The following is a 112,233-nucleotide window of genomic DNA, read 5'->3' as shown; positions in this document are numbered from 1 at the left end:
CCGGCCGCACCCCAGCGGCTCTCCCCCAGGGTGGCCTCCCCTCTCTTCTGCCGGCGCCCCCAGCCCCTTCCTGCAGGTCTCCCCCCGTGCTGCCCCCAAGGAAGATCCGTCTGAAGAGACCCACCTCCCAGCCAGGAGCCGGGGCCTCTGGCTCCCTCTCGCAAAGGAAACCCTCCTCCTAGCAGAGCCCTCGCTTTTGGACGGGCCTGCAGCTTCCCCCGGCAGCTGGTGTAGCTCTCGGCCCGCAGCTGCCGTGGAGATGGCCAGGGCCACGGCGCTGTCGCTCTGCGGGCTCCGCGCGCGGCACCGGCTCCGGCCCCCGCTGCAGTCTGCGGATCGGGGCGCTGAGCGGCGCGGGGGGAAGGAGCCCCTGCCAACTCCTCCGCCCACATGTAGATGGAGCCGGCCCTAGATCCTTCCTGCCCCCCAGGTACCCACGACCTCTGCCTGACTGCAGCACTTTGATTCCCAGTGCTATTCTGCAGGTATTTTATGAAGTACAGAAACTTTATGTTCCCGACGCTAAAAATGCTTTCGAATAAAAAGCCTGGCCGCGCGAGTGAGACTCGCAGGGTACAGGTGAGGAATCTGTGTGGAGTAGCAAACGATTTCTGGCACAGCTGGTATGTAAAATATAACCATCAAATGTCTTGTCAGAATCAAATATTCCCGAAATCTGGACTAGCAACATTGCTTTTGAAAGATGTCGTTCCATATAAATGCCTTTAACGCCTGGTAGGAAATTCTTATGAACATGTTGACAAATGAGATAACCCGGGTTATTTGATTAATGTCCATGTAATCTAAATATTGGCTTGTATTGGGAAAAGAAATGTCAGTCTTTTAATGCTTTTGAAAGGATGGATTTTCGCTACAATTAAAGAGTAATCTTATACTAATAAAGGGAGTGAATGTTATACCCGAAATGTGTTGAAGGGACTACAGAGGAGATAGATCAGGGCTCTCTACTTTCTCTAAGAATTCGGACCGAACAGTACAAGTTTCCTGACCTCCAGAGTAAAAGCGATTTGGAAACAGATTCAAGTGATGTACAAAAGACATTATCCAGCCTCGCTTCACCCATCTGAGGTGGGGTTATTTTAGGATGGGATCTTGTAATATTTCTTTGGAAATATCTTCTGGTTTGGGGCTCATGAGGTAAGCAAGGCGCGTGCAGTGCACAACATAGCTGTATGCTGGTACTGTGGACATGCGAATAGGCACCTATATAAAATTTCCACCTTTGGCAAAGAAAATTTGCTGAGATTATTTGTCTGGGTTTCACGCTGGGATCCCGATCCGGATTTTATTGTCAGATTAGTTGATGGGATTGGATGCAGTTGGTTTGATTTTATTTTGAGCAATGCATGAGCAAATGAACATAGGCGTTCTTGTCATTTTCAATCGCAGCTAGTTCCAGCCACCCCGCTGCTGCCCCCCCGCTGGTGACAGACAAAGGGTTAGACACCATCTCACCTACCCACTGTAACAGGACTGTCAAGCTCGGGGGATGCGTGAAACAATTAGCTGAGCGCGCTTCTTTATGCACATGCTGATGTTACGCTTAGAAAAAAATGTACCCTGGTTGTTTCGGTGGAAATAACAAAATATGAAACAAAAGCTACAGCTCTGCCGGAAACCAGTGGAGCCACAATTAAGTCAAAATCTCCATGCTGAGCTCGGGTACACCTGGTATTTTACACCTGTAAGCAAACCAGAGCTTAACAGCTCGGAGATGTCTGGGCGCGGCAAAGGGGAGTCACTTGGAGTTCCCTGTTTTTATGTTCAACAGCGGGTTCATCTTATTCTCAACTTCAGAGAAGCCCGACAAGATGCACCATTGATGAGACAGGTGATATAAATTTCCACTGCAACTCAATCTGTTTATGGTCTGCATTTATAAAAGAGCAATGGCTTGGGTTGTTTATGAAGGATCCGAAATGAGCACGTTTTGGACCGCAGATCCGCAAGAAAAATGGGCAGTGGGCCCCAGCTGCGTTTTAGTCTCAGCACCTACGCTGATATGTAGCGTGTTTCACTGCCTCCTGAAAAGCAAGCCGTAATATATATAGATATATATATATATATATATATATATATATATATATATTTGGGATACATGTGTATTTTATATATATATCCCATAGATACATATATAATCATATATGATATATAATAGATAGCTATATAATACATATTATATGTGCATTATATACCGTATATCCCATATATATAGTAGGTATTTATCGAGCAGCAAAGGGTTCTGAAGTGTTTTGTCCTTTATTATAAACAGCGGATCGCTTGGCCTGTGTGTATCGGGGGTCTGTTTCTGGGCTGTGGTGGGCACGGTTCTGTGGGACACTCTCGAAATGCTTGTGGCAAGAGTCAGCCCGGTCCCGCGGGGAGCAGGGCCGTGGCACAGGCAAGAGTGGGCGCCAGGGAGCGCCGCGCGGCCCCCGGCTTCCTGCGGAGGAAAGGGGGGGCGCCTCGCTGCCCTGAAGCCGCGTGCTTATTTTGTGCCTGTCAACATGTGGCTTTCTTGTCTGTCCCCAGGAGCTAAGGGGCCGCCGGGCTGAGGCGGCCGGTGCAGGGGAGCCCGCGAAGCGGCTGGAGGCGGGCGGGCGCCCCGCGCTGGGCAGCTGCCCGCCACAACCAGCCGCCTCTGGCTCCCTCGTGGTTTGCTCGCTCGGCCGCCCCTGAGCGCCGGCCCGCGGAGGCCAGAAGGGAGCCGGAGCTGCGGCTCGGGGCTCGCTGCCGGCGGGCGCAGAGGAGGCGGCGGCTCGGGACCGGGCGTCTCTGTGCCCTCCAGGGGAAGGGGCGCGGCGGGCTGTGCCGGGCCCCGCGCCAGGGCGGGCGGCGTGTGCGGGACCTGCTGAGCGTCAGCCCCCGCCGGCGCGGGAAGGCCCTGCGCTTCCTCCCTCAGCACCGCCCCAGGCCAGCCAGTGCCAGACGGTCAGCGCAGGCAGCCTCGTGAGCGAACAATCCTTGCTCCCGGGACAGACCGGGCAGGGCAGGGCACGCAGACCACCCGCCTCGCGCCTCCGCCCTGCACCGCCCTGCGCCCCGCACGCACCCGCCTGCACACAGCCCCCGGGGCACGAGCACGTGCACACGAGTGCACACGCGTGCAAATGCGCCTGCAGCCTCCTCCCCGCCGCCTCGCCCCGCTCCACAGGCGCGCGGCGCGGTGCATCTCCGCCTCGAGGGGCTGAGGTCGGACCCGGCTGGCGCAGAGCCTGCACGGAAAGTTTGCGTAGCGAGGAGGGAAGCAGCCAGCCGCAGGCTCGCGCGGCGGAGCAGGGGGTGAATCACAGAAAGTCACCTGGGCTGGAAGGGACCCCAGAGGCTAGTCCGACCCCTGCTCAGAGCAGGACCGTCCCCAACTACACCAGCGACATCATCCCTGGCTGTGCGGGGGCCACCGGGATCGGACCCGGGGTTCTTCTTGTCACCCAAGGGAGGGAAACAGCACAAGGCCCCTCCCGTCACAGGCCTCCCCTCCTTGCGAGGCGGAGGCCCTGGGGCTGCGAGGAGGCACGTGGGCCGGTTGCTTCTGGAGCAGCCACCGGCCTTCCGCGCCCAGAGCCGGCTCCGGATTCAACCCTGGCGGCGAGCCACGCGCAGGAGCCGGCGCCCGGGCCGAGGGACCATGCTCAGCTCGGGCACCCAGGGCGCTGTCCGCTCCTTCCCTGGGACTCAAGGCAGTGATCCGGAGCGGGGTGGACGCTGGTAATAATTACTCGGCCTTCAGACCCCTCCTCCAGATGGAGGTGAGGTTGGGCGTTGCAGGGACACCGTGGCCCTGGCTGTACTGGCTGCATCGCGGCACCGGGCTGTTCTGTAAAGCCTCTAAAGCTGCCAGCAGTGGTCACCTTCCTCCCCCCGCCGACACACACCTGTGCACAGGGATCTGTGCGCTTCAGGGTTGTTCTTCATGCACAGATCTGGGCGCCGCGGCGCTGCCCGGAGCCCGCGGGCGACTCTTCCCCAGCGATGGGCAGAAGCGCGCGGCGCAGGTCGGGCCCGACACGCGGGGTTTGAAGCCCGCAGCTCCTCCCTCCCCGCTGCCGCGCGGGACGGGACGGGATGGTGCTGGCGTGGCCGGGCCCAGCGCCGCCCCTCGGCACGGCCACCGCCCGGCTCCGGGCCCGGCAGAGGAGCCGCGGCGCCTCGCTCAGGGTTGACAACAGGGAGGAAGCGAGTCCCGACCCGTTACGTTTGCGGGGCAGCTGCTTGCCCCCGACGTGTCGCCGCGGCGGGCGGACTTGCCGGCTGCGCTGCCGAGACAAGGAGCGACCCGTGAGGACGGGCTGCCCTGCAGTGGGGGCCCTGCCCCGCCCCGCCCCGGGCTGCTTCACGACACGTGTCGTGGTGGAGCACCAAGGCATCCTTTCCCCTCGACGTAGGCAGATGCAGCTGCGCGGCCCCTGCCCCGGCCCCAGCTCTTTTGTCTCCGGGGAGATCTTAGAGCGGATCCTTTAAGAAAGAAAAGAAAAAGATGCCACGTCCCGCGGGCCGAGCCCGCTCCCGCCGCCGCCGGGCCGGGGCAGGGGAGCGGGGGGACGTTGCAAAACACTCAAGAGAAGTCGGAGGTGAAGGGGCCCATCCGCCCCAGTGCCCCTGCTCTCCCACGCGGGAGCCACACGCCAGGGGCCGGGCCGAGCTGTGGGTCGGGGGTGCCCGCAGCCAGCTCGCCCCGCGGCCGCGCGTCGCCCCTCGCTAGCCCGGAACAGGAAAGTCCCGGCTCAGCTTTCCCCCCTGATCCTGCCCCTCTCCCGCCAGTCCCTCCCTCTCGGGCAGAGAGTCCAGGCTCCTCGTATTGGGCCAGCAGGAAATGGGGGCTATCGGCTAAAACCAGGCTCCTGGCGCCAGGGGGGATGGGGCCTTAGGTAACATCCCTCCCGGGGCCCAGCCTCCCGCCCGCAACTCTGAGCGTGCCCCAGGGGGACCTGGGGTCACCGCTGGCTTGAACACGCATGTTTCCTATGAGATCATAAACTTTCCCCCCTCCTTGTGCTTCCCAACAGGCTCCGGAGGCTGCAGGGAGCGGGAGCGGGGGCGAGCCGGGGGAGTGGAGGAAGAAAATGGCGAGTCGCGGGAGCAGCGTGGAGACCGCGGCTTTTCTCTGCCTCTTGCTGCTGGCGACTTGGAGCCGGCCCTGCGCCCGGGCGGAGCGGGAGGACGAGCCGGAGCAGCGCTCCTGCCACGGCGCCTTCGACCTCTACTTCGTCCTGGACAAGTAAGTGGCAGCCGCGTCGCCCAGCGGTTCTCCCCCTCCGCCAGGTCCGGCGGCGGCAGCAGGGAGGCGCCTTTCGCTCCGCGGCTGCTGGAGGAGCCGGGCCGGGTCGGCGGCCAGCGCCGGGCCGCCGGGCACCACGAGCCGCACAAAGGCAGCGCTGTGCAGCGCGGGGGCTCAAGGCGGGGGAGCTACAGGTCCCGCAGGCGCCGAAAGGGATCTGCGCCCATCCGGGGCAGCCTGAGCCAGGCATGTGCTCCGCTACCCCTTGGGGACCCTGGCCACTGCTGGCTGTCATCCTTGGCGCTTGGCTACTTAGTTCCAGGGTGCCCTTTGTTGCTTTGAAAAAGCCGGCATTTGCTCCTAGCAGTTGTTTCCAGGCTAACATGAACGGATTGAAAAAGAAATCCTTAGGGGATTGAGTAACTTGGGTGTTTGCAACGTGTTAGTCAAAACATGTTGCCCAGCACTTTCTTTTTATAACCTGTAATCTTAATTTTGAGAATAGCCTCTGGGTCTGGCTACACCTGAATTTGCAGGCGTGTTTTAACAAGGGGTAGCAAAGTCAGCTGTAAATTGGAGCGCAGGCACTGCACAAGGCTTTGTCAGAGGACACAGAGTTTGTGCCTAATTGTGGGGAGCTCTAGATTCCACCCTAGGGTGAAGTTGATTGATGATGAAGTTGATTGATCTATTCCCCTTGGGGAATAGATTTCACAGCTGTTAGTCAATGTGCCTTAATAACATGGATTAAAATTTGACTAAAATGTTGTAATTTCTCTAAGTGGATTTCACCCACAAACCCGGTGATGACTTTGTGTCTTTTGCTGCTCCCAGCTGTGTGGCAGGTTATGACCACCAGGCCTTGTGCTGAGTTTTGGATGGAGCAAAAGAATTCTTCAGTCCAAGCAGGCAATTCACTTCCCTTCTCCAGAAAGAGAAGGTTTCATTAATAGAGACTTTTGTTCTGAGAGCAAAAGGCTGCAAATACCCCTCAGATACTTGAGATTTCTTATGGTTTGAGAGACTGGGCCATTGCAGTGTGTGCTCTCCAGCACCTGCCCTCCACATCAAATCAATATTCAACAAGATTTTTAAATGTTATTTTTATTGTTCTTATGTGATCTTCGATGCTTTTAAAGTTCTCAGTAAAAATAAATATGCATATTTGGGAATGGAGCATTATACTATGTAATTTCCTTGCCTTAAATGCCATTGTTATATCCCTTTCATTATAATAATGGTTCTTACATAGCAGTTTTAATCTGTAGGTCATAAAGCTCTTTACAAAGGAAGTTAGGATTATCTACCTTCTCACTCTCTGCTTTACAGACAAAGTGACTTGCCCAAGGTCATCCAGTAGGCCATCAGCAGAGTCCAGGTGTTCTGACTCCTAGTCCACTAATCTACATTGCTTGCATTGTAGATAGCTTACAGATCTTGGTTCAAGTCCTGTTTACTTTGTAACTTGGATTTATGTTATAACTGAGGCTCCAGACTTGATTATGAATGATGTTACACTGCCATCCAGTCATGTTGCTATTAAAGTCAATGGCAAAATTCCCATTGGGCCTTTGTACATGCCACAAAATTGGCCATTAAAGTGACTTAAATGCCCTTTTGCATTGCTTTAATGGTGCAGCTGTTTATACTGTCGGTGGCATAATGCGCTTTAAGGGCATGGCTGTTTACACTCTTTCCATGGCTGCGGGGGGGCCGGTGCTTCCCTCCATGGCTGGGGGGGTGGTGCAGGGGATGCTTCCCTCCATGGCTGCTGGGGGACCGGTGCTTATCTCCACAGTTGTGGTGCCCCCTGGGACCACCGAGGCCGGGTGCCTGAGGGTGGGTGCTGCCTCGGGGGCAGTGCTACCACCATGGAGGGAAACACTGCTATTCTCCTTCTTCCCCCCCCCCGCCCCCAGTTCAGGGATTGCTCAACTTGCAATCTCCTCCTTTCCTTTCCTGCTGCCAGAGAGGCAGGTAAGGATCAGGCCTAACACTTGTGTACACGCCACGGGGGTTTACTTCACCCTACATTGAAGCAGTGTTTTTAAAAACCCATAGCTTCAATTTAGGGAGAATTAAACCGAACTAAACCCTTGCGGCATGTACAAGCAGCCATTGACCTCAGTAATAGATTTGTCCTTAAATTTTGCAAGACTTTCTAAAAGTTCTAAAAGTAGAGCTATTTGATGCAAAAGCTGCAAGAAAGATAATTTGACCATTTAACATTAGAAAGTTAAAAGTATTTTTTGTGATTTTTAAGGTCTGACCTTGCTCTTAATAAAGTCAACAATGAAAAGACAATTGACTGGTTGTGTTGGAAGCAGAATTGCTACTCTCAAGAGAAACAAGACACCCAAGAGAAAGTAATTTTTTTACACAGCACATAACTTGTAGAACTCTATCAGAGGAGACTGTAGAGGCAGATAGTATAGCCCATATAGGTTGTAGATTAGACATGATAAAGAGACTAGGCAAATTCATGGATCTATTCATGGAGCTCCTATAGACATGCAGTGAGGCAGCTCCAATGTCCTGTAAATCCAGTGTGTCAGAGCAGGCACAATAATTGAGTCTGCTGGAGTGTGGAAATTCACTCATTCCAGCAGGCTCCAGCGTCACATGTATCAGCATCCTGGTGCTGAAAAATGGTGGTGGGGTACTTTAAACTAAAGCTCCTTCGATGAGCTTTAGTTCAAAGCACCCTGCCACCATTTTTCAGCACAGTACACTGATACACCTGACACTCGGGAACTTTTAATTGGCATGGCTTGCTAATTAAAGTGCCTCTCCCTCCCATCTCCTGGAGCATGTCTATAAATACCCATAGTTATTAAACAGAACAGTCAGAAATGTATCTTCTGACATCTCCAAACCAATGATGCCAGGGAGGGTAATGAACAGGGAACTGATCCCTCTAGATATATCAGATTCAGTACTCACCTAAAGTATCCACTATTTGCCACTGTCAGAGAAATGATGCTGAGCTAGATGGACCACTGGTCTGACCCAGTATGGCAATTCTTGAGTTCTTACATTCTGCCAGGGTGATATTAAAGTGCTAGATCTTAGAAGCTATGGAATCTCTGCTGTCCATGCTCTGTACAGAACTTCCTTGAAAGTCAGTGGAGGTGATGCTTGAGAACTAAGGTTGTATTTGATCTTAATATTTTTATGTGTGATTAGTGACATGACAGTAACATATTTTTTGACAGAGATGACAGATAAGAGTTGATGGACTCTGGGTTTTGGGCAGCTTAATGAGAGAGCCCAGATAATGTGGAACAGTCAGCTATTCTGAGACATAAATATGAATATTGGAAGACAGGATGGTCAATCTGAGGCAGATGAATAAAACTGAAAGTGCAGCAGAGATGTTTAGAATTATATTAATACAGCTATGTATCACAGGAAATTTCTGTTTCTAATTTCTAATGGGATAAACCCCAACAAGATGCCACTGCAGAGACTATATGCCATGGAATGTCAGTGTCACATCTTTTCCAGTACAACAAGGATTGCCTCTCTCCATTAGTGCCTGGCCAGTTTGGAGTTCAAGGCATCTAATCTTAATTAGATGTATAACAATGGGCTTGAAATGTTGCCATTATGAAATGTCTAGGCTTGAGTTCTGTGCCCCTCTGGGGCTTTTTCTGGCTGAATGACAGGGCTTGTCTGGGAAGTCAGTCTGGGTGAAGATGAATGACTTTAAGTCTTCTGTTGCTTTACTTTATTATCTGATATCAGGAAAACACAGATTGGAAGAAGGCAAAAGTTTTCTTATCCATGCTTGTGCTGTATATTATTGCAGTGACTTTATCAGTGCATGATTTTCTTCATTCTGCCAGTTGGAGTCTTCAAGGATCTAATCCTAAAGACATTAGCTAGAAGGGGGGAAAAATCATGCACTGGTGAAGTTATTGGTATAATATATGGTGCCAATTAGAAAAAAGAAACTTGCTGAGTTCTTGCAGTTTTCCTCCTTCTGATGTAGATCTTATCTCTGTGCACTAAGTGTGTGGGGCAGGTAGTGTCTGAGCAATGTAACTAAATCTGTGGTATGTGACTGCTGTCATGACACTCAAGGACATATACTGAAGTGGGAAACCTTTTGTAGGACCATTGGGGGTGGTCAGATGACACAGAGCAGATTAGGGTGTCCATGTCCTTGTGGATTCCTACCTGGATGAACATTTTGAAGTTAACATAGCTGGAAAACTGATGGATACAGTGGCTGTTGCTTGCCTGCTGCATCTCTACTATCCTGTGCTACCATCATGTCACTTAAAAAATCTAAAAAGGATTGAGCATGGTAGGTTCTTGCATGGGATACCTTCAGGAAGCATGTAGGGGTGGTATTGTTCTGTTTCAGACTGAACCAATATCCTACTGTGATCTATGGCAAATGATCTACAACTGAAGTAGACCTCTTCCAGATTACAGGTAAAGCTAAAGTCCAGACTATTTGTCATTCTAAAACTTCACAGTCATTTTATGAAGGGCTTGTGTCTTAACTCCCATATGCCATCCACAATATCCAGACTTTGGGACCTGAAAAGCTAGTGTTGCCCTGATTAGCTCACAATAGCTGTGGGGACCTAGGAGATAACAGGGTTAATCTCCACTTTCATTTATAGCTACATAAGAAATACTCATTTTAGAGGTACTGAGTACCTCCAATTTCTGGTGAAGTCAAATGAAGTTGTGTATGTTTAGGAACATCTCCAAAAACAAAATTTCAACCCTCATCCTTATAGAGTAGTGTTGAAAAGGCAAACTAGTGGCTTCATAGGTAAAATGTCTGTTTTTCTCCCACTAAAAATCCTGAGCCACTGAGGATTCACTCCCAACTAGTTCAGTCCTATGAACCTAGTGCTTAGGTTCTGTGAAATCAGCTGCCTGCCCCTGAACCAGATCCTCGGCTGAGCTGTCAGGATGATCTCTGGCAACAAAGAAGGTGTCCTCTGACACATGAGAAGCAGCAGCCTCTAGTGGATGCTCTCCAGGGTCTCCTCTTTTTCTAATCTTGGCTCTCTCTGACCTTAGAACTCACCCATGCCACATGAATTGGTCCATGTTTGAAAAGCACTGAAAAAGGCCTGCTCCTGCTCCCATTGACTTAAAGAGGAGCAGGAATGGCCTCAAGAGCCAGTGGCAGTAGGACTAGTGACTCCCAGTCCCATGGTTTATTTAGACCAATGGTTCTCAAGTGGGTCAACGCAGGACCCTTTGAGGGGTGCCACAATGTCCAGGAAGAACAGTCCCATGTGCCTTTTGCACAACTGGATTAGTTTAAAGCAGTTAGGAGTGCTTAGTCTTACTACAGACCTTCCTGGTTAGATCCCTCATGGTGTCTCCTGGAAACCGGTGTATGGAGAAGGTGGAACTGTCTCATGGACATCTGTTTCTGGGAGGAGCCTAAGGGGAGCAAGACCAGGAAGGCTGCAGCAAGACTGATGGTGCTTGACTGTTTTAGGCTTAACTGGCCATGCACTGAGGCATGTGGTCTACCTGTTGAGAACCACTCAGGTAAGCTGAGGCAGCACAGCAGTCTCTCTCAACCAGGGATGCTGCCAAATTTAAAAAAAAAGATTCAGGGGCAACCCAAATCTAAAAAGGTTGAGAACCACTGATTTAGACAGCAGTCCCTTCGAAAACTTCTCTAGATGGTGACAACCCTTTTATTAATAGAGCTCAACCCAAGAAACTGGACTTTTCTTCTGTATCAGGAAACTAATGGAGAATTGAAGACCCTTCTAGCCCACCTGCAAACATTTTGCATGTGGCCAATCAGTGAACTTTGACAGTGCTACATGGTCTTGCGGATTCTCCATAAGGTCTTCAGCAGAGTCCACCACTCTGGGATGTGTCTATGGCAAAGCGACTCTATCACATTCGGTTTAGGGAGGGCAAGTACACAAACAATTGTTTCTCCATTTCATCTCAAAATACTGAGGGCTGGTTTGCTCAGGTGTTTGATTGCTTGTCTTTATTTTAATCTTATTAGTGGCATCAGTGTTGCCTTCTCCCTGGCATTGCTGTTGGCATCCAATTCTTGTTGATAATTGTGCTGTAGAGTACTTGCAGAGCAAAACGTTGACTGACCTCTAGTGTTATCTAATTATAGGAGCTCCTGGAAACATCATTATGATTATCTATCAGTGCAGCAATTATAAATCCTTATTTTAAAAGTTTTTTGACTCTGTCATGAAAATCTGCCCCTGGCTAACACTTGACATGACAAGTCTGAGCCACAGAATTATTTGTGTTTTTACTTACCAAATGCACAAGAACCCTTCTGGTTATTTTGAGCTCTGTGATGAGAGACGAGATAACAAAAAAGGATTTGTGGTTTTCAGACATACAGGTACTTCTGTAGTGGCCTGCCTGGGACACTTAAAAAGTCATCATTAATATTTTAAGCAAAATTGAGTTTGCTCAGGGTTGATGACTTTTGTTTATGCACAGCACAGACAACAGAAATGTAAGCTTCCCTTCATGTCCTTGCCAGGGCTGATTAGTCCCTGTTGGGGATGTTTGTTTCGAGGGCTCACACCCACCAAATCATTTCACGTAGGCTATGGATCATTTGCAGGGAAGTCTATTCAGTAAGTACTACCCTGCATCAGTTTTGAGTTGATGACCTCAATTTCTATGCTATATATATCCTTATAAATAAAAAAGAAATGCATTGACAATTGCATTATACATGTCAGTAAATGCAAGAAGTCATCGCTTCTTTTCAGATACTCTGGGTGAATTTAAAGCTCGTGAAAGATAGATGAATAGCACTATCTTAATTACTAATATCTAGAGCAGGCAGGTATGATGGAGCTTTCTCAGACTCGATGGACCTCTGCCCTTTTATGTCTCCAGCACAAGGGGCTTATAACAGACTCTAGACTTCTCTATTTTAGATACTTCTGGAGGCTTTCTCTTTACAACATCATAGCCTGATTGTTATTCTATGTGTTTGTTTTACACAGTGGAGTATGCAGTCTCCATATTGTCCTGTGGAGACATGCAGATACCTCCCTATTCTTATTGAGGGCACTTAATGCACCCAGACAAGGTAATCAGAGTTGCTCACAAGCTGTACCATCTGTCCATGTTGTTGAAAATCTTGGTCTTCCTTCACCTGTGACCTTAATTGGAATGGGAACTCCACCCTTCCCTACTGTACAGGAAATCCCTGATTCATCATTACAAGCAGAAGCAAAACTTGGGGTCCTGATGCAGACAAGGGCCCATTGAAGTTAAGCGAAATCTTTGAATAAAGAGAGCAAGGTTTGCAGCTTTACATTTCTGAAAATACATATAACATTCATCTGTCTGTCTAATCATCCAATCTCTTCTTTTGTCTGTCTCTTTCTGTTTCCTCACATTACCTCACCTCGTTATTTATGCCATCTGAGTGTCTGTAGGAAAATTTTTTATTGTTATAGCATAATCGCTGGTATGTTCCTCAAAACCAGTTCTTTCTTGTGGATATATTGCAGCCCATGTTTTGATTTTACATAAGCAGGTACAATTGTTTGGAATGGTCTGCAGCAAACGTGTGTTTTGCTTTGGACATCTCTTTATTATTAGAACCAGGTTGTACTTAATTGTGTTCTGTCTGATACTACACAGACAGGTTTGCCTTTTGCCAGAAAAGTACCATTACAACCATAAAAAGACCTTAAAAAGAAAAGACAAAGAAAATCAATAATTAGTCATTAGTCTAAACAACACACTGCTACTTAAAAGGGAAAGAAAAAGTGATAGCAGTTTGTCAGTGAGTCAACTGCAGTATATTTACATATATCAATATATGTAATGCCTAAATGGCCTGGTCCACATCCAAAGAAATAAATTATAAGGAAATATATGCAGGTAAATAGAAAAGGGGACAAGCCACAGTTTTACTTTATCCAATAAAGAACATGTCTGTAATCAGCTCAGAGCAAAGCGTTGGGCTTAGCCAGTCCCAGTATCCATCCCCTGATGCTGCTGGAAAATAGGCCTCACCTGAAATGAGCTAAAATCAATACCCTGGGCTCAGCTGGTGCTAACTGAGCGATCAGGACAACCAGTCCCCTGTGAGGCTGTAGCCGATGGGTGTTTCCCACTCCAGCCTTTAAAAGCAAGACCCAAACAGCAGCAAGGTGTTTGAGTAAAGATTCTGGTGTTTATTCCTGACCGTTTTGCTACATGCAGGCCCCAAGCGTGGAGGACTTGGAGTTCAGATGTTTCTTAGTCTTACTTGCCCCTAGCCAAAAGGATGAAGGAGCAAGCTAGGGGAAAAGCCTAAAAGCAATCCTCCATCACCATAAATTGTGTAGCCGAGATCCTTGCATTTGGAGGCATTTGTAGACTCTTGCAGGGGTCAGCCTGCCTACAGTGCAAGGGACTGGTCTTCACCCTCTAACTGCGCTGAGCCATTTAAGACGGAGAAGGTGGTATCTTGGGGCTTGCATGCAGGAAGCCTGCCATGGATCTGGGAGTAGCTGAAGCCCCAGACTGGTGATGAGTCTGGGAGGTAGGATACTTGTCGGTGGGCGCACCACACAGACTTGAGAGTTCAACTCAGTCAAAATTTGGAACTTAATTTGGAACCAATTTGTCCCTGAGAACAAAACTGGAAAAAAAAGAGACCATTTTGCAATTTCTTGATTTGGCTTTCCTATAGTCCGGCTTAGATTCCTGACTCCCTGTGGACCCAGGGGGTTCTGGGTTTTGTGTGATTAGTCACATGACCTTTCCAGACTGCCCATGACCCAGTCCCTAACAATGTCAGACTAATTCTTTTCCTTTTATGAAAAAATAATTAACTTCTTGGATAAGGGCAATGGGTTTAATTTATTTAGATGTAACCAAAACTTTTGATCCTGTGCCTCATGGGAAAATTATTGGCCAAACTGAAAAAGATGGGGATTGATACCACAATTGTGAGAGAGGAGTAGGCTCACAGGGTAAAGAGAGTTACATGATCAAAGAGCAGTTAGAAGTGGTAGTACTGATCTTAAGATCCATCTTTTCATATGTTTATTAGAAACCTGGAACTAGACATATCATGAAATTTGTGGGTGACACTAACCTGTAGGGGTATTGCTAAAAGGGAAGAGAGCCTATCCAGTTCAAGATAAAATGGCTACAAATTCCTTACAGAAAAAAAAAATAGAAATCTATTTCCAGTTTCTGGCTATCAAAGATATAACATTTGGAATGGTCTTCTGAGCAGTGTAATGAGGGCAAAGCACCTGAGTCACCTTAAAATCAAACTTGTTAAGTTTATGGAAGGGATAGTGTGACACAATTCTTGGTTCAATGATCTAAATGCATGATATGTGGACTCAAAGGGCACATCTATGTGAGCACGCATGTGCATCTTGCAGCATCTCAAAGCCCTTTGAGACGCTGTAAGAGGCATGTGCGGAAAGGAGAAAACATTCCCCACACTGTAAATTTGCACCACAGGGGCAAAATTAGCCCCCTGGATATCCAGGGTTGAAAAAAAAAACATGGCAGAAAAAAACATCCTAGACCATGGCCAGAGGCAACCAGAGGCTCGGTCCTCCACAGAGATGCTCTGGCAGCGTGCCAGAGCATCTCTGTGGTTGGCCCTTTCCCGGGTGCTGAAGCATACTGCCTGCAGTGACCGGGACCTGGGCTCTGTGCCAGGTAAGTAGGGGGTGGAGGGAGCTGGAGGAGTGGGGGGACTACTGAGGATGCAGGGGACAATGGAGGGGGCAGCTCGGGAGGGGTGGGTCCACCAACGGCCCCTGCTTGCTTCCCTGCTTGGCTCCAGCCCCACACTTGGCTCGCACTCGGCTCCAGCCCCTCAGCTCAGCTCACGGCCAGCTGTGGCCTGCTCGCTTGCCCCCTGCCCCCCTGCATCCTCCCCCCCCCGCGTGTTCCCTGCCTGCCTGCAGCCTCTCCACGCACCCCAGGCCCAGCTGCAGCTCCCTGCGCGTCCCCCGTCCAGCTGCAGTCACCCCGTGCACTCTCTGCCCAGCTGCAGCCTCCTCGCTTGCCCCTAGCCTGGCTCCAACCCACCGGCAGCTTACCAGCAACAGCAGCCATGCTCTTGGCCTCGTGGTGCAGCCCCCTGCACAGCAGGGGGCAGTGTGGCTTGGCCCCAGCCACCAGGTATCTGCGCTGCGTCTGACACACCGCGCTGCAAACTCCATATTGAAAGACAGAGGTAACTCTTGCAGTATGCAAGTACAGACCAGTGCCATGTTTCATAAACTTTTGCTGGTTGTCCATGGATGTTCCTATCTGTTGTGGGGAAGGAGGTTTCCTATATCGGAAACACTGCATGTTTGGTCCCAGCTAAGGCTGGGTAGTTATGATTGAGGTATGGTGTTCTTGCAGGTGTTTAGAAAAGTGATGTGGAGTTGTTGCCAGAAGGCTATTGCTTTTGTTAAGGATCATACTGGGTATGTCTACACATGCATTTGATCCAAGACCAGTTTACTTGCAAGTAAACTACTTGTGAGTAAATGCTCCCGGGCAGGCATCTATACATGCAAGGACATGGGAGCAGATTTGCTGCTCTTAGCAGCGAACTACTCCCACTTCCTGTGGCCCTGCAATACGCTCCTGCTGCCACCAGGGTAGTTTAGGGCTCCGGCTGCATCAGCCAGCAGCCATCTTTAAAAGGCAGCTCTGCTCCCTGGCCAGCTGTTTTTCTGGCTGGGAGCAGCATGCAGAGGCCGGGGCTGCACGTGGCAGCTCTCTTGCTGCAGCCTCTGCCTCTCCATGCCATGGCCATTCTAGCCCCTGTCCCTGGCAGTAATGCCCAGTGCCCTGGGCCCCTGCTGGTCCCAGCAGACCCCCATCACTGAGGCCCTGGACAAGCTACACACAGCAGTGGCCAGGTCACCGGGTGTGAGAGGTGTTGGCCAACCACTTCCTTCTGCACTCCCCATTGTAGCCCACCTGGACAGCTGCCCACAGACTCCCCCCCACCCCCCCACCCCCACCAGCACCACACTCGCTATGGACTGTTTTCAGAAAAACACTTTATTGCCCTCACAACAAACAGATCCCCCATCCCTCTCCAACAACGAGCCCCTCCACCACTCACTCCACCCACCACCAAAAAACACCCCCTTCCCTATGCAAACTATTTACAAGTGAAGTGCTGTGGTTGTGTGTGTGTTTTCCCAGGGCAGTCTGCCATGGTATGGAGGTGCCTAGGAGATGGAGTCTGTGGACAGGCGGCCAGCACCCCAGCCTCTGGCTGTTCTCCCACAGGTGCGCACATCGTGGTGAGCCTGGTGGGCAAGGGGCTTGCCCAAGGGCGACAGCAGCCACTCATCCCCTGGCACAGGTGGCTCCCCCTCTGGCAGTCAGTGGCCAGGGCCACCAGAGATGGCGAGCAGACTTGGCCCCACTGTAGGCAACTTTGACTCTGCACCTGTGTGGAGCCAGGGCTGGTGGCGGGCTGGGCCCAGCCAGGAGGGTTGGGTGGTGGGGGACCCAGGGCAGGGGCCAAGACAGGGCTCATGGGTAAGTGGTGGCTAGCTGCCAGGGTGCAGGTGGTGCTATGGTCAGAGGCAGGGCAGCAGGCGGCACAAAGGTAACCGCCAGGGCCAGAATGGTGTCCAGCACCCAGCAGTCCTCCTTTGTGGCTTCCACTGCCCTAGCCACAAATACCCCTTGCTCCTGCAGATCCGCCACACAGTCCCACTCCCGGACCAGGATCTGTGCCCTGAATTCCCAGTCCACCTGGTCCCACACATTCTCTAGGGCAATGTCCTCCACCCGCCACCTGTCCAGGTGAGCAGTGTCCTCCTCCTGCCATGTTCATGTATCTCCAAATCAGTCCTCCACGGCCATCACCAGCCAGTCCAGGAGGAGGGTCTGGACCTGGGTCCTCTTCCTGTGGAACTGCCACATCTGCAGGGCCCAGGTCATGGAGGCAGTGACCCTAAGGCCACATCCTGGCTGCCAACTCCAGCCTCTCCTATGCATTCAGCTGCAGGGCCTTTAGAGCCACGAGAAAGAAGTTGTTTGTGAGACTTTGCAACATTTCTAAGATGATGTGCTCTACACCAGAGGCCCATACACTGTCTGGCCTCAGATCAGTGGTCATGTGTGTACGGGTACCCAAGGACCATGGTAAATTGGCTGGGCAGACCTAGGCCCAGGCAGCCACCAACCAAGCCCCCCATTCCTGCTTGCTCCCCAGGGGCCAGTGGGCCACTGGGTGCTAGCTGCAGGTAGCCTGCCTCCCTCACCCCATTCCCAGGTTGGATCAGGCCAGGGTCCTGGTAGCACCTGCTGCCACAGCTCCAGGCCCTGCTCCCCAAGTTCTCCTCCTGAAGGCCAGCTGCTCTCCTGTGCTGCTGCCAAGCTCACAGCACCTAGGCTTGTAGGGCATGGTCCTCCCAGATGACGGGGATGCAGAGCTGTCCACGCCCCTGCCCCCACCCTCCCTGCTTGGGGCCTTTCCGGGGAGGCGCTCCAGGGCCAGTTCCCCCACCCCACCCCTCAGCTGCTCTGCACTCCAAGTGTACCTCTGCTGCGTGTGTCACAGGTGCTGCACGAGTTGCTATTTGCACAGACCGAGGGGTGCTCAAGCCACTACACCCTGCTGCTGCTGATGGCCATGGTGCCCCAAGTGCATCTGCATACCTGGCACAGGACCCTAAGTTTCCACGATGTGGGGGTCAAGCCTGCACTGTCCCACATCCTCCACCACCACCTGGAGGGCTACCTGTGTCTGTGCTACATGTCCCTGGCCCCTGCAGCTGAGGAGGACATCGCCGCTGCCATCAACACATTCCTCAGTGTGTGAGGCCCATGCCCACCTAGCTGCAGGGGCAAAGGCTGCTCAATAAAGTTTTGCCCTGTGCCCTGCCTCCCTGCATGCTGTGTGGGGGGAGCCTAGGGGTCAGGGGGGTGTGGCCAGGCTGGGTAGGAAGGGTGGGGTAGGGGCCGGGGGCAGGGGCTGGGGTAGGGAGTACCCTCCCCCTACCACATAGGCAGGGCTGGTGTGCCTGGTGGCTCTGGTTGGTCCCAGCTGGCAGAGATGGCATGTAAGTCCTGGCAGACTTGGGTGGTGGGGTGCAGTGTGCAGGTGCCCAAGCAGGGGACACCCTTGGGGAGGAGCTGGCACTGCTGGCGGCTAGTGGTGACATTGCTGTGCCTTGTGACTGGGGCTGAAGTTGCACAGCTGTTGGAGCAGGTGTTGACCCGGCCTCCCCTAGCTGCTGGTGGAGGCTGGGGAGCTCAGTGGGATGGGCTGCTGGTAGCCCAAGGGGCCTTCCTCCAGTGACACATCACCACAGGTGCCAGGCTGGAGTGGGGGCTCGGGCAGGCCACCCATGCTGCAGTACACAGCATGGCTGCGGTCTGGGTCCCAGGGCAAAAGGATATCAGTTAGTTACTGCATAAAGGGCATGGACTTGTGGGCACTCCCTGACTAATGGTTGGGGTTGGTGATCGTAACCCACTGTGCCCACAAGGCCTTGATGTTTATGAGGCACTGCTGTGCCAACCAGCCATGCCCATGCCCCCACATCTGGCCTGACAGCCCCTTGTAGACATGCACGTTGGAGCACTCACCCCACGCAAACTGCTGCTGCACCTCTGCCTCACCCCTTAGCACCATGAGGTTGCCAGTTTCCTCCAGGAACCAGTTGCGGTCCTGGGTGGTGGCGTGTGATGTGGGTGACGACACGATCGGGCCTCCCACACTGGCTCTCCTCACCTTCACATGGCTGTCCCTGTGCTGCCAGGCTTGGGTAGCTGCCTGCAGCATCCAGCACAGGGGCACAGTGCAGAACTAGAAGCTGCATAGCAAGGTGATGCCCTACAGCACCTGCAGGTTCTGGGTAGGCTGCTGGGGGTTGGCTGTGGGCAGCTGGAGCTGGCTTCAATGGCCAGGAGCTGCCTGCAATTGGGCCCAAGTGCTGGCAGACCCAGAAGTAGCCTGCAGCAGCCTGCAGGCCTGGAAAGCATGGCCCTGGCAGCCACGTGGCACTGTGGTACCAGGCAGCAGCACTGAGTTGCAGGCAGGCTGCCACAGGTAGCCTGCAGCCTGTGCAGGTGCAGCAGAGGCCAGCAGTTGCCCCAGGATCCCTGCTTTTGTGCCTCAGGGCTCTAAATGCCTGTAAGCTGTTAAGGGCCTGAGACTGGAGCTGGCATACAGTCAGCCTAGCCCTAGGTCAGGAGAGGCTCCCAGCCCTGGAGCCCTGGGGCTGAGTTCAGGCTGGTCCCCTAGTGGCAGGGCTGACCAAGAACAAATCTGCTTGCTCTTGGCATCCACATGTGTGTTACTGCGCGGTAACTACTTGCGAGTAAATTCGCTACTTGCATTTGCAGGTAGCAAATTTACTTGTAAGTAGCGAAATTTACTGCGCAGTAAGCATGTGCATGTGTAGACGCTCATGCTTACTGTGCAGTAAACTGCATTACTGCTCAGTAAGACATCATGTAGATGAACCCACTGATCGCTAAATATGGAGGGAATTTTTCCACTAGGTCGGATTAGCAAGGACTTTGGGGGATGTTCCCTTTCCCTGCAATGTAGGGCATGGTCATCTTCCTAGGATCTCTGTGCATCTATTAACCAATTACTTCTCAGCCATTGCCATGACAGGGCATTATCAGTACCTTGTCCCCTGTCTTTACATGTGGCAGTTAAAAGAATGTTCTTTATGATTCTGGCTTTGTGCTTTGCATTTGTGCGTGAGCATCTGAAGTGGCAATTTGGGGGGATCCTTGATTAATGGTTGACTACAGACACAAGTGACTATACTCGATGGTCCAGGAGGCTTCTTCTAGTCTAATATTCCCATGTCTAGGTTTCAGACTTACTGTGCTTGGCAGTCATGTGTTCAAATACATTCTTCCTCCCAAATTGGATACAAGGGAGCTAATTAGCCTACCTATGGTACTGTGCAGCTGGAATGCTACCAATTCAAGAGGTAGTTCCTAGAGCAGGCTTTTACTTCTGGTTTGAGTCTGCATGCTAGAATCTTGCAGGCAGACCGGTGTGAATTTATGCAGGATGTGGAACCTTTATTCATGAGTAGGGAGAAGCCCACTTGTGAGCTATACACAATAGAAGTGCCTTGTCTTACAGTTCCTAGGGCCAACAGGAGTATCACTTGAGCAATGTATGGCAGTGTGGCCCAAATTAGCCCTTCTCTATCTCTGAGTGCCACTTCAATCCCTTCTTCCTGCTCAATTGGCTGCTCTGCTTTCTGCTCCCTGTTCTATCTGCTAGGGGTGTGCAAAACGGGCCATATTTGATTTGGATTTGGCCTGAATCAGGGACAGTGATTTGATTTGTTAATTTGGATCACTGTCCCTGATTTGATGTGGCTGAATCCAAATCCAAAGATTCGATGCTGATTCGGGGAATCAGTGATTCAGACCTAGACACAGCTTTAAATGTTTTTTCTATGTACCTCGAGGTATCAGCGTGGCTTATGAATACTGCGATACTGGGGCAGAGGGAGTGTCCCACAGGAGTGTTGGGGGGGTCCCCTGTGTACTTGGCAGCAAGCCCGGAAGTGGACCAGAAGTACTTCTGGTCCACTTCCAGGTCTACCGTGGAGCACGCTGAGGGCCACCCCCATGCCTCCCTGGCTCAGCGACTGGCTTCAGGGGGACCCTGGGTGCTCCCCCCCACCACCACCCTGAGACCCAGGAGGCACCAGTCGCCAAGCCAGGGGGGCATCCAGAAGTGGATCAGAAGTGCTTCTGGTCCATTGCTGGGTCTGCTGCTGATCGTGCTGGGGAGCCTCCGTGCTCCTGTGGGACGCTTCATCCTCCCCAGCATCGCAGTATTCATGAACTGCCTGCTAGCTAGAAGTATGTAGAAAAAACATTTAAAGCTGTGTCTATGTCTGAATTGCTGAATTTTTCCGAATCTCTCTGAATCAATTTGGAGGGTTCTGATTCGATTTTGAGAGACTAAAGGATCCTCTGATTCAATTTGGATTCGGAGATTCAGCCACTGAATCAGGCTGAATCGAATCAGCAACCGAAGCTTCGCTCAGCCTTACTATCTGCCAGCGTGCTGCCTATCCTCTCCCTGATCTGCTGCTTGCCACACCTACAGGCTGCTTGTGCCACTTGTGGCAGGCATAGCACAGATTGACCACCCCTGATATACAGCCATGAAATTGAAAAGTCTGTTTGCTTCCATTGGCTGCATTAAATATGATCAAAACCATGTAACTGTTTCCTTTAGGTCAGTAATTCTCAACCTCCTTAGACTCAAGGCACCCCTCAGAAAATACAGCTCTTAGCTTTCATTCATTTCTTGACTATGGAAAAATATTACAGCAACTCTTTTTCCATTGTAAAGAGCCCAAAGACCACAGCAGGTCAGAATATTTTTGACACCATGGACTCCTAATTGAAATCTCTGGGCTTATCTTGTGAATCATGTGTAGGTGCTTGCATACTTAACAGTGTTAATATTGTGAGGCTGCCCATTGCACCCTTAAAAGTATCTCAACTTGGTACCCTTGTTGAGAATCATTTTCTTAGGCCTTGTACAGCCAGTAACAATATGCATGCTTAAATAAGAGCAGTGGAATGACTGGATAAATTCCTTGTTTGGCTATGTGTTTTCTTTTGCTGCATGCTCTCCATTTCTGTGGGGAATTACTGAGCAAGGTGTAGGATGGAGCTGGCTTAACTGCTTGCTCAAAGTGATTGCTATCTGATATGTGGATTGTGTTTCAAAGGCACACACACAGAAGTAACAGTTCCAAGGTGGCTTAATTTGTCAGTAGTTTTATTTCATGGGAAGAAAACTTTCTACACTGGTCTGGCCACTGGCCTTCCTCTTCAAACCTGCTGGGTTTAAGTACTTTGAATGGGAGGCCAAGACCACCAAATCAGGACTTGAAAAATTCTGGGTTTTGTACCTGTCACTAACCTGACATTGCAAAAGTCATCTCTTCTTTGTGCCTTATCACCTTTTTCTTTTGCCTGTTTACACTGTGAGCTCTCCGGAGCTGGGACTGTCACCTTGAGTGGCTAGATTTTAGGTCTTTCTAGGTGCTAGTGGAATGCAAATAATAAATAACAGTCTGTCTTGCTTAGGTGATCTGTCCAGCCAAGCTCCCTTCCATGCTAGCATGGGGGATTGGCCCAGAGACAAGGATTCTTGTCACTTTTCATGCTCTGCTGGCTCTGAAGAACAGAGCAGAAGGATGGATGAACATGTGCATGCATGTCTGAAACCACATCAAATTTAGCACCCTGAGGGCTTGCTTTTATTGCAAAGCCAGGATTACTGATGCACAGAATTCCTCTGCCATCTAGAATGTGGCTGTGGCTGCCAACAGCTCTCTCCAAATAACAACAAAGAGTTTCAGATTTCTAAGTAATAAGCTGCATTATCATCACTGTGATGTCCTGAGCCCTGGTAAGCAGGTACAGCACTCAGTTTAGCAGGAGCTGTTCTTCACTTATATCAGGCCCAAACTGAGACCACCATGTTTGGGTAATAATGTGTGATAAATGAGGGATCCTGTGCAGGTGCTAACCCCCTCCCCTTCCCCCTCAACAAAAATGTTGCCTTCAGCTCTGGTCTGTCTGTACCTGAAAGCTATGGGCAAAATAGCAGAAACTCAGCGAAGACCTCATCATCTTTCATTTCAATCCAACCCCCTTTTTTCTGCTGTCAGCAGCAAGGAGCAGGGATTTTGTATGGGCACCTACCTCCCCTCTACTGCTTCTTATATTATGGTATTGCAGGATATTTTGTGCCTGTGATGTGTGGCAAGGGGAAGAGCAGATGTTTTTTGGGGATCCCTTTGGACAAATGTCTATTACCTGTTTGTTGGTTGTTAAAGAGGATTCTGCTTGATGACACAGGTGGTCTGTTCCAGTGTTATGTATCTATGTACATGTATCTGGCTATAAATCCAGCAGGAAGAGGGATTGTTTTAAGGTGGCCTTAAAAGGGGGTATAACTGGGAACAATGGATAGGATGAAATGAAGCAAAGGAAACTTAAGGCTGACTATCAGAAAGATACTTCTGGTGCTGAGATAATCTATGTGGTAGAATAAGTTCTCAGTGGACTGTTTAGGGACATTTAAAACTAGGCTTGATGAAGCATGAGGAAATTCAGAACAGACCCTGCATTCATTGGTGTCAAAAGCGGATTTGCAATTGACTTCAATGCAGTAAGTTTGGAAAGGAGACAGATGATCTGTTGTAATAGTCCATGATCCTATACATGGCATCTTTGTCATAGATGACCAATCAGCATTAGAAATATTTATTATGTGGGAATGCCCATATAGACCTACTGCTAAACTACTGGCCATATAGGCACTGTTCGTCATTGATTGATTTGGGGTTCTCAGGGCTCTGTCTATGCTGTGAGCCAGACACATTCCAGGACAGGTTTGATGCTGCTTCTCCTGAGAGGTGCTGTCTAAATGGACAGGAAACAAGAACAGTTTTATAGAGCTGCCCATAGAGGCTAGGGCAGGGTGTAGAATGGTCCCTTTGTTCTCTTTCTGCTGCTGTAAATTGGCTGTGTGGGACACTTTGGCTAAATACAGACAGTCAAAGAGCGTGAGGCTGAATCAATGAAATCTTCTCAGATTAGTCTAAACTGCATAGATTGAACTGATAAGCATCCACATACCTGTAGTAGCCTAGGTCAGAAACTGGGGGTGCTAGAGCATGGCTCCCTGCCCAGCTGGAGCAGACAGCTTGGGTCTAGGCTAGCCCACCCACCGTATCTGTCAACTGCAGGAGATACTGTCTTCTGTAGTCATTAGAGGAGCCTGAAAGAAGTGAAGGATCCCAGCCATTCTCACCTCTTATCTCATGAACAGCAGTGAAATCCCTAAGGATGAGCTAGGCCTGATTCTAACAACTCTCTGGGCACGTCTACAGCTGCACATTTACTGCACAGTAACCAAAATTACTGCGCAGTAAATGAAAATTACTGAACAGTACCAGCGGCATCTACACATGCACACCCGTACTGCACAGTAAATATGGCAACTTATGCTGACTTGGGCATAAATTTGATACCTATATCATGCAAATATCAAATTTACGTTCAATTAGTTACTGCGCAGTAACGCATGTGTAGATGCCTTACTGTGCAGAAACAGTGTGTGCGTGGACAGACTAACTTTAGTCCCAAGTCAGTGCACACACAGTGTTACTGCACTTTAACACCTGCATATGTAGATGCCAGCCTAAACCTGCTTACTATGCAGTAAGTTACTGTGCAGTAAATTTAATGCACAGTAAATGTACATGTAGATGCACTATCTTACTAGCTTTTACAACTTCCACTGCCTTAAAGAGGAGCTACTCTTGAATTTTAAGCCAAGATCAAAATCATGATTTCCTTTTCACTTTGAGTGTTTGTTCAACTATGCTGCCCCAGCAGCCTTACCTGGAGTCCTGGGGGACTCAGGGCGCTGCAGTCATGGTGCTCTTGCAGCTAGGAGCCTGGCCAGCAGCTGGAGTGTGGCTCTGGCAGACCAGGCTCTGGTTTTGGGTGGCACACGCTGCCACCATATGCGCTGCCCCACTTTTTTAAGGCAGTGGGTTTTTTTGACCCTGGGATCTCCTGAGGTCAAAACTCCCCACACTGCAAAGTAGCAGGGCAGGGATCACCTGCACATGTGATGTGTGGCACCGCAAATGGGACTGCGGCACCACATGCCACACATCCGTGCTTGTCTGGATATGGCCTGTGAGCCTGGATGTGGCCTGTGTGTCTCAGCCATTGCATAACTTCTTGAAACTAAAATCTCATTTTCCTGAGACTGTGGAAGGTCTTTGAACTGTAAGCTATAAATATGATGCATCTCTGGAGATCCCAGGCTGATGAACTCAATACCTCACTGTGAACCACAGTAAATATCAGCTGTGGGTCTCCCCAGCTTATTGTGGCCTGCGTGGGGTGCAAGAGGTAGGCCCAAGGCATTGTTGATGTGAATACTGCCCTCTTGGCTGGCTCTTTAGATTGAACCTGGGTACTTAGAGCTAAAAGCATGAGTCTGTATGGCTTGAACAGAAGTGTGAAGCTGCATAGGTGGGCTGTGACATAACTGTCCTCAGTAGAGCAAACACAGAAAGCACTTCACAACACAGTGATCAGTGGAATATAGGTGCAGGTTGGGGATTCACTAATTCATACCCCCATGTTAGGCAGCAGCAAGGTTTCATGTCTGCATCTCTTCATGGCTTCCTCTAGACCGTTTGAGGCAAAAGACTGCATTTCTCAGATGTCCTATTTTTTCTGCACAGAGTCAGTACTTTCAGCATGTGTTTTCCCCATTCCCAGCATTCAGGAATGTGACCCTGTGTTTTGGCTCTTTCTCTGAGGTCTTGTAAAAATGTATCATTTTCACTGGCTGATCTGACATCCGAGTATGCTAAGGAATGAACCTGCTTATGAGGTTATCGCACAACAGACATACAGGGCCATATTCCAGCTTTGTCAGTTGCAGCTATTCGCTGCTTACTTTCTTTTATTATCTAAGAGGTTCTGCTACTACTCTGAGTCATTTTAAGTTGTAAAGAGACAAACAAATGTAACAATTCCAGTAAAAGCCTTGTTATGTAAGCCTGCATCAGTGCCAACGGTAGTTAATGGTAAGAAGCATTACTGAGAGATCTGTCATCTTTTCTAAGCACAGACAGTATGGGTTGGTGTGACAAGGTGCTGTCTTCGGCTGCATTCTTTTTTTTTTTTTCTAATAGGCTGGTGAGTGTGCTCCAATCAAGTCTTGCTGAAATTTTCCTTCTCTGGGGATCAGCTTCCCCCCCCCCCCCCCCCCCCCCCCCCCCCCCCCCCGTTTTACTCTCCTGCCACAACTTGATATTACTTTGTTCTAAAAAAAGAGGGAGGCTGACCCACAGGTTCCCTGACAGTCTCCAGGCTCACCACCTGTAGGATAATGAGCTGTTACCTTAAGGGCAAAATGCATGCTCCTACCTCCCCTTGATGTGCCCCGTGCCTTGCAGATGTTTTATAAATTTCTCTTTATGTTGGGGTCCAGTTGCTGTGGGCTTCCTCCCTCTCTCTAGCTAGGCCTGTCAGTCAAAACCCACTAAACAGGGCTTGACTCTGAGGCTCTTGCTCTCTAACTCACTCGGCTCAAGGCTCCATACTCTCCACGACACCGGGCCTACTGGCCCTTCTACACCGTTCCCCTGTGGCACCAGGCAGTTGGGGCCTCAGACCCCTCTGGCTTTGCCCCTCTTTCTGTAGTTAGGGCCTTTCGCCTAAGTCCACCCACTAGGACCTGGCTTCCACTAGGATCTTCCCTTCAAGCAACTTTGGGCTCGTGGACCTAGTGCTACACCCCTAGTGCAAGAGGGCTTCTTGAACCCTCTATCACGGTGCCCCTTGACACTAATGAGGCCTCCTCCTCTCCTACAGTCTCAGCCACAAACTGCCGGCTTTTGAACATTAAACGTAAACCATAGGCCCCTATGGCCATATAATAAAAAATTTTAAAAATAAGAGAGGCAAAGTGCCACTTACATGTGATTGTGCTTCTGTCTCACAGTGTGGTGTATTCTTCCCAAGGAGGCTGCCACAGCTGCTCCATAGTCATCGGGAGTCTCCCTCTCTTCTGCCACCCTGGCCTTCTCCACTTGAGGTTTATATGGTTCTGGCCTTCCCCTTCCTGTCACCTGACCAGCTGACGGGGCTTGATCCTTGACCCCTGCTCGACTGGACGGCTGCGCCCGGAAGCTTTTGGATTTAAAGGGGCCGCCCTGTTTCTTGATAACAGGGCTAAGGCTCCCTGTTACAAGGCCGCTCTGCTTCCTGGTAACAGGGCTAGGGTTCCCTGTTACAGTTGGGTTAATCAGCCCTAGATAGATACTGCAGTTATGACTTGCCTTGCAGTTGTTTAGATACCAGCAGGAAAGTCACTGTGATGCTGCAAATATTAGCAAATAGATTACTTTTAGGTAATAGATTACTTTTGTAAACTTTGATCCTTCTCTGATTAACACCACTATTGGCAACAGTGCAGGATCAGGTTCTCAACATAACGAATGAGGAGATATATATAAATTTTTAAGTATATATGAAATAACCAACAAAAAGGTACTATAGTAAAAAAACAATCAGGACCTATCACCTTACCCTCCCAGGTCAACTCTCTTCTCCAGCTGGTTTCATTGTGAACATGACATCACCAGCATACTTGGGCATCATGGCAAGTCTGGGCTTTGAAGGGTGTGGTGGAGTAAGTTGGATTTTGTTTGTTAATTAAGTGCTGAACATTCCCCTAATCCTTTTCATCTGGGTTTTCTTATCCTTTTTTACAATTAGCTTTGATGGCGCTTTCAGGTCATAAAAATGGAATCCGTGCTGTGTGGCATGCAGAATGTCCCTCAGTGGCAGATCACACCTTAATTTTGAATTAGCTGAATGGTGTCAAGATACAGGATTCTGGAACCAAACCCCTTTAAGACCATGGCAGATTCCCCATGAGTGTCATACATAAAGATTTCAGCCCACCGCAGCTCTCACTTGCTTTTCAGGGATAAATATGGGTGGATCTGATCAAAGTCATTTCTTATCAGTTGCATTTGTAGGCATATGCCCCCACATGCACAAACCTCCAGTAGGCTTCAGCTGACATTCCATGCAGCCTGGGTCCCTTGTTGTAGGGAAAGTACAGAACAATGTCTAACCCTTACTGCTTATGCATTTACATTCTAAAAGATTTTTTTAAGGTCTCAAAGAGTTGTAACTTTTCCCCTTCCAGGTTGTTATTTTGGAAGTCAGTTCTCTGCCTGAGGATGAATTTTTGTAGAGGTAATAAATGAAAAAAGAAAGACATTTTATTGCAAATGTTCTCCTTGAATTGCTCTCTAGTAGTGTGGGGCAGCATTTTTGACAGTTGGCCCTTGCTCCAGTATCCTCCTGCAGATACTGTCTTTGCTGTTTGTTCATGCATCCTGCTTCTTACCTCTGTCAGCCTACTCCTGTTTCAGACACTGAATGGCAAGCAAAGACAGCAAATGACTACTAATAATTATTTCATATTCCATCCTAAACACCGAGTCTGAGGGAAAGCTCTTAATGTTTTCATATGTCATACTTTAAAGTCATTACAGGGGTCTGAAAATGTATATTGCTAAAGCATAGGTGCAGACTCTTCTCACCCAGAATCACATGGTGACAATTACATGTTAGTCTACACATGCCCATTTACTGCGCCAAAACCCAAGATTGCTGTGCAATATGGGCATGCGTCTACACGTGCATGCTCGTACTGTGCAGTAAATATGGTGACTTATGCTGACTTGAGCGTAAATTTGTAACCTGCCTCATGCAGGTATCAAATTCACACCTGATTAGTACTGCACAGTGACACACGTGTAGACACCTTACTGCGTAGTAACACTGTGTGTGGATTGACTTGGGAGTAACTTTAGTCCCAAGTCAGTCCACACACAGCATTAATTTACTTTAATGCCTGAACATGTAGACACCAGCCTATTCCCACTTATTGTGCAGTAACTTACTGCATAGTACATTTAAACTGGCATAAATGCACATGTGTACATGCCAACTGCCCAGTAAATAGGTACTACTCAATCAGGGCCACAATGTGTTAGGTAGGTCCTGTGTACATGCATAATAAGAGACAGTCCTGGCACCAGAAAGCTTATAGTTTCAATGGACTGGACAGAGAAAGTTGTGTAAAACAAAAATGCTGTTATCCCTATTTTGCACGTGGGGAGCTACACAAGGAGACGTTTGAGAGACCTGTCCCAGGTCACATAAACAGTCAGTTGCAGAGTCAGGATTTCATCTCCAGAATTCCAGTTCAGGACTTGAGCTGTAGTATTATGCTGCCTCTATACGATTTCCAAATTCTGCTCTCCCAAATAATCCATAGAAATTTTCTTCTGTATGTGCTGGGAAAACAAAAACTTCGCAGCTGAAGTCCACCTGTATAGCTTTGAGAGCAGAATTGTGTCATATGAAAGCAAGTTATTCATTGTATGAATAAAAACAATTAAACTGGAAAAGTATCTGAATTTTTGACGGTATAAAAGGAGTAAAATCAACCCACAGAATACTTTCTTCACGTGGTTTAAACTAGGCACATTAAAACATTTGGTATCTAGTTCTATCTCTACTTATATCAGGAAGGGTTTTGCCGTTGATTTTAGTGGGAATATCCCATCCCATCAATTCAATGCAGTCAGTTTTACCATAATGGGGGGATAACCTAATGGATTATAATTTGTATTTAGGTCTGGAAGTGTCAGGAACCATTGGACAGAGATTTACTCTTTTGTTGCGAGCCTGGCTGAGAAATTTATAAGGTAAAGATTTTACAAGATGATATTTAGTGCCAATACAGTTCATTTTTCATTTATTACTTTTTTAAAAGCTGTAAAATATATTAAGATGATCTTGTGTGTAACATAGATTTGGCCTATGTCTGTTTCAGTCCAATGTTGCGAATGTCTTTCATTGTCTTTTCCTCGCGAGGCACTACAATCATGAAGTTAACAGAAAACAGGCAAGTAATTTACAACTTTCAGTCAAATATAACTGCAAGCTCTGTGATTGCTGTAAGGCTGGAGTCCAAGCATCCATGTCAATCTTAGCATTGAGCCACTCCTACACCCACTGAAATAATTTCCACTGGTTTTGACAGGAGCAGGTTTGTGGCTCATAATAATACAGCTCTTTTGATCTTTCATTACTGTTCAATTCAGCATTGAGACAAGGGGGCAGCTGAAGGCACTGCTGTTCTCTCAAGCTGCCTTTCAAGGGGAAACAGCACTTGCCTAATGCTAGCTTTGGGCTCATTAGCAGTGCCCCAGTGATTTCAAAGGGCTGGCTCTGATGTAAGAGAAAACAGACCCTGCCTCCAAGTGCTGAAGACACTGCATAATAAAGCACTGCAGTGCTCTCCAGGAATGGTCCAGACTTCTGCAGCTCACAATGGTGATCAATTCAGCATTGTCTTGAACCATTGCTAAAGATAGCTAGAATATCACAAAGGGAGCTTCTCGCACCATCTGCTTCAGATATCTTCAGTTGCAATGCAAGTCCAACAAGAATTCCATCCTGTGCCCCAATGAGAGAATTTGAGACTGGAGCAAAACTTTTGCTCCTCACTTCCCTGGCAACCAAATTCACTCTTTTATAATATACCGAGGATTGCATTTTGCCCCAGGTAGAATCAAGGCCTTTCTCTTCACTGCTGTATCTGTCACCTCCATATTTTTCTCTCATTTCAGCCATTCTCCCATAGAGCCTTCACTTTTGATCTTTTTCCCTGTGGGTATCAGGGTGGTTGTAGTGTTCTGTGTGTGTAAGTCACTCTGAAGAACCTTATAAAGAGATCAGAATGGTCTTATGAGAAAGGACTCTATTTCCCTCTCCTGTGTTTCAAGGGCCAGTGAAAACCAGTGGAAACACGTCTGTTCATTCCACTGGGCTTCAGATCAGGCCTCGTCTGCATCTGGGAGCTGGAACTAGAACTTTTTTTCCTTGCACAGGTAGATTTTCCCTTTGCAGATAAAATGTAGATGCTAACCCTGTGGTAATGTATGAAACTGGTATTAAAATGTTTTCTGACCCAATTCCCCACCCTCCACCAAAAATGGCCTTTCACCTCATCCTACACTTTGAAAGAGCAAAAGACCCTCCTGCCCCCAGGGTCATTATTCTTCCCAACTCCAGTTTTCATCTCTATCCCACAAAACCTCACACTTTCTCACTCTATGATTGTGCCACCCAAAAAGCTGGGTTACACAAGAGAGGTCAGAGACGGTCACTGATGTTGAAGAAATGATTGCCTGAAGCATTTGTGGCTGACTTCTGGGTTTCCTGGGCCCTTCCGAGTCTGTTCTCACTGATGTTGCTTTTCTTATTTGTATTACAGTAGCACCCAGAGATAGGGGATAAAGGTTGGGTCCCACTGCACTGGGTGTATAAAACTGAGATTCTGATGCCCTTAACATACCTTCTGTGAGTGATCCCACTGACTCTGGAATCACTGTGGAATAAGGAGCATTTCAACAGGAGTGACAGTATTTGAAGCTGTCACTTCACAAGGAACAACTGGTGCCCAAGGAACTTGTAAGAAAAAGAGAAAGGTCCACCTTTCATTGGTTTAAATGTGGAATCCTGCCCTCAATATTCAAATCTTATTTTAATTCACTCCGAACTCTGGCCTTGTAAAGGGACACATGTGACCCTGACAATTATTCAAAGTGGGGGTTTTGTTTTTTCTCACATTAATAATAATAAGGGATTTAAGATTTCTATCCTGCTCCACATTTGCAAAAGTTTATATCTGATATTTACTTTAATTTGGTCCTATCTCTAATCACAAATCCCTAGCGCTTGGGACCAAGACCAGACAAAGCATGCATTTACTGTGACCTTATATTTTGTATTCATTTCTATGCAACGCTGGATGCATGGCAGCTTTCAAAATGTTGCAATTGTATTTCTAATTATACTGTTTTTCTTGATCCCTTGACTTGTGTATACGCATTTGGTGCAATATGCTTTTCCAATTAAGTGTTTTTGGGGCTGCATAACTTGCTGTGTTTGAGAATCGCTAAAGGCAGAAAAATTAAAACTTTTTTTAAAAGGAAAACAAAATAAAAGATTTTTTTTTTCTTATTTCAAGGGAAGCCATCAGACAAGGGCTTGATATTCTTCGGTATGAAGTGCCTGGAGGAGATACATTCATGCATGAAGGATTTAAAAGGGTACACATTGTAGTACCTTCTTGCTTTGATTAATATTTAATTTTGTTTTTCGTGCTACTGTTGAACTTAAAAGAGTTAACAACATTTTATACTTTTTTTGCAGGCAAATGAACAGATTTACCATGAAAATGATGGAGGTAGGATTATGTGTGTCACTGATGGTTATTTACTTTCATTGAAAAGTTGGGGGTGAATTTATATGACCTGAACTAAACTCATGTGCAAAAGAAGGAATGCACTGCCCAAAGAGATTAGTATTGCACAATCTTTTAACATTCCAATTTGATTATAATTTTGCTATTATATGCATGAGTTAGTAGTTTAAATAGAAGATGGGATCACTATGATCACCTAGTCTGACCTCCTGCATAACACAAACCATAGCATTGCATCCAGTAGTTCCTGCAATAAGTCCAGTAATTATTCAGATCATCTGAAATATTAGGCTTTTCACATACTGTTTTACAGTAACATAACTGATGTCGGGCAACAAGGAGGGCACAAAAATAGCTGCCTCTGCAACTGGTGCTGCCTTGGGCACAGAGCTGTCCTGTTACACTTCTGATATTTCATTTTGAAATTTTATATCAGGTGTGCCTCTTGCACCCAAAACTCTCTTTGCTATATTTGTAGATATAACGTAACACCCATTGTTGTCAGTGAGAGGCCTTTCATTGCATTCAGCAGACTTTGAATTAGGTTCTCAGTTGTCCTGAGCTTAAAAGTAGCATGAAGTCCTTTCTTTTTCCTCTTTTTCTTCCTCAACGTTTCCTTGGAAAACTCAGAAATGTGAGTTTAAAGCCTTCTTAGCTCTGAATCATAGGGTAGCAGGCACTGAATGTTTGACAAAAAAACCTCTTCTCCCAGCTGTTTCCCAGATCTTTAAGTTAAAGAGGTGTTTAGGCAATAAAGATATGAAGACTGTGAATGAAAATTACTTTCTCTTATTCAAGTTACTCATGATTGTATTTGTTCTTCAGCTTCACAGGAAAAAAAAGAGTAGGTAAGAATTTCTAGAGTAAAACATGAACAAAATATTTAAAGCTGACAAACATAAATAGCAAAAACCTTCTAGCCTTTTTCAAACTTCAAACAGAAGCAAAACAAACCCAAAGGACATGGGGATCAAGTCCAGTTTTTTCCCATTTGTAGGCCTCCTCTTTAAGAGTTCTTGTCTGCTTATGACATGACATGGAAAGGACTGCGTGGCATAAGAAAGCTGTCAAAACACATCAACCTTACATTTCTGGCAATACTGTGAAAGGCATTTAAAACTGTAAAAAAAAAAAAAAAAACATTTAAAAATCAAAACCTCCCTTTTTTGCCCTGACAATGAAATTCTGCTGTGTTTAACTACTGTATTTATTAATTTTTGTCACGTGGGTATAATTGATTGATTAAAACACAATTTGCATGCGTGGTGGGAGCAAGAATGCTAGAGCTCTCTCTTTTTGTTGTATAATAAGGTGTTAGACAATGTATTGCTCCACTGTGGCTGCTCATTTTACAGTGTTCATACAACATGTACATTCCTTTTAAGCCCTATTTTGAAGATTTACATGTATGCAAGTGTATATCTACCTTATGCTGAACTTGTCAGTTTTATAATATAGACCTGATCTTGTACTGCTTGTGCACTCAGAATTCCTGCTGATTTCAGTGAGGGCTCTTAATGTACAAGGACCGGGCTCTGGATGGAATCAAATCCTGCTCAGTTTCCCTACAGTGGTTCCCCTCAGAGTCACCTTGTGAAAAAGGGGTTCCTCGTCCTTTCTCTGTTTGGCCTTATCTTATCCCATCATGATGCTTGCTGGTCCCATGGAGGGTTCCAATGAGATCTAAAAGCTGCAGACCCTCTCACCTGCATGGAAATGGGAATTTCTGTCCATGGCCCCTGATGGAATAATATTCTGTCATTAACTTCACTGCCTGCATGACTAAAGCTGACAAGATGTGGCTCACTCCATGCTGTTTGGAGGTGATCTTCAGCTACTGTCAACTGACAGAACTCCACGGAGTTATTTGTCCACAGAATAGGGCTGTGCGAAGCTTCAGACTGTGCTTTGGATCTGGAGAAGCTTCAGACACTTTGGTGTCTAAAGCAGCATGTCCAGATCAAAGCACTGGCTTCTTTAGGCTTTCTGAAGTGGTTCAGGGCTTCCACTTCGTTCAGTGGTTCAGAGTTTGGAGATCCGGCCATAGGGTATAATGGGGAATCAATATATATAACTTTGTTGTTTTTTGTCTGATTTGGATGAAACTTGCAGGGCTGGTAGCCTCTGTGGAGAGCATGAAGCTTGCCAGGTTTCAAGAAGATCAGTTTGGGGGAAACTGCACCCCAAATTCTTGAAAGCAAAACTCAAGTCACATGTATGTGTTACACCACAGGGGGGTGAAAACTGCAGGGGTGGTGGCCCCTGGTGAGGCCATGAAGCCTGCAAAGTTTCAAGGAGATAGGTGCAGGGCTTTGGGGGGGAACTGCACCTCAAGTTGCGGACCAGCAAAACTTATGACATGGGTGACACACTGTGACATGGGTGACACAGCAGGGTGAAAGCTACAGGGATGGTGGCCCCTGCTGAGGCCACAAAGCCTCCCAGCTGTTGAGGAGATTGGTGCAGGGGTTCTGGGCTCTGGGGCTCTGCACCTCTGGCTGCTGACAGGCAAAACTCATGACATGGGTGCTTGTGCAACTGACTGTCTCTGTCTTGGGGCAGTTGATTGTCTGTATTGTTTATTTCCTCTCCTTAGTCTGTGGTTTTGTAGGTGTTAATCGTTGCTAATTAACTAATTATCTAGTAGCTACTAGTAGCTAGCTACTATATATTGATCTGGTCCCTGAATGAATCATGATTGATTGGGCACTGGTAACACAGTAGCTTAGCAGCCAGGTCTGCAGTACTTCCCACCCCCCACCCCCTATGCCCCAAGATACACACAGTTGCACAAGCACCCATGTCACAAGTTTCTCCTGTTAGCAGCTAGAGGTTCAGGGCCCCAGAACCCCTGAACCTTTCTCCTCGACATCTGGCAGGCTTTGTGGCCTCAGCATGGGCTACCATTCCTGCAGCTGTCACCCTGTTGCGCCTTAACACACACAGTGTCACCCATGTCATGAATTTTGCTTGTCCACAGCTTGAGATGCAGTTTCCCCCAAACCCCTGCACCTACCTCCTTGACACTTGGCAGGCTTTGTGGCCTCAGCAGGGGCCACCACCCCCACAGTTTTCAGCCCACTGAAACTTAACACACACCGGGTCATGTATGTCATAAGTTTTGCCTGTCAGCAGCTTGATGTCCAGTTCCCCCCAAGCCCCTGCACCTAGCACCTTGAAATTTGGCAGGCTTTGTGGCCTCACCAGGGGCCACCACCCCTGCAGTTTTGACCCCACTGTAGTATAACACATACACATGGCATGAGTTTTGCTTTCAAGAATTTGGGGTGCAGTTTCCCCTGTACCCCTGCACTGATATTTCTGAACCTTGGCAGGCTTCATGCTCTCTGCAGATGCTACCACCCCTGCAAGTTTTCTCCAAATCAGACAAAAAACAACAAAGTTATAAATATTTGATTGATTCCCCATTATACCCGATTGCCAGATCTCCAAGGCGTCTCCGAAACTTCGGCCGGATCGAAGCAGGAACCCGGTCCGGAGCTCCGGATCAGATCTCTGGCATCCGAAGTGGTTGGATCCAAAGCCAGATTGAATAGCTGCCTATTCGCACAGGCCTACTACAAAACCAAGTGTGTTACTTAGACTTAGGTATCCAAATGTATGTATCCATCACCATCATCCATTTCCTATCTCACCTGTGCACAATCCCAACCATTTTAACTGTTGTCAATGCAGGACTCCGGACTGCTAGTGTGATTATTGCTCTGACAGATGGCGAGTTGCAAGATGTTCAATTTTATTACGCAGAAAAAGAAGTAAGTAGTCATTGAGTTTGCCTAAAGTACCTAAATGGTTCTTGCAAAACTTGAAAGCATCCATGACTGGTTCCATACCTCAAATGGCTTTGAATTTAATAGTGTTTTTTTTATTTAGGCTGACAGAGCCAGAAGTCTTGGAGCTATTGTGTATTGTGTTGGAGTGAAAGATTTTAATGAAACTCAGGTAATTCTGAGACTTGTTTTTATTATCATTCCTGCTTATTAACAGAATTAGATGACTTTGTTTTTTTATTACCAGTGTACAAATCCTTCCATGTCAGTGGAAATACTTTTAGCAAATACAAAAAACTCAGTTGTATACACTGCAAGTTTATTTTTTCTGTGCATTTATGACTGTCTTTCTTTCAGCTGTCAACAATTGCTGACAGTATTGATCACGTTTTCCCAGTAACAGGAGGATTTTATGCCCTCAGAGGCACTATTGATTCAGTAAGTAGGATAGTCTGAAAAGAACAAAAAAACCCTCCTTTCCTTTATTAAGTAGGTGGTAAAACAAATCTGAGTACTGAAAACCCTGTTATCTTAATTGTTTAGATTTTGAAGAAATCTTGCATTGAGATCCTGGCAGCTGAACCATCCAGTGTCTGTGCAGGAGGTATGTTTATATTGAAATAAATATGACAAATGAGACTGGAATACAGAATGTCAGTAGGTACTTAATCTAGTACTAGGTCCAAGCCCACTGAAGTCAATTGAAAGGGAAGGCCCAATGAGCCCTTCTTGGAATCTGTGGGTTCCAAGGAGTTTACAGGTGCACATATTAGTTTGCCTTTTCAAAGCCACTTAAGGGAATTAAAATAAATAGGAATTGGGATAGCAGTTTTAAAAGTGCCTAAGTGATTTGAGATTGTAAGTCAGAGACAGGCAAAATGTGGCCCATGGGCTGGATGCAGCCCATCAGGCCATTCTATCTGGCCAACAGGACCCCTTAAAAATGTAGTAAATTAATATTTATTCGCTCCTGGCAGCCTGTCAAAGCTTACAGGAGTCAGGGACAGTAGGACCCAGATGGAGCCCTCAGCAGTCTTGAGCAGCCCAGGCCTGCTACAACCCCAGCCATTTCCCTTCTTTCCTGCCCCTGCCTTGCTCCAGCAACACCTGGCTCCCAGCTGAATCACCAAACCGTGGAGCATGGGACTGCACTGGTGTGGGGGTGGGGATTGTACAGGCACAGATGCAGAGTGTGTGTGTGTGTGCAGGCACAGGGCAGTGTGTGTATGTATGTGTGTGTTTGTGTAGGCACAGGGGCAGAGTGTGTGTGTGTGTGTGCAGACATGGGTAGTGTGTGTAGGCTCAGGACAGAGTGTGTGTGTGTGTGTGTGTGTGTGTGTATGCAGGCTCAGAGGCAATGTGTGTGGGTGTGTATGTGTGTGCGTGTGTGCATGCTTGGGCCAATGTGTGTGTGTGTGTGCACGCTCAGTGGCAGTGTGTCTGTGTGTGCAGTCTCAGGGGCAGCGTGTGTGTGTGTGTGTGTGTGTGTGTGTGCGCGTGCGCGTGCGTTCATAGGGTGAGTCCAACACGCACAGCCCATCATGCACCCACACCCCCCTTGCACTGCCATACACAAACCCCAGCCACCCTCCCCCCATACATCCCCCCACAAACTCCATACCCACTCACAACCCACTTAATCACACACACCCACATGCTCCCTCACCCCACACCCACAGCCCCCCACAAACCTATATCCATCCCCCACAACATATAAGAGTAAGACTTCATTTCAAGTTATTGTGCAATCACCTCTATGTACACTACACAAACACATGTAAATCAGGACAAAAATATTTTTTGAAATCAAATTAACAAATGTTTTAGATGTTCGCTTTTAGAATATAATTTGGTATTTTTCTGGTTCTGAGACAGTAAAACCTCTTGCTGAAAGTACTTCTGGGGGACAAGGGGAGGGACTTCTGGTGGCAAAGGTCAGAGGTTAGGGGGCGGGACTTCCAAACCCAAGATAGCAACCAGGGGGTGGGGCACCTGTCATAGGGTTGGACTACCCATGCAGCCCTCAACAGCTTGCCAAAACTCGGTAAGCAGCCCCCTGCCTGAAATAATTGCCCATCCCTGGTCTAAGTCTTACTTTCTAAAGTGACTTAAGACTAGATTTTCAGTGATATTTAGGTGCCCAGATAAGCACTTACTTGGAGTTCCAAAGGTGTCTAAGCAGGTTAGGTAGCTAACTTCCAAAAAATTATTGTTAGGGAGTTAGGTGCCTACCCTGCTTCAGTGCATTTGAAAATCTTACTAGGCACTTATCTGAGCCTTAGGAATCTTGAAAGTCAGTGGTACTGAGACTCTTGGGTACATAAGACCTTCTTTGAAATGGGACATGCTTGCTTTTGAAATGTTTAAATCTGGGTGTATAAACCCACTAGGCAACTTTGAAATTTTCAGCAACTTCCATTTCATATTTCCATGTTGGTTGATATTTTCAGCCAACATGAAAATGTGACCTTCTTGCCCTCATACTTGTGAGCAATCTTTACTCAGGTGAGTAATTCTGACAATTTAAATTTTACTCAGGTCAGGGACTAACTACCTCTGAAAAATATAGTGAAAGAACTGTTAGTATTTTTGGTGAATCTGAAGAATATCCAGAGGAGTTGCTGATAGTTCCATGTCTTTCATGTACATTACACATGCACCCACTTGGATTTCAGCAATTGACTTGTTATTTTTTAATTTATATAGAAGCTTGTTTTAGCAGAGTAATAATAAAATAATAAATTTGCTTTAGAGGGTAAATTGCACCCTGGTTATTTAGAGCTTAAGTTACTGTCTTGTATTCCTTTGCTTATATATATTTTAAATAAGCACATATAAAAAAGGAATAATCCATGAAAGCTATCTAGGTAAATATAATGGAGAAGAGAATTAATTCACTGTTCATTATCACATGTTGATTAGAGCAGAATATAGCATTAAACATTTCATTTTAAAATATTATCTACTTCTAATGCTTTTTTAAATATTCCTGGAAGATGTGGAGAATATTTGGCACAGCATTTTATCCATGAATAATTTAAAATGAAATATTTCTGCTTAAAAAAATTCTTAGTAAATTATCAAAAATAGAGAATCAAGTCTGTGAAAAAAATCTGAAATTTCAAAGTTGGTTTAATTTGACAGGGCTCAAAATGGGAATGGACTTATTCATATTCAGTTATATTAAAAACATTTTAATAGAAATATTTATGGAAATTATTATGGAATTATCAGTTTCCCCCAAACACTGTTTTTAGTAATTGACAAATATTTCTATAGACATTCAAATACTTATTTGAATAATATATTAATGACATGCTGATGAATAAGAACTGCATGAAAAATGTGGTTTTTTTTAAGTAGGCCAAATTTCATATACATTTCTTTTATGAAAAAAGGTCGTCTTTCAACAACAATAAAAACTTTTAAATTAAAAAATGGCTAGCTTTACTTTCTGGTTCATGAGTTCTAATACTTTCTATGTTTTCCATTGTTTACATTTTAAATCTAGTAGATTTAAAAGATTAATCAAAAAGTGAGTACATTTTTAAAACTAATTTGTTCCCTATACCTCCTATACCTGATGTAAAGCTCATTGGCATCAGTAGGAATATTTCAATGTTTTCTTCCTGTGTTTTGTATTAGGGTATTAACCTCACAACCTGTCATTCCTGTTGCCAAACTCTGGGGTGCCTGGGTGCACCCAGAGATACACCCTGGATTTGTGTAACCATGTTGGTTCCCCACTATGCTAAATAAATTTTCCCAGGTTATTAATTTGACCAGAAATCATAATTTACCATAGCTACTTCAGTAAGGTAACAGATAAACAAAAGGGTTTTTTACAAAGAAGAACAAATGGTATAAAAAATAAAAAGTGATCAAATTCTTTGACAGCAGAGTATGGTAAAACAAAACTACTGAAATCCTTATCCTACATTCAGACTACCACCTAGCTCTCATAAAAATACCTGTGAAAATCTCCCAGGGTCAACCTCCCTGCAGTCACAGCTAGCTCCCTCCCCCAGGACCTTCATCTCACCTCTCCCCACTAGGAGCCCCCTCTCTAGCCACCCCCTAACAGTCATCCCCTCCAGAACATTTCACATAGCCTTTCCCCAACTTACCTTCAGGGAGCCAGGGAATCCACTACAAGAATGGGCTGAAGGAGCCTTAATGAGCAAGTCTACGTGTCACCCTTTGTTGTTGTAGCTGTAGCAATCATGTGGGTCTACACATAATCAGCAGCTACGTTGCCATAGTGGCTTGCTCCCCCATTTCAGTGTGCCGCATGCATGGCACAGCATAGGTGGTTACTGTGCCATGCTTTAGTACTTCCAAAAGGAAGCACTAAAGCACGATGCTGTAGCAATGTCACTGTATGGAGACATGTAGATACGCCCAGTATCAACCAAAATCAGGCCCTTAATAGCTTTTTTCTGTGGCCATGTCCCTGTAAGTTGTCTGTATAGTAGACTCCTGTGGGAGGCTGTAAGATGCTCATCCTGTGAGTATTTATGGACATGCTTAGCTTTATTGCCATGAATAGTTCCATTCATTTCAAAATAATCAAGTTTTCACCTTGATTCTTTATATACTGCTTACCCTCAAAGTAGTCTCCATGAAGCCAGCGGCCCCTCTCATGTCACAATAGTGAACACTCTGCCCTTCAGTAAGAGTTTGTAGGGTCAGGCTTAGGGCCTAGTAAACATTCTGCAAAAACCTTGATAAAAGAGCATTTTCCTACCTGAACCCAGGTCATTGAACTGCCAATCACAGTTGTTATTTTAAACACAGTGTAATTTTCATGTTTCATCAATTAATGCAATTTCTGGTGTTAGACATTTAGGTTTAAAAAGCATATAAAATTTTCAAATGGATTTTAAATATAAGTAATGATTAAGTATAATTTATTCATACTACATAAACGAGGGGTCTGGGCATATGTATAAGGCACACCATATCCATACATACATTGCACATTTTATCAAGCCAGTAGGCAAGAAAAAGAACATAATTTTCATGAACTTTTAATTGACACTGCCTCCTTTTTGTCACTTACATTAGAAATGTCTTTGACATGACTGTAGAGCATCTGTGTGGTCGTTTTTGAAATTTGCCTTTCAAAATAGATAATGTGAAAATTTCAAAATTTGATAACGTTCAGACCAGCTCGAATTTCTATATAGAGATATAGTATCGATGCATTATACTCTACAGTAATACCTTGGTTAACAAAGTATATGGGTTCCATGATGTCACTTTGTTATTATCAGAAACTTTGTTACCAGAGGCAAAAATAACATATGAGGCATAGGGATGCATTCCAGGACTTCAGAGAAGGGGTGTACAGTAGGAAAATATTTAAATACTCACAAAGATAAGTGATAAATACCCACAAAGATACCTAGCTGCCAGGCCTATGGAGCTGGGTCTGTAGCCCCCTTGCCCCCGCCCCCCTGTTGCAGGCTCAGGCAGGGCAGCTCCCTGCCACCCCCAGGGGACCGGGGGAGCTTGTGCCCCCCAGCAGGCTCCTGCCCTGTTTCCCTCCCCCAGGGCCTCCGCAGCACAGTGGGCATGACCTGGGACAACAGGGAGCAGCAGGGCCATGTGGGGATCTCCTTGCTGCTGCGAGCTCCGTGCTGCCCTGGTGACCCTCCCCCTGCATGTGTCACTGCTTTGAGGGGTGCAACCCTGTGCTTCTGCTCCCACTGCAGCCCCATGCGCAGGAGGCGCATCACCAGAGCCGTGCGGAGCTCACAGTGGTGAGCAGCTTCTCTGCATGGCTCAGCTGTTCCCTGCCATGCTGGATCATGCCCACTGGGCTGCGGAGGTCCTGGGGCAGGGCAGCAGGGAACAGTGGGTCTGCATGGAGGAGCTTTTGCCACTGTGAGCTCCATGCTGTCCTGGCGATGTGCTTTCTGCATGCAGGGCTGCAGTGAGAGCAGCAGTGTGGGGATGCACCCCTCAAAGCAGTGGCATGTGCAGAGGGCATGTCGCATGGGCAGCACGGAGTTCACAGCAGCAAGGAGGCCCCTGTGAGGCCCTGCTGCTCCCTGCTAAGCCAGATCATGCTGGGCTGTGGAGGATCCGGAGGCAGGAAGCAGGGCAGGGGCCTGAGCCCACAGCCTGTGCCTGCCCCGTGTACAGATCGGGGAGGGGGGGGGCGTGGGTCCCCCTGCCCCTCGGGAATGCATGCGGCAGCGGGGAGCCAGCCCTCCCCCTTCTCTGGGCAAGCCACTCACAGCCCTGGCCTGCTTCTCCGCTGGGACCCTGCAGCTGCTCATTGCAGCTCCAGGGCCCAAGCACTGCCCGGCTGGGCAGCATCCCCAGCTCTGCCCAGCTCCCTCCCTACAGGGCCCTCAATCCCCCTCTTCCTTCCCCACCCCACCCCCCATATACCTGCTGGAGCTGCTCTGCAGACTGCCTGGGATCACATGCATGCACATGTACCTGGCGCCCCCTGTCTCACCACCTTCCTCCCGCTCTCTCGCTCTCTCCCAGCTCCCTGCAGGCTGGAACTCTGCAGGGAGCTAATTGCAAAATCCCCCAGTTCCTTTGGTAAAACGAGAAATCCTCATTTGCCTCAAAAATGTTTTTGATTTTTTTTTGCAAAAAAAGGCTAGCTTCGTTATAAAGGATCTTCATTCCCAGAGGATTCATTAACTGAAGCATTACTGTATTTACGTGTGTATATATATGATACAGCCTCATTATAATGAAGCTCAATGCGACCAAGAGATTGCAGCATCATACTAATGAAAAATATTGGTTCCTACTGTTAGGATTGTGAAATAGGGAGAGGTTGTTATAAACAGGGCTTAGTATAATGAGGTTGTACATATCTACGTGCATGGCTGTGTATATCTATGCATCTACATCTCCCTATATTTGTAGATGTATTTGTAAGGGACACAGGGGCAGGGGCTGTGTGGCAAGTGTGCCTATGTATGCCTAAATCACAACATGCATAAGCAATGAGCCTTGTTTGCTTTTACATATTTTTTTCAATATCTGAAGTAGGTACACCCTGCATTTTGCATGAAATGCAGCAAGGTGTGGTTGTAATGGTTGATTTGGTTGATATGAATTGTTACTCATCATTTTAATCTGTATACCCAGCTCTGTTACTCTATCAGAACTTTTGCTTGATTAGGGTCTGCAGCAGGCTTTGGCCTATACATTACAATTATTGTTGCTAATACTTAAGTTATATATCTTATTTCCAATCTTGGCTTCACTTTTGATTTGTCAATGGTTTAATAAATTGCTGATGAAGCTGTTTCCATGTGGCTCTAGCTGAATTATGACAATTCCAGTTTGGGGTTTGGATGGCTGAGATGAAACTAGCTAGTGAATCCATTTTTAAATTGATCTAGTCAGGTTATGACAGCTATCTGATGCTTAATGCTTTTTGACCCTACAAATGTGTAGTATACTGATGTGGGGGAATGGACTTGCATCTTTCTGTTCCCTCTGATTTAAAATGACCAAGACGTGCAGCCTGTAAACAGGCTATCAGTGTGGAAAGGGAGGTGCCTACGATACTGTTTGACAGCATCATTGCTTTGATTACACTCACGGGACACAGATGTGATTGAAAGGTTTTGCTGGATGTGGCATCCTACTGGCCACGTCAACTACCAGGTGTGGATGCAAGCAGTCAGCTTCTCATCAGAGTCACAGAAGCGAAGCCGACAGCACAGCCAGTGCGCACCAGCTTCAACCTACCATCTCGCTGCCAGCGCTGCCCAGTTATTTCAGTGCTGACCTTTTTCCCTTCACTGTCTTGTCAAAATCTGCAATCTATAATCTGACAGTAACTAGGAAAGAAAAGGACGCAGCCCGAGCCAGGGCCCAAAATTAAATAGAATTAGCCATTTCAACAGGCCATCATCCAGAATATATTAATGCTACATAGCATCTGAAAGGGTGGTTGTTCAATAGCAACAACAAAAGCTGGCCTTAACTGTTTATGTTTTTGTGCAAGCCTGTAACAAAACTATGTTATCACCTTGTGCTCATAGACAGGTTATTAGAGAGAATCTAGGCTGCTTTCACAACTGACTGTGCAAAGTTGCAGTGACAGTGAAAAGAAGGGCAGGAGAAATGAACTGTCTTGACAAGTTCATCAGGGGAGGGCAGCAGGGAATAGGAGATGCTCTATTTAGTAGGGCACCCCCTGGAGTCACTAGGAACAATTGCCGCAAGTTGACTGAAACCAGATTTAGGTTGGACATTAGAAAGACCTTCACAGTAAAGGTGACCAGAATCTGGAATGGGCTTGCAAGGGAGGTGGTGCTCTCCCCCATCCTGGGGGTGTTCAAGAGGAGACTGGACAAGCACCTGGCTGGGGTCGTCTGACCCCAGCACTCTTTCCTGCCCAGGACAGGGGGTTGGACTCGATGACCTACTGAGGTCCCTTCTGACCCTAACGTCTATGAACCTATGATAGAACCGTTACCATTAACATTTTGCATTTAAACTCCTCTTTATTAACAGGGTTTTTTTTAAAGGCATTAAACTGAATAATAATTAATTGTATTTGGCTGCTGTATTTTTAAGCCCATTGTTTCAGGGAAAAAACAAAAAGCAGCTTTATTTTAACAAGTTGTATTTATATAATTGAATGACAAAATCGTCTTGCAAGGGTAGTTAGATCCTTTTGGAGTTAGCTTGTGAAACCAATTCTAGCTTGGTATGTAAGGATACACATGTGCAGCTCCCATAAGTGATGTTCCATTTGTTGGTAGGGGAAGGTAACCTGGGCTTGCACTCTGGGCCAAATATTGCTAAGAGTTATACTAGTATAAAATAGAAAGTTGTTATTTTTGATCAAGAGTTAAGGCCAGTACAGTTAGTTGGCTTATATCAGGCAAAATGGCACTAGATTCAGAGTTGGAGTAACATGATTACAGTCTACCATGAAAAGGTACCACAACTAGGAGCTGATCCCATATTTCCATCTGCAGTTATATTTGGCTTTAATCTATGTCAATTTGTTTTAAGAAGCATTTGTTGCTACTGGAACTCATGACATCACCCTTCCCTGAGTAAACAGGTCAAATTCTGACACTGATTTTTCTGTCTTCAGCTTTCATTGGCTGCCTTACTCTTTGAAGTCCTGATTCAGACCATCCTTCTGCAGCAAAGCATTGAAACCACATGCTTAACTGTACATACTCATGCTTAAGTTTTCTTGACTCTCTAAAACCTTGACTCCTAAAACCTGTAGGTACTTTGAGAATGGCCCTCCTAAGTGCTTTGTTGAGGACAGCCTTAAACACGTTTAAATGTTTTCCTGAATTGGGGTCTAAGAGTATATTTTTAGGAGCCCAAGTCTCACTGATTTCAGGTGAAGTGGGACAAGTTTTTCAAAGGTGTCTGAAATTCAAAGGTGTCTGAATGTGAGTAGCTGATGGTAGAATTTAGCCAAAATATTTTCATTTCACATTTCTTGCAGCCTTTCTGTTTGTTACCCTGCATGTACACCTGTCAGAGGGGAAATAGAGAAGAAGAGGCCCTCCCACCTTTTAGCCTAGCAATTTGTAGAATATTTAACCAAGGGAACAGCAGACCTAGGTTCTAGGTTCCCTTTACCCATAGTGCACTTGAACCAGTATGTCCTTATTCACCAGGCCACACACTAGGTATTACCCAGGCCCCACTCTCCTTTCTTCTTGAAGGCCCACTGAACTTCGCATTTCATATTCATAGAATAAACTTGGATAATTTCTTCCTCATTGAAGGCAGGGGCCCAGGCAAGAATATAGACTTGGTGCCATGCTGATAGAAAACTGGTGTAACAGGGGAATTGGGCCCAGTACTGTTATACTTCCATTAAAGGAATGTGGAAGGAGAACTGGGTCTAGTGCTATTCACTGGCATGAAGCTTGTGTAAGTGAAAAGTGAATTTGGCTCAGTAGAGTCAGACTGATGCAAAACTAGCATAAATGTCAGGAGAACTGAATCCAGCGGAGTCAAACTGGTGTGTAATTGGTATAAGCGAACCTTGTGGAGGGACTGGGCTCGGCTGAACTGGTACGATTCAGCCCAGAGGTCAGGGCAGACTTTGAGTCCTTCCCTCCCTGTGTGTCCTGGGTCTCTGCTCTTTGAGGGCTCCTTGCATACAGCATTAAAGGGAGTTATGAAGGAGAAACTTTTTCGGAAGAGTCAGTGGATCCACAATATGTGGGCCCCAAACTTGTATTAAGTGTGGGTAGCTAGTGCTGTTGGGCCTACTAGAGCCCTGAAGCTGCCAGTGGGGGCCAGCCTTTTTGGCAAGCATGCCACAAGGTAAGCCCCACACCCTCCCCAAATACGAGTCCAATCCCTTTTCCCTGTCTGATTGTCTCTCTGCTTTGTACCTCCTTCCTGATCTGTTGCTCTGCTTTCTGCTCCCTGCATTGTCTGTCAGCGTGTTCCCTGATCCCTCTGTGATCTGCTGTGCCTAACACACAGGTTGTCCGTGCCACTTGTGGCATACATGCTACAGGTTGGCCACCCCTGCATTAAAGTATGTCTACACTGACATTTTGGATCAACCCTGAGAAATATTCTCAACCAACCTGTGTGGTATGTGCAGAGGCTTCAAGTCAAACACAGAAGAAGAGACAAGTAGTAAGCAGTTCAGTTCCTAGAAGGGATCCACTTGTACATGGCCCCTGCACATTGCAGTCTTCCCTCTCATGCATTATAGTTTGTCAGACCTCACAGCCATTGTAGTTCTAATGGGAGAATGAAACAATAAGCATTGTTCCTGTCATACCAAATTTGAACCATGTGCTGACTTGCTTCTGTGGAATTCACTATGATGCAGGGCCATTTGCTTGTTTGTTCCATGAAGGAAAGTGAAAGACACGATTTGCCCTCCTGAGTCCACTTAGCCTAGTCGTCTTCCACCAAGCCCATAATGTATAGTTGAGCTAGAACACATGTTTTAGAAAGCAACATCCTTTCTTGATTTAAAGACTCTGGGGCTGCTGGCAGACATTAAGACAGTTTCGTGATTAGGGGCTGAGAAATTTTATGCCCCGTTCCTCAAATTGTGGGGCCTACCATGCCAGCCATCCATGGCAGGTCATGCAGTTCTGGGAATGGGTGATAAAGTTCCTCAGCTTGAATTGTGTGACTACCAGTGCAGGGAGGGGAGGGGTACCTGCAGCTGGGGAGTGGGAAATTTCCTGCTCCACAACTGTGCCTCACCCCCCCCAACCCCCCACTAACATAGAAGTGGCTGCTGGGGAACCAGGAGCTTCCTACTCCCCACATGTCACTTCCACAGGGACCTGGGAACACCAACAAGTAGGCATGCAGTTGAGGCTCCCAACTGCATGTGAGCTTTTTAAAGGGCTAAGGTGTCAGGAGCCTAACATGGTGGAGTTCCCCCATCCCCTGTTGTGCAGTGCCAGTTTAAAGAGGTGCCTGCACAAGCACCAGAAAATGGGAAAGCTCCCTCATTTCCAGCTGTTAGCACCTGGTGGCTCTGAGATGCGAGTGCAACTGGCTGCATGTGTCTGGCACCCTTTTAAGCTGGCATGTGCAGCCATGGATGAGAGAAGCTCCCCCATTTCCAGCTGTGCTCCTGCCATCCTCTGGGGAAATAGCAGGGTGCAGCTGCATTTGGGACCCAGAGCTATCCTCAACCTGATCCTGCCAATTGGGGAGGGGTGGCTTTGTTTCAAACCCCAGGGCAGCCTGGTGCTAGACCTGCTAAGTGTCAGGACTCAGCACTGGACAGCCCCAGTCCTGGTTTAGACCCAGGGCTGTCCCCTGTCCAACCCTCAGGATCAGGCAGGGAAGGGCTATATGCCAGACCCTGCAGCTGCCCCGTACCATGGGGCTCCCCAGGACCCAGCACCTTAAAGAGCCTTAAAGAGTGGGATCTGCAGGGCAAGGCTCTTTAACAAACCACTGTCACTTTAGGTCTAAACTACTACCTCCTAGAAAAAGACCATTATTTTAGCAGATCTTTTTCCCAGGTGTAAGCTAGTACTCAGTTTGTTAATATCCAGAGGTACATTTTGCTGCATCCTGCTATCACATTCCTTTCAGTAGGAAACACACTTCCTTTCAGAAACAAATTTCTAGTGACCCAGGAGACTCATGGTTCTCCATTTATTTCAGTGAGGAGCTTTAACCTCTGCTAAGGTTCCCCCCAGTGAATTGCACCCTGCCCCGACAGCTCACCAGAACTTGTTAAACATCCCTCTACATGAAATAATTGCCCGCCCCTGCTCTACCCTGTATCTTTTCTAATTCTACTACATCCTTTTTGAGATACAGATACCTGAACTACACACAGTATTTAAGATGTGGCTACACAATAGATTTGTATAGTGACATGAGGATATTTTCTGTTTTATTTTCAATTCCCTTCTTAATGATACCCAACAGTTTATTGCCTTTTTTTGGTTGACACTGCACATTAGGCTGGTTTTCTTAGAGATCTGTCCACAGCGACTCCAAGTTCTGTTTTCTGAGTTGTAAAAGCAAGTTCAGAACCCAGCACTGTGTATGTGCAACATGTTATTTTTGCCCAATGTGTATTACCTTGCATTTGTCAACACTGAAGTTCATCTGCCATTTTTTTGCTCATTCAGTTAGCTTTGTGAAATCTTTCTGCAGTTTATCTGCTTCATCTTGGGATTCTGGAATAATTTAGTATCACCTGCAGACTTGGAGATATCACTTTGCACCCCCATTTCCAGGTCATTGATGAAAATGCAAAGTTTATTGATACACAGTAATAGGAGATAAGAATAATAATGCAGGCAAGCCAAACAAAACAATTCTCCCACCCCACAATTCTATATCTATCAGTCCTAGGGTTGTCATGGAGGGAAGGTATGTTTGGCCAGTATGCAAGCTTCACCTTGTGGTTCTTTCTTGAATGTCAGAGGTCAGCAGCCTGGAGGTTAAGGACCAAGACCCACCCCCCAGCCCCCAGTGGGGTGGGTGAGACAGGTTGCTGGTAAGTCCTCTGTCCATGGTGGCCTCGGGTTCCTCCTTCGGGGACCCTCCTTTGCTACTCTGAAATCTCTCCTTTTATATCCTTTTTCTCCTCTGATGACTCTTTATTCCCAGGCAGTGTTGACTGGTTTCCCTGTGGTTGTCATACTGTCCATGTTCTTGTTCTGTCAGCATATTCCTTTGTTTCCCAAACCCATCATACGCATGCATCTTAATTTGGTCATTTGCCAGTGTCTTAATTTGGGCATGCCCTAGCTTCCTAATTTGATCCATCCACTAGAACTGGAAATCCCAGGGACTCTGCAGCTATCCACTGTGACCTGGCTATAACATAGCACACCTATCTCATTTTATGGGTACACTGTTCATCTTTTTAATTTCCCAGGATCTTTAGACAGGATGTCTGCCTTCAAGGAAACTTTGTCACAAACAGGCTTTTAGAAACCAATTCACCTTTGCCATTCCCCTGGACCATGGATGACTGGTGCTTCCTTAGTCAGCGGGGGCACATGTCCCCGTCCCCCAAGTGACCAGATCTCGCTGACCGGGGGGAGGGTCCCCACACAGCCAGTACCGCCAACTGGGGCGAGGTCCTCACTTGGCCAATCCCGCTGATCGGGGGGTGGGGAGGACGTCCCCGACAGCCAGTCATGAGACAGCCAACCACTGTGGCTGATCACTGTGACCGCTTCTGGAAATGGCTGCGGCTGCAGCTGTGGCTGCGGCTGCTTCTAGGAGAGCCATGGCACTCCACTCCCCAGCCGGCATTTGCAGGGGGGGGCACTGGTGCTCCTGCCTGCCCTTCCCCCCCGGCCCATTGCCTAAACAGCAAGCGTGGCCGGTCAGGGGGTGCATGTGCACCCCCATGCACCCCCTACACATCGCCACTGCTCTGGACCATCATTCTATTGCAATGTCTACTTTGTCTACAAGCCAATTCCCAAAAGCAAATCTCTAAATATCATTTTTTAGGCTGAGCCTGGGTCAGGGCCAGAGTCAGACCCACAGCAGCCACCTGTCCCCCTCCCCCCACCACTTCCCTTCTTGGGGGAGGGAAGGAAGTTTGCAGGGGGAAGAAGCGGGTGGGGTACAGGACAAAGGGTCACCTGATCCCCCCCGCCACTGCTTTCCCTGTTGTAACGGTAGGGGGGAGCACTGTTAAACAGCTGTCAGGCTTCCAAACATACTGTGCCACTCTGTGATCTGCACACCCTACTCTGTCATTCCTATATAGTTTATAACTTGATATAACAATATCCCATTGTGTCTGAGGCTATAAACAGATAAACAGATATTATACTTGGAATAGGATCAGCTGTGCTGAGATGTGTCCTAGCTGACCTGCTTTGTTGGGTGATGTTGCCTGTTGTCCTGAGTTGAGGTACAGCAGCATGATACATGCACCCAGGGAATCCCTTGCTGGGGAATACCTCAGTCAACAGGAAAACCTGGGCAGGTTCTCCTGCGGCCTCAGGAACCCAATCTTCCAAGTAAAATCCAGGGGCATGCAGAATCAAGGTAAATTCTCTATAGTGTGAATTCCACTGTACGTCATTAAATTCTTGTGTGTGATCCTGTAAAGGCATGAGTGTAACAGGTCTAACAGGCTCCCATGGCCCCCTCAAAACATAGGTGCACTGTCTAGTGTTCCTTTAGCACCTTCTCTCAGCATCCCCAGGTTGGACTTCTTCACTGGACCCCTTCCATTGAAAGGCCTGAGTCACCTATAGAAAATACCCAGAAGATCTAGCAAGGTTATAGCTGAACTGGCATGGAGAGATGGAAGCCAGGGAGGAAAGTATTTGCAACTTCTGGCCCTTACTGTGAAGGAGCCTTAGTGTAAATGAGAATGATGCTGGCTGTTGATTAAGAGTAAGGAGCATATATTTTGGATGAACATATTGGCTAGGGACAGACATTGCACATAAACCAGTTTAAGTGATCAGAACTTGGTTTAAATCTGTAACAGAACAGACATTCTGTGCACATCAACTCGTTTGAAAATGGCTAAAACTGGTTTGAAATAAACCTGATTGAATGTAGTATCAGACTTAACTGATTTGGGTCAAACTGGTTTATATGTCTGTCCCAGACCACTTCCTGTTTAACTTAAGCCAGAGTGCCCCGGCATCCCAAATGCTTTGCAGCCCTGGGCAGGGTTCTGCTAGTGCTCTGGCAAAGACAGCAGACACAGCAACATCTGTCTGGATTCCCCTTGCTCCACCCCCCTGTCACCGCTCCCTGCTCAAACAGGGATTCCCCTCTCGCACAGCATGGACCATAGCCAGCATGGATGACTGGTGCCACCGTACTCAGGGGGGGCACATGACCCCCAACAACCAGTTAGTGACCGGGGGGTGGTCACCGACCGGCCAATCCCACCGACCAGGGAAGGGGGGTTCCCCCCACAGCCTATCTCACCAAATGGGGAGAGGGGGGTCCTCCCACAGCCGATCTCACTCACTGGCTTCTGGGAGTGGCCGCGGCACTTCTGGGAGTGACCGCAGTGCTCCCACTCCCCAGCTGGCACTCGTAGGGGGGGGCACCGGCGCTCCTGCTGGCCCCCCCTGCCCATCACCTAAGCGGGGGAGCGCAGCCTGTCAGAGGGTGCACCAGCACTCTATGGAGTGCATGTGCACTCCTGTGCACCCCTTTGTGTTGCCACTGGTAGCCAGCATGTGGTATGCTGGCTAATGCTGAGAGGTGTCTGTATAAGGCAGACAGGACAGTGTCTACTTAAGGCTTTTTGGAGTTACTCAACAGGTAGCTGGTAGTGTCCCTCCATTCCTTCCTCAGAAAAAAAAATTGTTTAAGAAGAGCTTGAACTAATGAGAGAGGCTTTTGTTTTCTGGACAGGCTGATAAATGCTATCAAATCCCTGTGTAACTCCCTGTTGTGTAAGTAAAGGAAAGGGAGGGCTGCTCTAGTGCCCCTGGCTTCTAGCTTGAACCACTGTAGGCATGTGCCTGTATTTCTTCAGTCCAGAGGGGATGTCTGTACAGTTACAAACTGGCTCAGCCTAGCCAGGTTAGACTAAGCTGAGAAGATTGAATCAATTCAGGCTCAGGCTTTTTGAATGTCTGTCCCTAGCCATTATGGGACAAATTCCCATCAGGTATAATTCAAAGTAGCTCTGACTTCAGTGCAGATCTTGTAACTTACACAAGCAGATGTGGTCCTATAGTTGGATTTACAAATTATTCTGATATTGAATTATTGTGGAAGAGAAGAACCCTGGGGAAATGAATTCAGAAAATCACAAAATATACACAATGTTAAAATGTTAATAGCAAGTATTTCTCCAGGGAATGAAGTAATCTTTTAATATTCTACAATAATGATCCAAGGACCATTAGTTTGCACTAGTGATCCTGCAGTATTTTGGATTACTTCAGCACCATATAGTAGTCATTTATAATGAAGGGTCACAGTGCATAATTAGATTCAGGTGATGTACATCTACATGTCGCTGTATGGCAACGTGGCTACAGCACCATGCTTTAGTACTTCCAAAAGGGCAGTAACGATTCATACTGCACCATGCGCATGACACACGGGTTAGATTTCACCTCTACTTCACCGTAGCAGTGCACTAAAATGTCAGAGTGTGCTGCTATGGTGAAGTAGCTGCCAATCATGTGTAGACTCACGTGATCACTATGTCACCGTGGTGCACTGTACGGCAACATTGCATGTCACTACAATGACATAGGACAATGTGTGGACGCACCCATAGAGTAGGAAGCAGCTGCTACTGTGTCATACTTGAGATCCCCCTGGGGCTAAAATAAAATGCAATATTTGAGAGGGAAAAGAAAGGTTAACCATTTTTCATAATTCACTCTTATTTACTATTCCAGAATCCTTTCAAGTTGTGGTAAGAGGCAATGGCTTTTATCATGCAAGAAATATTGACCAAGTTCTCTGCAGCTTCAAGATCAATGACACCATTACTATCAGTAAGTTGCCAGGCTTACAATTTTATAACCCAGTGCTGCCAAATTTGTCTGCGGGACCATAAGTGGGAGTCTTTGCATTGTCTTTAATTGGAGTTGGCTAAGCCCTTAAACCCACAGTAAGCATGACATTCATCTTTGTGCAGTCCCAAGATATGTGATCCACTAAGTTGTACTTTCAGGGTTTAATTGGGACTTAAGTAGTATATACATGATGTATAAAACAGGAGTGAATTTCATCTTTACTTGGCATGAAAAGGTAAAATAATGTGACTTTCCATCCATTCTAATAAAGCCCAGTAGGGGCTGGGACGTGAGTGTGGAGGCCTGGGTGGGGCAGGGAATGAATTGTCCTCTGTTCTCTTTAATGGTAACAGGAAAAGGTGATATGGCCCTGGTTCTACTTTGTGGGGAGGGAAGGAGAGTGATGTAGTCAGAAACTGTTTGGGAGTTTGTGACCAGATGCTGGTGTCTGTTCATATCCTCTGTGAAATGATTTGGTGAATCTCAGCCTGATGTCCATAGTACAAAGTTCCCATTGCACAACTATGCTAAACTAGGCATCTGGTGGCAGCCTCAGTATTCAGGCAAAGGACTGAATAGGTTAAAGTAACTGAGCCTCCCTCACATCTCCTGCTCCACCAACAGGCAACATGCATCTGTCAGGAGTGTGGCTGTGGGAGTTAGCACAACTTCTTCCCATGCCTCCGCCCTTGGCTGAATACAATAGGGCTTTTATATGACATGCCTGTCCATCAAAAACTTCCTTTCAGCAGTTAATTCATTTACAAGGCAATGCCCATGAATTGCTCCTTCTTTTTCCGCTTTGGCTGCTTGGTCAGACACTATGTTAAGGAAATGCTGGTGGTCTCTCTCACTCCACTCTCAAACGCCCTTTGCCAGAGGTAGCAGTTTGTTTCCTCTGGGTTTCCAGGTGAACAGATGGCCAGACTTTGGGCTTTCTTCTCTTTGTCACTATTCATCAAACAGCATGTCTATTTGCATCCGATACTGAGAATGCTAGGGCAGACCTAGAACTGAAATATGCACAAAGGAGAGCACCGTAATTCTACAGCCGTTCCATCACGGGCTTCCCAGAGCCAGATCCTCAGCTGGTGTAAACTGACATAGCTATATTGAGGCAACACTGATTTAAGCCACCTGGGGATCTGTCCCTTTGTCTTCTTAGCTCAAAATCATCAGTGTTATTTCCCCCTCCACTCTCCCCCTCTCAGGGGCCAAGGGGTACTTATGTCAGGGATCTCCCCTCTCAAAGTGGATGACTATGGAGAGTCCAGGAGGCAGTCAGACAATTTACATAGTGGCTTCTGCTGCTGCTACTCTTTGCATGAATTCTTATACAGAGAGAGAATTTAGTCTCTAGGATTCATGCACCTTTCCCCAGACCTTAATTAGCATGTCTTGGGGGCTCTCCTGGGGCTCTGCTTGTCCCCACTCACCCCAGTCCCTGGGCTGCACTGTGCCATGGTGCAGGCAGGTGGCATCAGCTGCTTCTGGGGCTGTTGCAGCAGAGGCTGGGGTGAGTGGGGACAAGCAGAGGCCCAGGGGGCACAGGGCTCAGCACAGCTTGTCCCCACTCACCCCAGCCTCTGCTGCAGTGGCCCCGGAAATGGCTGATGCAAGCTGTCTGCAGCTGCTGGGTTGCATCATGCCCCCAAACCCCCGGGGCTCGGCTTTTCCCCACTCACCACAGCCCCTGCTGCGGTGGCCCCAGAAATGGCCGATGCCAGCTGTGGAGGGAACTGTCAGTGGGTGCAGGGCAGGGGCTAGGGGACGCAGCTTTTGCTTCCATGCACACTCCAGGAGGGCTGTGGGCTGGGGGGCTATGCTGGGCTCTTCCCAGGGAGTGTGTGCCCCCGGATCTGTGCATGGGATGAGAGTGGAAGAGCCCGGGAAGAGCCTGGTCTCATCCCGCACACAGATCCAGGGGCATACGCCTCCCAGGAAGAGCCCGTTGTAGCCTCCCAGCCTGCAGCACTCCTGGGGTGTGCATATCAGCAAGAGCCATGCCCCCCCACCCGCCCTGCACCCACTGACAGTTCCCCCCACTTTGCTCCCTCGTGCAGCTCTGGCAGTGGCCAACGCTACCTGCCTGCAGCTGCTGGGCTGCACCATGCCCCTACCCCCATCTCTTCCTTAGCCCTCCCTAAGCCCTTCCTTAGCCCATCCCTTCCTTACTACTGTGGGAACATATCCCTATTTGTTACCTTATAAACTGGTTTCCTTTTATGCAAATTCTATTTATGTGCAGTTTGCTGGGAACGCATGTATCGCATAAAGTGAGAAAACCTTTACCTCACTTGCACCCTGGACCAGTCTGCCCAGGCTGAGCTCAGACTGTGGTCACAACCAAAACTGCATTGTAGTGTCAGTGTACCTGAGCCACATTTAAACTACCTAGCTCAGGTGCTGGTAGCAGTCTAACCACGATGTCATGGAGCTTAGTGGGGGGCAATTAATCTGCTTGTTGGGCTAATTTTGCAGCTGGTGCTGAGCCCTGTGCTGCTATGGCCTGACTAATGCTAGTATTTGAGCCAGCTGGCTCTCGTATATCTACCCTACATTGCAGTCACAGCGTAGACATACTGTGTGCCTGTCACCTGCAACCTTATTCCAGTCCTGTAGGCCCCGTTTTCAAAAGTATCCAGATGGCTGGCCCAGAGCAGACTATAGCCTTCAGCTGCCAGTCAGCTGTCTCAGTTTGGGCAAACTGAACTGGTATCTATCCAGCTAAAGGGGAAGCTCCTTCCCTTTTCTCAGCCCCTAATCAGTGAAGCCAAAGCCATCCCCATTACAGTCATGTTTCGTATTTCACATGTGAAGTCAGGACTGCAAACATCTATAACATTCAAAACATGGAAAATGATTTCCTTTCTGTGTTGTTGTGCTATCCACTGCAAACCCTTATTATAATGCATAGCTGTAGACTTGCCCACTCTAAAATGGAGCTCCTTAGTGAGTAATTTTATATAAAAAGAGACATACATTTTGCAAGCAGACAAGTTGCACAATACAAGGTTCAATATTGAGATGAGCAGTCCTGATGATGCCCATTTAATGTTACAAGCCTGGAGATATCACAGCTGCTAATTGAAACGATAACAAATACCAGTATGATGATTTCCACCGGCAGCAATAAGACTCTCTGAGTACAGCTATGAATAATCAGTGTCATCAAAAGTATGCTGACAGTCAGATCCTGAGAAGTGCCTAATATCTGTATTCTTCATTTAATGTCAGCATATGTCCATTGTTTGGCCCATTCAGGATCCACTGCCCTTTTTTATGCATTACATCTTTTTTTGTTTCCTTTCAGGTGAAAAACCAACTGTTGTTCAAGATACCTATTTGCTTTGCCCTGCACCAGTTATAGAAGATATTGGACAGTAAGTACTGCTCTCAGGGATATGTTTGAGAAAATTATCCAGGAGCACATCTGCAAGGGGCCAGCAGGGGAGATCATACTTAGGGGCAACCAACATGGGTTCATTCGAGGCAGGTCCTGTCAGACCAACCTGGTGGCCTTCTATGACCAGGTCACAAAATCCTTGGATGCAGGTGTTGCAGTGGACGTAGTCTTTCTAGACTTTAGGAAGGCCTTCGACACTGTCTCTCACCCCATTCTCATTAAGAAATTAGGCGACTGTGGTATCGATGCCTACACAGTCAGATAGGTCGCAAATTGGCTGGAGGGCTGCACCCAGAGAGTGGTGGTAGACGGGTCATTTTCGACCTGGAGGGATGTGGGCAGTGGGGTTCCCCAGGGCTTGGTCCTCGGGCCCACACTGTTCAACATCTTCATCAGCGACTTGGATGAGGGAGTGAAAAGCACCTTGTTCAAATTCGCAAATGACACTAAGATGTAGGGAGAATTGGGCACGCAGGAGGAGAGGGACAGGGTGCAACTAGATCTAGACAGGTTACAGGGGGTGGGCGAATGAGAACATGATAGGATTCAATACTGACAAGTGCAAGGTACTGCATCTAGGGAGAAAGAACCAGCAGCATACCTATAGATGCGGAACTCCCTTCTCATCAGCACAGAGGCAGTAAAGGATCTTGGCGTCATTAATGATTCCAAAATGAACATGGGCCGCCAATGTGGGGACACGGTCAGGAAAGCTAACTGCACCTTGTCATGCATCCATAGATGTATCACGAGCAGGTCCAAGGAGGTGATTCTCCCCCTCTATGTGACACTGGTCAGGCCGCAGTTGGAGTACTGTGTCCAGTTCTGGGCGCCACACTTCAGGAGGGATGTGGACAGCATCAAGAGGGTCCAGAGGAGGGCCACTCACATGATCAGGGGGCAGCAGGGCAGGCCGTACAAGTGGAGGCTACGGGACCTGAACCTGTTCAGCCTCCACAAGAGAAGGCTGAGAGGAGATCTGGTGGCCATCTACAAACTGGCCAAGGGGGACCAGCAGACTATGGGGGAGTCCCTGTTCCCCCGAGCACTACCAGGAGTAATAACGAACAACGGCCGTAAGCTGACCGTGAGTAGATTCAGGTTAGATATCAGGAGGCACTGCTTCACAGTCAGGGCGGCTAGGATCTGGAGCCAACTTCCTAGGGAAGTGGTGCTCACTTCTACCCTGGGCAGTCTTCAAAAAGAGGCTAGATAATCACCTAGCCGGAGTCATCTGACCCCAGCATTCTTTTCTGCCCGTGGCAGGGGGTCGGACTTGATGATCTGCTCAGGTCCCTTCCAGCCCTACCTACTATGAAACTATGAAACTATGTCCAACATATATGGGGGCAGAAGCAGATCCAGAGGAGGTGTCGCAACTGTCACATTTGAACTCTCAGCACAGGGTTTACCTGGAGCCCTTGCTTTCATTTGGCTCCAGAGTCCAGATGGTGAATACTGCTGCCATTGCTTGTCCCTTCCTAGCCCTGCTGCTGAATTCATTGGAGAGGAGAAGGGCAAACAGCAGCAGCATTCACTCCTGAGCCATGCAAAATCAGGGGCTCCAACCAGTCCGTGTCCAAATCAGCTGGTCAGCTTGGAGCTCATTGCTCATCAGATCTCTGGCAGAAGCCCATGATGACCAGTCACAGATTCATAGATTCATAGAAGTAGGGTCAGAAGGGACCTTGTAGATCATCAAGTCCGACTCCCTGCCCTGGGCAGGAGAGAAAGTCGGGCTCAAATGACCCCAGCCAGGTAGACATCAAGCCTCCTCTTAAAGACCCTCAGGGTAGGAGCCAGCACCACTTCCCTTGGATGTCGGTTCCAGATCCTAGCCACCCTGAATGTGAAGTACTGCATTCAGATGCCTAGTCTGAACCTACTCTCTAACAATTTGTGGCCGTTATTCCTTGTTACCCCGGAGGGCGCTAGGGGGAGCAGGGTCTCTCCCAACCCCTGCTGGTCCCCCCTGGTGAGTTTATAGATGGCCACTAGGTCCCCGCTCAGTCTTCTCTTGTGAAGGCTGAACAGGTTCAGGTCCCGTAGCCTCTCTTCGAAGGGTCTGCCTTGCTGTCACTGGATCATGTGGGTGGCCCTCCTCTGGACCCTCTCAATGCTGTTCACATCCCTCCTGAAGTGCGGCGCCCAGAACTGAACACAGTACTCCAGCTGTGGCCTGACCAGCATCGCATAGAGGGGGAGGATCACCTCCTTGGCCCTGCTTGAGATGCATCTGTGGATGCACAACAAGGTACGGTTAGCCCTACTGACCGTGACCTCGCATTGTCGGCCCATGTTCATCTTGGAGTCAGTAATGACTCCAAGATCTCTTTCTGCCACCGTGCTCTCAAGAAGGGAGTTTCCCAGCTTATAAGTGTGCTGCTGGTTCCCACTGCCCAAGTGCAGCACCCTGCACTTGTCAATATTGAAACCCATCCTATTTTCGTTAGCCCACCCCTGTAACCTGTCCAGGTCCTGCTGTAATATGTCCTTCCCTACTAGCATGCCCACCTCACCCCAAATCTTGGTATCATCAGCAAATTTAAACAGGCTGCTTTTTACCCCGTCATCCAAGTCACTAATAAAGAAATTGAACAATGCGGGCCCAAGAACCAAGCCCTGGGGGACTCCACTGCCCACTTCCCTCCAGGTCAAAAAAGACCCATCCACCACTACCCTCTGAGTACAACCCTTCAGCCAATTCTCAATCCATCTGACTGTGTAGGCATCAATGCCACAGTCACCTAGTTTTTTGATGAGAATGGTATGGGAGACAGTATCAAAGGCCTTGCTGAAGTCCAGAAAGACTACATCCACGGCAACACCTACGTCCAATGCTTTTGTGACCTGATCGTAAAAGGCAATCAGGTTGGTCTGACAGGATCTGCCCCTAATGAAACCATGCTGGTTGCCCTTGAGCATCATCTCTGCTGCTGGCCTATCACAAATGTGCTCCTTGATGATTTTCTCAAAGAGTTTCCCCAGGATTGAAGTAAGACTAATGGGCCTATAGTTGCCCGGGTCCTCCCTCTTCCTTTTTTTGAAGATTGGGACCACACTGGCTTTCTTCCAGTCATCTGGCACCTGGCCAGAGCACCATGAGTGCTTGTAAAGCCGTGCCGGGGCCCCGCAATAACCCCTGCCAATTCCCTCAACACTCTGGGGTGGAGAGCATCTGGACCTGCTAATTTGAACAGTCAGTAAGATCTGAGCTCTACTGTACATGTGTGACAGAGCCACATCTCTCTTGCCTCATTCCTGGATCTACTGCTCTATGGGAGCTAAGTACTGTATGTGGCAATCAGGCCCAAATATTAATCCATTTATAAATCATTCTCATGGCCAGTACAAAAATGCACCCTGCCTCAGGGTGTGATCCAGATCTACCTGGGAGAATGCATAGCTCTTCTGTTTTTCACTGATCAGCCTAACACATCTTCAGAGACCAGTTCTAACTCACCCTACATAGATGCATTGCTTCCCCTTTAGCTGGATAGATGTATGCCCATGACAGTGGGCAACCCTCATTTTCCTAATCCTTACAGTAAAATACATAGTTCATTCTTTCAACAGGATACCCTTACATGGCTACATCATATAAACAACCAACTCACTCTGAAGGAAACATCCAAACAACACCAGGAGGAGGACCCACCCACCTTTTAGCCTTGTAGTCAGGGCACTTGGCCAGTGAGTAGGACACCCAGATTGTAGGCGCTTCTTAGGTAGTCAGGGTTGGAACCTACATTTCCTACTTCCTAACAAACTGCTGTAATCACCAAGCCATTTGTTAGGCAGGGTTTCAAGAGCACTCCCACTCTTCTTGAAGCTGGTCCCCTGGAAAGTCGTGAGGGAAAGGATCATGGGGAAGGAGTGTGACTCTTGCCCAGTGAGGCAAATACCAGCCTTGGAGAGAGAAAGCCCTGGACTTGAGTCTGTACTCCCAGCTTGTATTTCCAGTGCTGTTTCTGCAGTTCATATTGAATAGTCCTTGATAAAATGCAGACTGGGAGCGGAGGCTAGAATCCAAGTTGTGGTTTTCCTGTAACTAAAGATTTGGGTTTTATGGAGGTTGTATACACTTCACAAGATTGATTAGAGTCACAACAGCATGTAAGTGAAGGTAGACACCTCAGCGGATCCCTCCTGAGCATGCTATGAAGGCCAAAATGGTCTGGTGGCTGTTGTGGAAGATGGATGAGGATAGTATTGAGCAATCTAGACATCTAAAAGGAGTTTAAGTGCTCTGCAGAAGTAGGTTTGGATTTGTCCTTTAGTATTTTGCCTAAAAAAAACCAAGGAAGAAGTTGAAGATTTTGTTCAAAATGTGCAGTTTAGGAATGTTCATTGCCAGGGGTAGAATCATCCCTTTTGGACCTAATCTGTACCTGGTGTAAGTCAGCATTACACCATTCAGGGATGGTTCTTGGGCACTACACAACATGAGGTCTATCAGGGTCCTGTCCCTACATCATGACCTTGCCCTGGTGGTATGGGCACATTGATTCTGCCTGTATTTAATAAACTAATTGTGTGTCCCATAATATAATATGCATATTGAAACTCCTCGAGGCTCTGGGACCTTCCAGTTTTTCATGCAAAAGGGATACTAACTTTGAATGTGTGATTCTTCATGTATATACACATGTGCTCAGAGCATTTCTTCTCAGTGTATTATTTAAAGTCAGTAGGAAGTAAAATTGGGTGCTTGAAACATAGCTACAAGATCACCTGTGCCACAAGCTTCTTGTGTGGCATGGGTAAACAAACCCAACTTAATATAATTTAGGGGAATACAAATGCACAATATGGTTGAGTTACAAGGCTTTATTCTGCTGTCATGTATGTTGATATAAATCAGGAATACTGAAATACTGATGAAATCAGGCACCAATGTAAAGCTGCTGCAATATGGTGTAGTTTTGATGCAATCAGTAGCATAACTGGTGGAAGGTGAGTGGAGCAGCAACTCCAGGCACTGCCTTTGTCAGGGGGCATAAAATTAGCCAGTGGCAGCTGATCACACCAGAATCAGCAAGGTGGAAGCCCATGCTGCTCTGTACATTATAGCTGCTTCAGGCACAGAACTGCCCTGCTACACCTCTAGGTGCAATATGTTATGAAATCATAATTATAGGTTTGTATTTATTAGCCTCGATTTTTCAGTCCGTTACATCTTGCACTGCTATTCTCATGTGGTAGCATTTTACATATGCTTTACACGGGGTAAATGACAACAGGATAAATGATACAAGGACAGGAGGATAAGGCTCACTTTTTGTGGATTGCAGTAAATAAATAAAATCATTATTGATTTAAACCAACATAACCAAGAACAGTATGTGGTTCTCTGCCTCTGGAGTGGCATATTTATGACCATTGACAGCTAAATTCCTGATATTAGTAGACTTACACATTCTTCAAAACACGGTCATTCGAGCTAGGTGCAAAGCTGCGCAGATCTCCTCATTTTCAGTTTGTAGGAACCAGTACGGATCTTTCATTCGGCTTTACTTGTATTGCTTTAAATATCCTGAAATCTGAAAGCAGAAAACTCATGAGTACTTCCTAGTTTTACATTTAAACTGCAATTGGTAATATGTGAACACTGTAAATCAACCTGTGCTTGCAAGCCTTTTAGCCTATCCCAGACTGGGCTTCAAATCGGTAACTAGACCTAGAGGGAGGCAAGTTTCACATGGTTCTAGGTTTTGTACCCAGTGTGTCACCTGTTGTTCAGGCAACTTGTACTCATACAGCATTGCTGGAGATTTAAGTTAACAACCCTCAACAACCCCATAGAGGAGAAACCACTCTCTGGGGACTAGACTAGTGAGTGGAGTGGTGTGAATTGTTTCTGTTCATTTTGAATGTCAGTGAAAAAAGGGGAGAAGAACATCAGGTAAATCCTTCCATTAAACTTCTCTATTTTTAATGGAATTTAGAGCTCATTCACATTTTATTTAGCATACAGTAAGTTTTCCACTTTTGACAGCCAGTGATGGCAGCTGCTCTGCCAACCTCAGCAGCTTCTTCCCTTATGCCAACACCTGTGAAAGTTAGCAATGAATAATTCCCTAGTTGACTTCCCTGCAATCCCCTGGGTACTTACATACTGTAGTAAGAGGGAAGATGTAAGTACTCAGACACTTAAGCAGGTACAGATTTCAATTCCTGGGGCAGATCCTAGTCCTGGGGCAGCTGAGAACATGAACTTTCAACTAGAGCCTGAGACAGCATTCAGCTACACTGCCACAGATCTAGTGCAACTTGACTAACCATCATGGAGTTAGTCAAGGTTTATACTGGTATAAATGAGAGCACACTATGATCCTATCCTACATTTTTCTTTGCTGCAGACAGACCTTATTACAAATGCCTAAGGCTTAGCACTATGAGTCACTGTACTAGTGCCCTTTCCCTCCAGGTAGGATGGAGTCTCTTAATAAAGAATATATGGCCCAACTCAATTAAGCCAACATAAAATAGCTGGCTCTTGGGCAAGCAGACAGACAATTGCAGGTAAGCACCTGTAGTCACATAACTGCCTTGGCTAGGCAGACATGCTATCTGCAGGAGCCAAAAACTAAAACATGGCTAGAATGAAGAGAACAATGAGTATGAAGATGACACTAAAAATAAGCATATCTTTTTGTGCTTTAGGGTGGTTTTCCTACAAGTCAGCATGAACAATGGCTTGACGTTCATCTCCAGCTCTGTCAGCATCACCAGCACACAGTGTGTAAGTAATGCTACGGGGTCCGACAGAAAAACACTGGTCACCTGGGGAATAAAGGGTTGTTCTTTAGGGGAAGGATCCTAAATGAACTGAAAGTCTCTGCAGCTACCACGCACAGTTATAGACCCGATCCCAGCAATGCACTGAAAACAGCTAAGGCTGGATGAGACTAATCCCCCACTGACTGCAGCAATGAATAGCTCTTGACAGACTTACATACTAAATCAAAAGAATACTCCCCCCTCCAGCCTGCAAGAAAGAGATGGAGAAAGAGAGAGAGAGAGATTTAAGATTTGGGCAGGTTGAAGGAGCTGAGAGGAGTCATCCAGCCCTTCAGGAAATACTGGATTCTACCATGGGAACTTGAAGCAGAAAGTAACTCTCTCAACAAGCACTTAAGGTTCCTTGGGTTGTCACGGGCACCTTTGGGTGGACTGAAAATGTAATCCTTCAGTAAAGGCCACTGTTGTTTGTTTTTCTGGCCCCCTGTATAGTTCATATTCCCTAGGGGATAGACACAGATCTGGGGGTTGCAGTGCTGTGGTTGCACCCCCCTTTGAATGTGCAGCGCATGCACAGTGATTTCTATTGCTGAGAACTCTGGTCGTGGGCACCAGTTGTGCCAAACAGTGTCAGGGAGCTCTCTGTCACATCCCACTTTTCAAAATCCTAGGGTTGCTCCTGCAGAGGGATTTATATTTGCCATTGGAATGAAGGAAGAATTCTCTTCTCCCAGGGTGCCATGAATAAGGACTGTAAAAGGGCAACAGCTCCAGGCTCTCTCAGTCAAGGGAGCTTTGAGTGCTGCTGATATTGATGGAAGGAGGTGAGAGAGATGTCTGGGAAAATCAGCTCTTCTAATCTAATGTCAGGAGGACTGGCCAGCCCAAAGAAGAAGGACAGTGATTAGCAGTTAAAGCTGATATTTCACAGAAGTTTAATCCTAGAAACAAAACTAAGCAGCTCATTAATAGACAAGCAATCTCCTCACTACAACTCACGTGAAAGGATAGTCCACATCCCATGCTAGTGTAAATCAGTGAAGATCAACAGAGTTACCTCCGCTGACACCAGCTAAGGATCCAGCCCCAGGTGTTTTATGCTACAGGAAGGTTATCTAAGCAATTGGTTACTAGGCATTTTATATCAGAGTAGTGGGCCTAAACCCAGATTTGGTCACTGTTGTGAGAATCTGGAGGCTATTTCATGGCTCATTCCAACACCAGCTTCCTCCTCGGTGTGCATTGGGTCCCCGTTTGGCAGTCTCAGTGTAGAAGTGATAAAAAGTGGGACAAAGACAATGACTGAAAGTTGGGAGTCTACATCTGCTCAGTAGAGGTGTCTTGACGTTTTCAGCCACCAGTCTGGAGTCATTTACCCCAGAGCTGTGGAAAGTCATAGTGTTAAGTTACTCAGAATTTATCATAGACATTTTAGTCATTTTACCTGATTTCACAACTACCTCCAAATTTTGCATTTTACATGAACTCAAGTAGAGGGCGATTTCACACACAGGAGACAAGACATTTTCACATTTTATCCCCATGTCACCTTCAAAATAATCTCGTAATCACAATCTCTCACAAAGGCAGGTCTAGTTTTGAGTTCACAGTGAAACACAACTGTTAACCCATTGTCGTGCATTTAGTTACCAATGCTTCATACAGTTTTAAGAGAAACTGCACTCTAAGCCATAAAGAAGATCCCTCCCTGTTAGAGCTTAGATGGAGGAGACTCGGATCACCACTGGCTGGGGCTAAACAGAAGACTGAGATCTCAAAGGTTGTTAGTCTGGCACTTTGCATCAGCACTGCCTTCACTGGTAGCTTTAAAACAAACAAGACAAAGAGACCTGATGCTCAGCTGGTGTAAATTAGCCTTTCTCCACTGAAATCAGATTCTATCAGCTGAAGATCTGGCCCACTTTTTTGAAATAAAATTTCTGGCTTGTCCAGAATTGCATGCATTTAATTCTCTCTTTATCATTTTAGAGACTCCCTGCATTTCCTTTTCTCTTTCGTCTCCTTTTCTGTGAATGGCAATCACCTGGCCTCATCAGCCCTTGCTCTGGGTTGGCTCTTCTGTCCTGTCCTTTTCTTAACAGTAAGTGCCTTCTCTTTACTTGCTCCCTGAGTCTTCAGCTCCTGTGAGACCCCCTGCACTAGTTCTTGCTTTGTTGCATGAAGTCTGCTATTTTCTTTTCAAGTCCTATTTCACTACAGTGTTTTATGTATTGTATCTTTGAAAGGAAACTTTATTTGCTTTTTTTCCAGCAGCTCCTAGCAAGTGTATTAATATTTTATACATAAGCATTTAGGATGGGAAATTAGGATTTCTGGGGACAAAACATACATTAACAGGAGCTCATGGCTATGTATGTGTGTGTGACCAGTGTAGTATATTGACTGCTCCACTTTTTTTTAGTGCTGGAAAAAATCCTACATTTTTGCCCAAGTAAAGGCTGAATAAAATGTGAACCAACTAGGTCCCTTGGGTAGTTGCTTAAGAAAGACCCGAATAATACCTTTAAAACAGGACCTCAGTATCTGTGCCCCAGTTTATGTAACTTTGACTAACTTTTAGCTTTTTTGCCTCTTCTCCATCTGATGGAAAAACAAATACAATTGTGGAGAAATAAATACAACTCACCTCAGACAATAAAGAAAATTCCTGTTATAGAATAGGTTAGATGTTAATTTGTATGTTCTAATCACATAAATTTGACATATGGACTGTAGATTTAACTAAGGAAATCTCATGGATTTTATTATTCAACAACTTCCTACCTCCTTTCCCATTCAACCTACTGTCCATCCATGCTCTCTGACCTGTACTCTACCTGCTCACAGCTCCCATTCCAGCCCACTTCTAGTCTGCCCAGCCTCTCTTCCAACATATCTCTAGTCCCTCTTAACCATTTATCACCTACTCTTGGCCCTTTCTCTGTTTTGCTATAGGATTTTGCATCTTCTCAGTTGATCCTGTTTCAGTGACAATACTGAGAAAAACCTTCCATCAAACTTAGGAAACCTAATCTAATATAATGGGCACTGAAGATGTTTCCATTAGCACAGGAAAAGGGATCACTAAGGCATCCGGGCTAAAGTGCTGCCCCTAGCTCTTAACATCATACACAGGCCCATGTAAATGATAGGTCCCCGGCTGCAACATCCCATCCTGTCATGAGAATTAGTTGCTATTTAAAAATCCCTGAGTTCATAGAAGACATTGTAAAGTGCTGGAAACAGGTGCAGGCAGTATATAAGGGCCAATGTGATTAGGTATTGGCTAGTGCTTTATTAAGGCTATCTGTAAAGTGATATGGAGATCCATCATGACTTGTGAGCTTACTTAAATGAAGCAGAACAAATACTTTTGGGTGTGGGTAAGACCAGGAAGATTAATTTAGTAAAGCTAAATTTTTGGAAGGGCTCCAAACTCAGGGATAGATTTTTCCAAATAGCTCAGGTCCTTTTTAGAGTCCAAAATAAAGGGTTGAGTTATCAGAACTCTGTTCTTGAATGATTGGCTGCTTTGAAAGTCTGATTAGAAGCGTCACAGTGAGACGTACTGCATGCTAGTCTCCTTTAGAAAACGTGGCCCTCATTGGCATGCGGACAGCTTGAAAAGCCTAAATGGTCCTAAATGCCTAGTAGACTACAATGCTGTCTACACAAGGAAACAGACTGGAAGCAAGACACAAGGATATCTGAGTTGCTTACACATTCTTTGTTCCAAATATGCGGTTTGCTCCTAATTTACTTCCACCCCTTCAATGAGAGACTAGTCTGCATACATGAATAGCTAGGATTCTGCAGTCTGAAGTCACGACAAATGTCACACTGAAAGCACTGGGGAGTCTCACCCACACTTCTCGGCCTCCATTTAAGTAAGTACTTCAAGCACTTGTTTAAATTCCATTGACTGTTGGTTCATAACTGTCTTTCATGAACAGGGGTGCTCCCCTGAAGCAGGGCTTTAAAGATTAACTAGTCTTACTGAATACAGTGCCAATGAGAACAGTGACTGATTGTATATTCTTTATGTAAACCGACTAAAAATCCATAGCGCATAAAAGGTGACTTGTTTTTCCATGTCTAAGACCTCAACCTGCTGCACTTGTAACACATTAATGTAATGTGACAATCACCATCTTGTTTTCAGCTGAGTGGGACAATCCTTTTCATCGCACTCTTAATTCTGTTTCTGTTACTGGCACTGGCTCTCCTGTGGTGGTTCTGGCCTCTGTGCTGCACAGTGGTAAGTGTGGACTTTGTTTTATTGTCTCTTTGCCAGAGGCTGGAGTTAAAAACCTGGAGGGGTGCACAGTAGACAGTGACCAAAGCAAATGAGCATCTTTATTTCTTTAGGGGAAAAAAGTGAACATGTTTGGAAAGCCTTTATTCGTGCCTGAAACATGCACCTGTCCCATTGACTTAAGTACATGCTTAAAGGTTAAAAGGAGATTAAATATTCTGCTGATTCAGGTCCAAGTGAGACAGCATTAGCATCATTAGAACATGGAACCTGGAACCACTTTACTACTGACTTTGAGTAAGTCAGTTCACATATGTGGCCCTGTGCCAGGGTTAATTACGTCAACTGAGGAGTACAGCCAGTTGGCCCATTTGCAGGAGCACTAAAGAAGCTGTGCTACTCCTGGTTTAGGATGAAGTGTCCATGGATTTCAATTGTTTGTTCTAGCAGAGTGCTGCTGAGCGTGGTAAGGGAGTGATATAGTTAGAGTCTAAGTGCCTGAATCATGTTTGACAATACGATTTATTTATCTATGGCCACATCTACATGAGACACTGACTATGCAGTAGCCTAAGACTAGTGCACAGTAGCGTCATGTGGCAGCAACCATGATGCGATACTACTGCACAGTTGCCTCAGGCGACTGTACAGTCAGCAGGGCAAAAAAGCCATTCATTGACGTTACTGCACAGTAACTTGGGTTACTGCGCAGTCATTTAGTACTTGTTTATACAAGTTTTTAACGACTGCGCAGTCAGCCTCTCACGTCAATGCGGCCTATGACACTTACGCTTTGCAACATTGAATAGACCAATGCCTACATGCTGTATAAAATGGATTATTATGGGTGCAGCATTATTTTATTTTGGAAACTCTCATTTGTCAGGACCATGGGAATCAACTCCCCTGTACAGTTCAGGGAAATTTTTGAGCATATAAAATATGAACCCATGTTTTTTGGTGATTTAGCATGTGACCATGAATAAACAGCCGATTCACTGGGGCAGGCTTGGCCACCTCTCACCAGCACCAATTTGACATTTGATGAAAATGAATGAGACTAATTCACAAATTCATAGAAAAGTAGGGCCAAGTGAGAAAGGATAGATACTGAGCAAAAAAGTGGGACTTGCCTATAATGTGAGGTCCAAACAGAGCCCAGGGGATAAGCACACTGACAGATGTATGAAACCTGCCTCTAACTCAGATTCTTTCCCATCATATCCATATCATAGGTCATCAAGGAGCCTCCTCCACCACCACCCCCTGAGCCAGTAAGTATAGTCCTTTTCATATAATTATACTGTCTGTAATTATACTGTCCACAGCCATTGCAATGTATGACACTGACTTAGATCTTCAGATCCATTATACATGTCAAATGACACCTCTGAGGCCAAGAGATAGTCTGCTGGGCCAAGACAACATTATCTCTGCCTTCAGGCCCCTGTACATACACAGGGACATAGAAGAAATTTTATAGGACCATTGTTAATAGGACCTACAATATTTTGTTCTGTGTTGTTCCACAAGAAGCACATACAAATGAAAATCTCAGGTTGATGTTATAGTTCTTGCTCAGGTAAAACTTACTGTTTTCTGTGGGAATTCAAACCGAGTAAGGTTTAGGGTGCTTCATTGTACTGAGAGTTAAGGACCTGACTTCAAACCAAAGGTTGCACAGCAGAGCCACAACAAGTTATATGCTCTTTGTCTATTTAAATTTTGAGCCCTCTGGGACAGGGTTGTGTCTTACTGAATGCATCTACAAACCTTAGCACAATGAGGCCTTGGCCTCAGCCGAGACTTCTCTGTGTTACTGTAATATAAATGACATTAAAAACAGGAAATCTCTAGTATACAGCCCTGACTATTCCCATTCCTTACATACAGGCAGAGTTAATCCATGGAAAAATACTTGCATAAACCCACATAAGAAGGTTACAGTTTGCTAACTTACTGTAACTTGGCATCTGGCTGAGGAAGGAACCACAGCTGCTGTTTTGTGGTTGCTAGAGGCTACCATTACTGTCTCCAGGATCCTGTTATTTGTCCTGGGTAGCAATACTGTGGCAATTTAACTCTGAAATATGCATCAAAATCTTAGTTGTTTAAGGCAATTAGCATTATTATGAAGCATGAGATTTCAGTGTCTCCACATTCCGCACAGGTTTCAAAGTGAGCCATTTTAAGATTCCTCTGAATTTTGAAATATGTAACTCAGCTCACAGACTATACATCAAATTCTATTCCATCTGTTAGGCACCTAAGCAGTCTGTGGCACCTAAATGTGATTCTGTTCTACTCTGTTCAAGTTCGTTAAAAATCCATTAATTTATCTACTTTTACAATATACTGGGCACATCTACACATGGCTGTATGGCACCATTGTTACTGCGCTGTGCCAGTCATGCATATGTTTTTTTTGCCACTATGTCACTGTAGCAATGCATTATAAGATTCTTGATTGCCAATTCTACATCGCTGTAGCGTGTTTCTGTGGTGACACAGCATCTTGTGTAGACATGCCCACTGTCACCTTAGCCTTAAAATTAAGTCACAAAAAGCAGCAAGAAGGAAAAGGACCCACCCACTTCTTGTGGGTTTCAAGGACTTGAGCAGTGTGAAACAGCATCACAGTTAGGCACCTAATAGGTGGAGTCAAATCTGGTCCTGCTTAAATAGCATTTACATTTCCAGAAATAACATTAGATGCAAATGCTAATTATTCATATGCTGGGTTTTTTCATCTTTGTCCATTTGCTGGGTTTCGCCATCTTTGGCTATCTTATCTTTCTCTGGATGGACTTTCTATAGGACATATCAACAGATTATTTAAGTACTCTGGCTTGAACTTCTACCGATATACCGTATTTTCATGCATATAGCCCACCCATGGGTATAAGCCGCACCCACGTATAACCCGTGGAAAATTGTATTTTTGTAAATTAGTCCATATATATGCTGCACCTGTGTATTCCCTGCGGCAGCGTATACATGGGGAGGCGGCTCAGCCCGGCCTGCCCCAGCCCCTGCGGTGGCGGCAGTGCAGCCCGGCTTGCCCTGGCCCCGGCCCCGGCCCCAGCCCCTGCGGCAGCAGCGGCACAGCCCGGCCTGCCCAGGCTCAGCGGGAAGACGGTGCAGCCTGCCCCAGCCCCCATAGCAGCGGCAGCACAGCCTAGCTCGCCCCGGCCCTCGTGGCTGTGGTGGTGCAGCCCGGCCTGCCCGGGCCCAGCAGGGAGGCGGCACTGCCCGGGCCAGCCCCGGCCCCCATGGCAGCAGCGGTGCAGCCCGGCCCCAGCCCCTGCAGCAGTGGCGGTGCAGCCCAGCCTGCCCGGGCCCAGCACGGAAATGAAGTCCGTTGATAGCCCGCTCCCCCGTATAGCCCGCACCTATCCATTTTTTTTGTAAAATCGTGTATACCCCGCAAGATATATGCGCAAAAATATGGTAGTCTGATTCTGAATGCATTTATTTACAAATCAGTGGGTGCATCTACATGTGGCCCTACAGCGCCGTTGTTACTATGCTGTCATTTAGTAATTCCAAGAGGAAGTACTAAACGATGGTACAGTAACAGCCTACACTGTGCCATGCTAGGACTTGCTGCTGCATCTGTTTGTTCTGCCCCTGACTCCCCCTGGGTCCTACTGCCCTTGGCTCTTGTCATTTTTGACAGGCAGCCAGGGGCAGAAAAATATTAATTTTCTAAATTTTTTAGGGGCCCTGCAGGCCAGATAGAATGGCCTGGTGGGCTGAATGTGGCCCACGGGCCGTATTTTGCCTGCCCCTTCTATGGATGCTATGTCTCCATATTGTGTTGCTATGGTGACATAGTGTCACATGTAGATACTCCCAGTCAGTCTTAAACAATGGTGGGTTAGTTTTTCATCAACTTTATGACATATATTCTTTAGATATAAGTGTTGCTATGCACTTTGAATGTGGTACACAGGATACCCTATATGGGTGCTTCAAAACTGTAATAAAATATAAGTTATTAATATTTTTAATATCCAATCAGTAGAATGCCATAAAGTTAGGCTTGCCAGTGACCTGAGTCTTTTGGCTTATAGAACAGCAAAACACTTACAGACATACTTAAACTGGAGTGTCATCTAAGTACCTTCAATTTCATTGGATTTGAGCAAGGTGTGTCCAAAAGCCTGGCTTCACTGAAGACAACAGAAAAAACTTCCATTGCTATTCTCTCACCAAGATTTCACCCACTGGGCTCAATGTTTTGCCAGTCATGGCTGTGACAAAGAGCATGCATTAATTATACCTGCAGGTGTATCATGTCTAACTCAATCTTAAGGATGACCTAGCAAAGAGAAATAATTGGATTTGTGGCTTTGTTTTGTTCTTATAAAGAAAGATGAGTTTTACATGGCTTTTTTATCTTACAAATTAGCAGTAATGGAAATAATAACATTTGGTTTCTTTCGTTTTCACTGTAGGATTTGGTAGAGGTGCTGCCTCACAATCTGCTTAGCTTTCTAAGTCTTTACATGGAAGATCAAGGGGCACTGCATAGTTAATAGGCACAACTTTTCTCCAAAGCATTTCATTGGCATAAGAGAGATAATTAACAAAAATGCATGCATACATACTTACATACCCCAAAGAATGAATTTGCAGAGTTGCCCGAGGGATTTGTACTTTTGCTCTTATTGATTTCTAATAGGAAATTAGCACCCAGATCACACTGACAGATTTGAAAAACATCATCCAAAAACTGTTAAACAGTTTCAATAATAATCCCTCCCTTTCTCTATAAATCAGGTTTCACTTGTTTTTCTGATAGAAAAAAAAATCATATTCCCCAGTTTTCTAGAAACATACCATTGCTTAGGGAGATCAGTGTGAGGTGCTTTGCAGTTTAGTCCAGTAATAATCATGTGGATCAGCACCCAAATAATTTAAGGCATTGAGAGAGTGTGTTGTTACAGCTAAAGTTTGCTGGGCCCCTCTCCCTACCATTCATGTTTTGTGGACCAAGAGGAGACACTGGTCAAATTTCTTCAGCTGTCATAAATCACTGTAACTCCAGTGAAGTCTCTTTAATGCTCCTCAGCAGGATAAATCAAACTGTAGTCAATGAAGCTCCACCAGTTTACATCAGCTGGGGATCTGGCAGTGTGCCTCAGGGGATGTCAAAGCATGCAGTTTTACAAGCACTAAATTAAGTTAAGCAAGGAATGAATGGCAGGCCTGAAATAAAAGACAGATCAAGACTCCTCTATATTTGAGGTAATTTCAGAAAACAGCCCTCATGTGGCAGATGAAACCTCCTGAGCCTTTGGGCTTGTTCCAGATTCAGACCTAGATCTGAATTGTGTATCATGAGCTTATTTCCACAAAGAGCCAAATGCTACAGCTGTCGTGAAAAGAAGCTGTACAGATGCACAGAGCTGAGAGCTGACAGTAGTGGCCTTTCTCCCTATTAGGTGACACAGGACGCATCTACACATCACCCTACGTTGCCATAGCAATGCAGTACTTCACCGTACAACACACTACAGCAACGTAGCAATCACATGAGCCTACATGTGACCAGCAGCTACTTTGCCATAGTGGCACACTGCCCTGTTTTAGCATGCCGCTATGGTGAAGTAGCAGCTAAAACTAACCGTGCGCCGCACGCTCGACTCAACATGGGCAGTGCTGCACCATGCTTTAGTAGTTCCAAAACAAAGTATTAAAGCATGACGCAGTAACAATGATACTGTAGGGCGACATATAGATGTTCCCACAGTTCCCAATACAATTAATAAATGATTTAATTTGACTAATGGATTGCCACATTTTCTGTGCAACATGCCACTTAGTCCATTATAATGTACAATTTATCTCCACTTTGTCTTAAAAGTCAATTGTGATTTTAAAACTTTCTGCATATTTGACTGCAAATAAAAGCAGCCTGAAGAGAAGAGAAAAGGGGAACTGACAGTTGTCTTTGGCTTTCCTAGTTAAAATTAGGGCTGAGGAGACAAGAGGCTTTTGTTCATGGTCAGCACATAACTATAACATCCACAGCCAGATATCCAGGGATAGGACCATATGATATTCACTTGTTTACCATATCCCATGATTTCAGAAAACAGCATCAGCAGCTTCTCTCCTTCTTTCCCAAAGGAATCAGATGATGAAGATGGATTGCCAAAGAAAAAATGGCCAACTGTTGATGCATCTTATTACGGAGGCAGAGGTGTTGGGGGAATTAAAAGGATGGAGGTATTAAGGGCTTTTGAATCTTGCATTGCTGTAAAAATCAGAATGTTTGATTGAAATCATTGTACTGTTTTCATATGGTTTTTAAAAAGTCATCAAGGTGGAAAAGAGACACTGATGTTTAATTAGGTTATCTACCTGATTTAACCTGCCTTCCAAATAGGCAGATATCAAACTGCATCTCTAATGACATGGTTCTGAAATAAGTAGCAAACACAGATTTGCAGGTTGCAAAATGGAATTAGAAACAATGTTTAGTTTATTGGCTGAGATCCTCAGCTGATACAATTGAATTCAGCTCTCTGGACTTTCATGGAACCGTGCTAATTTATACCAGCTGAGGATCTGGTCCAAACTATGTCTAATTGAATTAAAACAATGGCTTCTTAGCCCCCGTGGCTGTGCTTTCAGAATTAAGGAAAGAATCCTAACTGCACTAAGTTGTCGTGGGAGAATTTCACTCTAGAGAGCCAAAAGCTAAGCAACCCCATAAGTCAAATCCTGCTCTTGGGTGCCTGTTCACAGATCCCACTGAAGTCAGTTAGAACTCCAACACCAGAATTTTATCCTTTATTTTCAGTTTATAATAAGATGTGTTATTAGGGTAAATCCAGCATGTTCTCATGTGGCTGTGCAATGCTTTTTGCTGAGGAACCAATTCTAATGAGCAAGTATAAGTTACTCAGCAAGTTTTGGAATCAGTGGTCAAGAACCGATTCGTAGATGCCTTTGTCACTTCTGAAACGGATGACAGCAGTTCAGTCTGTTTAGGATTATTCATAAAAATCACCAAGTGGTTTAGCTAACACAGAGCTATCCGTTTGTTGAATAAAACTGGCAATACAGGACTGGTTATATCTGTGTCCATGCAAAGTATGCCTTCAAATGCACTGAGGTTAATCTGCCCTGAATGCTATCGCTCCCCTAGCCTTTGAGATCATTTGTACCATTTAGGCTAGGAACAGAGGGCATGTTGACATGTGCCCTGGAGGTGGGCACTTTAATTAGAATGGCTCCAAGAGCTGCTCTAATTAAAGCACCCAGAGTGTCTTGTTTATCAGCATCCCTGTGCTTCAAAATGGCAATTGGGGTGCTTTATCTAAAGCTCATTGAACGAGCTTTAGTTAAAGTGCCCCCGCTGCCATTTTGAAGTGCAGAGACACTGATACATGAGACAGAGGCTGGCTGGCTGGCTGGCTGGAGCACAGTAATTAGCATGCTCCAGCAGACTTGATTAATCAAGTCTTCTCCAACGCGCTGTAATTACGGTGCATCGGAGCAGTCTCCTGACTCATGTACAGGCACCCAGACATTGCATTTGTCCCTGGATAAACTGACCCTGTGTTTGTCCCGGAACAAAAATATCCTGAGATTGATATATACACACATTGCCTCTCTCATCAGGGTTTAATGAGTGACTAAATGTGGTGCAATTTTTATGCCACTGATTCAGTGATACAGTCCTGAGGTAACTGTACAGACATACTTTGCAATATCCCTGGATAAATTATTACTACCTCAGATTTGATTGCCTGCACAGTCTAATGTATGGTTCCCCTGACTATTCAGGCTTTTGCCAAAGTAAAAATTTGAACTGTCTTGATAGCTGACTGTGTGAAATTGTGCAGTGAATAGGTTTTTGAGTGTTCTTCTTTCTGGCTATTGTTGTTAATGGGCAGGGGGGTTGTTTCTTGCTTGTTAACTGCTGGATGCCTGTCATAATGGATTGTTCTGACAGTATTTTTTCTTTTGAAAACATCGTTCTTTCCAGAGGCAGTGACTGAATATTTCACCAGCAGTGATAGGAACTAGATTAATAACAACACCATCAGATTAACTGTAAGCAGTCAAATTCTGCATCTACAACCTGTTCTTATAACTTTAGGTGAGATGGGGAGACAAAGGATCCACAGAGGAAGGGGCAAAATTAGAGAAGCCCAAAAATGCCATCATTAAGCTGCCAGAACAAGAATATGAGCCATGGGAGCCTAAACCAAAGAAACCCTATGTTCGGAAGCCGCCTTCCCAAAGGAAATGGTACACTCCAATCAAGGTAATGGGCCTACATGTTCCCTTTAAAGCACAGGTCTTTCATCCCATGCATGCTGTGACTGTCCCTGAACTTTACTCATTTCTGGGATTAAATGGTTCATTGGTCTTGGGCTGCTTTTTGTGTTTCTTTTTATGATACCTTTTGCTCAGGCTATAACTCATTAGGAAGTGCTCTGAAGCTCACAAGAAGGCCTGTTCTCATGACTGTGCTAGGTCAGTGAAGCATTTGTAAAAGATTCAGGTGGTGCAGATAAGGTGGGAAGGCTGTGCTTGTGGTCACAACAGTAGACTAGGACTGATGCAGTTTAGCACTACTCCCTCCCAACTTTATCACAAATCCAATGTGTGATTTTGAGCAAGTCAACTTAGCTTCTCTGTGCCTCAGTTTCTCCAGATACTCATTTAGCCTTTATCACTGCAGTTTTTCAGTATCTCACTCATTTTCTTTGACATATGTATCCTCACAACCACCCTGTAAGGTATGACAGTGCTGTTATTGCCATTGTACACATGAGGAAATGGAGACACAGTGTAAACTCAGAGCCAAATTGTGTACCACCTCATTCAGCCCTTAAATGGAGTTAGGCAGCTAAGTATGATCCTATTCCACACTGCTTAAATCCCTGAAAATCAAGTCATGCATCCATTTTTGTAATATGGCATTATGACAGCCTTAAAATAACGTCACAAAAAAGCAGCAAGGAAGAAAAAAACCCACTGCCCTTTTGTATTAACACTTTTTCAGGGGCTTACATAGGGTGAAATAGGATTACAGATAGGCACCTAATAGATGGAATAAGATCTGGCCCTTAAGTAACTTGCCTGTGGTCACAGGAAATTTGAGGCTGACCTGAGGCTGAACTCAGTTCTCCTGAGTCCCAGTACAATGCTAGAGCAGTAGCCTGTCCATCTGTTAAATAGGGATAATGACTATTATGTTAAAACCTATGTCATTATTGGTTCACTAATGTTTGTATTATCTTGAAATGCTCAGGTGGAAAGTCCCCATGTATTTAAAAATAAAAATTGTTTTAAAGCCTAAAAGAGCAGTCAGTCTTTTGGATGTCTATCCCTGCAAAATCCACTCTCCAATCCTTTATGGCAGGGCTGTCCAGCTTCTAAGCAGCCCATGGACACACCCTACAGCCTACATGCCCTATGGTCTGCACCAGGAAAAGCTACAGTGCTCCAAGGCTGCCTACCCCATGGAGGCCCCTTCCTTTCCCACATTGCTGCACCAGCTGCCCATGATCCCCACCACTACACCACTACATACAAGGCTCACCCTCAGCTCCCATGCTGCTGCATCACTCTGCCTCTTGGGGTAGAGGCAGGAGGCAGCAGCTGGAGGAGGCAGAGGGAGCCCAGAGACTCCAACCACTGTTGTAGTGGCTGGGCAAGAGCCTGGGGGCCACAATTTAACCCCTCACGGGCCAGCAGCTGGACAGCCCTGCTTTATGGAACCAATCTCCAGTACAATATGCATAGACTTTGCATCAAGCCTTTCCTAACCTGCTTCCTGCCTTTCTGCACCTGCTATCAATATTGCTTGTACTGAGCTGGCTGCCGTCTTGGTGTAATTCCAGGAGGATAAATTTGGTGCATTGTGTATAATGCCTGGTTTGCCTACATGCATGACATCACTGCAATGGGTATGCAGTATCTACACGGATAATCAGCGTATAAAGGGTATTGGGATAGAGAAACCTGCATTGTGTGCTGATGGTTAAATACACAGGAATGCTGCAGCAAAGTGAGTGTAGTTTAATTTCATGTTGTTAGCTCAAGTATTGTTGGTCATGTCATACATTTTTGATTCCAGGGCAAACTTGATGCATTATGGGCTCTGGTTCGACGAGGCTATGATCAAGTCTCTCTTATGAGACCACAGCCAGGGGATAAGGTAAGGTGTCACAAACACTGTCATGTCACTTCTTTGTTGTCAGCAGCAATGCTCTTTTTTTTCTCCTTCCTCTAGAGAGCTTGTCTCTCCGGATGACCCCCAGGCTAAAATCCATCACAAGATCCAAAGGTTTGAAGATGAGCTAAAATGTTTGCAGTGGCATCTATTTAAAAGTATTGCTTGTAATGTTCAATAGCTGTCTCTCTCTCGCTATCATTTGAGAAGATGCAGGTAAAGACAGGGGCATTTCAAAAGACATTACCATGTCTCGACTGATAGCTATTGCTAGTAGAATATGAATTCCCTCTTCAGTGGTACTGCTTTTTCCCTTCCCTTCTATCAACAGAGATACAATGCAATCAGAAGCTGGCTTCTTCATTTCTTCATCATTATAGGCTTTTGGGGCACCTATACATGTACCCAACCCCTGCTCCAACACATTCCAGTTAGAACGCATCGGAGCAGACTTAATTAATCAAGCAGACTAATCAGAACATTTCAGCAGCCTTGACGTTGCGTGTATTCAGCAATCCCAAATTTCAAAATGGCAATGGGTGTACTTTAACTAAAGCTTATTGAATGAGCTTTAGTTAAAGCACCCCTGCTGCCATTTTGAAGCATGGGGATGTTGAATACATGAGACACTGTGGGCATTTTAATTAGAGCAGCTCTCCAGAGCGCCCCCCTCCCCCCCAGCATTTGTAAAGCCCTTGGTTTTGAGTTTCATATGTAATACTAATGTTTTATGTAAACACTATCCATCATGCTTGAGGGATATATAATACTTTACAGATTAAATATAAGAATTAAATGACTGATTGTAAGAGAAATAATACATTTGGAGATTCAACAGCAGGGCTAAAATCCTTTCCTGCATTCTATACATGGACTTCAAAATTCTAGAGGGAGGATCTCCTCCTTTGTTAACTTCTATGGACCAAATCCCCTGCTCACATAAATTGACGTGGCAATGCAGAAATCAGTAGCGCTAATGTATGTGAGCTCCAGATCTGGTAGCTCAAACTTTCAAAGTATCCTTTTTACTGGGTTGCTCTTGTTGATTTCATCCCATTTACACTCTGCGGGGTTTCTCCTTTGTGGGGGGAACTCTTTTGCAGGAATAATGCATGCAGGGGATGGGATACCCTGTACGTTTTCAGTCACAGGTTTTCCTATCTCTGGGCTAGATTCCTCATGAAAGTGAAATGAAGTTTGCCCTTCCTGTTTCTCAGATCTTGGTATCATCCAGGGCCAGATATACAGATGCCCCAAGTCTGTAGACTGCCTTATGTTTTCCTTAGCAGCAACTTAGTCAGGAGCCAGCTGGCTATTACCCTAAAAAAACTCTTTAACAGGACCTGGCAAAATAATCCCCCTGCGGTTAGTATTATTCTGGAGGAACAATTGCATACAGAATGTCTGGTGTTGCTCCTGTCCCTACCACTTTCAAATGTGGATTCCTTCAGTGGAGCTATGGAAAGGATGAAGGGAGCAGATGGTGAAGTTATCTTTCCCCCTTCTCTGGCCCTGGTCACTGTGTCAAACAGAGAGTCTGGGTCAAACTAACCAAGTTGTGTAATGGCAGTGCAGTCATAATCATAAGTGCCTATTTTGGTAAGTTAAGTGTGTCCTGGGTCACTGTTTTGGGCTTATGCCCATGGGTTAATTTCATCCTTAACTGCAGACATAGACAGCCGTTCTAATTTGCACCATCTAAGGCAAATCAGAGGCATCCTTCTGGCTCCTGGCAAACTGCTGGTGTGACCCTTGGTTGAAGGCCAGCTGAGCATCCCTGCTTCAGTGTTTAGACATCAACAACCTCCATTTTATTTTTAGTATAAAGGAACTGAGAGCGTAAATTCAGCTTCCTATGCTGCTTTGTAAAATGGTCTAACTTGTTTTACCAAACTGCATTTCCTTAGGCAGCTGGGCTAGAGGCACCTTATTTACTTTTTAATCACAACTCTGGGCTTCTGAATAGACTCTTTAGGCCCAGCTGTATTTTGATAGCACTAACATTGTATAATATGATTCTATCCCCAGCCTTTCACTTGCTCTGCTGGTAATTTTCTATCAGGGGAGAGCACAATCCTTCCTCTGTTAGAGCCGTCAAGAAACATGCAGGGGGCTGACTCAAAACAGGGATTCTCAGTTACTTGCCTACAAGCCTTCTAAGTGGTGAAGAAGAAAAAAACAAAGAGAGGCTATTTAAAACAGAGCAAGCTGAAGGATTATTGTATTACAGGGGAACATTAGAGAATCAAATATACATCTGGGAAATAGGGTGGAAAGAATCCCATTGAGCCAGTTTCAGTGGCAGAATAGGGTAATCTCTGTTCTGTGGTCTATGAAATTAGCTGAAGCTGAAGAATATTGAAAGGGAAAACAAGATGACTAGACATCATTCTGTTTTCAGAACCAAAAAAAAGCTATTGCAGAGGGTTGAACCTCAGTTCTATATTTCATGGAAAACATCAATGCAGAAGGGAGCAAAATTCTTATTTATTATTTGTTTTGCAGTTGTGGCTAGGGACTCCCCAGCCAACACTGGGCTCTGTTATGCTAGTTGCTGTGCAGGAAATTTAGATACACTACCCAGTCTAAGAGCATTTGGCACTATAGGACTTTCTGTAATAATAAGAGCAGGAAATACAGGGTCATGCTGCGAGTAGGTAGTCTAGTGGACGGTACCAGTTACGCTGGTAGTTTGAACTGTGACCTATACTGTCTATCATGGTGTGCCTATCATCAGAGAGAGAGTACCTAAGACTTTCCACGGGAAAAGTCTAAGATGCTACTTCTCGTTCTGAAAGACAAGCACTATCAGCTGTCAATCACTAGCAGGCTCTTAGCCTCCAAGCCAGCCAGCTGGAGAGAGACAGAATCACTCATTACATGGACAGGCTGGCAAGTTCTAAGCTGAGTTTGTCCTCATTCTCCACTAACTCTGAGAATGAGCTGCTGGAGAATCTCAAAATATTTAGTGTTTTTCTTGAAATTTCAGCTCCTGGAGTTAGGCGATTTATGAGAGCCTCAACACCCCCCCCCCCCCCCCCGCTCCCCCCCATTTCAAAAACTACGTTTATGAACCTCCTGGCTGCATAGTAAAGATTGAGAAAATGAATGCTAAAAGCTCAAAACCCAGAAGGCAAGAAGAATACAAAAGCTAGTATTCAAAAATAATTGTCTGTTTCCCCTCTTCCTACCATTTTTTAAGTCAATACTATGATTTGGGGTGAACTGGAGGGAGGGGGAGGGAGATAGCAATGGCATGCTGTGGTCAGATGAAGATGTTTTGTGTCAGAATGGAAAAGAAATGCACAAAGCCAGCTCAGTCCCCAAAAGACTAGACTCATGATGCCAGTCAAAATTCCAGCAGAAACCCAAAGGTGTGAGCCTTGGGCTACTGGAGGAGTGCATGGAAGCTCTGACCTTTTTAACTCAAAAAGCTGAGTTTTTACATTTTGATTTGAAATTCCAAATTGCCCAGAAAGCTGCAAACCTTATTTCCCTTTTTATTCTTTATTTTGAGCTGGAAATGTTAAGAAGGTTTTGGAAGGTGGTATATGGAAAATGGGCTTGTGGAGGTTTTTTTCTTCTCATTCCAGTAATCTTTTCTGGCTAAAACTAACATATACAGAAAGCATTTGGAAACTTAAAATTAGATGGGTGTTTCATGTTCTAAGAAAAAATGGCCATTTGGGTAAAACATTTGTAAAACAATTTTCCCTCCCTGATCAAGAAATAAAATGTCCTGGAAGTATGTCCGTGGTAGAGGCGACTGAAAAGGTTTCATCACAACTTCTTTGTTTTGATACAGTGGAAACATTCTGGAAGGGAAAATTCCAGTTGCATCAAAACTTTTCAGATTTTTATCAAAAAATTGAAAATAATTATGTTTGAAAAAAAATGTAACCCTGAAAATATTAACAGAAATTGGGAAAATAATTTCTTCAATTTTTTTAAATGGAAAATGTGCTCCATTTTTCGACTAGATTAAAAAAAATGTTTTGTCCTTCAGCTATGAGGTCACAATAAGAGTGTGCAAAGCACAGCTCCAGCCTGCTCACCACCCTGTCCAAGCAACTTCCTTGGTTATTATTTATTATTGCAATGAACAAACCACCTCCAGGCTATTGCAAAGGGTTGAACCTCAGTTCTATATTTCATGGAAAACATCAATGCAGAAGGGAGCAAAATTCTTATTTATTATTTGTTTTGCAGTTGTGGCTAGGGACTCCCCAGCCAACACTGGGCTCTGTTATGCTAGTTGCTGTGCAGGAAATTTAGATACACTACGCAGTCTAAGAGCATTTGGCACTATAGGACTTTCTGTAATAATAAGAGCAGGAAATACAGGGTCATGCTGCGAGTAGGTAGTCTAGTGGACGGTACCAGTTACGCTGGTAGTTTGAACTGTGACCTATACTGTCTATCATGGTGTGCCTATCATCAGAGAGAGAGTACCTAAGACTTTCCACAGGAAAAGTCTAAGATGCTACTTCTCGCAGAACCTGAGAACTCCAATTCTCCCCCAACCCCGACTGCCACCTGCCTGCCCAAACCCTCCCACCAATCACAACCGCACCTCCCAAGTGCTACTCACTTCCAGGTCCAAGAAAACTTTCCCACACGCACATGCACCCCCTTGCCCACTGTTTCACCTCAACCCCTGGGGAGATTCTCGTCCACGTTTCATCATCCATTGGGGCAGCTGCAGTGTTGCCAGCCCCATCCACGTGTTGAAAACGTGATCAAGTGATCAGTGTATTCAGTTTTTGCCTTCTTTGCCTTGACTCTTGGTAGAGGAAGCTGTTCCATGCCAGAGGCTTTGTGAGCAGCTCAGGTGGAAATCCTAGCTGACATGCACCTGCAGAAATGTAGGGACTTGCTGCCTCTGTTGCCTGTCCTGGGGTAGAAGAGTTGCAGCTCTCTCTCTCCCAATTTCCCTCCTTAAGCTACCCAGTTTCTTTCCCCTCACAGTCTCACAGCCTCTCCTTCATGCTTTCTTTCCTAGCTCCCCCAATAATCACATGCCCCCATATTTTCTTTCCCCTTCCCCTTACAATGCCCTCCCATCACAGTTCCCTTTCAAGACTCCTTTATTAACTTGTATCCCCGCAAGGACCCATCAAGACAGCCTGGCCCCAACCCCCAGCTTCAGCTGCACTGAGATCCCCCACACAGGTCTTCAGAGAGGTGTGAGGCCTGGCCCTAACCCCATTCTTTGACAGCAACACAAGCAGAGCAGCTGGCATAACCACCATAAGGTTAGTCCAGCTACTGATAGTGGTAGGAAGAAAACTTGAGCTGAGAAGCACAGAACACCTAGAATAACCAGCCCAAACCTTTGTGGACAGACTAGACAGCAGAGGTCTCCACAAGGCATCAGTGGCTTCTTGAGAAAACTCCTGGTGCCAGCATGAGGGGAGTAAGACCAGGGACAGGTTTTTACCTAAGATTTTAATCAGGCAGGCAGAAGCCACTTGGCAGAAGCACTGATGTGGATTGACAGCAAAAATTCAAAAGCACTGGTTGTGTCATGCACACTCAGGGAAGACCCTTAACCATTAAATATTGTCACAGCTAAATGGATCAAAGACTGTTCCCAGAAGTAGACAGTCCCTGCCCTTAAGAGTTTGATGAGGCTGACAGAAAGGAGAGGACATCCCAGTTTTGCCAGGAGGAGCTGGTACCTTTGCCTCGAGTGGTCTGTTTGGGAGTATGTTGCTCACCTGGGTTCTGCAGCCCTTCCTTAGCAGGAGCTCCTGTTCCACAACACTTGAGCACGAAGGGCTAAACACACACTTGGCACTAACCTGTCATTACCCAGCAGGCTGTTATTTATAGGATGGATCACTCTTTCTGCTCTTCAGCAGCAGAAGCAGAGGAGGAAATAGTGCTTGGGTGAGAGACAGCTCACCCTTCTGCCTTTTGTCCTGGCAAACTCTTCCTTGTGGCTATTTATACAAAAGGAGGAGTTGCAGGAATGGGCTTCTATTTTGGGGTTCGTTCCAGGGCCCTCATCAGCATTGTTGTTGGAGAGGGGCAGAAACTGCTAGATTTGCTTTTATGAAGTGACATTAGCACTGGTGAAAGGGGACAGCTAGACAGCTCTGGGAATGGAGGTCCTGCTCACCCATACTCGAGGGGTGAGAAAGCAGAGGAGCCATGCAGAGAGTGCCAGCAGCGGGATGCCTGTTTCTTATTCCTTCCTGCTGCTGATATGACCTTGGGTATCTCATTCACCCTTTGTTCCGTGCTTTGGTTTCCCACCTATCAAACTTGAGAAACAGTACCTCCTTTGTAAGGTACCTCTGGTTGATGCTACCTTGCTAGGTCATATACAGCCCTCAATAAGCTGGAGTATGCAGCTGCACTGCAAAATGAGGCCATGGCCTGACTGACCCCATCCCAGCTCCTCATCTGCTCTTTCACATTAGTGTGAAGTGGATGCAAAACATCACTGTTCACAAAGGGGTGGGGTGAAGGAGTCTCATTTGCACACTACACAACTGTCAAACAACCGGGGTGTGAAGGAAGGGAAGAATATACTGGTGATGTTCTGTGCTCCCTTTGGGCTGGGGTATCTGGTAGAAAAGGGCTGTGGCATGTCACTGGTGTTAATGGCACTCTGTAGGACCTGCGGAGCCAACTGTATGGACGCTGTAACACCCCACCTTCCCTAGCTTCTGAAGTGGAAGAGGGGGCTTTTGGAGACTTGGGGAATGAGTGGTTGAAGCAGGTTACATTCCAGTCATCCTGCACAGCTTGTAGCAACCCACAGAGGCCACTGTAGCAGGGGGGTGGTAAGAGAGATCTGGCTTGGTAACTACTTCCCTAACCCACACTCAGAGGCTAAACAAACCCTCAGCAGTTCCTGTACAGCATTGGTATAAGCCAGCTCCCTGCCCATCCCCCCACCCCGGCCCCAATTCCAGGCCTGGCAGTATGGACCTGATCTGGGGATGTCCCAAATGCCAGCAGGTATATGTTAAAATCCCTTCCTAGTACTGGGATGAAGACGAAGCACACTGTTCAAAGGGCTGTTTAGTTGCTGCTTTCAGCAAATCCATTCCATTTTGCATTTCAGCACATACTGTCACAGGAAATTCTCTGAGGCTTGGTTTACCAAAGAAACCTCAGCTGAAAAAGAAAACATTTTTCTCCCAGCATAATCACTCTCGTTTACTTTACACTTTTAGAAAGTTATCTTATTTTCATCTCTGGAAATCACCTTCAAGGAAGATGAGAACTTAGACTGGATAGGTTGGATCCTGCTTTCCTCTATAATTTGTAGATCTCTGGTGCCTACATTTATAAATACAGGACACTTTCTTAGGATGAGCCAATGGTCTGCATGTCCTAAGCTAGTCACAGGGGAAAAGGTCTAGACTGACTTCTTAAAGCTGAAGTTATACTTGATGCGTTTCATCGCTCAATAGTGGAGAGAAAGGAGGGATCGGCAACCAAAAATTTGCTCCAACGGTTGTTGTTTGGTGGTATAATACTCGGAATTTGGACTTCTGGGTCTTATTCAGATCTTTGCTGTTGAATCACTGTGTGACCTTGAGCAAGTCACTGCTGCCAGGATTTTAAACAATGGCTTGGCATCTCATAAGCCATGAACTTGGTTTTCAAAGGTACTAAGCATCCTACAATGACGGGTAATTTGGAAGTGCTCAGCATTTCAGGGACTTGGGCCCTGGCAATATATGACTGCCCATCTATAAATCAGAGGCTCCTCTTTTGGTATTTAACAGCTACATGTCTCAGATCTCAGTTTACCCACCTGTAAAATGCTAACACCACCACAATACTTACCTTCATTACAGCTGTGGCAATCGTCAATCCTCCTGGATCATGGTGTACGCATGAGAGCCACCCAGACCTTAGATGCTTATGCCTGGGCAGGAATTTTTTTTTTTTTTTTTTTTTTGGAGTAGAGGCTGCCTAGACCTTCCATCATCCCTTTAGGCCACTGAGACAGAATCCAAAAACCAGACTGAGTCCAGATGTTTGGTGCCTCCATGGCTGCAGTTATATATGTGTCTGGGAATCAAACCCAGATCTCCTGTGGGGTAGGCAAGGACTCTACCACTAAACCACAGGGAATTCCCCTTGCAGCTGTGAGGCTTAATTAAAGTACTTCCTTAGCAAAAAAAGAAAAAAAACAACCCCAAAAACGTTCCAGACAAGACTAATTAATTACTAATACCTGTTATCAGGCTGCCACCCAGAGGTGGGCAGCAGTTTGAATCCAGCCTGTGCCTGGGAACAAGTATCATTCTACACTGGCTGTCTGCATGGCAGTGCATGAAACTCATTCTAATTAGTTCTTTCAAATCCCAGTAATGGTCTCTAATAGGATTTGAGCCTGATTTTTCTGTTCATTCAGAGATATGATGTAATCGCCCAACTAGTAATTGGCAGTGCTACAGGGGGTAGCTGGGACAGCAGCACTCAGCCATTTCAAACTGCATGCATCAGAAACCTCTGCCTGGTTCTGAGGCTTTATTCTTTTGCTTAACCTTTCTGGAGCCAATTACCTTCATAAGTAACTGAAAAATTAAAGAGACAGAGGACACTGCCTGCCACAGTAGGTGATCTCACTTTGTCACTTCCAATGAACATGAGCCCCATTCAGTGCCTGAGTACCTTTTTGCAGACTTCTTATGTCTTGCTTGAGATTGCATTGGTAGATACAAGCCAGAGTTTTATTTGCTTTGCCAGCTGCGGCATTATAATGGGGACTCATGTTCATCTTGTGGTCAATCGTGACCCCTAAGTCTCTTTTGGTCGTGGTGCTGGTGAGTGTAGCACTGCCAAACCTATAAGTATGATGTGGGTTTTTTCTCCTGAGGTGGAGCACCTTGCATTTCTCCATGTTGAATGTCATCAGGCTTTGATCTGCCCACCTTGCAAGCCTGTCCAAGTTGGCCTAAATCACCAGCCTATCCTCTAGCGTGACTGCAGTTCCCCATAATTTGGTGTCATCTGTGAACTTAGCCAGTCCACTTCTGACACCCGAATCCAGATCATTTATGAATATATTAAAGAGTACTGGTCCAAGCACTGAGCCCTGGGGGATGCCACTGCTCACCATGTGCCATGTTGACTCGGTTCCACCAACTAGCACTCCCTGGGTCCGACCACAGATCCAGTTCCCCAGCCATTGGATCATAAGGTTGTCTAGGCCACCGTTCCCCAATTTTACTGTGAGGACATCATGGGAGACCAAGTCAAAGGCTTTTTTGAAATCTAAATATATGACATCAACCTCTTCTCCTTTGTCCAAGTGATTCATCACCTGGTCATAGAAGGAAATGAGGTTGGTCAGGCAAGACCTACCCACAATGAAGCCATGTTGGCTAGCCCTTAGAATGTTGCCTTCCATTAGCCTGTTGTTGATGGTTTCTTTGATGATTTTTCCAAAATCTTTTCAGGTATTGAGGTCAAACTGATTGGCCTATAATTCCCTAGATCTTCCTTCCTTCCTTTCTTGAAGATCAGCAGCACATTGGCCCTCTTCCAATCTTCAGGAACCTCTCCTGAGCACCACGAGTTCTCAAATATCCTCACCATTGGTCATGCTATGATGTCAGCCAAATATTTTAGCACTCTTGGGTGCATTCCATCTGGGCCAGCTGACTTGTGGATGTCCAGCCTCTCAAGCTGTTCCCTCACAAAATCTTTGCCAATTATAGGTGTATGATTGCTCTTACCCTGGTAGTCCTGTGTCCTGTGAGGCAGGGTGATCCCCTTGGGCTGGTGGAAAACTGATGCAAAGTAATCGTTGAGGAGATTAGATTTCTCCTGGGTGTCGATTGTCATCTACCCCATTTGGTTCATCAAGTGTCCAATATTGTCCTTGTTTTTTTCTGACTTCGCACATATTTTAAGAAGGACTTTTTATTGTCCTTGATTCCCATAGCCAGTTTGTGTTCAGTTTAAGCCTTGGCTTTTCTGGTCCACTCCCTACAAAAACGATAAGAATAGTGGTATTTCACCGGGGGGGGGGGGGGGGGGCTTCCCACTTATTCTACACCTCTCATGTCTCTTCACAGTACCAGACTAGAGTCAAGCTCAACAGGGTTTCTTTCCCCACTGATTCTGCCAAGCCATTCCCTTGGCTGTGGTTTCGCTAGATAGTAGGTAGGGACAATGGGAATCAGTGGGCCAGTGCTGCATAATCCTCATTAGTGATAGTGCCCGACTTCCATCCCTTATAAACTTCTCTTTTCAGATTCATGAGGTCCATGAGTTCCTTACTGAGCCAACAGGGTCTATCAGCCCTTTTGCTAACTTTTCTATGGGCCTGAATGGACTTCCCTTGTGCTTTTAGGATCACATCCTTAAGGAGTGAACACTCATCATGGACTCCTCTCCCTGTCAGATCATGGCCTCTCAGGGCCTCAGCAAGCAACTTCCTGAGCTTGTGAAAGTTAGCTTTCCTAAAGTCCAGGATTTCTGCATTGCTGACTGATTTTCCAGCTTTGCAATTAATAGAGAAAGTGATCAACTTGTGATCACTGGCATCAAGTTTCCCTTTGATCCTCAGGTTGCTGACTAGATCATCCCCTTTGGCCAGTACCAGATCCAGCAGTGCCTTACCTCTTGTCAGCCCGTAGACTTCTTGAGCCAAATAGAGCTTGTCAATGCAAGTGAGGAAGCTTCACGGCCAATCAGATTTGGCTGAATGCTGTTCCCATGAAATGTCAAGGTGGTTGAAGTCACCCATGACAACCATGCACCAGAAGCGTGCAGCCTCTGCCAGTTCCCTAGCAAAGTCATGGTCAGGCCTTTCATCCTGGTTAGGAGGTCTGTATTAGTCTCCTACAATTATATCCCCTTCACTACATTCTTCCTGTATTCTAACCCAGAGGGTCTCAAGTCACACTCCTTGGGTGCTAATCTCTGCTTGCAGGGAAGTGTACTGCCCCTTCTCATAGAGAGTTACACTGCCGCCCTTCCTTGGAACACAATCCCTCCTGTACAAGGTATAGCCATCAAGACAAGTGGTCTAGTCATATATATGTTTATGTTCATATTCTGTTATGATATTTTTATATTCAAAGCAGAACTGAAATCTCCTACACTGACACTTAGGGCTCCTATACATATGCAGGGAGGCTGCTCCGATGCGCTGGAATTAGAGCATGTCGGAACAGACTCAATCAATTAATCGAGTCTGCTGGAGTGTGGTAATTACTGCTCTCCAGTAGACTCCAGCATCACATGTATCAGTGTCCCCATGCTGAAAAATGGTGGTGGGGTGCTTTGAACTAAAGTTCATTCATTGAACATGATGCTCCAAGTGCTTAAAAATGGTGGCAGGGGCACTTGAACTAAACCTTGTTGAACGAGCTTTAGTTGAAACACCCCTGCTGCCATTTTGAAGTGTGGGGATGCTGATACAGGAGATATAGTGGACCTTTAATTAGATCAGCTCTTGAAGCCATTCTCATTAAAACGCCACCCCCCTGCCCCTGCCCCTGCCCCAGCCCCAGACCACGTGTAAAAGTACCTAGGGCCAAATTATGTTTCACCTTTACACAGCTAAGTGGTACTTGTGTAGCTTCAGCTTTTGACACTTGCACAACTTCTAGATTCTGTTTCTCTCTGTAAGTGGGACAGAATCACCCTGGTATATACATACAGGGGAAGAGAGGCTGGCAGTAGGGCTAGGGACCCAAAGCAGGGTCCCCTCCATTCTAAAGTAGTATCCACTCACTGACCTGCACTCCCTCTGGTTTGTTTTTCTGCTCCTGGACCCCACATCTTCCCCTCCTGGTGGCCTAGTAGGCCAACATCAAGCTAAAGGCTGGAGAGGGCTCTGGGCAATGCCTTACCTATAGCCTGAATGATTAGGGCACTTTGCTGGAAAGTGAGAGAGGCAGGTTCAAACCTTCTCTAGGTAAGGAGGGCCTACACCAACCTGAATCTCCTGCCTCCTAGGCCACTCTCCTAACCACTAAGCTATTGAGCTAAAAGGTAGGAGGGACTTCTTCCTCCTTGTGGTTTTCCTGTGGCTAAAACTTTACCTAGCGGTATGCATGTGCTTGGGGTGATTCTGTTCTTCCCTGTGTAGTCTATGTGGCCATGATGCAGCCTACTGAGTGTTTCTAGAAGGGAAGCAGAGGGTGAGCATAGCTACACACGTGCAAAGAGAGCCTCTATTCTGTGTAATTGCCAAAACGTATACTTATGTGGCTATGTAAGTGCCACTTAGGTGTGCAAAGGTAAAATAGGATTTGGCCCTTAGTATCTCAGTGTTGAGGGCTTAGTTGATCTGTGGACATAATAAGGCTGGTGTGTGAGGGAGAAACCCTCCATTGACCTGAACTTTCCAGCTGAAAATATGAAGGGCAAAGAACAATGAGGTAGCTTATTTGTGCAGTGTACCAAGATCCTGTCCACGTCTTGTCTGATTCATGCAAAAAATGACTCTGTTCACTAAGGTCTGACAGTCTCCACCTTTCTATGCACCTGGGCTCTGCAGGCCTAACACTGCCGAAGGCACTTAATTACAGTTTGAGAAAGATCGCTTATAGTCAGTCCTTTGTGGGTTCTTTTGCTTTCTGCAGCAAGTAGCCAGTGTGCTGGGGCTGGGGCTGGGGCTGGGCCTGTTGCCACCCAGCAAATATGGCACCAAATATTTGTTACTATTGTTGCTAGGATTGTTAAGGCCTCCTCCTTATAGGTGGTTTACAAACAAGACCCCTTTTCCCAGAAAATACAAAACAGAATAATGAAGAAAACCTTTTGCAGCTAACCACTAGCTCTTCCCTGAACCACACAGCAGTCTGGTCAGCGTTCAAATGTGAAACTGTGTGGTCTAGTGGTTAGAACAAAGGATGTGAGTCATCATGAGTCCGGGACTGTAAATGCCAGTTCTTCCCCAGAGGTTCTGCATGACCTTGGACAAATCACATGTTCTTTTAGCATCTGTTTGCTGGCTTCTGAGTGAAGCTGGGGTTTTAGGTCTGCTCTGGGCTTAGCTATGGAAAGCTTTCATAGACCTTATAATGAGTTTTGAGTATGTCTAAGGTACTTTGAAATTGTAATTAATGCAAAGGGTCACTGCGAAGTTGCAACAATCTTAGCTCCCTTCCTAGCCATTACCCCAAGCTCATCCTTTTTTGGCTCTTCAATGTTTCTGTGATCAAAATGTTCTGAGTTCTCCATGCCAGCTTCTCTGGCCAACCCTGCCTTACATGCCTAGCATGGAAGCATGGATAGTGGTAGTGTCAGTGCTGAGCTGTGAAGAAGGGCCTTGCAGGGAGTTCGTTCTTCTATGGTATATTGACCATAGACTAAGCTGTAGATTCCATTCATTTTTTGGCTCCCCTCTCAGACACTGCTGTGTCTTGCAAAATCATTGATCCCATCATCAAGCACCACAGCCCACATGTCCACCAATGAGATTATGCATCCCGTCTGCCCACAGCCCACATCTTTTCTGTTGCATGAACAGCATCAGCCAGTATGGAAGCACCTGCCCCTGGCACACTGAGGAAAACCAGGTTTCAGTTGCTGGCAGCAGACAGAGGAAGGCACGGGGAGTCATGCCTGGGAGAGGATGCCACTTCTGCCACTGGGTCCATACCTGCCTCTGTTTCTGTGGGACAAGCTGGGTCTCTGCCACTGGCAGTCTTGAACCAGCTGAGGTGCAGTGCGGGGTCTGGGACCAAGAGTCAGTTGAGAGTCTTGAGCTCCCTGTGGAGCAGTCCAATGACAGCTGAATGTGTGTTACTTAATACAATCTAGAGATAACTCTTCCCACAAGAGTTGTAACTTTGCTATGATATGATTGCACTTGGCACATGTTTCACTGCTTGAATGCAAAGCCACTGGTGTTTTAAGTGCAGTTAACACATCCTAAGTTTAACCTGTGACGTGGCCTTTAGAGATGACCTAGGGGTGGGCAACAAAAATGATAAAAGGGTTGGACAGCAATTTATAGTTAGTGCTGTACCAGCACCTGGCCAGGAGCAGGCAGGATAGCCAGATTATATTAAGTAAAGGGTTACACCAAGATGAAATTGATTAGAGGAGTGGAAGCAGGACTGACACCCTAGTGTAACTTCATTTGGCATAGATACTCTTCACTTTCCAAGAGTTACTTTCCTCTGGAGGAGAAAGACTTACAACAGTGTAAGACTGTACATTGCATATCAGCTCCACTATTACTATGAAGTAAAGTCTGTTTAGTTTACTCCATGAGTTGCATGTCCACATCCTTAGGGTTCAATGTGTTTAGCTAGCACCTATCACAGTAGGGCCACACCATTGCTTGTAGCACCTAGATCAGGGGTGGGTAAAATGTGGCCCAAGGGCCGGATACGGCCCGCCAGGCAATTCTATCTGGCCTGCAGGGCCCCTAAAAAAGTTAGAAAATTAATATTTATCTGCTCCTGGCTACCTATCACGTGGCCCTCAATGGCTTGCCAAAACTCAGTAAGCAGCCCTCCACCCAAAATAATTGCCCGCCGCTGACTTAGATGCTGTTATAATACATAAAGTTGATAGTAACAATGATTTGTGTGTAAATAATACCAAGAGGGTTAGGTTCACTTTTGTGCTGTTGGGCATTTGCATTCATATCTCAATCATCTGTCTTTGGACCCCCTGACTGTGGTATTCAAAGGTTTCACAGACCACATCCCCATGAGCAGGAACACGTTTCCCTGGGGACAAGCAGCAGCAGCACAAGGTGTGTAGCTGCTACTACAGGGAATGCCTGCGCCACGCATGCTCCAGCATGCGGCAGGTTACCCCTGGTGGGGGAGTGGAGGCTGGGGCCAGACCCCAGCAGCCTTACCTGGGGTTCTGAGGGCCTCGGAGAGCTGCAGCCACATTGCTTCTGCATCAGTGAGCCTGGCCAGCAGCTGAAGCGTGGCTCTAGCCAGCCATAGAATCATACGGCTGGAAGGGATCATCGGGTCCAGCCCGCTGCATGAGCAGGAAAGACATCTGGGGTCAGACGACCCCAGCTAGGTGACCGTCTAGTCTTCTCTTAAGGACCTCTAGGGTAGATGATTGCACCATCTCTGTGGGGAGCTTGTTCCATAGGCTGGACACCCTAGTTGTAAAGAAGTTTTTCCTAATGTTCAGCCTCAAACTATCTTCCGGGAGTTTGTGGCTGTTGTTTCTAGTTTTCCCCCAGGGCACCCTGGTGAGCAGTTGTTCACCAAGCCCCTGATGTATGCCTCTGATATAGCAGTAAGCCGCAATCAGGTCCCCTCTCAGGCTTCTTTTCTTTAGGCTGAAGAGTCCAAGATCCCTCAGCCTCTCCTCGTATGGCTTGCCATGCAAGTCCCTGATCATGCGGGTGGCCCTTCTCTGGACCCTCTCGAGCTTTAGCACATCCTTGTTGAAGTGTGGCACCCAGAACTGGATACAATACTCCAGCTGTGGTCGCACCAATGTTGAGTAAAGTGAGAGAATCACTTCTTTGGTTTTACTGGAGATGCATCAGTTGATGCATGCCAGAGTTTTATTGGCCCTAGTGGCTCCTGCGTCGCATTGCCGGCTCATATTCATGCTGGGGTCTATTGTTACTCCCAGGCTCCACTTTTGGATGGTGCATGTTGCTGCCACATGTGCTACCCTGCTTTTTTTTGGTGTGGGTTTTTTTGACCTCAGGATCTCCTGGGGTCGATTAAATGCCCCCCCCCCACCCCCACCCCTCATGCTGCAAAGTAGCAGTGCAGGGAATGCCTGCATGTGCAGTGTTTGATGCTGCAGCCGCATACCACACATCCACGCTTGTCTGGACATGGCCACAATGTTTAATGTATTGATTCTCACAAAACCCCTATAAGAAAGGGCTATCAACCCCATTTTTGTTCTCTAAGCAAACTTGGTTTATTTATACAGGGGGCAGATAAAACTAGCTGTTAAGAAAAGAGTGAAGTTGATTTCTTATTTAAGGGGAAGAGTTATAATTTCATTTTTCGGTATTGGTGCCTCTTTAGGATTGAATTTTAAGATCCTCTTCCTTCAGTCAACTTCTGTTTATCTTGAGTCTTTTTACAGTTTGCTGACTGCAGTTATCCTGGTCATTAATTCTGAGCCACTGTACACAATTCTATAGAAAATAATTATCCAAGAACAAATACTAATAAATTTAGAAGGTATTTGAAAAGCGAAACCACTAGTCTACAGAGATAAAGAAAACAGACCCTTTCTTGTGATTATTTTAATGTTCTCATTTGAAACACAATGATTGAAAATGAGAAAAAAAGAAAGAAAAGAAGAATTAGTCCTAAGTTACACCTTTTACATTTCCTACATTTTCCTTTGTTTTATATAAGCTTTTCTATCCTTAAACAAATTTATAGCCTCTTCTTGCATGTTAGTTTCCCTTAGTAAGAGCTATTCAACTAGTCTGAAAACCAGGCAGACTTCGTGTAGGTGACAAACTGTTTCAGTGCCCCACTCATTTTTAGCCCTTATGCTGCAGGGTAATCAGTGCAATTCCAAGGAAATTGGTGAAGGTTTTAATGAGCCATGACATGTTCAGCATTCAGTCAGCATGAAGTGATGTGTGAGGAAGCTTTTGTCAAATGTTGATTCACATAGATTCTGGCTCCTGAGAAGCCAAACTCTAACAGCTTAATCCTGATACCATCCTAGCCAACTTGAACAATGAGTTCATAGAATCCCCTTGGATCAGATCCTTCCTTCTGGAATGATTACATCTGTAAACTGTTTTGTTGCTTGATCCATACGTGAATCAGTTAAAAACCCTCCTGAAGATATCAGTGGGTTTTAAATCTGGCACCCATTGCATATTCTGAGTTGAATTTTTAGTGCTAGGTTTAGGTGTTGCTCATCAGCAAAGTATTGTTCTTTTCAATCACTGTTCTCTAGAGTTTCCCGTGATTTAACTTTCACAATATTCAATTAGGACCAAATCCAAAACCACTGAAGTCAGAGGGCCTTGATTTCCCTTTGATTTCAACGGGCTTTGGATCAGGACTTTGGTTCTACTAAATAGATTCTGACTTTGCTTATATACCCAGACTCAAATACCTCATTCCCTATAAGTAGTACCATTTATTTTACTTTTTCCTATGTACCTTTTCTCCGTATCTTCCGGCTTGTAGATACTGAGTAACTGTTTGTATTCCTTTGATCTTCTCATACATACTTCCAAAAAGAAATACTGAGGGCCTTTTTTAAAGCAGTTTATAGAAAGTGAAAACAGATACATGAATACAGTATATGCCTGTTAATACAAAAACATTAATTGAAATTACTGAAGATAGAACAGGGATAAATCTGGGCCCTTTATTTCCAAAAACCCAAATTAAAATTACATTATTGTCAATTTTTAATTTCCCAAGTGCTGTATTTTGGTTGAAAGATATTTTATTGCTGTTTCTTATGTAATGTTCATAGATTTTATGGACATTATACATCAAAACATATAAACATCTTCAGACCATTTTATCCTGAAGTGATAAACTTTAAATAAATGCTTTCAATTTAAATTTAAAAAATAATATTAACCCTAAGATGCACAGAAGTCTTGTCAGGGCTTAAAGTGTAAAGACCAGTGAAACATGCCATTCTTAAACATAAAAATATGTTGTTTTCCTAATTTCAGTGCAAACAGTCTACATGAGAAAATGATTATGGACAAAAAATCCTTGAATTTCTAACACATGAGAAACACATAATAAATAGAAAGGAATCTAATGACAAAAGGGGTGAATATATAAAAGTCTTCCTACTTTAGTAACCTTGTATGCTGTCAGAACCAGAGGTAAAAACTTCTGCTTGCATGCACATGTGAGTTTTAAGTTGCTGGTGTCATTCAGCAGAGTTCTCCGTATTTTACAAAAGACTTGCTGAATAGCACATGAAAGGCTTGCAAACCAATCTCTGAGGAACTAAATACTAATGGCCAAGAAACAAGCCTTAGTGGCTTTGAAAAGGGTTTTTGTTTGTTTGTTTCTTTTAAACCACACACAAAAATCACAGCCTAGGTGGTCGAGGAGGCCTTGCCCAGAAGTACAAAGCGCCTGAATTACACGTGTGATCATTACACTGGGAGAGTAGTGGCTTTGAATAGCCTGATTGATGCAGTCAGAGTCAAGATGGGGGCAGATCCTGCTGCTTCAGTATTTGTATCTTTGAAAAGCCAATTTGGCAAACAGGATAACAAGAGACTAACAAGTGGATGGACATATGGGAAGGAAAAATAATTGTATGTTACAAATACTGTGCAGATGTGAACTGAAGTAAGGGCGTAGCTCCATATGGTGTATTGCTGACCTTCAGTTGGTCCATGAATGACAATAAGCTGTGTGGGCCAGACCATCTGAGAGATTTCATACCAGGAGTGTGGAGAAAACCAGACAGAACTGGATTTATACAGATCATCTGCTTCTTATGAAACAATAAAGCAGCTCCCAGCACCTGTCGCAGTTGGAATCATTATGGTCTTACTGCAACTTACAACTTTGACACCTTCCTTTAAAAGATTTAATGCAAGTCTTACTTACTGGGAAAATAATGCCATTTGCACCACTGGAGTGATTGCTGCTGTCAGCCCCTATTAATCACTTGTGTTAATTTTTATAGTGAGAGCATAGGGGATGTGTGTGAGAAACACCAGGAAAAAATGCAGAAGCTGTCTCCATTGTAGGCTTTGCTTAAATGCACTGTATTGGCTTTAGGAAAGAATAATTACTTAGCCAAACCAAATGTATAGAAACAAATTCTGTAATTGCTGCCTCACAACATATATGCTTTGTGTTATTTTTTCTTAAGGTGTTTAATCAACGACAGGCTGAAATGCATGTTAATGTAAGATGAATATAGTGTTATGCTGGTGGGAATGTGTTAAAAGTTCAGAATCTGATCCTGAAGCCTTTACTTGTGAGAGCAATCCTGACCCACAGAAGTAACTCTATAACTAACTCTTGTTTCATGAAGGTTTCCAGGCTCTGATCAATAATGTTTTGGAAGGCTAAGCTCCATAGTGCTTGCAAAGCACTTTGAGATCTTATGATGAAATGGACTAAGCATGATTTATTATTATTATTTTTAGTACCATTTGCTCCTCCTATTGTCTCCTAACTCTGGAATTGTAGTGCAAGATAACAGTCCAGTCTTGATTTATTAGTGGCTTCAGTGAGTGTTGAGAAGAATTTGATCCAGTATTAACTGATTGTTGACAGAGAGGATTGCAAGCTAACACTGCTAATCTTGGAAGAAGAAATGTCACAATATATACATCGATCATCCAAATCTATTTCTGTCAGACTCTCCCAACCCAACTGTATTTTTCACGACACAATGCAGTGCATGGCCTTTAAATTACCCATCTGTCTGACAAATCAAAGAGCGTGGCAGAAACTGGCAGCAGTTTGACATTGCCTATTGCTTTAACTGAAGTGAAAGTAATGCAAACAGATTTATGGGGTCCCCTTTGATTATAGACTATGAATATATTTAGGACTGATGTTTGGGAGGGAGACTGAACAGAGAGGCTGAAAAGGCTTGTAGGCAAAAACCTTATGAGTTTGTAGCTTTATTTACAGGGAGGAAGACTATTTTATTTAATATTTGGCTTTTTCCCTCAGTTGAACAAATGAATTTCATTCCCAGAGTGACTCTTCTACACAGCAGTAATATTCTGGTGCTATTATCTGGCCCTAGCAAATTCATGACCCTGTAAATGTCACAGAGTTTCATAGACTACAAATGCAAAATCCAGACATTTACTAGAGCACTTTCACCACATTTGCTGCGTGCAGGTAAATGTTGTTGGATTTGTTAGGCATAGTTTATTAATGTAGCAGAGGGCACAGAAAACAAACCTAGTGGGAAATAGGACAAATGGCAGTTAGAGACAAGGAAGGCCAGGCCAGGGGCAACACCTGGTTGCACTGCCCTGTTCTGCCACTGACTCCAGTTGTGACACTGGACAGCTCTTTTAGGAATTGTCTTCACTGCAGATGTAAGCTATACTTTTACTTGGATGTCCCCCTTAGCTTGCTACTCATGAAAACCTGGCTCAAGTGTAGTGTGGCTTTAGACCGGCCAGCTGATTTGTCTGGGCTACAGGTTAAAGCCTGATGCTCGGTTTAGTAGCCTGTCCTCTTTGCAAAGAAGGGATAAACCATTGAAAAGCTAATAATCTTTCAGTGAAAAAATGGCCAGGTGGCTCAGCTTCCTGCAATGCAAAGAACTGTGGGATGGGATCCCAGAAGCCCTGGTGTCTCACATGAATGAGTCTAGCTCCAGTGATGACACAGGGTTGCATTTATTCATGTAGTAGCAGCCTTTTTTTCCCAAAATTGTATTGTCAAGAACCAGGGCTCAGCTGTCCTACACACTCTAGAGGGAATATTGGCAATAACCAACAGGCAGATGTTTAAACATCTGCCTGCCCTTACCCCTTTTGCATAGTCTCAAAGATGAGATGAAAAGAAGAGCAGAAGTAATGCACCACATGGTGTGGAAATTCCCACTTGTGCACGTTCAATTTGTTGACAAATTCTGTCTTTTAAGAGCAATGCTTTTGAATCAGTTTCTGTAGAAATGTGGGTTATGGCCACTGCACACATAATTCATTTTTCAAAATTTTGAGGCATTTTTCAGAGCTGCAGCCAATGTACAGGCATTGGCAGGCTCCAGCACATGACCAGTAGGGGTGTCATGCCTGAAGTCTTGGAAAACCATAATCTTCATTTTATTTGGTAGTGGAGGGTCTCTCAGACTCTTTTACATGGTTTCCAGCAGTCACTTTATTGTAAAACCCCCTACCCATCCACCCCAATCCAGGTGAAGATGATTCGTGGACAGATGCATTGCATAGCTGTCATGTCTAGCAGCAGCAGCAGCCATGCAATACTTTTCAATTTGCTCATTATTTAAGGAGCTTCTTTAAGCAGCAGTGAGGAAGGACAGGCCTGGAAGCTGTGAAGTAAGGGAGGGTGGGGAGGCAGGGCAGCAGCTAGGGTGTGACAGGGATGGCTGAATAAGCCTTTGGCACATTTCAGTCAGTAAGTGCTGGATAGTGCCAGAGGTCTGCTCAGGGGGAGGCTGGATGGGGCCAGAATATTTCTTTCTCCCTCTCTTTAGGGCTCTGTTTTGACTGAATGAAGTCCAGTTTCTGTTTACTTCTATTTCATACCAACACTCCACATGTATTAAAGAGTTATTCTCCATCTGCCCAACTCCCATACCCGTAGCCCATAAGTATGAGTATATCGTAGGAGGCATCTATTTCAAGATCTCACCAGAGAAGGAACATGCAATTGTATCACCTGACTGCATGCTCTCCATGTGGGGCCTTGGTCTAAGGAACTTGCAGGCTGTGGATATACTGGCAGAGCTTTACTTGCACATGGGATCTGATATGAAGTGCCACTAGTGTGGACACGGCTATATCAGCAAACATGTATTGTCTACATTATAGCAACCAGATGTTACAGGTAGCAGCCCTGTAGAGCAGCAGATTGAAAGTCCAAGACCTCCACAGCTGTTTAATGCTCCTATTTATAAGGTAGATGTAAATAGCCTTATGAAGGTCCTTATTTGAAAATGAGCTCCCACTAGCAGTCAGTGAGGTAGGGGAACAGGGAATTTTGTTTCTGCCAGGTCATGGAGGTATTGTGTTTTCCCCTGGATGCGATGGAAGACAGCAGTTATGTTAACGTAGGTCTGAGCAGAAAAGGCCAAGTGTGGGACGTGTTCACTGAGCTTGAATCAACTTGTCCTGCATATGTCAGCAGTCATTAGACACTGCCTGGGCTAGTGACTAAAACAGGGACCTGGGAGTCATGCAACTTGGATTCTGTTCTTTCTGCCACTGACTTGCTGTACTGCCTTAGACAAGCCCATCCCTCCTTTTCGCTGTAGTTTGGCCCTCTGTATCATAGCAATAATACTTACCCTCCCATGCAAAAAATGTTAAGATCTGTAACTGGAAAGCTTCTTTGTACATGCAAAGTATCTTTACTATTATAGTTTAGTAGTCTCCAGATTAACACCTCTTAGTTTAGTAGTCTCCAGGTTAGAGACTCTTAGATTTCTTAGATCCAATGAAGAATGTCTTGCATTTGAAAGCTTGTCTAACCCTATTACGCAGGTGGTCCAATAAAGGATATCACCCTAAGAAATCCTTGCCTCTTTACTACTATAGACACTCCATTTCCAAACACCAACAAGCTCTCCCTGGAAGACTATGGAGCAGAATCTGAATTGCAGGGTTCTTTCAGGCTCTTTCTCTAACAGACTCATCCAAAAGCTGAGTCAAAATGTCCCATGTTTGGGTAAAACTGAAATTTGTGACTGGGGCTGACTGAATATCTATTGAAAACTAAAGTGATTGATCTTCACTGCTCTTGACCTCTGTGGCACCAGGATTTCTATTTGCTATTTGCTGCTAAAGATGCACAGAAGCACATGGGGTTTCATGAATATTGATTTCTCTTTTAACCAGGGAAGATGCATAAGCTTCACCCGGGTGAAATCAGACGGAACCTCCACCCCTTACAGTCCGCCGCCGAAGAATGATGCCATCCCCCTCAACAGTACTACGAGAAGCCCCTCTCCTGCAGCCTCTCTGCAGCCTCCTTCCAGGCAGCCGCCTCCAGGACCACCACCCTCCCGAGCCCCACCAGGACCGCCACCATCACGCCCACCCCCACAGCCTATGGCTTAGAGTGTGGCAAAACCAAGATCGACAACACACATCTCTTTGCTGAACACAGCATATTTATTGAGTCTTGGTTTACAATTGAAAGGTATCACAATTTGTTGCTGGTCAGCAAAAAAAAAATTGCCACGTGTCAATTTTAATGTATGAATATATTTATACTACACATGCTGAGTAAACTTTCAGCTGTTAGATCCACAGCTGCTGGGAAGGGAACAAAACCAAAATAATCATCTAGACATAGTAGCAGCTTTTATACGTATAGAATGTTTATACTTTTATAGGATTTATCCACACGTGATGTTTGTATGACATGTCATATCAAACATTAAAATCCTAGTCAGATACACATGCATCAGTCAGTTGATAGCTGCCACCTGCAGAGGGTTAATTGTGGGGCACTGAAACAGTTGCTTCTTTTTCCCACAAGCAGCAGTGCCTCAAAATGCAGATATGAAACAATAATTACAAAGGCAAATGCTTTGGTTCTGCAGGTGGAGTTTCCTTGGTTGATGATAGATAAAGGTGAAGTTCTGTTCCACATGCCTTTGGGAATCTAGTCTGTGGGTCCTATGCTGTGATTTTTTTCCTCCTAAAATCAGCATTAAACCAAAATCTATGGATTTAGTCCTTTGTTATTAATTTGCATCTTGACAGAATCCAAAAAGGCTCAGTTTGGGTTTTAGAAATGCCAGACTGGGGCAGATCCAGGTTCTTTTTAACACAAAGTTCAGAGGAATTTGATGGAGAGAAAGACCTTCTTTTGGGCTCTTTCAGTAATTTCCATTTACACAAAAATTCTCCTCCGTGGAATGGAAACATTTGTAATCTACACAAGAATGTCACTTTATGGAAACAACTTGTGTTAAATAGATCAAGAGCTTATAAGAGAATGATTCCACTTCTTTTAGTAGTGCAGGTTTTCTTACACTGTTAGTAGGATTGGGCCTTTTTCTGATTCAGATATCTCAGACTTCACACACGTGTAAAATACAAAATATGGCTTATCAGCAGGGGCTTCCCCCTTTTTTAACACACCAAGTGTGAGAGACTTCTGGCCCATGAAGAGCAATGAGCCTCAGTTCTGTTTGACACTAGAGAATCATGCGCACGTGCACATGGATAGGCAGGTAGCTATGATGTGAGGTAGGATTCGAGAATGACTCATGAATGATGCTTGCTAAGTGCTGCCTAAATGGCTTGGGAGCAAATAATCCCCAGTGGATCAAAATAATTTCTGAATGTACCGTTCTTAACCCAGTTACATGTTATATCATATGAGAAAAGTGTCTGCAGGTTCACCTGCTGGCTAGCACTACCTTTGTTCATGTGATTTATATAGAAGCAAAGGTGGCACTTACGGGGGTATAACTCAATTTATTTCAAACTTCAGTCAGTGTAAAATTGGAGTTTTTTTGAATCTACCTAAATTCTCATGGTGTTTCTTTTCAGTATTTTAAATCTCCCCTGCTGCCTCTGCAACACAACCACCACTGCATTGCATGAGAGCTGTAGTTCAAAGCTGGTGAGAAGCACAAATTAAACCACCAGCTTATTTTCATTGTCGAAACTGAAGGCAGCACTAATGTAAATGTACAGTGTTGGCTGCAAAAAGGACATTCAGGTTTTTAAAAACCTGTCCAGCTGCAATTATCTCAGGAGTTATAATAACAGGGTTGAGAAAAAAAATGAGGGGAAGGGTCTTTTTAGTCTGGCCAAATCTTCAGCTAGTGTAAAGTGGTGTAGCTCCACTGAAGCTAAGGGAACCTCACACAAATTTATGCCAATTGAAACCCTGGCCCATGATTTTTAACATGGCAGCATGCCCATAATGCGATGTGCAATGAATATTTCACAAGAGAATGATCTTCAATGAGCATGCACCATCATTTAAACCTGCCTCAGGTGAGTGTCTAACAATACCCCTGAGGCAAGGGGAAATCTGCAACTGGCAGCAAGTGGCACTTAGCACAGGTGTAAACTGTGGTGGAAGGGAACAAAGTATCTGGGAATCAAACCCCAAGTGATCTAGATTTGTCCAGGATCATCTTGATTTAGCATATCAAGATGAGGGCCACCTCCTCCCTTCAGCTCATGCATGGATTTTGGTGAGAGGGCTGCTGTGAATTAAACAGACCTAAAGGTAACAAAAGTCAGCTCTAGGGTGGAGTGAAAGAGTTCATTGATGAGTGCATTCATTTCATGAACTGTACCAGTTCAGATACACATGTACCCATTTTTCCTAATCCTTTCTATTCCTGTCAGTCTTTAAACATGATCAGTAATATCCTTTGTCATTTTCAGTTTGCTTAAAAAGCATTTACTTAGAAATCCCTGCTTCTGTAAATATAGAGAGTTTTACCTGGAGGAGACAGAATGCTTCTGGACCTTACTGCTGGACAGTTAGAGTAATTTATTAAAAGGGGCTTAAGGTGAATAAATACAGATGGCTGAGGACATGATGAATACAAGTGTGATTATGCAGTATAGCATTTTCATATTGTTCTCCGTAACTTTGGGAAAGAGGAAATATTGAGTACTTCCTAGTGTGTTTAGAAGTTTGCTACTGAGCTGATGCTTTTGAATAATGCATAGAGAATCCTAACGTTTATGAGTGCTTGAACCAATACGTAGGTTATAGTAGATTTACATTTGGGGAAACAGTTTTTTAAAAAGGAAAACAATGTACTGTACTAATCTTTTCTAGAAAGGTGTATGCTTTGGAAATAGTGGGGAATGTGGGCTGATGTAACAGCCTCCAAACAAACTGGGGGCTGTGAGTTTGAGGAAGTTTGATGGAACTTGCTGGATTTCTTATTTCTGAAGGGCTAAGAGGGTTTTATCCAGGGAGTATGCTTGTTGCCGGTACGTGTTGTACAGCTTTCTGTAACTAACAGGCTGCTTCCATGTTATAATTTGTATAACCTTTATGCATTTTGTGCACCTGCTTCATCTCTCTGAAAACCCCGCAACAACAATGCCTACATAAGAATGTGGGAAGTTGTAGCCAAACTCTCATAATCCATCCTAATGTAGTCTTAATTGATTTACAATCTACAATAAAAGTGCTTAATGATTTAGAGGGAATGGTTTTGCTGTATTTAAAAGAGCACAAAAGGTAGAGCAGTTGTCTTGCAAGTCAGATGCCCCATCTTCAAGACTCATGCTCCTAGAATTCCCCAACATGTACTCCAGCACCTATGGTTGGTCTAAGAAAAGACATGATACTCCTCTTTTGATATCATCCAAGAATATGTGACCCTTCTAGTGCACAGTCCCTGGTTACTTCCATTATGGTGTGGTTAAAGCAGTGGACTGGGAGCTAGCTTCCTGAGAGCCATTCCATCATCTGCTACTGCTTCATTACATGGCCATAGGTAAGTTGCTTATTCCCCACCTATGAAATGGGAATTTCAACCCTAGAGCACTTCACAGGGGTGGGTCATGCTTAGTTATGTGGGAGCATAGTCTAATGTAAGGTATGTGGGTGTAAACCTAAAGTAGCCTCACCAAAATCCCCCAGTCATGTCTGTTACACTCTGGTCACAATTTCAAAGTTATGCTTCCATCTCTCAATATAGCAGAAATAATTTCAAAAGATGTAGGACAACTGACCCTCAATTCTGTGTCACGGAGCAGCCTATGGTGAATTTTACAGCTGCAGCATCATGGGGGCCAGATTAGGGCCAGATCTTGCACTTCTGACACTAGCAAAGCTCTCGCTGACTTTAGGACTCTTGCCTGAGTAAGGACAGAAGGGCTGGATCCTATCCTTTCCCTTCTCACACAATCTGTATCTTCATATTCTGAATCCTTGGGGTATCTGGATAGAGAGAGAGATGGTTTTAGCAGAGATGCATCAAAAGCAGAGGTCACAGGAGAAAGCCACAAAAATCCCAGATCAGCAGGCTACAATTACTAGTAATCACAGTGGTGGGAAAGCTGCTGAGCTGCACTCTGCATGCAGTCTACGCAGTTCAATCAGCCACAGCTCTGTGTGGAATGAGGAAGGTAATGCATGCAGATGGGAGTGGGCAGATACAAGGGCAAAGCCAGCTGGATAACTCAGGCCACTGGGAAGCAAAAGAAAGAAGCACTACAGCCCACATTCCTCCTTATACTGGGCCTGGTCCTTTCCTGTACAGGGACTGTAGCAGCATAAGGGCTACCCTGCTCCAAACCCTCCCTAAAACATTATTGTGCATGAGGCTTCTGTGAAGGCAGCTCAGAACTAACAAAGGCAGCTGCTAGGCGTAGAGGACTCTGAGCCAGGCATAGCCTATATACCTGACCTATGGCCCTTTGTACTGTAATGGGGCTCCAGCAGGATGATCAGTTAAACACCAGCACTCACAGCACTACTGTGAGTCCAAGGGTGCTTGCCATGAAAGTGGCAGAGCTGATTTGGGGCATCTGGATTCAGTGGTAAGTCACTGCACCAAAGCTGTGGCATGCTTAGGCAGGTAGAGTCTGTGCTGGGGTGGAATGCAGTACCTCAAGGGCTGTAATTTGCTTGTTTCTAATTTGAGCGGATGCCTTCTGTCTTGGGGGGCTGCATTCCTTAATCAGCAGAATCAGTGTCTGACAAAGAGCCAGGCACTTTCCTGCTCCTCTCCCCACACTGACTATGAGGCAAAATTTGCCATTTGGTTTTGTGGCCTCTGCTAGTTTCTGCCTGGCTCTAACAAATGTTGTTCCATCTGCTCCTTACAGGAAGAGCTACCCGGGACTCTTGGGAGATCACATAAATAAAAGCTCTTCTGGAGTCAAGGCTCTGGGCATTTTTATTCTATGTTAACAAAAACCTGACACTCAATGCAGCTGTTGCTGGTTAGGCTTCTAATACAAGCTGCATGCTGGAGACAGAGGATTCAGGGCTGACCTCAACTTCTCTAGAGATCAGGAATGTCTGGATCCAGGCCTTTGGTTACAGTCCGGTCTATAAATAGCCTGTAGTGCTGATTTAGCATCTTTCTTCCTAGCAGATTTTTCAAAGTCAAGAGAACACTATACCTAGATATACAAGCCTGTCTGCCTACTCCACTGTAATGATGCCAACAGCAAAGCTCTTACTGACTTTAGCAAATCAGGACAGGAAGTGAAAAAGGCCCTCAACTAATAAAACAACTTGCAAGAAGTCAGTTACCTCTATTTGAACCGGATCCCTGTTAACTGTATTCTTAAAGGAAGAACTGTGATATGATCCTTAATGAGCAAGAGTGCTCTGGGACATGTTTCAGAACTCCTCCAAAACACAGCAACACCATGCTGAGGTATAGACTTATCAGTGTCCTTCTTGTAGCATGAGCAGCCTATACCCACTCCAGGCAATGCTCTGATATTCCACTGTAAGTCTCCCGACTAAGCATTAACCCAACCTTATTTATATCATTCAAATGAGGTGATGCGGCCACACATCAAGATAGGATAGTTGCAGGCCCTGCATAAGTAGGAAAGCCTAGATAGAGACATAACACCACACATGGTGAGAACAGGGTATTGTTAAGATGTTATGAAGTTTGCTAGTGCCTCGTGCAGATGACTCAAAGTACATATGGGCTAGGGACAGAAATTGCACACGAACTAGCATAAGTGATCAGAAATCGGGTCAAATGGAGCTAAATACAGACAGTCAAAAAGCCCAAGGCTGAATCAATTCAGTCTTTGTAGGTTACTTTAAGCTGCAGAAATTAAACTGAGAAACAACTGAAAAAACATTTGCTTTTGATTCAGGAAATACAGCCACATGCCTACAGTGGCTCAGGCTAGAAGCTGGGGGGGGGTGCTACAGCACAGGTGTCTGACACACAGCCAGCACAGGCTGCATACTCACTTCTTCCTGCTGCCCCAAAGTCTCTGAGATTTGCAGTCCAGAATTGTAACAGCAGGACTCTGCAGGGTTGCTCATCACCTCTTCTTCCTGCTTCCAAGTGCCTCTGGGATTTGTAGTCCACAGTTGCAGCCAGCAGTTAGTTTGAGTGGGGGAAGGGGTGTTTAACCCCCCTCCCTGGCCCCAGACCCCAGCTGGGATTTGTGTGGAAGGGCCATCCCTGCCTCTTTCTCCCCCGACCCCAACCTCTTCTGCCAGAACAGATAGCACAGCCCAGCCCAAGGCTGGAAAGCATGCTGGCATGCTAGAGGACTCTAATTTAACTTGAACCAGGAATGGGCCTGGGACAGAAGTTCCATAAACTGATTTGACCCAAATCAATTAAGTCTGATACTACATTCAACCAGGTTTATCTTAAACCAGTTTCAGCCATTTTGAAACTGTTTTATGTGCAGTGAACTTCTGTCCTATTACAGGATTAGACCAGTTTCTAATAACTTAAACTGGTTTATGCATAACTTCTGTCCCTAGCAGTTGTTCACTTCAAATAAACTGCTTGCAAAATTACTGAAACTGGTTTAAGAGAAACCTGGATGGATGTAGTATCAGACTTAACTGATTTAAGTTAAATCAGTTTATGGAACTTCTGTCCCAGATCCCCTCCAGATTCAAGTTAACTCACAGTCCCCCAGCATCCCAGAATGCTTTGCACCTCCCCCACAAGTCACCCACCCCTCTCACAGGTTGGACAAGCTGTCTGCTCCAGCTGAGCAGGGAAGCATGTGCTAGCACCCCCCGGCTTCTGGTCTAGGCCACTGCACGCATGTCTGTTCATTTGCCTATAGGTTCAATCTACACAGCTTAAATTAACCTGCAAAGATTGAATCAATTCACCTTTGGGCTTTTTGACTGTCTATATCAGGCTTGTCCAACATGTGGCCCGTAGGCTGCCATGTGGCCCTCCAAGCTGTTTTCTGAGGCCCGAGGTGCTGTGATGGGAAACGAAAATAAACACTGTACTTTCATTTCAGGGGAGGGGGGTGATGTGATACCGCTTCCTGTGAGGTTTTTTAATATGGCTCACTGGGTGACAAAAAGTTCATGATCCGGCCCCACATTCAAAAAGGTTGGACACCCCTGGTCTATACTTAGCCCTTTACCACAAAATTGACTTGCATGACCTTAATGCCATTGTATCCACACTGGCTCTGTGCTTGTAGGGGCACAGTCTGGTTCCGAGTGATGCAGTTAGCTTCATAGCTCTAAGAATGCTTTTTGCTGTGTATTGTGGAAGAACTTGTCTGTCCTTTCTGGGGATCAGAGTAGAAATGGCATAAACTCAGAAGTTCATTAAACTAAAGCAGCTGTGGTTTGGCATGCAGCGACGGGGAGAAGGGAGGTCTGTAACCTATGGACTAGGAACAGACATTCAAAAAGCTGGAGCCTAAATTGATTCAATCTTTTGAAGGTTAGTTTAACCTGCCTGGATTGAACCAATTTGGAACTGAACATACATTCATGAAATGCAGGCACATGTCTGCAGTGGCTCAAGCCAGAAGCTGGGCGGGGGGAGGCGGAAGTTCCTAGAGCAGGTCCTTGGCTGCAGGGAAGCTATGGAGAGCATGGCCAGGCCCCAGCAGTAGCCTGACATGAAGTGGCCGGAGGGGGTTGATCCCCTCCCTGTCATAGATTCATAGATATAGGGTCGGAAGGGACCTTGCAGATCTTCTAGTCCGACCCCCTGCCCTGTCCCACCATCAAGGAGGTCCCACCTGAGCTGAGGTCCACCTGGCACTCCCCCCTGACTGCTGCCACAGAGGGGCATGGCCCCCTGAAGTGGAGGGGGGTTATTCCCTCCCTCTGCCCCCAGGGGACCGCAGCAGGGTTTGCCCTCTATGACTGCTACTGCCACTGCTTCCTTCATGTGCAGGGCAAGTAGCAGGATAAGCCCATTCCTGTCCCCTCTGCCAGTCACTGGAGGGAGAAGGGAATAACGCTGCTCCCTGCTTCCACCCAAGGGGCCCTAGCAGCAGGTGTCTAGCCATAACCCTGCCTGACAGCTGCAGTGGCAAAAGGGCAGGGCCCTTGATGGGGGCAGCAGCTCCTGTCATAGTGTCAGGAAGTGAGAGCCCCTTCCAGGTGGGAGCGCTGTGCTGCAGGGTGGGCAGGGCTGCGGTGGACTGCATGCAGCAGCACTGGGGCTCAGAGGGGGCCAGAGCTCCCCCAGTGCTGCCACCACTGCAGCCCACAGTAGCTTTCCTCACCCCACAGTGTGGCTCCCTGCCGGGAAGAGGCTCGCACTCCCCAACACTGTGACAGGGCTGCTGCCCTCGTCATGGTTGCTCTGCCCTTGCTGCTTCAGCGGCTGGGCAGAGCCAGCCGGAAGGGAGCAGGGTTATTCCCCCCTCTACCCCCAGGGCACTGTAGTGGGGTCTGCCCACCCTGACTGCCATCGCTGCTGTTCACTCTGTGCCTGGGGCAAGCGGCAGAATAAGCCCCGTCTGCTGGATTCATAGATTGTAAGGCTTGAAGGGACCTTGAAAAATCATCGGGTCCAGCCCTCTGCACCAGGCAGGAAAGACAACTGGGATCAGATGAACACAGCAAGGTGACCGTCCAGTCTCCTCTTGAAGATTTCCAGGGTAGGTGATTGCACCACCTCTGGAGGAAGCTTATTCCACAGTCTGGACACCCTGACTGTGAAGAAGTTTTCCCTAATGTTGACCCTGAAATGATCTTCCAGGAGTTTATGGCCATTACTCCTGGTTTTACCCAAGGGTGCCCTGGTGAATAGTTGTTCACTGAGCCCTTGATGTACTCTCCTAATGTAGCGATAAACTGCTACCCAGTTCCCTCTCAGCCATCTCTTTTTCAGGCTGAAAATTCCCTGGTCCCTCAGCCTTTCCTTGTATGGCTTGCCTTGCAAGTCTGTGATCCTACAGGTGGCTCTTCTCTGGACTCTCTCATGCTTTACCACGTCCTTGTTGTAGTGTGGCACCCAGAACTGGATGCAGTACTCCAGCTGTGGTCTCACCAAAGCTAAGAATCACTTCCTTGGTTTTGCTGGAGATGCATCGATTGATGCATGCCAGAGTATTATTTGCCCTGCTGGCTACAGCATTGCACTGCTGGCTCATATTCATACTGTGGTTTATTATTACCCCCCGGTCCCTTTCATTTGTGATGCTGGTCAATGTGACGCCACCAAGACTGTAGGTGTGTAGGGAGTTGTTCATCCCCAGGTGTATCACCTTACATTCCTTGATGTTGAATTTCATCTGGTTTCAACTTGCGAACCTGTCTAGATCCTCTGTATCTGTAGCCTATCTTCAAGCATGAACCATAACTTGGTGCCATCTGTGAACTTGGCCAGTGAGTTCTTCACCCCCTCATCTAAATCATTGATAAAGATGTTAAAAAGTACTGGACTAAGCATCAACCCCTATGGGACACTGCTGCCCACTTCTTGCCAGGACAATACAGATCCATTCCTTAGGACTCTCTGGGTCCTACCCTGCAGCCAGCTTCCCACCCACCTGACTGTCTTGGAGTTAAGCCCAGAATCTTCCTATTTTCTTGCGAGAACATCGTGGGATACTAGATCAAAGGCTTTTTGGAAGTCAAGGTATACAATATCAACCTCCTCTCTCTTGTCCAGGTAGAGAGTTACCTGGTCATAAAAGGAGATGAGGTTGGTAAGACAAGCCCTGCCCACGACAAAGCCATGCTGGCTGTCATTCAGAATCCTACCTTCTGGAAGACTATCGCAGATAGACTCCTTGATGAATTTTTCCAGGATTTTCCCTGGGATAGAAGAAGTCAGGCTAACTGGCCTATAGTTACCCAGGTCCTCCCTCCTCCCCTTCTTGAAAATGGGCATAACATTGGCCCTCTTCCAGTCCTCAGGGACCTCTCCGCAGCACCATGAGTTTTGGAAGAGTTTTGCCAGGAGTTTCGGATGCCAGAGGGAGGGGGGCAGGAAGGGGCTTATTTCGCTGCTTGCCCTGGGTACAGAGTGAGCGGTGGCAGCAGTGGTCAGGGCAGGCAGACCCCACTGCAGTGCCCTGGAAGTAGAGTGGTGAATAACTCCACTCCCTGCCCCCCCGCTGAAGAGGGCCTGCCAGCCAATGTCTGGCCCTGCCCCCTCCCGGCTGCTGGACTGTGACAAGGGCAGCAGTGGTTTCCCTGAGTGCTAGCCCCTTCCCAGTGAAAGGGCTGTGCTGTGGGGTGAGGAAAGCTGCTGTGGGCCACAATAGTGCTGGGGGGCGGGGGCACTTTGGTCCCCTCTGAGCCCCGGTACTGCTGTGCAAAGTCTGCCACAACTCTGCCTGCCCCGCAACACAGTGCCCCCACCGGGAATGGGCTCACACTTCCCATCACTATGACAGGGGTGGCTACCCCCAACAAGGGCCCTGCTGCAGCAGCCAGGAAAGGGCACAGCCAGACACTGTCTGGCAGAGCCCCTTAGGCAGGGGGCAGGAACAGGGTTATTTGCCCTTCCTCTGGCATCCAGCAGAGAAGGCAGAAGCCACCTTATCCCACTGCTTGCCCTTCACATGGAGTGAGCAGCAGTGGTCAGGGTGGGCAGACTCAGCTGTTGACCCTCGGGGGCAGTGGGGGTAGAGGAAGAATAACCCTCCTCCATTTCCCCTCTGCCTCAGGGTCCACGGTGGCCCGCTGCTGCAGCAGCAAGGAGGGAGTGCCCAGCCAACCCAGGTCGGGTCCCTGCTGGTGGGACAGGGAAGGGGCAATTAAAGCCCTCTCTGGCCAGATCCCTGTCCCTGCTTGCCCCTGCTCAACTGGGGAGCAGAGGGGCAGGGCCAGCCCTGCTCTGCTGGAGCAGAGAGCCCAGTCCAGAGAGCATGCGAGGATGCTGGAGGAGTCTGGTTTAAGTTCAGCCAGGAAGGGGTCTGGGACAGACATTGCATAAACTGATTTGACCCAGATCAGTTAAGTCTGATACTACATTTAACCAGATTTATCTCAAACCAGTTCAGTCATTTTCAAACTAGTTTATGTCCACTGAACATCTGTTCTTTTACAGGTTTAAACCAGTTTCTAATCACTTAAACCAGTTTATGTGTAATATCTGTTCCTAACCAAATAGCGTGGTATAGACTAGATGTAATTAGAGAGGTTAAACGGAATTATTTGAAATTTCCCTTGAAAATTTTTCAGATTTTCCCACAAAAAATGGAAAATTTAAAATTACATGAACATTTCATTTTTGCGGAAAAAGGTCATTTTTCCAGTCCCTCACTCCCTTTTTCCCCACACACAGAACAAGAAAGATCCACAACCCTTTATTCAGCTCAGAAGTTACACAGATACAGACAAAAATAGTAAGAACTCATGTATTTTGCCTGGCTCAGGTTTCTCTCCATCCTGGATTCTGAGCACAATCCCTTGAGAGATGCAGGATTCCACCTCCAGCACATGGACAGTTTCCTTCAAGTCTCCCCGTGCCACCCAGACTCTGTGATTTTACAGGCTATCATCAAGACTTTGGTTCTTCGCCTGTTCAAGGATTTTCCATTCTTGAACCTCAGCTAACTAAAAAGAAATTGAAAAAAAAGTTTTTCCCTGGATACATTTACCTTTTGTTCTCCACAAGAAGGATCTGTTCAAGGGTTCATAGGTCATTTTAATGATTGACTTGTTCATAGATAGACATGCTAGCACCATCCATCTTTTTCTCCTTACTACAAGGAGCATGACAAAATACACAGTAAAACATAGCCCTTGAGAAACAGAGTAGCCTAGTGCATATAGCACTGAACCTACCGCCCAGGCACTAAAGAGAGCCCTTTGGATGGGTGAGAGACATACCAGACAGCAAGGGTAAAGCGACCCTCTAGGTGGTCTGCTGCCCCAAATAATCACAGCTGGTACACAGCACGCCAAGGTGCATCACTTTCTCCTCAGTCATGGGGCAAGTGATCATGGAGAAACCTCAGCTTCAGACTCAGGAGTTTTCCCAACCCTCTTTCTCTTCTTGCTAAGGTTACTGGTTGCTCCCGTGTCTCAGACACCTGGTTGCTCCCATGTCTCAGACACCTCTGTGAAGTGATTTGCTGCTTAAAATAGGAAGTAGCTCATTTCCCTCTACACTGAGCACAGGAACTAAACTGAGTCATGTCCTTAATCCCAAGAATACATGGGGCACCGGCAGGCAGGATGCTATCCTGGATGACCTCAGGAGCCACCAAGGCCTCCAGGAAGCATGTGGATGAGTTTCAAAGTTGAGGTAGCTAAAAGCTGGTTGGTTTAT

At 46.0% G+C, this 112,233-nt stretch overlaps 1 protein-coding gene across 2 annotated transcripts; it reads left to right on the top strand.

Annotated features, from left to right (window-relative positions):
* Window positions 1–4,312: 4,312 nt before the first annotated feature.
* On the top strand, window positions 4,313–103,212 carry ANTXRL (ANTXR like). 2 transcript variants are annotated; one of them, XM_019499454.2, is made up of 19 exons: window positions 4,313–4,402; window positions 5,028–5,239; window positions 29,473–29,544; window positions 29,673–29,744; window positions 31,875–31,956; window positions 32,060–32,093; window positions 35,808–35,887; window positions 36,006–36,074; window positions 36,260–36,340; window positions 36,446–36,506; window positions 52,735–52,833; window positions 56,168–56,237; window positions 62,927–63,005; window positions 67,167–67,262; window positions 68,495–68,533; window positions 73,398–73,496; window positions 75,379–75,546; window positions 77,368–77,448; window positions 99,917–103,212. In XM_019499454.2, exons 2-19 carry the CDS (start codon window positions 5,085–5,087, stop codon window positions 100,136–100,138), a joined length of 1,659 nt encoding a protein of 552 aa, XP_019354999.1. In that variant the 5' UTR covers window positions 4,313–4,402; window positions 5,028–5,084; the 3' UTR covers window positions 100,139–103,212. The 2 variants fall into 2 exon arrangements, with proteins under 2 accessions (XP_019354999.1, XP_006276238.2); XM_006276176.4 differs by lacking the exon at window positions 4,313–4,402 and adding an exon at window positions 4,792–4,889.
* The last annotated feature ends 9,021 nt before the right edge of the window (window positions 103,213–112,233 follow it).

This window comes from Alligator mississippiensis, chromosome 6 (genome assembly GCF_030867095.1).
Source record: "Alligator mississippiensis isolate rAllMis1 chromosome 6, rAllMis1, whole genome shotgun sequence".
Taxonomy (NCBI): domain Eukaryota; kingdom Metazoa; phylum Chordata; order Crocodylia; family Alligatoridae; genus Alligator; species Alligator mississippiensis.
Note: the sequence above shows the minus strand (reverse complement) of the source record. Positions and strands in the feature narration are given on the sequence as shown.

Excerpts from the sequence above, each read along its gene's own strand:
- ANTXRL (XM_019499454.2), top strand. The coding sequence starts at position 5,085 with ATGGCGAGTCGCGGGAGCAGCGTGGAGACCGCGGCTTTTCTCTGCCTC. Across the intron at positions 36,075-36,259 it reads AAGATTTTAATGAAACTCAG|CTGTCAACAATTGCTGACAG; the intron begins GTAATTCTGAGA and ends TCTTTCTTTCAG. Across the intron at positions 36,507-52,734 it reads ATCCAGTGTCTGTGCAGGAG|AATCCTTTCAAGTTGTGGTA; the intron begins GTATGTTTATAT and ends TTACTATTCCAG.